This window comes from Gavia stellata, chromosome 6 (genome assembly GCF_030936135.1).
Source record: "Gavia stellata isolate bGavSte3 chromosome 6, bGavSte3.hap2, whole genome shotgun sequence".
Classification (NCBI taxonomy): domain Eukaryota; kingdom Metazoa; phylum Chordata; class Aves; order Gaviiformes; family Gaviidae; genus Gavia; species Gavia stellata.
The window spans coordinates 46,950,930-47,095,108 of record NC_082599.1 but is presented as its reverse complement, the minus strand read 5'-3'; the positions used below and the strand labels follow the sequence as shown (position 1 = coordinate 47,095,108).

Below are 144,179 nucleotides of genomic sequence, written 5' to 3'. Positions count from 1 at the left end.
AACACAAAATTCATTGCCACCATTGCCCTGTGGCGGGGAGGAGAGAAGTGGAGTTTGGAGAAAAAGCGAGTTAAAAATATTTTGCTAAAGGGATTTGCGCAAGAGCTTTGGTTAGAGTTTGGCCCTGCTAAGTTTCATGCAGCTCTACCAGTGAGTTTTTGTGTGCATAGTGGTGGTATGCACATCTCCCTGACTTCTTGGGCAGGTGCTGGTGGAAGCAGGGGCTGGAGCGAGCCTGACATTTTTTTTTTTTTCTATGTGCTGTTGGATTTAGTTGAACCGTGTGTTTTAAAAATGGCACTAACAAGCTAAATGAGACAACTGGTGGGATACTTGGAAGGAATCATATGAATTTGACTTGGAAGTCCCACAGAATCCATAGGTTCTGGTACATCTGCTAGTGATTTTAATTCTCCCAAACTTTTGTAAAAACAGGGCTTTCTGAAGGGCAGAGTGTAAAAATGCACTAAATATCATGTTGAAGGTTTTGCATGAAAATTTTGACCTGTGTTTCTTCCCAGACCAGCTAGATTTGTTGTAGGACCCTGTGTGAAAACCTTTGAGCCACACTTGTACAGGGCCTGGTCTAAAGGAAAATGTTCCCTGCACGTTGCAAGTAAGATATAATTGTCCACTCCTTTGCAACCCCAGCCAGCCGTAAATTCTGCCATCACCCCTTCATAACTTGAGAGTTGGCTTTTTCCTCCGTCGCTCTGATACCTCCTTAACATTTTCCTACTGCCAGACATTATAATCACTAACAAAAATAAACAAGCATCTGCTCAGGAAAACAGCTATCAAATACTTCAGTGAGCAGCATGCTTCAAATAAATCTCAGGACTGTAATAGTCTGTTAGGAACACAGAGCCTGTGATACAAGACCTGGACGCTCATCACACGTAATAAAGGTGGCCACAACTTTGTAAGCATATGGGACACATACAAAAATATTCAATTATGCCAGAGCCACAGGCTGTGCCCCGTGTGCGTTGGGAAGCTGAATGGGAGGAGAGGTTTGGGAGTGGTTTGCACAGAGGAGATGACAGCAGGGCTGTTGATGGGACTGAGGTGGAGGGGACACAAAGGTGAGTGTCCATCCAGTGATGCCAGCCACAGGGTCCTGTCAGCCGGGTCATACCGTAGCCCCGTAGCAGCCCAGCACAACCAACGTGAGAGGTCACCATCACGGGGGAGAGGCTTTGAATGCCCTAAGAGATGCTGGTGGTTGTCACCCTCTCCTTCATGTGACAAGAAGTATATTTAGGTACACAGTCATTGCATAATTAGGGAAGAGAGCTGGTTGCTTGCGTCTGGATGGTGGAGGGCGAATGCAGAAGGGAAGGGTAGGGATGGGGACCACTCATCAGCAGCAGGCTCTGGTCATTCCCTGCGCTTTTCAAAGGGGAGCTAGTGGGTCTTAAGGGAAATCACTAGTTCCCACTGGGAGAAAAGATAGTGATTGAACCTGACCCCCACAAGTGAGTGAGCACTTCCAAAACCCAGCTCTGTGTTAACCCTGTCTTACTCCAGATTCATTCTTTCAGGGTTATGCAAAAGACTAAGGTGCTTTACCTCAGGAACGCAGCCAGATTTTTGTTCCATGATACTGAGGCTGGACTCAGCATCATAGACACATTGGTGTAAACAAGAAAATAAAGCCGCTGATTAAACATTAGCGAGTCAATATACTAGGTTTGGTGGTTAGTTAATCCACCCAGTCAATTCGCTTCCCAAATGCCATCAAGAGATTTTAAGGTGCAGTAAATATGCTGTAGCTGTGTCTACGCTAGCAAGTAGTACAGCCCGGGAGCAGATCCATAATGCAGAAGAGTGCTGAGATTGCAATGTGCACACCGTGCACCTTTCATCTGAGAGGAATCCACCTTGTGCACCCTCTCCATGATGCAAACCAAAGCAGGGTAAGTGGGGATGATGGGGGCATTCTCCTGACCTGAGCTAACCGCTCACGTGTAGGCACCTTGCATGAACTGGCCCCGTTCCAGCTTCTTTGCAAAAATACTGGGATAAGAAACACATTAAGAAATATTGCTTAATCCCAGAAGCATAATATTAGGCTTTATAGAGACATTCTCAGTATGAAATTAATATATGAATCATGCTGAATTATAACACATGATCAAATAGCTGAGACTTAACCATTTTAAAAAAAAAATCCTTTTCCACAGGAGAAACTCATATTTTCACAAGCTTTAAGGCATGAACAGCATTCCTATGTAATACACACAAATCTCCATCTTATAAGGTACTAAGTGACTATGCCAAACCAAAAGGAAGGCTGGCAGCAGCAGAGCTAGGACCAGACTGCAGATTTTCTCATCTAATCCTAATAGCAGCCTCATGCCCTCAGCATCAACACAGGGCTTGCCGGTGCAGGAAGGTATCCCGACAGACTGACGTTGGGAACCAGTCTGCCTTTCAGAGAAGAGCTTTTAATTGCAGATGAATGATCAATGCTTTTTGCTTTTAGAAGCTTAGGCTGGATTGGGAAGGGGGGGAGGTTCCTTTGCCATGGCGTGTTGACCTGACCAATGTCATTGCCATCACTGCCTGCGCTGTTTTTCATCGCTATTCCCCTAAAGCAAATGACTGTGACAGAAATAAGTGATGCTTCTAACATCAGCGTGAACCTACTGACACAGCAATTGCAACAGACGTTAGGGCAAGGTCTGGGCCAGTGTCCGTGCTTGGGAGAAGACCCTCAGGGTGCGATGTGCCAGATACTGCTGTATCTGTGTCAGTTCACACCAGTGCTTGTACCAGTATCTTTTTTTAATCTGTAGATAATACAGTCAATTTTCCCTCTGCTTCTCCCAGCCTTTAGAAGGCAAATAAATCACTGTAGTTAAAATCACAAGTCCTAGTAAAAACCTGCTTGTGCCCAGAAAGCTAACTACCAGAGCTTGCCTGAAGCTTAGGAAGAAGTGGCATCTTTTTCAATAAATTTACATCTCTAAATAGATGATAAGTGTTGAATCAATTTCCATACGTTTAAAATAGCAGAGCGTTAAGGATTCTGGCACTTCAAACAATCAACTAATTTGGGACTATTATGAGAATATCTTTTATACTAGTGGAAAAATTAATCTGAAGACCAGGGACAGTCTGCAGCTCTGTGCCCTTTCAATATCATAAAGGATCGCAAATTGACAAAAAATCCTGTTTGTTTGCCTGAAGAGATTATGGTGCCTTATGACATTCAGGTCTTTGCAAAATCACCTTTCAGCTCTTAATAAACCAATTCATAATATATCCCACACTTGGCTTGTGACTACACAGGTCCAAGGATAAAGAGTGTTGGCAGATACTTCTGGTGAAAAAGGCAGGAGCTGTGGCATGTCAACCTCTTTGTCCAAAAAAGATGCAATGGCAGAAGCTGTCCAGTGCTCTGCATCTGCTTTCTCCCACCCCTGCCTCCAGCCTGGGCTTGCTAAGCCTCATCTCTGGCCATCTCTGGCCGGCTACTTGCTGACCCTCAGCTGGCCAGCCCTAAACAAAGTTCACAACTCTTCGTTCCTACCATCATGTCTATGGTTGAGATGAGTCATACCATTTTCAAAAGGGCACCGAATAGTAAATGTGTACGCAGCCTGCGCTTCAGAAAGTTTCAAGGAAAACCAACCTCTTTCAAAATCAGCTGGTGGGTTTTTTTACCTGCATGCAGTAGGATGAAGGCTTTGTGCTGGACTTTGAGGGTAAGAATAAAGGCAGGATGGATTGAAATACCTACAGAGCTTCAGGTGAAGTGATCCATGGTGAATCCAGCCTCTTGCGTCACCCTCAGTTTGCTGAGTCATCAAATATTTCCATTGTATTTCAGTACGCTGCTCACAAATGTAATGTGCTATCGCTTTAATAAATGCATAGCACTATCGAGCCAGGAGACATTCCACTGTTACTGCAGGGCGCCCACCAATGTGGCATGATACCGCTGATCTGGGTGTTAAGACAATAGAGACTTCAAACCTGCCTGCCTGCAGGACCAGGAAGATGATAGTGCATCAGCATATTCTCCCTCACGCTTAGCACATGATCTTCCTATTCCTAAAATGCAGAGACTTGGAGGAGGACAGGTTTGGGGGTTGTTTGACGATTTTTTAAATTTAAGTTCGTATTTTGGAGAAGGCAATGCCACCAGGGAAAGCTGCTAATTAGCGAGTGGATTTTGCATTGCCCAGATCTTCATCACTATTTTTGTGCTTGATTTCTTACTGCCAAAGCAATAGGTTGTTCAACCGTTGACTTCAAAAGGAGGGTGTCAGGATTTGTGGGAGCAGCAGGATCTTCATTCTGTATAGATTTTTAACTAACATTTTTTTGTACTTTAAAACTTAATTGATAAACCATGCATTTCTAATTCACCTTCCCTCTACAACATCTTCTTGGCTTGGATCATTCTTCACTGTTTTCCTGCTCTTTCCTCAACTCCATTTACCATGGCAATGGGTTAAAGAAAAAACAACCCAAAGCAAAGACCACAGCCACAGCTGCATTCCTCATTAAAGACAAGAAAAACACAAATGGCTGTCTAGACACTCTGGAAAGCTGAGTATCCTCAGGAGTGGGGAAGTCAGGTGGGGAACAATTTGGAAGATACCAGCGTGCTGGCTCCTGGACTCCAGCCTCGGGGGATGATGTGGTTGGGGTTGCGCCCTCAGGGAGATGCAGCACCCCATGGGTGAGTTGGAAATACTGTAGCAGCCAGGAATTTTTCACTTTTTAGTAAACTCAATGTAGATGCTCAGCAGTTAAAAACTGATTCTGCTGGGCAACAGTTAGTCAGCTCGAATCCCTGGAAGAACCCACGGCTGCTGTGCTGCAGTAGGACGTTTAACGCTGTTACAGGCTTGGTGAAAACATGTGTAGAGCTGTGATGGTGCAAGCACCATTGAAAGCCCTGCATAGACCAGGCCTTTGCAGGGACAGCTGTTTCAGCACCTCTCTCAAGGAAGTGCAATAGTCAAGGCTCTGGACGTGTGAAATGCATGTTGCAAATGAGCCGGTACTGGTAATAGTAAGAAATACTTTCTTTTTCAAGGTTCATCATGTAAAGAAGGTCCATGAGGGGTTGGCCATGAGGGGATCAGCCCCCCTCGCTCATTTTTTCCCCCCTAAGATTTCTTGATCCTTTTTTCTTCTGGAGCAAGGGAACCAGTCTTTCCTTAGGAGACCAAACTGTGGAGACAGTGTAGAGGTGCAAGAGAACAAGCCGACGCAGCACAGCAGTTGAGGGTGTATCTCTAATAATTTGCTGGAGCTCACCCTCCTGACCTTTCTGTATTTAGATCAGCAGGAAGGGTGCGTAATGAGGGCCGTGGGAGGCCAATCGTGTTCTTACAGCTGGTCAGGCGAATTAATGCGAATTGCTTGGCAGTTAACCAAAAGCAGACCAATGAGGGCTCTTCATAAGAAAAAAAGAAAAAAAAAAAATCTTGAAGGTGGCCAGTCCATGGGCTGCATTTGTCAGATTTCAAACCCACTGTAGAGAAGAACAGCGGTTCAGTGTTTCAGAGAGACACCACAGCCGTGGGCAAGTTGCCTTTGTCTGACACATTTCAGAAACCCTTCTGCTCCTCCACCTTCCGCAGCTTCTCGCTCCCCCTCCCCTGCGTCCCTTTTCCCCATGTCATTTAATGTCACTGTGTCCTGGGGGCGTAGGGGAATGGTAAACACCTAACGAGGTGTTCTTCCCTTCCTCACTTGAGCATTGGGCTGTCAAGTTTCCAGCCTTCTAGACCACGCTCATCGCCAGGCATCTCAGAGGCAAGGGCTTTTGTAAAGGTAACTCCTGGGAGCCAGGTACCTGATACTTTAAAAACCTTCCCCTCCACACCTCCTCCAATCCATGCAAATGGCAGAAAATCGGTTTATCCGCTCAACCCTCATGCTGTCATTCACCTTTGACTAACAATTTAATTTGTGGGAAGGTGGAGAACCTGCATAAAACCAGAAGTCACCTGTAAAATGCCGATAGTTGTATTTCTGATTCAACTAGCATGGCTATGGCAGTGCACGTGCTCTCCCTTCCTAATACTCTCCATACACTCTTCAAAGTACAATGCCGTTTCCAGTAGGCAATAGTTACTGGCTAGTGGCATCCCTCTGAAATGATCTAGCAACATTTCCCTGACCTCACGAAGGCCTGGATTGGGGTGATGGAAAACACTGGAGCTGCTGTGTCCTGGAGGGAGATGGAAATGGAAGTGCATCCCCATAGGGTACTGGGAAATACCTTCCCTCTGATGCAGTTTCCCTTCCGCAAGCCATCCTTGCCACAGCAGTCAGTGTCTTGAGCTCCCCTCTCCTCCTCTCCCAAGAAGACAGCTGCTCCCCTTACATGGCCATCCTTCAGGACATGGATGCTCCTGGGTATTTGCAGCAAGTCGGAAGCAAAGCCACATACGTGATTTATTCGGTATTTTGGAAAAGCCAAGGCACAGTACAGCACTGCTGGCCATCCCCCTGTCTACTAATGAGCCGTGATTGCTTCTGCTTTTCACTTGCAGAGAGGCAGGCAGAAGGGTGTCATGGGTACCGCATCCGCCTTGCGTCCATGTTGCCATCCCTCGGCCCCTGGCATCGGCACAATGGCCAGGGCCGCTGAGCCCGGCTTGCCCTGCGAGCAGCACTCCTGCAGGTTGCTTTCTAGCATTGCCAAAATCACCATGCTTTACCGGGTTGTTTTTATAATCTGCTTTTGGGGTACAGGTGTAAGGGCAAAGAGACTCGTCACATGTAAATAAACACATAAGCACGGCTGTCTGGTTTGAATGGCTACGCTGTCAGACGTGACAATGGATTTTGCAGTGCGTGCTGCAATAAGATATTTAAAATCTCATTTGAAACCTGTCAGCTTCCCTACCCCACAGAAGGGAGATAACGAACAGCACATACTTCAAAGCGACATTTTAAGGACTAAAAAGACGTTCATGTGGGGTTTTGAAAATGCACATAAATCATAGGTGTTAACACCGAGACCCTCGTTTATTTGAAATTGTGACTGCTTGCAATGCAGCCTTGACGTCTCCTTGCTGCTACGGGCCAGGGTGCTGCCAGTCGGGAGGACACGGCTGCCTGGCTGCCCGCCTCGGGCAGCCCCAAACCCAGGTGCCAAACCTTGAGCATGGCCCCACCAGCGAGAGGGAAGGCCAAGGTTTCGCTCTCACCACCGCGTCCTTTCCCAATGCCAACAGCGTCTTTGCGGAGGACAGAGAACAAGGCTGGATCTCGGGGAAGCGCAGAGACGGCGGGATTGGGGTCGACCTTGGCAGCTGAGCGCTGTGGCAGGGGAGATGTCTGCCCCGGGTGGTGGCACCCTGCCCACCGGTTGCAGGCAAGCCAACAGACAATGTCACATTTTAGGAGAAAGGGCTGTATTTTTCCATGTCCTATTTTCATGCTAATTATGTAAATACACTTGGAAAAAAACCCCACCAAACACCCAACACTGAAAGAGTGTTGAAGTTGCAGAGCCCTGCGCAGGGCTCACAGCCTCCCCAGCCTCTGGCGCCCCGACAGCCTGTGGTCACGTTGGGGTTTCTGCAGGACCCTGTCTTCTTCGGGAAATGGCAAGCGACTCAGGGTTTCCTTTCTAGCTGTTCAGGACTCGCCACTCCCGCCCCGGGCTGCCTGCAAAACCACAGGTCTTCCAGGGGTGCCCCCGTGGACCCCCCCTACCACCACTGATTGCTTTGCAGGTATTGCTGCACCCACCTCCCCCAGGCCCGTGCAGGAGGCAGGAGACTGACCTTACCAGCCTCATTTTTCCCTGGTGAAGGGAGGTGCGGTGGGACCAGGGTAAGTACCTACAAGAGCACCGCCAGGTTCTGGGATTTGAAGCACCTGGGCCAGGAGTTTTGGAACATTTGTCATTTTTACCATGCTTTGCACAGTCAGAGCACAGCCCCAATTGCAGTGAGGGGTGCTCAGCACTTGCCGCTCTAATAGCACCCCAGGAACGAGGGCAATATCCAGAATAACCATGTGGAATAAATGAAACATCCTTTGGTGGAAAAACCAGCCGGCAATCGCATCCCACATGCACGATGGCTACAGTTGCACGAGCACTCATGTTGCTGGTATTTCCTGATACCTCAGTGCTGGGCTGCAACGCCAGCGGAGGTTTTTCCCTGCGGTACCGTCAGTACCGAGCCCCACTGCACCCGTGCCTGCAGCTGGGTGAAGCCGGGGGGCAGGAGACGATGACCAGGTGGCCGAGCACAGCAGTGTGGGTGCTCGGAGCGTGCCCGGGGCCAGCCGGAGGCAGGGTGGGTGCCTCCTTGCCGCGGCCTTGCTGGTGCTGCCCCACTCGGCCTCGTCCCTTCCGCAGCTTGCAACCTCACCAGTTACTTTGGCAGCGGTCGGATGATTCGTGCACCAACTACTACGTGCGGCGGGAGCGCAGGGTGCGTAACACAGACCCCATCAGCTGGGCCTTTGGTACCGGCGGTGGAAATGCAGTTAAACACCAGGCTGGAGACAAGCAACAGCCGCCGGGCATTATTTGGAGGCTTCGTCGGTGCAAACTCTTCTACCCGCTGCCACATACGGGCTCTCTGCTAGCTGGTCACCTCTATGAGATCCCGAGGCTTCCAGCCAAAAACGCACCCCGGTCTGTGGGGATTTGTTTTCCTTTGCGGCACAGCAGACGCCGATGCAAACCTAAGGCCCTTTCTAAATGCAGATCAGCTCTCGTACCTCATATGCCTTGCTAGACACATAATCACTTGGGATATGCTAGGAAGAGTGATACGAACCTAACGGCAAATCCACTGGTCCCCAGCCTCATTGAGACAAACCGTAAAGCTTTCCAAGCTCAGGGGCGAATCCCTCTGCGTTTACGCAGCCCAGCGCCTCGCGTCTGGGGGGCTTTGGCGCAACTCGGCGCAGGGGGTACCGATTTGTTGAGCGTAAAGGGGTATTGCAGGGCGGACTTTCTCGCCAGTGCAAGACGGAATTCCGGGTGGGCTCTCGCGGGAGCGGGAGGGAGCCGCGAAGCGAAGCAGGGTCCTGCTGGCGGCGGTCCCTGGGTGGGCTGTTCTCCCCAAGTTGCCAGAAGGCGTCAAGTCGACTGCCCGCAGCAAACTCCCTCCCGGGCGGCGTCCGGCCGAGCCCTGACGCCTCTTCCCCTCCGCGGCCGCACCCGCGGCAGGGCCGGGGCCGGGGCCGGGGCCGGGGCCGGGGCCGCGAGCCCGGCGCGGGGCGCGAGGCGGGGGGCGGCGCGCGCGGCGGGGGGCGGCGCACGGGGCGGGCGCGGGGCGGTGCGCGCGGGGTGCGCGGGCGGGCGCGGATCGCGGCGGCGGCGGCGGCGGCGGCGATGGCTTTCGAGGCGCTGGCGGAGGCGGCGGAGCGGTGGTGCGCCCGCACGCCCTTCCAGCTCATCGCCGCCGAGGAGACGGAGCGGCGCATGGACTTCTACGCCGAGCCCGGCGTCTCCTTCTACGTGCTCTGCCCGGAGGCCGCCTGCGGCGACAATTTCGTGAGTGCCCCGGGGAGCGGGGAGCGGTCACGGGCGTGCGTGGGTATCCGTGCGTGTGCATGAACGGGCGGGCAGTCCCTGCACCGCTTTGGGACACTCCCCCCTCCGTCCGTGCAGGTCCCCGGTGCTTGGGGGAGCACCCGCAGGGGAGCGCCGGGGGGGGCGGAGGACGGGGCCGTGCCCGGGAGGGGCAGAGGGATGCGGGGATGGAGGGCGGTGGTGCCGGGGGCTGCGGGGGCGCCCGGCTTTTGGGGCGGGAGTGGCGGGGGGCTGGGGGGATCCTCCCCAGCGCGCACCACAGTCTGCAAAATGGAGTCCGCTGCCGGTGGGGGGGCGGCCCCGCGGGCAGGGCTGCGGGCCGGGACCCCCCCCGGCGTCCCCATCACCCCGGCCCGGGGAGGCTGCCGGCTCCGGGGGGGCAGGAGGGATGCGAGCCACCCCCCGCCCCGTCTGCGCCCCGCGGGGGCTGCAGCTGGTGCTCCCCCCGGGGCCCCCTCCATCCTCCCGCGGGGCCGGGGCCGGGGCCGGGGCAGGGCGCAGGGACGGGCGGACTGGCAGGGCTGTCACGGCAAATGGAGAATGGGCAGGAATAAAATGGAGTCAGGATGACAGGAGGGCCGCGCCCCCCCCGCCGCTCCCCCGGGGCCGCCGGGGCTGGGGGACCCGGGCAGGTGCCGGCCTGGCGCCGCCGCCGCCCCTCCCCGCCCCTCGCGGAGCGCCGCGGCGAGTTTGTGCAGAAATGGCACCGGGAAAACAACCCGTGGCTTTGGGATGGGGGCTGGGGGTGGGCTGTTCCCCTCCGCCCCGGGCCCTCCCGCTGGTAAGCAGAAGTGCAAGAAGAGTTTCCGAAAAGCGGCACCTCGCCACGGGGTTGGCGACCTGCAAAGCGCCAGTTAACTGCAGTGAAAGGATTTTATTTTATTTTTTAAAAATTAGCTCCTAGCACAGACCATTGTTGTAGGAACGTTGTAGGTCCTTCCCTTTCCGGAGCAACTTTCATCCTTCGACCTGCTTGACAAATGTTAATTAATTCCCTTTCCAACAGGTAAGTGCGGTATGAACCCATTTGACAGATGGGTTCATGGAAACAAAGAGCAGTGAAGTGACTTCTCCAGGACCACAAATCCCAGCGAGCAGGACATTTATTTATTGTGTCGGGCAGATGGTCATGCTGAACTATGGAACTATCTGGAGTTTAGCTATGCATCTGTCCAGGGATACAGGAGACCTTCAGCCGCAGTCCCGGCCGTGGCACTGAGGCATCTCTGGGTGTGGATTCTGCTGGTCCACGGTGGGACTAGCCCCGCACACCCATCTTCCCAGCACCTGTAAGCCTGTCAAACCCCAGTGCTCGTTCCCTTCTAGAGATGCCTGTGCCCAGAAAGGGCCATGCCTGCTGGACTGTTAAGCGGGGATACGTATGAACCCAATGCAGGACTAGGCTAAAGCTGTGACTGGATGCTAATGATATCGGAAATTGCAAAGAAAGCTCATTATTTTTCTTAGACGTGTATTGTTTCATTATATGCTGCTCAATAATTGAGCAAACTCTTTCAAAACAAAATCTAGTCAACTTTAAAAAAAAATCTTAAGCAGTTTCAGACCCTATTCCCATGCTTCCAACACTGGCCAATTTTTTGTGGGTTTGCAACCACGTTTTCCCTTTTTTTTTGGCAAATATTTTCATTCCAGCGTTGCTGTGGGAAGGAATCCCTGCCCAGAGCCGCCAGTAGTAAAACTGAGCAGAAGGGCCAACTCCTGTCAAATGCAGAACGTAAACAGTGCAAAACTAGAAGCGGTGTTTTCTTCTGTCTTTTTTTGGCATTATTACTGAAGGCACTTTTTGTAGTAATAATACTTTTAAGACAGGCAGATAGGTGTCATTCTTAATTCTTTTCCTGTTGATGGTGTCGCTTTAATGCGATTAAGAACCACTAATGAGCTGATTCACCAGCATCATGTTTTCTGCTCCTAGTGCACTGTGGGACTTCATTTCTGCTCCCAGCTTGGCTATCTTGGTTTTTGCAGTCATTTTCTTTTTTATGTTCCAGAAGATAAGTTTCCTTTCTACGTGCAATTACAGGCTGAAGTTTATTTTAAGGGGACTTAATGCAAGCCAGGGGACTGATGCTCATTTGCACTTGAGCCTTGTTGCATGGCTCCAGTAACACAATGGAGTGTGAAAGTGAGTAAATATAAACAGAATTCACGGTGGCACACTTTACAGCCTTTTTGCACCCTGTGACTCTTATAAAACAGCCTCACATTTAATAAGCATCTGGTGCCTGGTATTCTTGTTCTCTTTCTTTACATCTTCATTTCATAATAATGCAACTTAAAAAGCTATGTAGGAGGTGCCACAGAAGTCCATGATAACCCACTTGTAAGGAGGAAATGATGAGCATGATGAACTTAGAAATGAGGAGGAGAAAAACATGGAAAGGTTGCCAAGATGCAATCTGGGGGAGATTAACTCTGAATTTGGTATAAAATCAGAGATTCCAGATCACAACAATCATACAATTTTAATTTCCTGTAAAGGTATCTTTGGGCTAGGTTTTTAACGTGCTGGGGGGTACAGAAGACCCATCTAGATGCCTACTGGCATTTTCAGTACCACCTGGATACTAAAACTCTCTGAATCAGCATTTTAGATAGCTGAACTACGAATAATTTAGTTCCTGAGGCTTGTGGTGTTCTCAAAAAATTAATTGCACTTGTATATCCATAACCGATGAGGGTGAGGGTTGCGATGCTATGTCACTTGTTTTGTCACCGTGTTATTGCTGATATTTAAAGTAACCTATAAAGCAAATAAAAACATGATGCCACCTTGATGCAAGATTTCCTGTAAAATATTTTAGAATCAATGAGTCTGAATATTTTCTGCAAGTCAAATTATCCCCACAAAGAAAAAGTTTGCTGCCATGCTCAGCAGGTGGGCTGGTTAGAAAAAGGTGGTCCAGCAAGTGACTCTGTCATCCAGCAACACTGAATCATCTAAAGGCGTGAGGAAAAGCAAACCCCTCCAGATGCAACCCTATGAATCGCCCCAGCTATGTACTGTGTGTAGATGCTGAACTAAATAATTTAACCATGATCCTAGGTCAGCTGAGGTAGAAATTAGTGGCTGTGCACTTTTGTAGCGACACAAAGCAACGGTGAGCAAAACTGGGCAAGCTTGGAAAACACGTACTCGGATGATGAGGTTAATATTTTTTTATTGTGCAGCCACGGCTGAGCATTGTGGTCCACCGGTTTGCCAGCAGCCGCTTCTCCCACTGCAAAGAGGTTCTCAGGCGTCAGGGTTTTTCCAGGAAAAGCATCTCCGTATGAGCAGCCCCACTGACTGCTCTAACTTTCTAAGCAAGAGTTGAATCCTCAAATTATGTTTGTTTTTATTTGAGCGGCCAAAATTCCTTTTGCAGGTTCCTCTGGAGATGCATGAGTCAGTGGTGAGACTCAGTTCCTGCACTGCCTCGGTGCAGAGCTGAACGTCCACAAAGAACTGTGGATGCAGCTGAGCGTATAGGTGTTATAACCCTGCTCTTTATTACGGTTAAGGATTTTTCTTGGGAGGGAAGGTGAAATCAAACCATTTCCGAATGGGATGCATGCACTAATGGCACGTGAGACCTTTCATAGTGTGTTTGTTGCTACAGCCATAGTTGTAAATCTTCTGCAGATGTGGAAATTGTTGGAAGCCTTACTTGCTTATTGCCTTACGATGCTATGCAAAAAAGTCTCTTCAAAGGCTCAGTGATCAAGTTACTCGCTTAGGTTTTCCCCTCGTGCTAGATCATCTTATTCTGTGCTACTGCTGACAAATTCACGCTGGAGTCTAAAACATGGTGCAGCTTGAAAAGAGGCTGTAAAAACATGATAGGGCACCATGGGGTTAACTTTCCCTGGGGAATGAACTAGCTATTATTTATAATAGGGCAGGGCCTGATTTTAATTTCTGTGGAAGCTCCTGTGTATAGCTCTGGTAGTCAAAAGAAGCCACAGTTTAAACAAGAATCAGGATGTGAGCAGTCATAATCGTTTTAGACATATAAACAATTACAACAGGTTTAGCATGAGCCGTGAATTGCCATGCTGCAACATCCAGCTCTTAAGTTTGACGCAAAGATTAGAAGTAACCAAATGGTTATTGCTAACCCCAAGTATTAAGAAATTGTGGGCCAGACCTCCAGAGTCTCGAGGCTGTTCTTAAAATGCTGTGATTTGAAAGGGTTCGTTTGATATTTTAAAGAGGGTTTGTTTGAGTTCACTTCACGTACCTTCTGCCTTTTTAGGCCATAGAAGTCACAAAGTGCAGACATGTATTTGTTTGGGGTTTTTTTGTAAACAGAAGCTGAGATTTGGTTGTATATTTATAGGACTGCAAGGCCCATGGCTCTAAGATGGCATGAAGTATCATGAGGCTTGTGGTATGTGCCTTTGAGAGTTGGCAAGACTGTAAAGAACTTATTTTTATTGCCAGGCTGGTTAAAAGATGGCTCTGGTTATATGGAAAGAGCAGAACCTACTCAGTACGGCAGGGCTTTTTTCGTAACAAAACATTTCACTATGTTTATGCTTGCAAAATGCAACAAGCAGCAAAGAAAATATAGGTCAAGTGAGGTTCATAGCAAGGTAGTTACAGTTTTCATCTTAAAGATGCAGCCTAGATGATGTTAAGTAGAGTTTTCTTTCGGTAAGTGTAAAACTGCATCCCTGGCAGGTATTCACTACTGAACAGGAAGACCACATGCAAGCCTTATGTTAGGGATTGAAACATCTGTCGTTCTGACTCTTTCCCTGAATGTTAGTTAAGCTTCAGAGAGACCCTCCTCTTTCCTTGTTTGAGCATAACGTACTGTTTATAGCACAGTAAAAAGCTGCACAGCACTTTGGGGGAAAGAGCTGCTGTGCAAAAATAGAGGCATCAGAGTCTCGAACCAATTTTGCAGTATTACGCTTCTCTGTGTAGCAGACTGCCTAAGACAGTCCTATGCACAAAGTCTTCTAAAAGAAGGTCTTTAAAAGTATGCATTAGCTTGTGCTGCGTGCTGCCCTTATGTGCAAGAAGCATTGTTGCCTGAGTGCTTCCACCATTGCTCTGTTTCAGCCAACCTCATAGCAGCAGAATAAGCATCAATTTTGGGAGAGCCTTCACAGAGCCAGGCTGGGGAATCAGCATCTCCGAAGCAAGAGCAAGACAAGAGGAGTATCCCATTGGGTTTAAACGTGCCTGCCTGGGAAGAGACGATTCGGGTCTAGGAGGAGTAAACCTCAAAACAGGGAGGGAGGCATGAAGTGTCAGGATGTTGTGAGTGCCCAAATGTCTCGCCTTGGCTCTGTGTCTAACCTGCGGGTATGTTTTGCATCTTTTCTTCTGCATCGTCAAGAGAATTACACATCAAGTTCCACCTCCAGGGTCGCATCACACTTGCACTGACACCAGGAAGACAGAGAGATGCTTTAGCTCTTCCCGAGGGCTTTGTTGCAGCGGATGATGCAGAAGAAGAGAAAACCCAGCGTGACTTCCAGGTCTGAGCAGGGCTGATGTCAGATGAAAACACCTTTACTTGTAAAATGCGCGCGCACAAGACATGCGTACCCTTTGTTGCTGGTGCAGTCATACGGCATTTTCTCTTCTGGATCGATCTCCCTGCTTTCTGGTGCATCATGTTAATAAAATCAAGGTTCCTCCTCAGAAGCGTGGCTTCTGAAACAGCCTGCAGTGCCCGTCCCCACTGTGGGTCTGAACTGCAGGGGGCCCAGTGTACTTTGGCAGATGTTTACAACGCGTCACCTTATAAAATCACATGGAAAGGCCAGCGTGAATTCCTGTTAATGCCTTTTCTTTCTTGTGTTGCTGTTGGCTTTCAGCACGTGTGGAGCGAAAGTGAGGACTGCTTACCTTTTCTGCAGCTGGCGCAGGATTACATCTCTTCCTGTGGGAAAAAGACACTCCATGAAATATTGGAAAAAGTCTTCAAATCCTTCAGACCCGTAAGTGCCTCTTTTTTACTTCGAAACATTGACAGTTACCTGTGACTTCTAATAGGATAGCACTGGATGGAACAAGGTAGTTTTTCTTCTGCGGGGACTCACATCTCCAGTCAGCTGCCTGGACACAGGGGTCTTAGCACGTAAGCTACTATCAGGCAATTGGAAATTGTTTCTTGGAAGCCAGCTGCCTTTTTATTTCCATCTCTGCCTTTGAGAGGGTGAGATTCCCATGCGGGGTGGGAGGCCAACTGGCGCGGCAGCCGGTGGCACCGGCTCCCCAGCTGCGCAGGGAGCAGGGGCTCCAGTCCTGCTGATGCAGTGCTGACTCGGAACGAGGAACGGGATGCGAGTCAGCACCACGGGACTTTGTGGCAGAGTTATTTCCTGGCACTGGAATTGGGGAGTTTTGCGAGGATCTGAGTAGCGAGAGTAAACCTCTGGGAAGCTGGAAATACTGTTTCTCCTCAGAGTGGTTTGTTTTATTTCAGGGTTGGCTTTTTTTTCCTCAAGTGGTCCAGATTTTGCTGTTAGGATGGTTGCCACTTGGTATTTGCAAACACCAGTTTGGTCACTGCTTGAGAAGAGTTGGAGCAGAAGCTGGATTTTGTGGGGAGGGTTCGTCTATTTTTCTGCTTTGCTGCTACTCAGCTTTCTCTGTCCTTGTTTAACACTACGATTTGGGCCAAAGCCTGGGTTGCATCAGGGTGAGGTGTCTTGGCTGGCCGTTGTCCTTCATTTTTGCCAAATCCTCCCGTTGCACAGCCTCTCCTTTTGAGTGCCCTGGTCTGGGTAAGGGGCTGGTGCAAAGCAGAGCGGAGGTTTGTTGCCAGAGCCATGCTCCTGTGATGTCCATGGGAAACCTGACTGATGGACGTTTTTACACTCAACTGAAAATGTAGACGTTTTTCCCTCCTCTCTTTTTCTGGCTGACTAATCTAGAAGACTGAAAATGTATCCCACGTATTTAGAGCAAAAGGGAGGGCCTGGAGTGCCGATATGAGAACACCAGTCCTCCCTGTGTTACACCCTTGCATTGCCTTGCCACGGACCGCCGCAGCTGGTCGACATAAAAGAGCATCGTTTTAAAGAATCCTTTGAGAGACTGGAAATAAATAGAACAGATGCACACTTTTCTTAGAAAGGACTGGAAATCTGATCTGTCAGTACAGCTGCTTGTAGTTGTGAAAACACACAAAAATATAAATATGTTTCCCAGAACAGTGTTTGGCTCTTGGATCTTCATAGCTGTTTTCTCCTGCTCAGAAAAGCTGTGTCTTTGAGGAGAAACTTCCATTGGTTTAACTAAAGAGGACTTCAAAAAGACTTAATTAAATTGGTACAGACCACGTATTTCACTTAAACCACATTTATTTCAGCATAGCTTAAGTTGCTGAGAAATTGGCTTCGGTCAAACCAAGTTAAGCTGCTCTTCAGAATAAGAAGGTTCAAAGTGAGGGGAACCATTATGCTCATTTAGTCTGGGCCCTTTGTTAATACATCACATTTCACCCCATGATTTCCACCACTGAGCACATAAATCATGGTTCAGCTGGAGTGTATCTTTTCCAAAGACACCTGGTCTTGATGTAAGGTCTTCAGGTGACTTAAAGGATACAACACCACTGGGCACTTTTTCTTCTCATCGTTAGTTATGCTCCTGTGAAAAACTTTTATTTACAACCTGCATTTTTCTAGTTTTGCTTCTTAACTGTTGAATTGCTTTATGCTTTTGTCTGCTCAAGAACGGTGTCCTCAATTATCAGACCTCTTGTAGACTGTAGTCAAGTACCTCTTTATTTTCTCTTGGATGTACCACAGAGGTTAAGTTTCTCAGATTCTTCTTTGACCTAGTATTGAGTGATTTGCATCAGCATAACAAAACCAGTTGTATCATTCAAGGTATGGTTGTATGTAGACAAGTCTAATAAGGAATGTATTGACGTTTTCCCCTTATTGTAATTATTAAAAATAGCACATGCATGGTAGGATAGATTTTTAAAAGTGAAGGGTGTTACAACGGATGTCTGGAAACAGTTATTTTACACCCTTGGGCCTTTGCCAGAACAAAACCACTTTTCATCAGTATGGGGAAATTACTTCCTTGGCATTACTTTGCACTGTTCCCCATCCTTTCTCTGCTGGACCTGTTTGCTAATGAAACCACCTTGCTGTGAGCGTGGAGGTAACAGCACATTTGCAGGGCATTTCTTCTTCACTACCCCAACCAAGTCTGCTGTCGGGGACCAGTCTGGCAAATTTCGGTTTGAAAAATGGCAGTTCAGGAACAACTGGTGCTGAAGGTCAGACCGGGCTCTTCTGAAGTGTCTGGTGGTCCTGGCTACTCAGTCTGAGACACTGAGGAGGGGCCGGGTTTTTAGCATGTGCTAGGTAAGCACCTTCTGAAAGTCTCTTTCATTTCGGTATTTCCAGCCGGACATCCAAGATTATTAGACAGTTTCGAAAGTCTTTGTTGGGGCCCTTTGAAGGGAAATGTTTAAGAGGAGACACTGGTGGCGCATCTGCAGCTCTCCATGCCCTCGTACATGGCACGAGCACCTGTCCTCTCTTAATTGAAGGCTCCCAGACCAGTTTTCACCCAGTAACTCATCTCAGCCCTGCTCTGCACCTTCGTGGTAACAGCCCAGCTGTGTCTGCAGGCTTACCCTGGGGCTGTAGCGTGGGAAGGGACTGGCTGCTCACACTGCTGGGCCCCGTGTTTCATAAGCAGTAAGAGTGGGGATGCCCAGCGGTTAGCATTCCTGTCAGTGAGAGACAGAGATTTCCCTCCGCTCACTGCTCTTCCTTGGGCGCAGGAGGCAATGAGGGCGGTCTGGGGGCTGCTCACCACCCCTCGCTGCTCTCAGGCATCTCTCCCTTATGTTTTATGGGCATAAACACAGTGCCAGGGCAGGATATTTATTTAAGAGGAGGCTTTTAAAAAGCGTTGGTTAACCTGCAACAGCTAAACCGCACGTCTAAATCCTGATGTAGACAAGGTCAAGCTGTTTCTTTACTGAAGGTGATGGGGGGCACGTTGTCTCTGCCCATTACTGCCTTCCTGGATCACTTTCCACAAAACTCTGTGATTTGCCTTATTATCCACTTATTCAGGGAGCATCCAAAAGTGCCAGACACCACGCAGATAGATGAAGTGATATCAAGAACATTGGGCTTAAATACCACTATTTGCCTCAGAGCATCCCAGCTCCTCTGACGCCCTTGTCTCTCTGGTGCCAGAGGTATCCATGCTGGTGCTTGTAAGCACGTCTGCCTTGAAACTAAGCCCTTCACACCAGGATGTGACAGAACCATGTTATCGCTAGTGTAGCATTGTGTGGACTGCTAAAGCTCGGTCTTGTACTTGGTTTATTTTTCAGTGTGCTTGTACGTCAGCTTCTGGTAGGCGGCAATGTCACTCTGCTTTTGAGTCTTAAAAACTGCTAGGTTATTTGTATAAAATCAGGGCACTTTGAAAGAGTTAAGAAAGACACAAATAAGAAATAAAAAATGCCTGAGAGACATCACACCAACTGGCGGTTTGCGGAGAACCAAAACATGAATCGTTCAATTCAGCAGCGAATTCCAGGGCTCCCGCATTGAGTTCACCTTCAGGCTAGAAAGCCTACATCTGAACTAGGGAGTCTGCAGTGTTAAAGCCATTTATCCCATATTCATTGAATTCACACACATCCCAGTGACCTCTCCTTTACCTCCAGATGGGTAGTTTGGCCAGCAGGAGTAAATAGACGTAGTTCAGGCAGTGCTGCCGCTGGTTTTTGTCCTCCTTCCCTCCTCCCCACCCTCCTGTCCTCCTTCTCCCCATGCATCCACACCTGGTAGTTTTGTTCCCTTGGCTGTTTGGCTGTTTCAAGTCTGCCACATAGCTGATACTTTAATATATGAAGTAGATCTGGACTAGAAGCAGAAACTAGTGTGTTTGAAAGAAGACAGGATGGGAGGTGGTCTAGAGTCAACTCAGGCCACCTTCATCATCTTATTTTGCCCTCATCTTTTATACACCCTCCTTTCTGCTTTGACCCAATGTTTGTAGAGCTCCCTGCACTTTGGACCCTGATCCTCCTTCCTTGGGGTCAAGGTGTAGGCTGATTTGTGACGGCAGTCCGAAGAGCACTAAGGGGTTAACAGTGGTGAGGGACCACAGTCCTGTGGTAAGCTACCCCCAAAAGCAGGACCTGCATGGTTGAGGTCCTTGGTGTCTTGGAAGATCCTAAAATGTCCATGAGCGAACAAAACTGCGCCTCTCTTGGAGGAACATCCCATCCCCATCCTCCCTATGCTCTGTAAAACCTCTAATGTCAGTGGCATCACTCTTTGATTTACGCTGCGCCAGGAAGAGGAGATTCCCCCCCAAGGGCAAAGGGAGAGGGGATGTGTGAAGAGCAGGACACGTGCTCCCCATCCTTTGGCATCGTGCGCGTCTTTGCCATTCTTGTGGTGTGTGTTGTGTTTTTGGTGCTAATTTTGCATGGGAAAGGCTTACAGTATCCCATGAAATGAAGGCTCATGTGGCTCATTTCCCTGCAAATAAAGGAGGAATTATAACCAGAGCTGGGCAGAAAAAATGTGGTAAAAGCTCTTTCTGCCGGGTGATATAAATGGAGCAGTACAACACTCACGTTTAATTTGAATACAGCAAATCAGTTTGGTGAAAATAATACTGGTGGATAAGAAAGTCTAGAGGCCTTGCTTTTGCGTTTTAGAAAATGAGTATTTTAATTTTAGCTTCAACATGAAACAAAACCCCCGCATCCTGAAAATGAACCAAGTTCTTTCACATTCAGTTAAGCATTTGATTTCAAAAAATATGTGTGCATAGGAATATTTACTCTTTGTTCTGCTCAGAAAACAAGAACATTTTCAGCTTGGGGTCTCTCCATAAGTATTTTGAAAATGCAAAGGAGGGGGTTTACTCAGCAAATTCTCCTTCCATTTCCCTGCCGAAGAAACCCTGGAACTAAAAAGCTGTTTTTCTCTCAGTGGCAGTGAGGAATACAAGCTTTATTGGACCCAGAGGCTAATTCTGTGTATTGTCTTTGTACCCGCTGAATAATTTTGAATGTTGATCAGACTAAATTAGTTTAGGTCCCTAAAAATCTGCCTCGTCACAGCCTTCTCATTTTTATGCTACCACCTAGAGAGTGTCACTCCTCCTGATTTCTCTGGGTTTTGCCTCTTTTGAGAGCTAACAGCTGCGTCACTCTCCAAACAGAATGTTGCATGCATCTGTGCTGCTCTTCCAGCCCTGGCAAGCTAAATACATGGTATTCCCAATAACGCCTGGCGTGTGATTCTGCTCTGTGCATGCTAATAGCTACTAGTGTAGGATTCTAATACGAGATTTCCACAACAGATGCATTATTTTGACTTATTTGGTTTATCTGTCTTCCTGACTTCTGTTGACTTGGCAACCTTTTGGAGGAGAGGGGAAAAGTTCAAACATCGCTGTTTGTTCCTTTTCCTGTAGCAAACAAGTGCCGTTGCAGTGATGGGAGCCATCAGGTGGAGGCATCCAGACGCTGTACAAGGAAGATGGGCTGGCCGTTCTTCACAAGCCCAAATCTAATTTGCAGAAATTTAAAGGGACTCGGGCAATTTTGAGTTGAATATGCAGTATTTCTCATTGCGAGGGCTTCACCCAGCGTGCAAGGCTTCATCTGGTATGATGGAGTGAAGGGTAAAAGAGAAGCACTTAACATGCTGGGATCTTTAGGTTTTGAGGGACTCCTTGCCTACTCCATACTAGCCGGTTCTGCATGAGGATGCATTCTTCTTTGGCTTTTGTAGGGTTGCCGAACACAATCTTAAACCGAGATAACTACTGCTCCAGTAGTTAAACCACTGCCAAGTCTGAACACTCAACAATTCGCGATATGACCTCAGGGAAGAACGCAAAGCTTTTTGCAAGTGCTTTGCTTTGGTTTTATTTATCTTCTGGTCTCTGAGCAGTTAATTTGGTGTGAGGATGCATTTTCAAATCTTTCTCTATCACAGGAGGGACAAAGAGAGTTGAGATCGTTATGCAATACTATTATTCCAGGGTTTGAGCTTCTCAAGAAGTGGCACCTAGGTATTGTGTGACGATTTGCAGCGAAGCGGGTAATTCGCTATGACACAATATTTTCTCTTCTTTGTAGTTACTTGGGCTTCCAGATGTTGATGATGATGCATTTGAAGAATATAACGCAGATGTGGAAGAAGAGGAACCAGAAGCTGATCACCAACAGATGGGTGTCAGTCAGCAGTGATTTTCTGAGAAGCTAAAAAATTCGGAAGCCTTTGGTACCAGGTGGGGTCAGGTGGTCCCACGTTAGCCTGTTCGAATTAGCGCATCACATGGGGATATCTGGCTCCCAGGATGAAAGTTTTACAAAATGGTTTTAAAAAAAAAAAATTTGATAATAATAATCTGTGATGAGCTTTGCTAAGAAGTGACCTGAATTTTGCTCCTGCTTCAGTGGGTTTTCTATGGAGTTGTCTTGGTAGCATTCTGCTGTTATCAGTCTAGAAGTAGTTTTGTCGCTGACTTGTCTCTTCGATTTGTGTTCAAGAGTAGCGTTCGCTGACATGAATGTAGAGTACTGTGAATGTAGGAAGCATGAGGTGAGAGTGCCGAGTCCTCACCAGTGACCTTTCCGAGGAAACCACGCAGAGAGCAAACGCAACCTGCGCTTTGTTTTTCATTCAACAGCTATGGGTTTTGACAAAGTACCAAACTTGGAGAGATTTCTCCTGAAAAACACTAGTTTAATAGTGGTTGGTACTGCAGAAGTGCACATGAAGGCTTAACAAAAATAATGGGAAGTGGGAAATCCAGGGGAGTATTGGTGTCAGACATACTGATATCATTTTACTGACACCTGAGTTTACAAGTGCTGGATTAATAACTGGGAGTAATTAGTATCAGCAGTACACGTTACAACCAACCCTGGTACTTGGACACTGTTTGATCCAAAGCCAAATGCTGCTTTCATACAAATCAATTAAAAATTAGCCATTGCCTATCCCACTTCTGCATGACAACCAACTTTAAGCTTCGCTGTTTTTAATACACTGCTAAATTATTACTCAAACCTCGTGGCATCGTGAATTGAAGTGCAACTTAACTTTGAAGCCATAAGGGTATAAACCAGCACCTGGCTCTTAAAATTATGCTGGACCTGTTCCTCTCCCTGGGCCTTTCAGCTGGTCCGGGCGTTTACATCTCGTTGGAGGGAAGCTAAAATACTACTACTTTGGCTGATACAAAAACTAGTGAGGTTTTACTTAGCTGGGGACTTGCTCCCCAGAGGGGTTTGGTGGGGTCTTGGTACAAAGAAGACAAAAACCCCTCATATTTTATACCTATTTTGTGTAGATTTAAGTGACTCAGATGAGTGCCAGACTGTGAAGATGCAGGGTCTCTTTATTTACTTGCCTTTTGTACTGAAAATATAAGAAGCAAAGGGGATTCTGTTGTAATACAGCTGTTTTCCACAATCGAGCAAAATGTTTCTAAATTTACTCCTTTTTTTCCAATTTTTTAAAAATCGTAAAATGAAGGTCACACGCTTCAAAAGCCCTTTTGTACAGAATTAGCTTTATAAAAACAAAAAGTGAGCGAAGAGAAAATGCTTGGACAACTCCTAGAAACAACTCGCACCATTTTGAAAACCCTGTTGTTAGCAATGTCTCCTTTTCAATAGATTTTTTAAAGACTTTTTTTTTCAAGGTTACTTAAGAGAGCAAGTTTTCTTGGTTGTTTACATTTCTGATGGTGGCTTGAGAGATGCGTAGCACTTGATTTTTCCAATCTGGGGCAAAGACCTTCCATAACCAGGATGGTGTGTGGTACCTGAGTATGCACAGAAGTGTCTGCAACACTGTGAAAGTCAGAGTTTAAGAATATCAAAAAAAAAGTGGAAGAGAAACAGCTTAATGCAACTTTGTACATTCTTTCGGCATGCAGGCATAAACATGGTAGTCGCAGCACATTTTCTATGGACTAGTGGCGTAAGAACCGTGGCAGTTCATTGTATAACACTGTACAGCAGCAATAGGCTTTTTGCTTACTAAAATAAAGTGTAAGACCAGTGGTTTCCATCCCTGCTTTAAGTCCCTAAGTTTTTCTTTCCTCTCCAGCTAAAACATGCCATAACCTTAAACAGAGCCTTGCCTCGGGAGAACCTTTCTCTTTGTAGCATCCAATCCTTTGGTCATACAAGTAGATCTTTTGGGGCTGACTTTCCTCTGCTGTAACGTAATGCAAAACATAATTTACAGTAGCGCAAGCTGGAGGCAAAGTCCTGCCATTCAGGTTTGCTAGCCACTTGCACCCATTTTGCTTAGGTGCAGGTGTCTGGCACCGACACGCACGTGCACGCTCCCACACGCACACCTGCACAAGCCGCGGGCATGGCTGCCTTGTGAGCCGGGCTGCGGGCTTGGTCTAGCTGGGAAGTAACACTCTGCCTTTTTATGGACAGGCAGTCTTCCAGCCGGATCAGTCCCACCATCTGGTTCAGCGTGTGGCTGCAGAGACGAGTGCCAGCACAACAGAGGGGGGGGTGCAGGGGTGGACATGGGTGGTAGCTGAGGACCCGCAGCCGAAGGCGCCTTGCACCCCTTGCATGGTGTTAGGGGCCTGTGGCGGAGGTGTGGACGCAGTCTGAACTGGCCTAAGTGCCGGGAAGGATTGACTCCACGAGGCTCAATGGACAGTTGGGCTCTGGATGGCGGCGGGAGAGGCAGGAATTCATGAAATGGGGAAAGACTGTAAGAGCCTGTGCTTGTAATTGCATACAGGAGGTTGTAATATGTACTGCACTCTGCTACCTTTCCCTGCATATTGATTGAATTGTTAATGAGCAGTTGAGCATTAGTATGGTTGCAAGCAAACATAACGCTGTAAATTATGTAGATACATTATTTTCTGTATTCACTAACTCACTTTTTTTTCGGAATGCCATATGCCATTTGGGTGACTTCCACATCAGACTGCAAGCGCTGGACGGCCGGGGTGCCCTTCTGCAGCGCTCACCCCTGCAAAATTCCCACTGAAGCCAGCAAGATTTTGTTCAAACAGGACCTGCAGGACCGGGCGCTCCAGGGGATGCGTGAGGCTTGGTCCTGCAGAGAGCTGAGTGCTCCTGTCCCTTCTCACTTTGCTGAGAGCCAAATGTGTTGAGCCCTGCTGCTGAACTGAAGCATGCAGGCAGCACTGAGAATAAACTGGAATTTTATACGCAGAAAATTTAATTTACATGTGTATTAAATGTGAATGACCATTAATGTAGAATGTATTTTATCAAAAAATATTGATTGCTTACTTTGACCAAATACATTTCTGTATTACCTTATTACTCGTTCCATACTTGGCAAACAATGCAAGAGGTGCAGAACTGGTTTCGTTGCATTACAAAGTATTTTTATATTTTATTTCTATTTTATTTTTCCCTCACTCCCACCACATACTGAGGTTAGTAGCCATTCAGTAATTCACCAGGGGTGGCATGACCCAGTGGCTAGGCTGCCGGACTGAGACTCAAGATTTGTGAACACATGCGTAAATGCTTGCAAGCCTGGGGACGCAGTGAGAAGATGTGGGTTCAGAGCTCTGCCATTGTCTTGCCCTGAGCTTGGGGTGGATCTCAGCAACTGGGAATTCAAGGCAGGCCTCCAGTTATGCATCCAGGCCTCCATGAAATTCAGTGGGAGCAGGGTAACTCTTTTGAAGGTCCCACCTTAAGCCTTTTGTAAAAGAGACCATTAGTATCATTTGCTCATCAGTGTATAAAGTGGGTGAAAAGAGGTATGCATTAGCAAAGCAAACCATTAGTGAAAGGACACAGAAGAGCCTCCCTTTTCCCTCGCCCTTGTCTCATAGGCATTTCATGCTCTAGCTAAATATAAATACACCAGAGCAGAACCTCTTGCAGAACTGGTGTTTCTGAGTATGAGTTGCATGAATGCAATGAGCAGAGTGCTGCTTGGGGAATGAGAAATACATGGGATGCCAGAGGGAAGAGTAGATTTCAGAAATGTAACAACTGGTTTGGGTAGCAGGAGCAACAGTGAGAAAGGCCCCTTTCAGAAAGATGATGGGATTTCTGAGACAGCCCAAACCATCCTGCCAAATATCTGCTTATTGAACTGATGCAGTGTATAAAAAAGCTGCTCTGGACATAACTGGGGCCTTGAGCTTGGTCATGTTTTTCCATTAGTGTCCTGCCTGATGAATGCATTGAGATGGTTGAGAGAGGAAGGGATGGAGAAAAGGCAAACTGAAAAGCCTTCTCCTCCTCTCTTCCCCAACATGATTATTTATGATACTGTGTGAGTAGGTAGGAGCAGTAGTCAGGGGGCAGGAAGCTGCTTTATTAGATGCACAGTAACACCTCTTAAAAGGACTTGCTTATGAGAGAAAAAACGGGCAGACTGTTCCCTCGCAGAAACGTGGGGAATAGCACACCCCTGAGCATGATGACCTGAACCCTACCAGACTTCAGCTCCACCTCCTGCCCTGCTCTGGGCAGTTTTCCAGGCAGTTTGTGCATAGTGCTGTGCCTTTGAAAGTCGCATGCTTGTAAGAACGCCACTTTTGATGGCAGTAGCCCAAGTTAGTTTTCCTGCATCAGTGACCTGCACACTAGCTGCTGCGTCTTGGCGCTGTGTCCCGTGTAAGGTGTGAGATGGTGGCTGGGGGCAGCAGGGAGGAGTTTCTGCTACAACATCCCTTAATAGGTAACTGCCCTTTCCCCCTTCGCAAGGTGGGACATAAGACTGTGACAGTAAAAGTGATTGCAATAACATTGTGGACATTGCTTTGGAAAGCTGCCATACAGGACAGATTCCCAGCCGCTTTCAACACGTTTCCTGATCTTTCACTGGAACCCAGGGCTGAAGTCCATGGCTATTTTAATCACAGTCAGCTTTAGCTGTGGCAGGAGGTGAGGTTACCACTTCATCCATACTTACCTTGTGTCCATCCTTACCCCATGTCCATCCTTCCCTCGTGTCCATCCTTACCGCTCTGTTCTTCTCAGAAATTCCCACTCCCAAAAGAGGAGAAGCGGAGGAAGGGGGAGAGAAACATCTCTTTATCTCCCACAGCTTGCAGCCAGGTGCATCAGTGAGAGCTGCAGTTCAGCGCAGTGTGTGTTACTGAGCCATGCTGTCCCTTCTGCACAGGCAGCACTTTCTCACAGGGGGATGAGGTGGTGTGGGAGATGCGTTATCCCTTGAGGACCCATGAGCAGTCCATGCCGGCCAGGGGTTATGCAGAAGAGAGCAGTCATTTTAGGCACCAAATCCAAGATCTTTTCACAGAGAGCGATGCCTAGCTAAATAATCCAGCCTCTGAAAATCGTGACCCATTGAGGCTTTCCAGGCTGGGCATCCAGCAAATGAGACCCCTCTGGCTGCCGGTCACTGGGGAGCCTGTCCCAGTCTGCAGGTCTCGGCCCTGGCTGGTTTCCATCTGGCCACAGGACATGGGAAATGGGTCAGGATCCCTTCAGGGGCTCTAGCTGGATGCCCCTTTCTGTAAATGGCTGAGCAGAGGGAAATGCTTTGTTTTATCTGTTTAATTCTGGCAGGACCTCCCCTCCTCCCCAGCAGCCGGTCTCTGCAGCCAGCTGCAGCTGGGAAGCCTTCACGTGACAGCCAGGCAGGAGCGCGTCAGGGCAGCGGCTCTTAGACCCTGTGACAGGCTGGGCTTGGGGAGGTGCCTGCAGAGTCACCACCGAGCTGAAGGCTCAGGGATGTCACTTCCAAGGCAGATACTAAAATAAAGAGATTCCTTAAATTTGGTCCTTACCTCTGAAAGGGCAGACCCTGTCACCTCAGGTTTTTATCGGACTTCTTAGAGACTTACTTAGTTGCATTGTTGGTATCTGATGTCTGTGGCAGGTGTATGAAGGAAACCTCTTCACTTACCCACAATCACACGTTCAGTGAGCCAGATTATCATTTACATGCTCTATGTTTGACTTTTTTCTCATTGCTGATTTTTTTTTAAAGACAGACAATCCCTAAAGGTGCATCTGCATTATTGCAAACCCCAGTTTCTACAGAGCCGCATAGCACTGCAGTGTCAGTACAAGCTTGGTCATAAACAAATACACAGATTAACAAAAAGGGTGTTCATTTGTCTGCAGAAAAAAACTTCTTTGAACTAGTTAACTGCTGACTACAGTAAAGTTCACTGGTTTCATGTAAAATACATTGAACTTTGAAATTCCCCTTCTGTACCGACATGCTGTTGCTCATGTAGACAAAGACCTGCGGTAACACTGCATGTAAAGGATGTCTGCTTTCATCGTCAGGGGTGGTGGTGGAAACATCAGCTCTGCATTTCAGTCAATGCAATTTTTTTTTGTTGTCAAGTTTTCCTTTACTAATACAGGGACAAGTCAGACCTCAACACATCAAGAAGAAATCATGTTGTGCCACACCATGCAAAGGCTGTCTTTGGAGTGCTTTCCACCATTTTTCTGGCTGGAAGATCTCTCTGTCTTTGGGACTACAAAACTGTGAAATGGGTCACCAAAAGATGTTGCCCTTTTGTTCAATGCTTTAAAAGGTGTAAGCCTTCAGTGGAGCCCTGCCTTTCTTCTGATCCTCCTTCCTCTCCCACCACTGAGGCATCACATTCAGCAGTGTCGTTACACCATGAGCTTGCCATTAAAGAGCTTACCAAACTCTGATGACTGATGGAGTCTTTTCTATGAGCAAAATCAACCAAATGGGGATTTTGAGGGGCTAAAGCAATGCTACAACGCATGCAGCAAAGGGAATGAGAGGCTTGCATTTGCTGGGCACTGTCGGTGCATGGTGGGATAAAAATGGTGTTTGCAAGTCTAAGGAGGAGAAAATTATTTCATCTGAGCTTTGGGCACTGCAAAGTAAGTCCTGCTTTGCAGGACATGACCCAGAACCACTGAGTGGTTTGGTTTGGCACAGTCTGAGGCAGTGGATTTGCTGTCAGAAGATGGGAATTGGTGGTAATATTTGAGGATGAACCAGTATTTCAGACCTCCCAGGTCCTCTTCTGTTTTGCACAGATTAGGGAGACATCTGTTCTAATTAAGAGATATGTAACGATACTGAAATGAAAATCAATGGTTCTGTTCAACTCATTTGTCTCTTTTCTTTAAGCACTGCACTTTTAATTGCCGCTTTGACGTCTTCTCACCGTGATTTAGTTGAAGGAACGCTGTCATAGAATCACAGAATCATTTAGGTTGGAAAAGACCCTTAAGATCATCAAGTCCCTCCATTAACCTAATACAGCCAAGTCCACCACTAAACCATGTCCCTAAGTGCCACATCTACAGGTCTTTTAAATACCTCCAGGGATGGTGACTCAACAACCTCCCCGGGCAGCCTGTTCCAATGCCTGACAACCCTTTCGGTGAAGAAATTTTTTTCTAATATCCAATCTAAACATCCCCTGGCACAACTTGAGGCCATTTTCTCTTGTCCTATCACTTGTCACTTGGGAGAAGAGACCAGCACCCACCTCTCCACAACCTCCTTTCTGGTAGTTGTAGAGAGCGATAAGGTCTCCCCTAAGCCTCCTCTTCTCCAGACTGAACAACCCCAGTTCCCTCAGCCGCTCCTCATCAGACCTGTGCTCCAGACCCCTCACCAGCTTACCTGTCAGTCAGTCATTACCTTTTGCCATGAGCCTCTGTCTGTGGGTTGAAGAACATCTTCCAGCCTGTGGAAGAGCAAGTGCTTTAACTTAGCACTTGGCTTGTGTTTTTGGCACTTCCCAGAGCATGAGCACTGAGAAGGAGCATGCCAATTATGTGCCCTGTGGTGTGTCCAGAGCCCTCAGTGTTGTCTATAAAGCCGTTCCTGCAGCTGGTGGAGTACCTGCCAGGACTGACTCCCTCGTATTGGTGGACGGTCCCAGCAACACAAGCCCCACAACCTCTTGAGAGACTTCTGCATATGGTGGAAGCCACTGTGACAATTGGGCTCTGGCTACAGATACAGCTGCTGTTGTGGAAGAGGTGACAGTCCCAGCATGTGTTCAGCTACTTGAAGCCCGCTGCCCGCTCAGGTTTGCTGGATGGACTTCTTCCTGCGTCAGAAGGTCGAGTGAACTTGAACAGTTTGGATAGCAGCTCTCCGCTAATACGGACCTCAGCCTGGGGACAACCAGCTGCCCTGCTGTGGTGGGGAGCTCCCACACAAGGTGGTGGCTGCAGCTGGGGGCACTCTGCCATGTGCGTAGCTTTTGCCCCAGTCTGGGTCTGTCCACACTCCAGCTCTCCAGAGTGTCGTCACACCTTCCCCAAGCCAAGAAACTGGGATAGTCCAGGGCTATGACAGGTTTTGGCTTTGTATCGAGGAGAACGGATCCATTGGAGGTGTGCAGTTTGTGTTGCGTCTGTAGGCTGTTGCCTAATCCTTTGTTTCCCACCACAGCTGTCCTCAAGCAGAGTCAGCTGGGAAATGCAGAGTTAACTGCCTCAGCAGCTCCATGTGCTGGTCTAAGGAGCGCATCAGATTTTGTGCTTGCTTTCTACAAGTCTTCACGTTCCTTCCTCTCTGTGACAAGGTTCTCGCTTCCACCACTTGTTTAGTGAGTGATGAAATGCCACAAAAAAGCACATTTAACTTTTATTTCCAATGCCTAGGTGTATGCATCCATGCTTTTCACTGAGTAGCGCTGTAGTTGTGACACCAAGGCAACATTTTATACCTTTTATTAGACAAACTGATACAGAAGGGGGGTGAAAGCCACAAGCTCTCAAGCTCCCAAGTGCTTCTCCACACTGAAATAAAAGCAGAGATTATATGGGCCAGTCTGATAGCAGGTAATACCTCTCCACAACAACCTTACCTTGCTTGTGCACGTTCCTTAAGGTATTGCTGCTCTAATGGTGTGATGGAAGAGGCAGTGTTGGGGCCAGGTTTTTGTTTACAGCCTCTAGTAGTGCTAAAGGCCCCAGAAGTGGGTGTCAGCTATGTTATACCCACCACAGGGCTCCTTAGGGAGCGTGCGAAGGGCTGTGGCATGCCATGAGCTTTGAAGCCTTTATGCTTTTGGGTTTGTAGCAGTCCCCTAGAGGTCAGCAGAGCCTAAATTTTGAAGCAACTCGAGCCGATGGTAGCATCACAGGGATGATAAAAGCAAGTTTGCTGCTGGCCTGCAAGACCCTGCTTTTGCTCTCTTGCAAATTCAGCTGTTGCTGGAGAAGGGGTCAGGCTGGGAGAAAAGGAATCAGTGCATGGGACAAAAAGTCCTGCTTTGGAGATGGTTGGGCTGAGAGCTTGCCGTGGAGAAAGACCATAGGGAGGAGGAGGGAGAAGCAGCCTGAAGATGGGTGCTGGCATTGTCAAAGCTGCATAGGGCAGTGGGAGCTGGTGCCTACACCTTTTGGCCCCAAACCTAGACCCTAATTCCTGCTGCCAGACCCTGGAAATACTCGGCCTTGCAGCAAGCAGCCCCGGTGGGGAGACCCAAAACCAGCACTGCGTTTGCCTGCAGGACGCTGTCAGCATGTGCATTACATTTTTCAGTAACGAGAAAATGAGTTATCTTGCGTGGCTGTGAGCTTGCATTCACCCTGCATACTGCTTGCCCTCTCCCCAGCTGCAGCTGCAGGCTAAATAACTGGGAGTGCAGTTGGCAAAATATGCCTCTTTCTCCCCAGTTTTTCTCCTGGTCAGCATGCCCAGGACCGTGGCTGCCCTTTTCCCTATTGTTTAGCTGGTCACCCTCCAAGCACGGCTCTCCATTTTCCTCTGCATCCTTAAGGACCATATGCTCAGCTCCAGCAAAGGCATTTGATGAGAACTGAGACTTGCAGGCTTCGTTCAGGAGGACACGTTGTACTGGAAATGCGGTGATTCACACAGAAAATCAGTGCCAGTTTTTATCCCATCACACTGTCCCTTTTGGTTAATAAAAGTTAGGACATTTTTATATTGGGTCTTCTTGAACTTTTTTTTTTTAAAATTATTCTATTACTTCTTGTTTGCTGTATTTCTTTTTGTTTCTGCAAAACCTTTATCAGGGAAGGTTTTTTTTTATCAGGGAAGGTTTTTTTTTTGTGAGTCATGTAGCAGCAATGGGGAGTGGCAGCGCAGAGCTGTGGGAGCTGAGCATGCGAGTTTGTACCCGCTTACGTCTCATGACAAAGGCTGCTGGTGGGTCACCCAGCTATCGATGGACTTCCTGGCTGCAGTGCCTAGGGTGGTCAATCATGATGCCGGTCACGTCTCTCCTCCATGTGCTTCTGGCTACAGAAAGTGTATGCCTTAACCTTGATGAATTCAGCTCTGGTTTTGAGCCTCCTTGAGCCTTCTGAAGTCAGCGTAGCAGACTGCAACAAAATTATTTATGCAAAGCCCAAATTATGAAGCACAGACCCGTGGACCCTTTCTCACCTCCGTGAAATGTCTGAGCCAGAGGGCAAGACAGTTTTATGGATGCAACGAGCCATGAGCTGAAGATGTAAAGTGGGATAATGAAATGCTTGCTGAGGCCTCTCAAACCGTGTGGCAGGACTTCCTTCCCCCTAGTCCTAGCGCATGGGTGCGCGTTTTTTCAGCTCTGAGGGATAGCAGGAGGCACTTTTCTGGGAAGCACCACAGCAAGGCTCTTGCTAAATTCCTTCAGGCTTTGTAAATGTGCAGTTTCTTTGTCACATCATCCAAAAAAGGGAGCGAGGGCACTACTTACAGAACCGGTAATGCGATTGCTTCATCAGCGCTCCCTGGACCCTCCCAAGCACACATGAGCAGTTAATTAGATAACTGGCCCCATGCAGCGTCCCTGTTAAAAGATAGATTGCAGCACAGCAGCAGATCAGCAAAGGTGCGTACCACCAGCCCCGGGAACCTGCTTTCATACATCAGCACACAAAAGAGCTCAAGAGGGAGACTAGGGATAGACTTACCATTTCTGGGGTCTTCAGAAACTTCTAAGAAGTGGTAGAGATATAGCATCTCAAAACTGGGGGGGGTGGGGGGTGTTTTTGGAGGGGAGAAAAAAAAAAGACATCTTTGTTACTGTGGAAACCAAGCAATGAACAGCAGCTTGTTACTTCTCTCGCTTCCCAGGGGGGATGCTGGCACAGTCAGCCCCGGGGGACCAGTGGCATTGACCTCAGGCCAGCAGGTTGCAGCTTGGGGCAAAGGGAAAGAGCCAAGAAGGAGGCGTCTGGGAGTCGCAGACCTCACCTCAAAGTGGACTGTGGTTCAGGAGCTGGCAGTGTACCTGAGACAAGGAAAGGGAGTTGTGAAGAGGTACAAGAGGAATGAGTCCAGGTAGAGGGCATCGTAGCAAGGGACTGGTGGAGAAGGGGATCGATTTCCTCTGCAATGAGACCGGAGAAGGCCTTGTGACAGCTGAATGCAGCCGTGCTCGGCCAGAGCAGGCAACAGAAATGGACATGGAGGTGTAGCAGCATCTAATGGAAAAACACGCAGGCAAACATGGCTGTAGCAAGTGCCTCTGAGTGGCAATCACACCACCTCTTCTTCCCCCTCACCATGCCCCAGTGAGGTTCTCTGCGCCTGGTCCTGCACCAGCCATCGTGGGCTCTGGGAGCTGCAGCACACCCCTGTCCCCCTCCCCTGTCACTCAGCTTCTTCTGCTTTTGCAAAAAGAGCATTGGCAGGACCCAAAATCCTTGTGATTAAGCACCAACCTGCTGCCACGGTGCTCCACACCGAGCCGGCCAGCACGCCGAACAGAAAGGGCTATTTGCTGCTGTGCGAGGCACTTCTGCAGCTCTGCGGCTGAAGTCCCCAGTGCTCTCGGCACAGCTTGTCACCACATCCGTTTGCACGGTTCACAAACTTCTACGTCTTATCACACCGTTGGCGCTTTCATCACCAACTGTTCTTTCAGAACAATAAAAATCATGTTTTCCTTCCTAATAAAGTTTCTTTCCTCCCACTAGCCCTGTGGCTGGGTTGTTTGTACAGTGTATGTCAAGCCTTGCCCATAGCCAAGGACCTGCCCAGGCCTGCAGGTCCCGGGGCTCACCCAGACCAAGGCCTGAGAATTAATGGGACGACAATGCTAAGAGTTAATACAACCAAAGCAAAGTGACCAAATGCTGCCATTCAGTCACCTGCAGTGGCCTGACACGTGCTGTTGTATCGGACGTTTAGACACACAAGCGAATTACACAGAAGACATGAATAACATGTTTCTGACTACTACCACTGAAGCCAGCGTGTCTGATGGGCAGCTCATGTGGTCTTGCGGGTCCCTGAACCTCTCTTCTCCTTTGCCTTTGCAGCTGCTGCTTGGCAGAGTAAAGCTTCCAGTTAGTGCTCGTCACCTACCCTTCATTTCTTAAAATGCATGCACCACTCTTATCCAGCAGTGGTACTTAAATAGTGTCAAACTGCAATCCCAGTATCCCATAAAATGATTCATTAGCCATGATAACAGAGGAGAAGAGCTTCCATGGAGAAGGGGAAGACTGCTGATATCACCAATGTCCATATCAGCTATGCCGGCAAATGAGCTTTTTACATTAAAGAAAACAGATAAGAATTCCTGAAAAATTTCAAGCAGCCTGAATGTCTCCAGATCGAGCTCGTTTTGCCTTGTTAAACTTATGCTAGAGCACAATGAAAAATTTGCTGTTTCTATAGGTGACCACTGAGGGACAGTGTGGAGTGCAGCTAAGAGCAATGTGGATGCCCTGTGGTGCTCCCATGCAGTCCTAACCATCAATAACCACTTCTGCCAATGAGTGGTGAGTCTTACAACGTGTGCTAGCAGCAGAGTACACAACCATTACTCACCTGTCCAGCAGCCAACCTGCACAGATGAAGTTGGCCACCGCTGGCCATTCGTAGCTGGACCTGTGGGTTTTGTGGCAGTGATGGCCACATGCTTCTGAATGGACAACCACGCTCTCAGAGGTATGTGTTCTACTGTCACCTCCACTGTTGACCCCAAGAACCGGTCACAGTTCACAGCCTCCCTGATGAACAGCATAGCCCCTCCTAGCTAAGGTGGGCATTTCTCCATGAAGTGTCCTTTGAAAGGTCCTCTGTCCTCTTCCCCTCTCTCAGCTGCAGCTGCTGCTGCTGCTACAGCAAGCTGTAGCCAACACCGGCTGGCAGAGCAGGCGTGTGGCTCATCAAGCCGAAGCCAGCCAGAAGAACAGGTCAAACACACCGGCAGGAGCCACTGCCTGCAACCAGTGAGCAGCAACGTTGCGTGCGGAGCTGTCTTGGCCACAACACCACGTCAGGGCTTTGCAAAGTCCCCGCCAGTCCCTGAGAAGCGGGACAACATGGGAAGCCAAACAGGGCTTGCAGAGTTTGACCTGCCAGATGTGCAATGTGGACCCTCCTAGCTACTTTCTCTTTTATATCCTATTGGTACCATATGAGGGACTCCATGTGAATTAGGCTTGACTCACCGACGGAAGAAAACCCTACGTGGGGAGGAAACAACTTGATCCAGTGACTGGTTCTATGTGGAAGCAGCAAAAGCCCGGTTTAATTTCCCTCCTCTGCTGTGACTGTTTGCATTCCTTCAATGCCACGTGACATATTCTTGCATTCATGCCATGAGGGTTACCTCAGAAATGCAAGTACCTCCTTTATTTCTTAAAGTAAAGAAATACATGTTTGGTGGCAAAGTGCAGGGAGAGGAAGTATCCCAGTTCTGCAGGTGGGCTGTTACTGGGGACGCCCACTGGGCTTGCATCCCCTGGGAATACGCTGGGCAGGACAAGCTTAATTCCTCTGCAGTGCCTCTGACCCCCTGGCAAGATAGCACTCAGGGTGTTAAGTAGTGCCACTGGGTTTGTTTACTTGTAAATTTGCTAAGATGTGAAATCTGTGTGAAAAGACAGCACATGGTTAAAGCTGATTTTACTGACGTAGCTCAGTGGTTACAAGAGCTTCATAAAAGAGCAAAATCCCAGTCTCCTCTTCAGCTTAATCAGTGAATCCGAGAGCTGATTTTCATCCAGCTCCTGCTCTTTTTGTCCATCTAACCAACTGCTTTACAGCTGTGTAGAGAACTCCTAAAGATGTTCTGGTGAAGCCTTTCCCTTCTGTCTTCAGGATTTGCTGGGTCATGGAGTCCCCTGTTGTGGTGCTGCCCCGGCACACGGCACACGTACGTGACTGCCAGAGGTGCCTCGGAGGACAGATGACAGGGAGGCATCTTGAATGACCTGGCTCTGATCCAGGAGGACTGGACAGCCTGCCTCAAAGCCTGGGCAAAGGCTCGGGTGAGAAGCCACGTGCTGACCAAAGCCTGCTGGAGCCAGCAGCTGGCACGCTGCTGCAGAGGCAGAGCTCACCCACAGCTCTGCGAGCCGGTGTCACTGTGCAGAGGTGGCACAGGCGTGCACAGTGTGCCAAGGCAGGCACCCCGGCGTGACTCCACATTCTCCAGCTCGCCCGCTCCCTCCTATGCCAGTGCCAGCGCGGGACGTTTTCCCCCGTCCTAATCGCTCATTCCTGGCCTCCAGACAGGGTTTGCTGCTCCGGGTGCCTCTGGTACAACTGTCTGCAGAACTACACTGTGAAATGAGCTGGGTTAAAAACCAACGAGGGCAAACAGTTTTCTGGTTTCTTCTGAAGGGCTGTTTTAAACCTCAGTCATGTTAGCAGCTCATTTACAGTTGCTTACACCCGGGGAGCAGGGGAGGACAGCACATGGGGACAGGGATGGGGACAGGATGGGTGGGAACATCTTCAGTTAGCTTTGCTGCCAAAGTTGGCAAAGCAACATCCCTACATCTCAGCCTTGCTAGAAGCTCTTTCTACTCCTCCCGGACTCCCATCACTTTGCTGGCAGATTCCTACATCGCTTGAAGGAGTTGCATTTCCCTTTAGGGAGTAAATGGTTCACGTAGCTTGGCATTTATTCTGTCACGGCATATGTGGGACTATCATTAACATTAACAGGAATGACACATCCATCCAGCAGAGAATAATCTGCTTAATGGCTAAATAGGAAAGCGGTGTACGTTAAATTGCAGGCAGCTAGTCATCTTCGTGATGTAGTTTTCCCTTTGATAAAATTGAGACTAATTTCAAAACAGGAAATTAATTTTCCCTCATTTTATTCAATGGGTACCATAAATACAAACCCGCCCCTTGACAACCCAGAGTGGTCTCCACTGTAAGTGATGTATTTATAGGTGCGGACGTGCCGTAGATGCCTTAATGTAACACCAGCTTCTGGCTTTGTTGGACTGATGGCTTCTGAAGTGACAGGTAGCCTGGGACAATATTTGTCTCAGTTCACACCCTATGCCAACCCATAAACAGCTTTTACAGGCTGAACTTAAGCATTGGAATTTTCTCCGCTGGAAAGCAGGAGAGCAAGGTGATTTGAAAGAAGGGTGAAAAAAATGCAGGTGCATGATAGGTACTTGACTTGTAGAGGTATAGGTTACCACCAAGTATTTAGCTATTCTCAAGAAGAGAATAAAATCTGGGTGCATTTCATCGGAAAATTCAGATCAGTTGTACTTAAGCCCATGCTCTTCTTTCAATAATTAAAGTTCTGGCTACAAATTTGCATAAATAAGGGTAGAAGTTCTTTGTAATGGATTATAATAAATGAAATGGAAATACAGCTGGAGAAAACAGGAACTAGAGAAGAGTCACTGGGGATCCAACAGCAGTGAGGCTTGGGACTGTCATTTGAACTGCTGCCTTCTCCGTTACACATTCAGCTCTTCAGCAGATATATAGCAGTTGCTGTTTTTCAGTATTTAGAGTGCATATACCACTGCACTGCCAAAACAGATTTTGAGGAGTGTGTGCAATAGGCAGCCCTTGCATACACAGCAGCATTAGCAGACGATAGCACCTGGATGGCATGCACATTTTTGGAGGCAGTCTAGCTCAAGCGCGTCTTCATTCTGGATTTGGCCATTCATTTCTCTCCAGCCCTGCTCTCTCAGTTGTGCCAGTGAGACTACTTGTCAGGTCCCACAACAAACAGGACTGGAGGCTTGATTTGTGTTAAAAACAACCTCCCATACAGACAAGGTTATTTCTAACCCAGGCTGGTTCACCCTTTGGCCCCAAATCAGGAGCTGATGGAACAAGGGGATGTTTCTAAGGGGCAATGAATAGCAAGGGAAGAAGCCAATGCTGAAAGAGATGTGAGTCAAACAACTGCCTCAGATGACGGTCTGTCAGTCCTCCTGTATGTGCTTCACCTCTGTTTGTTTATGGACAAGGATGTTTGTCCTGAGTTGTGGCTAACCCTGAACTGCAGGTGGAGGTTACACATGAACAACAACGAATGTTTAAGTACTTGAATTCACAACTGTGTTAATTAATGAATATTAAGGTATCATTAAAAGTGCAAGAACTGAATTGAAGCTCTTTTCTGTTGTCTCAAGGTCACACAAGGACCTGGAGAAATCAAGACAAAGTGTGTTTCCCTCCCTACAAATTCCCACATCACCGTCCCTGTCATTCCCGCTGGATAAGCTCTTCTCCCACTGCTGGCCACCAAGCAGCTCTCAGCTGCTAAAAAAAAATAAATCAGGCAAGATGTATGGGACCTGCGTCTGGGTTAGAATAACCCCCTCAGCCTCAGCAGCTTCCCTGGAGCCAGGGGACAAGTCTGAGGTGGAGGGAAACAAGACCCAGCTGCCCTGACCCCCCTCCTAGCCCACCCACAAACCTGGGGGTGGGTCAGGCTTCTCCCCAAGAGGAGCAGCTCAGCTCTGGCTAACTGGAAACGTACCCGGCTCATACTAAAGCGCAGGCAAACCACAAGCCAAAGGAATATCATCCTTGATATTTTGTTTAAACAACGGTTTCCCGTATAAGCCACGTATGCTACAGCTGTATATGCTACAGCCCGATAATTAACAGCTTGTTGATTATGGCTGGGGTGGATGATAAATACATTGTGTCCTGTCTTCTCCTGTGCCCATCCCAAATAAGGAGGTACTGTGAGTGCCTTTCAGGGCTGCCACCAGCTCCTAAGATGGGCTATCCCCAGCACAGGTTACACCAAAAGGGGATAAAAAACCACCGCGAGCGAGTACCTTAGTCCTCTCTCTGGCCCCTTGTATCCATTTGTCTTTGCACCTTCTGACTTCCCATGGGGAAAGGAGCTGCAGCGTAACTTCTTCCCTCTTTCCCCCCATCCTGACCGCTCCCAGGGAGCGAGGAGGGAAGCTGGAGCCAGGGTGCTCCCATCTGGGCCCCCCATGGCTGCTGGAGCTGCAGCCCTTCACCCTGCAGGGGCAAAGCTGCTGGGTGCTGCAATGCAAAGCCACGGGAAGGGAGAAATTGGTGCCTTGCAACAATTTGTATTAATATACAACCTGGTTTCTTCGGTGTTTTCCTGAAAATGTAGTCTCAAATGCTACCACTTCTATAATCACTTTTGAAATCAAGTATTTCTCCTGGAAAGCACTTTTCTGCCCAGCATTAGGACAAGAAAGCTCACCCACAAAGCAGAGGCTCTTTAGAGCTTCAAATTATGAGCAGTGGCTGTTCTTAACCCAAGTAACAGGCAGCATTCATAAAACACCTTAGCATGGGAGCAGGGTCAAGCTGAGAACATGAATATTTTGCTGCTTAAAGAGTACTAGCCTGGCACAGACTCATCCTGGCTTCTGCGGCTGCCCGATAGGATTTGAAGAGATGAATAGGGAAGATCCGATGAAGGAATGGGGTTTTGGCTGGTGGACGCACAGGGTACAGGAGAGCTTTGCAGATACTGCTCCTTGTTCCCAGAGGAGAAGGAGCTCAGGGCTGTAGGTGGCTTCGGGCAGTTTGCAATTGCAAGGGATCATATTTTATTTTTCACTTGTGGCCAAGTCAGCCGCTGTATTAAAAAATGACCACAGGCAAAATCAGTCCTGGACATGGCCACGGTATGGGGAGCAGAAACCATGCAGTAGTACATCTGCTGCCCTGGCACACAGCCCAGCACATTAACCAGCAGTGTTGGGGAAGAGGAGAGGAGGGGAAAGAGCTACAGCCTCCAGAGGCTTCCCCATTCTGGCAGCGAGTCTTCTTGGGCAAAATCTTCCCATGTCGGGTGAGTTTGTGCATCCCTGTGCAGCACACTCTTAGTTCGAGATGTATGATTAAATGGTTTCCTGAATAGGGGCAATCTCAAGCGTATATTTATAGGCTTTTGTCCTGATCTCTTACCCGGGACCTGCAAAAGAGCAGGGTATAAGATGCTTGAGGGAGCATGTGGAGGGACGCAGTTACCAGGCTTGCCAGCCTGTGCAGGCATACAGGGAGGTAGCCAAGCGGGGCTGTCACATCAGTCTGGGAGCTTCCCTGAGGATGCCCTGAGGTTGGCAGCCAGAGCAGCAGGACCCTACTCTTCTTCTGAGTAACCACCTTTGTTTGCCACAAGGAAGCAGATCCCACTGTGCTCCCTCATTCCACACGCCCTACCAGCTGCTGGGAACTGCAGCAAGGGGAATCCCAAAGGCAACGATTTTGGATCAGAAACCTCCTGACCCCCACCAGCCCCTTGCTAGAGCTGTTCAAGCTCTCACGCATGCTGGCAGTCCCCAGGGCACGTTAATTGTAGGATGGATTGGGGTCTTGCAGTGTAAGTGCTCAGGGAACTATTTCTTTGTCTGGATTTCTCTGCTGCTGCCATGGAGGCATACTGATCTCTGCCTGGGAGCCCTGTGTGCAGTCACTGTGTCAATATTTAATCATGGTAATTAGTAACAGGCTGGGTGGCTCAGGAATTCACAGCTCAGCACTTACCTTGTTCACCTCACCCATCTTTTGGGCACATAAGGGATATGTCTACAGCAAAGGCTCGCGTAAGTGTAGCTGCCCCATTTTTTTGTAAACATTTTATTTATAGGCTTTCACCAATGCATCTTCCTTTTGCTCTGGTGGCACGTGATGCTGTAAACCTAGGAACAGAGGAACTGCATTCCCGGTCAAAACAAATTGTTTTTGTACCTAACCCATGGGCAGCTGCCCTTTGTTACCAGCATTTTAAGGCTTTTAAATACCATGGACTGTGGTGGCAGTGCAGAAAGCAGCCTCTTTCCTCTGAAAGCTGGAGTAAGGCAAGGCCCTGCATGCCTCACGTAGCTCTATCCCTGCACTACAGCACAGCAGAACATGATCCAATTATGTCGATCAATGCCCTGCACCTCTCCCAAAGGCACCAGCTAGCAGGAACGGGTCGTCTCTGTTTTAAGGCGTGAGGCTCAGCCAGCAGACTGGGGCTAGCTGCTTCCGAAATCTTTAGGAATTTCTGTTCAGGAGAGTTATAAATTAAGCTCTCCTTGGGGATATCATAAATCAGATCCAAGGCTGCCTGCTTTGAATTGGCTTTCCAACACGGCAGAAGGACTCTCACTTGTGGTGTACATTAGCTAGGGCTCCAGGATATGCTGATTCTTTGGCTCTGAAAGTTCAAGTTAATAGGTGTAGTAAAATGAAAGCCAAATGCAAAGAGTTGCAAGGGGAACGGGCAATAAAATGGTGGATAAAACTTAATGTTGATAAATGTTTCTGGGACTCATTTTCCTGCCAAAGAGAAAGTGCATAGGGGGATACTAAAGGTCTGTAAAGTCATGAGTGATGTGAAGGTGTAGAATGGGAAAAAGGTTTTCACATTTATCCTCTGATATAGGAGGTAAAGGCCATTAAACAAAACTAGCAGGAGATAGGTTCAAATAAATGAAAGGTGTTTCTTCACCCAGAACATACTCAAGTGGTGGAATATGTTACTTAGCACAGGAGGATGTGGGTGCCCAAAGTTTAGCTGTGGTGGGTTGACCCTGTCTGAACACCAGGTGCCCACCAAAGCTGCTCTATCACTCCCCTTCCTCAGCTGGACAGGGGAGAGAAATTATAATGAAAGGCTCATGGGTCGAGATAAGGACAGGGAGATCCCTCCCCATTACTGTCACAGGCAAAACAGACTCTACTTGGGGAAATTAGTTTAATTTACTACCAATCAAAATCAGAGTAGGATAATGGGAAATAAAACCAAATCCTAAAAACACCTTCCCCCTACCCCTCCCTGCTTCCCGGGCTCAACTTCACTCCTGACTTTCTCTGCCTCCTCCCCCTGAGTGGCACAGGGGGACAGGGAATGGGGGTGCGGTCAGTTCATCACACGTTGTTTCTGCCACTCCTTCCTCCTCACACTCTTCCCCTGCTCCAGCGTGGGGTCCCTCCCACGGGAGACAGTTCTCCATGAACTTCTCCAACATAGGCCCTTCCCACGGGCTACAGTTCTTCACAAACTGCTCCACCGTGGGTCCCCCACAGGGTCACAAGTCCGGCCAGCAAACCTGCTCCAGCGTGGGCTCCTCTCTCTACGGGTCCTCAGGTCCTGCCAGGAGCCTGCTCCAGCACAGGCTTCCCACAGGGTCACAACCTCCTTTCAGGCGTCCACCTGCTCCGGCAAGGGGTCCTCCATGGGCTGCAGGTGGATATCTGCTCCACCATGGACCTCCATGGGCTGCATGGGGACAGCCTGCCTCACCATGGTCTTCACCACAGGCTGCAGGGGAATCTCTGCTCCGGCACCTGGAGCACCTCTTCCCCCTCCTTCACTGACCTTGGGGTCTGCAGAGCTGTTTCACTCACATATTCTCACTCCTCTCTTCTCCGGCTGCCGTTGTGCAGTTGTTTTTCCCCTTTCTTAAATACATTATCCCAGAGGCGCTACCACCGTCGCTGATGGGCTCAGCCTTGGCCAGTGGCAGGTCTGTCTTGGAGCCGGCTGTCATAGGCTCTATCTGACACAGGGGAAGCTTCTAGCAGCTTCTCACAGAAGCCACCCCTATAGCCACCCCGCTACCAAAACCTTGCCACACAAACCCAATACATTAGCTCAACTAGGCAAATTTGTAGAAGAACAGATTTATGGGGGGACCAGAAATGTCCCTCCCACACCTTTTTAGCCCATTCTCTTTTTAGTGGCAGAGGAGAAGCTGCATGCAGCCATCAGAACAGGAGCTGCATCAAGTCCAGAGCTGGAGAGACCTGTCATCCAGGGAAGCAAAATTCACTGTTCATATAACAAAACAGCAATGGACTCACAATGTACATCTCCATCACGTATTGAAGCCTTTGTTATCAGCACTTACTGCACAACAGATGATGGTTACTGGGCCAATGTCCTGTCCCATATCTCCAGCAAGGCACTGATCACACCACATCAGGTGTCTAGGATATATGAGTGTTTGATAGGAGATAAAGGCTTGAGTTGGACACACCACTCACCATTCTCAGCCCTCCCCAGAAGTATGGATCAGTGGGCAAAGTACTGATAACAGTGTTCCAAGACACATGTTAAACTGGGTTCCTGCTTTTTCAGAGTGCAAATACTGCAAAATATTGCAAATACAGAGCGATCAGCCTCTCTCCTGCCCCTGCCCAAAGGTACTGGCCCGTGGGGCCACAGACTGGGAGAAGGTCTATGGCACTGTGGTGTAGCAAAGGAAGCAGCAAGGCAGGGACTATCCATCAGGGCCTGGTGCAAACGGAACCAGCTACTTGGCTCTCTCCCCTTGCACATCTATACTGAGCTGTCTTCTTTGTGATGGCTGGTGAGATCCACCTACCACCATAGCACCAGCCTGCCCACTGTCTCGCACCATGTTAGAAGATACTCAAGATATCATTATCACCTTTCTCTAATGCCTGTGTACACATGCTAGTGCATATGCATTAACTGCAGTCATGTAAATACCTATGTATGTATTTCGATATAGGTATAAATAGCTATTTTGGGTCTGCTATTTTCCAAGGAGATGAGGATTTGGAAAGGGCCTTTTGTTCCCAGAGGAGGCAATTAGGTAGTCTACCTATTTTAATAAGGGCTGTATCCTGCTCTGCCAGTGACCAGTGAGAACGCCTGCCACAACAGCCAAGAGGTGCAGCCAGCGAGCATTTGGCTTAATCATTTTTTGACAGGACCTGGTCTCTGTGGAACACTCATAAATAATTAACACTGCTGGGGGCATGGGAGCCGGCTCATCGCTGCAGACCTGCAACAAAACAGACAATAATACCCCAACCAAACTCCGAATCTTTTCTAATTAGTGGTGTGAAGCTTCCTACTAAACCCAGCTCAGAACAGAGCTTCTTGTTCATGCTGCAGAGGAGAGGCTACGGCATTAGCATCCCTGGGGGCTCATCAGTGACAAGGAGAGGGAGGGGGAACTGGAGCCCTGATGAGCATGGATGGCAGGAGGTGAGTGAATAGGGAGCTTCACTCGGAGCGTGACAGCTGCAAGGCCCCACGTCCCCTCTGCTCCTGACAGCAGTGTCTCCTGGAGCTTTTGTTTCTCTGCAGCCAAGATGACATCCTTGTGTGTCTTTTCACCAGGGTACGCCTTCCTTCCAGACACAGATGCTGTGCACATGGGATCGAGTATTGACAAAGCCTGCCAAACAATAGGGCATTAAGGGAAAATAAAAGGTGGCTTTCTTCAAACCCAGAGTTTGTAATTTCCAAGTATTCTGGCTTTCAATGAGAACAGCTTACCTGACTGGACCACTCCTTGCTGAGTGAAGGGAGAAGGAAATAGTCAGAAAATATGCCCTGTGTTGGCAACGATTAGAAAAAAAAGCTGCCTTCTCAATGCAAATGGAAATTGGTAACAAGGGAGCAATACGCTCAGAGCTTTCCGGGTCCTGCCTTCTCATCCCCATCCTGCCACCCTTGAGGGCATCAGCATCCTTCCTGTGCGCTGACCCTGCGCTGGCGCTGTCATCACATTGCTGTGACCTCTCTGAGTTCAGCGCTGCGCCTCCTGACCTAGCACTGTGTCAGTGAGAGATGGAGGGGGCTGCGCCTAGCCATGCATATTGCGACAGCACAGCAGAGACATGTGAGTCAGGGTGACATGCCCCTCCGGGATGGCAGTGTTTGCTTTGCTGACCGGCTTCACTTCTGAATCCCACTCCAGCACAGCAGAAAACCGCCCACGGAGGACTCCAGGTGTGTATCTGCATGAGCCAAGGTCCTGATTTAGTGTGACATTGTACAGCCTTCATCACCTCACGGACTTCTTAAGGCTGCGAATGCTGGAATAGCTGCTTTGGTTTTGTCTGGAGCAAACAGTGGAAGCTCCAGGTTGGGCTGTGATGCAGGAGGGTGGTTTGTGAACTGGCTGCAACTCTGACAATGAGAAATCCTACAGACAGGCTTCGGGCTTTCCTCTGAACCCCTGCCACTTGCATTCCCATGACCTTTCCCTGCTTTTCACACAGTTCTCTAAAAGCAACCTCCTCTTGTCTGTTCCCACCCATGCCTCTGATCCGGAGGGGGACTGCACAAGCCATTTTACTTCTGTAGCTTTTGGTCTTCCCACCCACCAGATGCTCTGCAGAAAGACATAAGGGTGATGGTTCCTGATTTAATCTGCATGGACAATGCCAAGCTGCAGTGAAAAAAGGGAGGCACTTGATTCACACAGATAAGTGTCATACATTAGACACTGTGAGAACCACAGAGCAGCTGGAGTCCTGTATTTGGCATCTAACAGCACACCAAAAAAAAGCAGTTGACATATTTCAGTAGTTCAGGGGAAAGCAATGACCCAGGATGGGAGGAGTGTCTAGATAACACCTCCGGTGAGAAAAGACTGTACAAATGGACAGTGCTCAATGAGACGAGACAGGAAAACAGAAGATTGAGAAGAACAAGGACTGCAGCCCTCAAACATGCTGATGATGATGTGCAGGAAATAGTCTTTCCACAACAAGCAGGACAAGGAGAAGTGAACTTAAGCAAGGGAGGCTTAGACCAGAAAGTTAAGTTTGCTAACTCTAGGCATTGTGAGACACTGGAGGAGATTGCCTGGGGTGCTCATTGAATCTCTGTCGCTGAAGGTTTCTAAGCGCAGACTAGGAAAACGCCTGTCAAAAATGGTTTACATCTAATTGATTCTGTCTTGGAGCAGAAGGGTAGACTAGATGGCTACTAAAGGCCTGAGGCAGTCCTATTTCCTGAGGTGCTTTTAGATGTGCTAATAATCTAAACAGTTCATAAGAGCTAGGTATTTGGTTTTAATACCCAGCATACCTGGCATGTTTGGCATGCTCTTAATCATGGTCTGGCTACAAAGGGACACTTCTCTTTCAGTCAGCTAGCAACGTCCCAAGCAAATCATCTGTATTAAAAATGCCATTCATGGCACATATTTTTAAGAGCAGCGCATTCATCAGGTTGCCAGCCAGCCAGCTTCAGGACATGGAGTGCATGAAATCCCTGGCTCACACATTTATGAAACCTGTGTTCCCATGTGCTCCTTAAGTCAGCAAAGATCTGTGATTTATGACAATAAACAGCCTTGATTGGACTTGACCAGGGTTGGGCACACTCACACGAGCAGGTAAAGTGTCAGGTCAGAGGGGTCGGGAACCCCCAGCACAAAGTGGAACAAGCGCCAGGGACACTCCGTTCTGGGGTTTTCCAGTTACTTTTCAGTACAGCGTGAGCTGGCCTGGCTTGGCCTACTGTACTCACCAGAAATAAACAAGTCCAGATGAGGCAACATGCAAAAATCCACTGCTAATCTGACACCCATGGAAAAACGGAGGACAAAAAGATACCTGCTTTCTGAGGATGGAGCACACCACAAGCTGAGATGGCGTACCCACCTGTGGGCAACAGGCAAGCCTCAATACAGAGTGGTTTTGCAGCAGCTGTCAACCAGTTCTTGATGCAATCTGAAAAAAAAACAGGTTTCCATTAACCCTTGTGGTGCTGGACTTGGGGGTCTCTGCAGAGGAAAAACTGCTAGGAAAACCTTGTCACTACACAGCTTCTTCCCCCATGCTCTCCTGTAACACTCATCCTTCATAGATCTTAATAATGCCCACTTCACATTACTTCCCTGGGCTGTTTCAACTCCAGCACCATCTACAAGATGTGGAGAGGAAGGTAGGAAGTTAGGGCAATGCCACCCAGGGTCACAGTGCAGGCCAAGGGGCAGAGCCAGCAGGCTGTGCATTGGTCACGGGTAAAACTCCCATTTTGTTCATCATTTTGTCTGCTCTGCTAAACACCAGCTCTAAGCACAGTCCTGCCTAGCTCCTGACAGCTTGCGAACAGCATGTGCTGTCCGCATGCCTCAGCGTATCAGGTACGCCAGGGACTCTCACCAGCTGTGGACAGCTAAGTCAGTGCCCTTGCAGGGGAGTCAGGTCTGGAGGGTGGTCGTGAGGCAAGGTGGACCTGGCCGCAAAGACCAGCGCTCCAGTCCGTATCCCTTGTATGCTACTCTGCCTGTCTTGCCTGCTGTCAGCTGAAGGTTAAGGTGCTTATTCAAGTCACTCCTGTGGAGAAAAGCATAGGAGAAGGCCAAAAACCAGTGTGTTTTTCTGCAGATTACTATTTCTTGTGAAAGGAGTTCAAGGGTGGACCTGCAGGATCAGTGTACCTGAGCCAGAGGGGCTATTTGATCCAAGGAAGAGATGGCCAGGCCTTCTCCTGAGCATCAGTCACAGACACCCCTCTAGCAGGCTGAAGCACATCACAGCTGGTCTATGATCCTCCTCTTCTCAGACCCATCTCCTGGGGTCCCACCAGAGAGCTGCAAGAGAAAACAGTATGTGCAAAGCCAACCATCTGCTTGCGGAGCCAGCCCGCTCCCCCCATGTGTGTGGACCCTGCAGGAATGCGAGGCAGAGAAGCACACACAATTGTAGGGGAAATTATCTGCCGTGCTGGTGACGCAGAAAAAAATCATATCTCCAAACCCATGCAGTGAGCAGGATGGTGCTAAGCTCTGCCCGAAGTCTCCTTTTGTCTGGAGCACCCTGGCGGGACAGATCAGGGATTCTGTGGCAACCCAATTTAAATATAAAAATGTAGAGCATAGGCATGAAAGTTAATACACAATTCAGAACCCTCCATACTGGTCTGGGGCTCGCTTCTGACAAGCTTACGCTAAGAAGCAATTAACTTTGAAAATGACCCTACCGGACCAAGAAAGCAAGCACTTCAATGCCCTTATTAATGAAATTACAGTTCCTGAACAGGTGCATGTAGTATTTCCAGTGGATAAGACAATGCATGATACATATACTTATGCCCATTGAATACAGGTACATTGATTAACGACACTTTTTTTATGTGTACATTGGTTATACTATTGATGAGATAGATACACTATGATTAAGCAGCAAAGGCACAGCATCCGTGATATGGAGGCGTACACCTGGGTAGTCATGGTACTGCACATCGCTGGCTGGTGAGCGGTCACAGGTTGCTCAGCATACATGGGATGGCAGCAAACATGCAGATTGCTCCTCGTACAATAACTGTACTCCTTGTACAATCATTTCTTTGTGCACCACGACACACACAGAAACAGCTAAGCAAGTGGTCGGTTCTCCATATGAAACTGAATGAAGTCAAGGAAAAATAAAAATACACCACCACCAAGCATAAAGCTCCACACACTCAAGGGCTCTGGGATCAGGCAGCTCTGCTGAAACGAAGGGCCTTTCATGCCACTTCATGCATACGTGTGAGCTGCGCCCCTGTGAATTGCTAACTTGTCCTTTAGGAGCGAGTTAGATGAATTAGATTCCAGTATCAGAGCTAATGCCCCTTTGAAGTGTCGCTTTGCCTTTGTGCACTTCTGTCTCTGCATTATCAGAATGTCTTCCACAAAGCTTTATCATCACTGGCAATGAAGAACTAACAGGCAAAATTTTCTATTCAAGGATTGAGTAGCTAAAAAAAAAAATACTTCCCTGGATACTGGAAAATCAAATAGAAGACTCCAGGGCAGAAGGGCTAATTAAAAAAAAAAGGCAAAAAAAGCCTGCTTTACTATGAAAACCCTTGAGGGGAGATAAAAGCTGAAGGGAGGTGCCTGCTTGAATAATAAGGCCTTAATGGGTTTGAGTCCATGTCTAACACAAAGCATTGCTTTTGACTGCTTGATGAAGTTAGTTATTTGATTAGAAAAATCTAATTTAAAGGGACACTGCCCACTAAGATCACTGTTGGAGAAGTCTGTATTGCTGTCATAAGTAACTACTAATTTTTTTGAAAAATAAAAGAGTGAAAAAAAATCCTTTGGGTAATCACTTTATTTCATAGAGCTGGCAGAATTAGTGGTATGTCTTAGCTTCTCTCTTTGCTGTGTCCACTCCTGGCATGCTTTGTTTGGTCTCACAGTTGCTCATCGGGAGTAGAAGAAGGCTGGAGAAGTGTCATTTCAAAAAATAATAGGAAGACATGACTGTAAAACAGCAGCAAAAGATAGAAGCTGGCTAGATAGAAGCCAGGGACAGGAGGCATTTCCATAAGATATTTTAAACACTTTACTTGAAACTGGGCTATTTCCAGTTTGATGATCTTACAGGTCTTTTCCAACCTTAGTGGTTCTGTGATTCTGTGAGTCTATGATTCAGTTTGAGAATGCCCATTTAAGTAGGTGGGAATTAGACACATCATTCTCAGGGTAAATGTATTGTTTTATTTAGAAATGACAGATCAGGAGTATTGTTTTATTTAGAAATGACAAATCAGGAGTGAGACTGGGCCACTGACACATCTCAAGATATTAAGAATAGTGTTCGACTCACCTAACTTCAGATGTTACAATATAAATGCCTTTATCTGAGCTTGTGGTTTGAACTTCCTCTGTAGTCATTGGGAAGAGCATGAGTCATCTCACCCCAATGCAGACATCTAAAAGAGGGCAGATGACTCATGCCTTACAAGTACCTACTTCATGGATGATGAAGGCCAGCTCAGATGGAGACATCTGATGTCAGGTGAGATGACTCCCACCTTGATGGGCCAGACTACTGTAAGATGCAAAATATGAAGTTAGACAAAGAACAACGCATGCAGACTGCTTAGCACCTGGTATGATATGCTACCGTAATTGGTGACTTGATGAGAAATCTTGTGTTTGATTGCTTTCCCACATCGATGTACACCAACTGGAGAAGAAAGTCACCATTCATTCAGGACTGTCCTGGTGTGCTCCCACTCCACAGGAATGACAGCCTGGATCAGCTTAGCAGAGGCAAGGTCGTGGGTTAAACCCTGTGGCCCAGGTTATGCGGTCACTCAGACCGGGTGGTTGTAGTGGTCAGTTTTAGTCTGAGCATCTGTGAGAACCATGCCAACAGACACAGCAATATATGGTGTAGGAGCATGAATGTCAACAAAGCAGCAGGTTTTTGGTGTTAGACAAAACCAAACCCCCCGTTTTCAGTCATCTTGCCTTGTCCTTCTCAGACTGTGACAAACAGTGACAGGGGCCACTGATTCTTCCACAGCTGGTGAGATCCACCTGCAAGGGTCACTGAAGAGATCATCCACAAAATCCTGTTTGTTGGTGACTGTAGCACCGTCACATGCTTAGGACGCAACCTTTGTAGCAACAGCCAGGAGCTCAGCCTAATAATTAGTATCGAAAAAGCAGGTTTTCCCCCAGGCCAGTGTTACAATCTCCCTGAGAGGCCAGCTAAATAGCGGTTGGCAAGCTTATCAGTCTTGGTACCATTCCTTCAAATCAGCAGTAATTGCTGCGTTTCAAAAGCTAATCTGCCATTTAGCTGTCTACAAAGTTGTCTTTGGAATGAATGAAGGATTCAGGGCTCAGCCAAAATGACTGTGTGTCTGACGCTTGTTACTTCTGCTCTCCTCCCTGGATGGTAATCTTGGGCTCTGTAGAGTCACCTAACCCAGCTTCTGCAAATGCTGCCCATAGTGGATTCTGAGTATGTATGTGCTGCATGGACATGTAATTAACACTGAGACTCTCTCTTGCAACAGTTTCCTTAGAGTTACAACCTGAATATTAAGATCTCAACAGCACTGGGACATGCATTCAGTGAGGATGGGTGACTCCGGGTTCCTGAGCAATACTTTCACAGCTAGTTAGCTTGGGGTGAAGAACAGCTAGTGGCCAAGATAGTGCTCTCAGGATACTCTGAAATCAGCCCACAGAGCCAGTCAAAATTAGTAACTGGAAGGGCAAAACTTTGGACCCAGGCATCCAAAGACAAATCTGTGACCACAGCTTTTGAGGCCAACCTGGAGGGCAGAAGAGAAGAGAGGGTGCTTAAAGAGAATCAGTTAGCCACTTTTGCAGATGTCTAAAATTCATGTGCCCAGCTTGTAGCTCTGCACGATCATCATAGACTGGTGTGTTTTCATGTGACTGCACAAAGAGCTGGTGCATCGGTTAAAATTAGCTACAACACATCTAGGAAATGGGCAGTATAACAACAACTATTAATCATAATAATACTTGTCACACTTCCTCTAGTTTCTGAAATAAAACCTGTTTAACCTTTCAAACACCACAGGGAAACTCTGCTGTTACATCTCGCCATCATTACAAAGCAGAACCTGGTGCTGAAGCTTGCTACAAGTGTTGTCTCAGGTAAACACATTGCTCTATGAGCAGCAGAACAAATGGATATTGAATTCCTACAGATTTGTGTCCTATTTCCCCTCATCTGCCTCCAGCTATGTCCTCCACAGCACTCCCAGCTTCCACCTAGGTCATCTGATAAAGTAACAACATCTACGATGCTGTTCCTTCTGAGTTCATGCACTGAAAGAAACTAGGATTACACAGATCTGATCTCTAAATCACTGTTTATCCATATAGGTTGAAATTTCACCAGTTGTGGAAGAAGGGCAGGGCAAAGGGAAGGGTCATGGCATGTGGTTTTGCACTACTGCAGAATCCAATATCATAAAATATAATACTGCAGACACAAAGGCTTTGCCTCAGAGACCAGAAGAGGAGAGGAGTTGTGTGTCAAATTGTCTTTTTTGATATCACTAACAAGTGTTTTGAAATCCTCCCATTTAAAACCACTTTGGCATATTTGTTTTCTCTCTCTCAGGCTTGTTGGTGATGTTCAGTTTTGAACCCTTCTCAGTTTGCTTGTCCCTGGCAACTGAGTCCCACCTGTGTGCCAGCACCCACACCTGCTATGGACAAAAGGGTTAGAGATCTAACTCACCAAGTCCTACATTGCCTCAGTTCAGGGGCTATCAATTTTTATGAGCACTCACAGATTGTTTGGAATAGGTTTTCTTGACTATGCAAGTTCCCAAATAGCCATATTATTATTTATATCCATCAAGTGTCTCATTAAACCAAATCCTGCCTTCTAACAAAAAAACATATAATGCCTCCTAAGGGAGGAGGTTGCTTCTGAGTCACCGGCAGAACAGCTTGTTCTCTGGTCTCATGGGCCCAGCGTATCTGGCCTTTATTTTTCCCTCTTCCTGGTTTTACGAGTCCTCTCTTGGATTACAATCAACCGCCAGAGTCCTGCAAGGAGGCAAGAAATGAACAGGAACGTCTGGGCGTTTCTTTTAGAGCTGCCACTGATTGGCAGCTCTATCAGTGTTGAGTAAATGACCTGGTGCTCGTTCACACTGCCAAGTAGCATTGAATATGAGTTTGGGGCATATGCCAGCAAAGAAACCTAAAAATTAGGGATCTGTCCTTATTTTTGTAATTTGAAGGCTATTGGTGATTAAACATTGAAGTGTGCATGTTATAACATGGCACAATAACTTGGCTAGCCACTCAATGACCTAGCTAATGAGGAAAGATGATCTCAATCTGTTTATGAGAAGCAAAATGCTTCCAGCAGTGTCCAGATGGCAAAACAAGTTGGTGTGTGGTAGCATCTCACTTCCACATGGCTGGGTGAAATCCTGTGTAAGAAATAACTATCTTGGGCCTGAGTCCTGGAAATCCTTACACATGTGCTACACTATCAGCATATGAGCAGTGCTGTTTAAGTCAAGAGCACAACTTCGGCCTCTCCTTCAAACACAGTAGCCAGGCTTGTGATTGCCTACAAAGGCAAGTTACATTGGAAAGCTTCTTGCTGCTGGAATATGAGGACCATGGTGGGCCATTGCTGTTGTGGTGTAGGCAGAGAGGTGGGAAGATTTGCCATTCTCTTGTGACAGTGACGAGTGTCTCTAATGAACATCAGAGTTGCTCTCCCCGCTTAGATGAAGGCAAAGAGCATGCCTGACTAGAAGTTTTATCATCGCTCCTCACTTTCTGGCGAGCAGGACATTAATTCATCATGACACTGGGAACACTGAGATTGGGTTTGTAGTTTTTGCTTGTTTGTTTTATTGTTTAAGTTGAGAGAACTGTAATGAGATAAAGTACCCTCTGGAAAAAGCTAATTGGATTTGAATAGCTTAATTAATGGAGATAGTCACCTACATAAATTTTTTTTTCCAAATAATGGGGAACTGCAGTCTACAAAGAGTCAAAATCAGCACATGCTTTATGATACAGTGCTTGCGTATTGGTTAACCATAACATTATTAATGACTGATGAGGAACTGGGCATAGTTCTTCTGTTAAGGCTCTTATTGTTTAAGTAGGCTATATGTACATTCAAATGTCATGAGCCATACAGCAAAATACTCACCGCTAAGAACAGGGGAAATTTCTAGTTTGTTTTTTTCTTTTCAAAAAAATATAACTTGGTTATAACAGAGAATTAAAATATGACAAAATGATGAACAACCAACTGACATCAACTTTATGGTTGAAATGCTGGCCTTCATCCGAAGTGAAAGCATTTCTTATTTAATCTGCAGAAATTATTCCTACAATTACTGTTAATATTGATGAAGCTGATGAGTTTACAGTTGTAGCATTCTTGGTCACAGTTTAACAACAGTGAAAGGAGGACATTTGTGCCACATTCCTGCTGCCTGTTGGAGCAGGAAAAAAATATAGTCTCGTGGTAGTAGAGGCATGGCTGTTCTCTAAACTGTCACCTCCCATAGCCTCCAGGAATTACCTGAACCAGGTAATGCTTAGCTGATAGTAAATTTGATAAAAGTCTTTCTCAGAATACCCAGGGGATTCACAGAGCAGTAGCAGAATTTCCCCTCCCTCGGACTCCACAGGAAAGAGGTATCAGAAGAGAAAGACTGCTGCTTTAGGCTGGGGGGAACCACTGACTTGGGAAGGACTTGAGAGACACAGAGAAATATCTTAAGATACATGTTAATAGAAGCTATAGGCTTTCCAGGATTTCCTTTCAGCCAGCCACTTCTCCTAAAGTGTGCCCTGCCAGACTGGTACTGTGATGGACCAAGGGGCAGAGTTAAGGTTATAACACTGACATTTACGGTGCTCAGTCATGATACTCTGTACCATTTTCTTAATGTTAGGTGGGATGTTTCTACGAAACACAGCTCTTCTGTTAAGTTTCAATGCTCTTAATCTTAACAGCAGTTCAACGGACCAAGTGCTTCAGTACCTTCTTAAGTCCCTGCTGATGTTAAGGGAGCTTCAAGCTGTTGAGTCAGCTGTAACACTGTCACCTCCTGAGATATTTCTGACTATGTCTATGGTGAGGGATTGCTTAGCAGAGTTGAAACAGACTCTTGTTTTTGCACTTGCATATTGCTAAACGTGGTGATGACAGACTAGCTCTATCACAATGTTATGAAATTAGACATGATCTTAATTGTCTTGCAGGGTTTAGATTTTTTAAGTGCTCGGTGCTTACCCTCTCTGTGTTGGTGTCTTTGGAGATCAGGTTTACCCTGAAGATCAAGATCAGGTCTTTTGTTTCAAGCACCAAGTACAAAAACAAGCTACTGTGCAGTAGTGCAACAGGACATCTCCTCCCATTATTTTCCCTTTGACTAAGAGACAAAGGAATCCATGGCTGATTTTCTGCTGCTTGCCAGATGTCTTTTTGGCTAACCTGCTAAACTGCACAGGACACTGTACTTTGATTTTCTTCCTCTTTTTTCCAGTCGTAGTGGGCCAGTAGTGGGAGGAAATACTTGGATCCGGTTGTTCAGCAGATTTCTGGACATTGTAACAAACGCTTTGTGAAAAGTCACGTTGACCTGGTGGGGTATAATCAAGTTGTCTTAATGTCACTCTAATATTTCAGACTTCTGCAAGTCTGTTGAAATTTTATCCTGCTGCAAACAAGCTCAGAATCCTTTTAAGCAATGTTACAGCTTTTTGAGTCAACAGACAGAGCTTCTAACATACATGCAATCTAACCCTGGCTCTTATTTGTCTTTTTTTTTTTTCCCCCAAATCTCCTTATTCATTTTCACCACCACATTTAATGCATTGGTCCTGAACATCCTTAAATATGAGTAAATATGTTAAATTGTTGTGCTCTTGAAGCAGCCTATCACAAAGAGGTTTTCCTTGGAATATAAATGACACCTTCAAATTTGTCTTCTTCTCATAAATAAGTCTATTCTAATGAGGTCATTTGTGCCAACAGCATTTTCTGTTCTCCGGTGTTAATTCCCTTGCAAGTCTCTTCAGGCCTTCAGAGTAATCAGTCGCATCATTGTTGGTAATCAGTCACAGCTCTCCTGAACAAACATGGCCCATGGTAGCACATGGTCCCGCAAACGAATGCCAGGCTGATGAGGCAGTATGAGCAGGGCTTTCTTATTTGATTTAACTTTGGGAATGTGAACTCCCTTCTCGCCATCCTTAAGCAATCTGTTTTTTGACAGTTATGGCTGAGAACCTCTGGCCCAGAGATACGGCTCTCTTTAAAATACTTCCTGTACTTTATCATGAACATTTGCCTACCAGAATGCCCAGGTTTTCTACTGTAATGTGTAAGCATAAAAATGGACAATCCATGCTGGGACAAGAAACCTGATTGTACTGTATACAGAAAGGCACTCAAGCACACTTTTAAGTGTGGGTGAAGTTGCGAAGTGGTAAGACCATCCTGACTCATGTTTCAGATCGGAATAGATGTAAACTATCTGCAGCTTAGTGTGCTCTTCCTGTTAACATGCATTTTATAAAGGACAACTTTATTTCCTGAACCCTTTGGAAAACAAACGAAAGTTACCACAAATAATAAATACTTCTGGCTATCTCATTCTGACCCAACCTATACAGTATAAAGACAAGTTACCAAGCTACCACGAGATATGATTGATGGATTATTTATGCCTATTGTTGCTGTTGCTAGAAATGCTCAAAAGAAAATGAAAAGAAATAGTAAACTGCACCTGTATGAATGACGCCACTAGGCTGAATAATTAGGACTGTATTGTGCAGAAGTTTTTGTTAATGGTGGATCAAAGAAGACAATTTCACTCAACTTCTTAAAACTTGCACACGGCTAATTAACTACAACTCCACAGCACCAAAATGCAGAATCCAGTTTTTCTTTCCTTTTTTCGTTAACACAAAGTTCTCCTGCAATGACTGGCTGAAAACACCTTTATCATACCTGGCAATCACACCGGCAATGGGGGTAAAGGGGTTTAAGACACAAGTGGAGCCTGAAGTGGCCATCCAGCTGACCAGAAGTTGTACAGAGCATTCCCAACAGACGTCCATGTCCCAGGGTTAACAGAAAACCTTGGAAAGCAGAAGATAACATAGCACAGCCTTGAAGCTACTCTGTCTTGTCTTAGAGGGCCGGAAAAATAAAAAATAGAGCTTTTCCCACAACCTCGCTCCAGGTACCTGACTCAGTAGGAACAGGGGCCAGTTTTTACTTAGAATGAGGCCTTACGTTATGTCTGATCAACAAATTTATACAACTTATTTTGCAAATTTACAGTCACAGAGATTAACAAAACCCAGAGGTGATGAAAGTATGCAAATCAATAAACTCTTCCTCAACAGCCATTAAAGCTACTGCTTTTCAAATGAAAAGCATAAGAGTATATACGTGACTATGTTTGAGTATGTACAAGAATAGGTGCTATGTCTGCAAAATGTGCATTTGCATAACAGCCAACTCCTTTTCTGAGAACTTTTATAACAGGAAACTATTAAAATAAAACACAAAGTAAATGAATAATTTAGAGATCTCATTTGTATGAATCAACTTCATAAAACACATGTGTGAAGGGGAAGGCAACTGACCACAAGATAAAATAAAAAGCCATGAGCTCATTGTGGAAGGAAAGCTTTTTCTAGTCACATTTAGAAGAAATGCTTTCTATTCAAGGCTTCATATCATGCTCTATTAAATTATAAGAGTGAAAATGGGTTCTGATTTAAGAAGAGATGGCACAGCAAGATGTGATGTGTCAGAAATGTAATTGTATATTGTACACTGATGCTCTGCTTGTCTTCAATTTGTTGGAGGCTGACCAAATGGGGAAGCTGATCACAGCCGGGAGAATCTTAACCCTCAAGAGTCCAATCCTGCAGCTCTTATATACAGCAGTAATATTTCCCCCTTGTGTAATCAATAGGGCAATTTATGTTTGTTAAGAATTCAAAGGTTGTAAATCCCCCAAAGTACAGTTAGAGTCACTGGGGCTGGAGGTGAGAGCTATCTCTGAAAATTAGGTCATAAAGATCAAACCCACAAATAATATAGGCTGATATAGTCTTTAAGATGGATGAAAACCATCTGTTGAGAGTCCTCTGCACTATGCAGGGTCCCTCTTAATAGCAAATGAAGCTTGGGTGTCTTCCGACTAAATATACATTGCAAATCTGGCTCCGAGTGCTGGTAACACCCATCCCTGCCTTACCATGTTCCAGCAGAATTAGTGACCCTGGTACATCAAATCTCCTCATTACCTCCAAGGAGCTTGATTTGTCCCCAGGACACTCCTGACTTCTCTTGTGAGACACCAGCCTCTTCCAGTCCCAGTCCTACCCGGTTCTTTCGTGCCTTAGTTGCCAAAACCTGACATTCAGGCAGCTTGAGCAGAGGCAGGGAAATGTATGTATAAATAAGAAATGAAAGCTATTTTGCAGTTTAAATGCTATCTATCTCAGTCGTAAAGTTTGACAGCGCTGGTATTTGAAGGGAAGAAAGGAAAGACAGGTTTTGACTGCTGTGATCCAGAATGGCCAACCTTTGGCTTCTTACAGTGTCAGCAGAGAAAGGCAGTGCCCAAGAAATGGAGGTTGCAATACGAAATGAGGGGATACAGTGGCCAAGCCGGGTGTAGTCTGTGGTGATCAAGCCTAAAGTACTAACAAAATCTTGTCGTGTAGGAGGGCATTCATTTTACCCAAATTAGTCTTCTAGATATCAAGCATCTAAGCTAACCTTAGTACAGAGCCTGTCTCTATAGCCAGTGGAGATTGGCCACCACTGGGGGCAATTATCACATCCTAAAAAAGGAATGTAAGCTTGGTGAGCTGAACTGCTTTTGGAAGATACCTATCATTGACCACTGACTATAAATAGAGCCTAACTAACTACATCAGATAAGGTTAAGTGGAGGATGCCAACCCTTTCCTTCTTAGTCGCAGGACTGATCCTTATTCACAAGACTACTCTTCTAAGATTTATAATCCCAGCCTGTACCATGCGGATGAGTGCACATGTAGAGAACAGAGAGTACATTGCAAAAGAGCCCTCCTTGCCCAAAGCCTTTCAAAATCACCTGAACCACAAGAACTTCAGTTTCTGCTCAAACTTTCAGGAATTGATGAGGTCCCCAGGTACCTCTGGAGTGAGGGAGGAAGGAGAGGTGAGCAGCCTGCTCAAGCCTATTCTTCTCTACAGATTCTGAAAGTGGACTTCCACACTGACAGGAAAGTGGTTTGTTGAAACCCACTTGTCTTCCATCCTGCTCCTGAGGTTACTGCTGGTGCAGCAGTCACAGGCAGGTGGCTGGAGGCTCAGGCTACAACTTGCCAGAAGAGACTCTTCTGTATTCTCTCAGCGGTTAAATAATGGCTTGTACGTGTACTGCTTTAGCCATTCCAGCATGCATACAAACTGGTATAGCCAACCTGGAGAGGACATACAGGATATTAATCTCTGCTGCACTAAAGAGCTCTGAAAAAATACCTAAATTGGCTTTATAAGTTACCCCTGTGTCTCTTTTCACTGCCAAGTCAGAAAAATAATTCATTAGTGCTCTAGTGACAGTAGCAAGTGACTTTTGATTGGAAAATAGATGCTCTGGTGAGCTCTGAGGGGGTTGCAGGAAAACGCTGGAAAACTAACAGGTCCTTAATATTTGTGCTTTTATCGTTATAACCATAATGAGGAGAACCTGAGAGAGATCTTCACCATGCCAAAAAACTCAGCAACTGTCCACACTGTTCAGAAATTAGGACATCTTGTATCTAGAGAGGAGTTGCATAATGAACTCATGAAGCTTCAGTTCACAATGCTTTGCTACTGAACTGCAGCACTCAGGAATGGAACTGTTCAGGAAAAGTCACCCAGAAGCGCTAGTACGTGGTTCTAAAGTACTTCTATTTACTGAGACAAGAATTAATGACTATTCTGAATTGGTAACAAATCCAAAGGCAACAGGAAAAAATGGGGGAAAAAAAAGAAAAGAACTGAGCTTTTAACTTGATAAACACCTCAGGAGGCTTGCCTGAGATTAGTTGATGAATACATGAGCTGGTTGGTGCTGTACTTATGTCAACCACTACTTTTCTTCTAGGCTTTTCCTCTTAACCCATAATATGACAGGGTCATATTTATTTGGTGTTGCCCACAAAGCTAAAGGGCATTTGATGATAGATAAAAAATAGACAGAAAAACTCAAGAAATGCCATTTGCAATCTGAGGGAGGAAATAACAGAGTGAATCACTTTGAGAATAGTGAACTTTCTGAGCCACTACAAGACTCTGTTTATCCATTTACTTGGAGGTCTGATGTAGCTGGTCATTGCTACAAAACTTTGCCCGTGGATGATTCTGACTTGCAAATGTCCAAGAAAATGAGTTGGAGGGAAAACCAAATCAGGTGATGTATTCTTCTCTTGCATTCACGCTGCCAAAGGAATATATGAACAAAACGCAAAAACTCACAGGAGCCCTCTGGTTCTCTACAAATGGCTTTGTGTTTAGCACTGGTGTTGTTCTGCAAGCCATCTGTTGTATACGACTTGGTCATTTCATCACAAGCATGTATTCTACATGCTATAGAATACAATTTTTAGTTCCTTCAAAATTCCCTCTTGTCGAAGGCTTTGCTTTTCCTTTAAAACTGCTCACAGGCTTTGAATGCACAGAGTGCCCTGTGTCTGACTTCACCACTGCATTAGACATAGTCAGGGCAGATCTAGGGATATAATGGGACAACAGATTGGCCAGTATGTGTGCAAATTTGCAATTGCCTGTTCCTGCCTCCTCTGGAAACAATGGAGGAGCAGAAGCAGATGGTATGCAGAGGAGATGAAGCATAACATCTCTCTAGGAGAGCTGACTGCCGAAGCACCTCTGGTCCTGCTAGTGCTGGGCTGTATGCTGGTGAGAGCAGGCAAGCTCAGATGGCTGTTTTTGAGGCTGCAGTATATTCCTGTCTGTATACCATTTGTTACTATTGCCCAGCATGGGCGTCTTGCTTTGGTCCACAGAGCGTTGTTTGCTGTGCATCGCAGCACTTTTCCATGTGTTGGTTCTGAAAGTGGCAGCAATGATGCTGACAGGGTTGGGCATTATAAGCTGCTTGACAACTTTGTAAGCCAAATTTGTCCCTTAGTGTGTTACAAGGGGAAAACAAACAGCATGGAAAGCACCAAAGTGCGGCTTACACAAAAAGGCTTAATAAAGAAACATCTTCCTCCATGTCCTCAGCTGGACTTGCTGGCTTCATTGACTTTAAAGGAGTTATTCCAGCCTATACCAGCTGAGAATACAGCTCACTAGACTATGCATTGCCATGTAAAATTCCTGTGAGCTGTACAGTTTATTTTCTCATTTGTTGGTTCTGCCATCTGGCACAGCCTTCTTATATCCTTCTCCATTCACTATCCTCTGAAAACATCTTTTGTGTTGTCTATAGACATGTCACTTTTTCCTTGCCAAATATTAGCTTTATGACTGAACACTTCTTCTGATTCCTTTTGAAATCACTTCACAATGTTACCTTTTTCCCCTGACAACACCCTCAGGTGTTTATTATACAATGCTGTATTGTGTTTCCAGGTGCAGTATGGGTTAAAAGAATACAGCTCCAGTTTTGCAAACATTTGTGCAGCTTCGAAGCTTTAATGGATCCCGGTGACTATAAATAGTAAAGGGAAACTAAATAATACACTCCTTCCTGTGAGTCACATGTAGGTTGGCTACATTTCTGAATTCACCTCCTGAGAGAAGCAGCTTTGCCTCCATTATAAGACAGACACATATCATCCTGTGACGGCACCGCAGGGTCAGACTGTAGCTGATGAAAAGTCATGGATGTCATATGTACCAGAATGAGACGTTTAAACTGAAAAATCTTGTGACTGATACAAAACATAGTCTCCCACAAAGGCCTGCGCTCATCTACTGAGCGATGGGATTAGGAATTCTCCTGTAAAGATTCCCACATTTAATTTCCTCTGACTGGATAGCTACAGGAGGTTGTTCCTGAAGATCTAGACACAGAACTCCAGGAAATCACCTGGGCTTGCTCTCCACCCTCAGTCCTCTCTGACTTCAGGGACACTTATGGTTGTCCACCCCTCTCAAGAGTCAGTGGCTTTGGACTTTGGACTTTCAGGCTTTGGATTTCCAGGCTGATAAATATGACAGATTATAGCCTTCCTCCCTCAGAGTGAATGGTAACCCGCTCCACAAGTGGCCCCACTGATGTCAGCAGGAGCACCTAAGAACTAATAGCCCCTTTGCAGTGATCAAGGGCACTAGATTCTGGTAAAAAATTACATCAGATTTAACTTTTTCCATTTTGAAAGGTAATAACTAGCTCCCTCCTCATTGGGGCTCTGTGGACTAAGGAAAAAGAAAAAGCTTTTCTAACTACATACAATCATCTCAATCAGTTAAGTGTAGAGTACTCATCCCACTGAAATTACAACAGGACTTTTAACAGGACTGCACCAGTTGGCCTTCATGGCTTTGTTCTCATGGCTCCCAGGATCCTGCACACAAAACCAGAAGGACAGTTAGGACAGAAGGACAGACGCAGCCAGGACCTGGTTCTGAAGCCTTCAAGCACTGAGGTTAGAGGGGAGCTTTGCTTTCATCAGAGATAAAATATTTGCCTAGGAAGAGCTTGTCAGCTAATGATTTCAAGAGTGAGAGAAAGGTGATCTAAGACAGATCCCTGAAAACTGATCTCTTCTGCCAAAGACCATTTATCGTTCCTGGATCGGACATTATTTCCTGCCATCATGAAGGACTTGTGAACAAGGTAATTATCCCACCTGAAAGAAGACAATTTTTTTGGTGTAGCTACACCATGTCCACCTCAGGTATAGCAGCTCTTTAGAAAGAGGTCATTTACTGGTAATTTCAGTCAGTACTCCTTGTTGCTCCCTGTGTGATCTTGCCTGATCTTTGGCTAACTCTTGACCCCTGGGAAGAGGAGGGCAACAACCACAGCTCCCTCTCCAGGCCCAGAGTGTCATGGTACGGAGCAGTGAATGAATAGGCAATTCTTAATGGCTCCCACATCACTTTTACAACTGCAGTAACAGATTTACCTTTTCCTATAGATACCACTGAGTGGATAGAAAATATATTAAAAAGTTCTACATATCAAAAAGTGCTGCTGAGCTCTTTTCTCTTTGAGACATACCTGAAGAAATGTATTGCTCTGATTGGTACCTATCAGCTGATGGTTAGCAAACAGGAAAGGTGGGAAGCAGATGCATCAGGGTGAAGCTTTTCAGTGCTGCTCTGACCAGAAGAGTTAAGGCACAGCACAGGGAGTTACTTTGAACCTTCAGTTCTCAGGGGAGTGGGAAATGTTCAGCAGCTCTTGGGTGGTCCTCAGCGTGTTTCAAGACCAGGGCTTTTCTTAGGATATTATCTATGGGTTGTACCACTTAGAGTGAATAAAGAGCATCTCAAAAATAAATTGTGAATGCAATGTGCAGGGTAGGTGACCTCTAACAGCAAACAAAGCAGAACTTTCGATCTTAAGACAAGTTGTTTCTCCCCTGGAGAGTGTCCTTTGATTCAGTCTGTTTTTTGTAAAACAATTAGAGAAAAAGAGATATTTTGCAAAAGATCAGGAGCAGTAAGAACCAAATAGAGGAGAAAAGGCAGGGGTGGCAGAGGGGCCATACAGAGAGAGAGCTCTTCTCCATTTTGCTAGTGCTTCTTTCCCACTTGTAAATACACTGCTGGGAGATTAACTGAATGAAGTAAAAACAAGGGTGGGATGCAAAAAGAGGAGCTGTGACTGATTTCTACAACTCCCTAATAACTGACTGGCAAGCTGGTGTAGCGGATCACTAAATGCCATGAATCATTTGCAGACCAAGACCAAAGAGTAAAGAGGACATAGTTCACCTAGCTGGGCATTCATGCAGGGCTTTGACTACCTGAAGCCTTCAGAAAAACATTGTTTCTTCTCTTCTCATTTCTAACCTCTTTTCACCTCTGTTTCCTTCTAGGCTCACCCATGTACTTGTTAGTCTACCTTGTCTAGTTCTTACTTACTTTATCACGTTAATCAAGGAGCAGAATTTCAGCTCGTTTCAATTGTTTTTTACCAAGAGGAAATCAAGTCTAAGGATTTCTATTTTTTTTGTTCCCTTCCTTCCAAGTGCTGAACCTTGTACTGGGTGAAATAGAAAAAATCTCCTTTTGAGAAAAACAAGGATTGACTGGTCCTGTGCCTGATCCTGTTTCATATTTTGCCTCCATTTGAATATAGTGTCTTGTAATTGGAAGACCGATGGAACCAGCAATGAAATTATTCTAGTGTATATGCAGTTCAGATACAAATAGCCAGATATGGGCATCCCATAAACATAAAACAAATAAATCTGTACAGCAGGAGAAATTTGTCTTATCTAGATATCCAGAGCTGACAAAATATGTCTGAGACCTCTACTAAAATGAAAGCATGATGCATAGCAAACAGCTTGGAGAAAGAGTAGCAATCAATACATTGAAGACAAGAAATGGAAATCAGGGCTGTAAATTTAAGCATCCCTAATGCCACAATACTTCTGAAGCAAGTTTGACAGACCTCTGATGCTTTTATGGATACAGCAAAGTCATGCCTGAGATTTTCAAAATACCCGCTGAAGCTGCAGTTCTGTCCAAGTCTAAGCTGGCCTAGGCTGCTGTTACCTCTTGACTGCCTGCCCCTCTGCCCCATGACACTGCTGGATGGATTTTCCGGCTCTTCCTCACACTGGCAAAAACATACCTAATCCTGAAGTGAGTTGGTTGGGAGAGCTAAACTGGAAGAAAATGCTTATTTCCTTTTTTTTCCCCCCTATGAAATGAGTTGCTAGTTTCTTTTCCTTAACTGGCTCACTGTATGATCAGACAAATATCAGTGAAGAGAAGAATGGAGAGTGCATCTAAGGAAAGGTGGAGGGCAACCCTACCTTAGATCATACTAAACTGCTGTGGAATTGCAGCTTTAAGCACACAACCCCACTCCCAATCATGCATATGTGTGTATGTGGATGTTTCAAAAGACCTACACATTCACTTTACTGTAGTTGCGTATGTTTATTTTGATATAGGATTCTTGAAACACTAGGTCCACTTGCTTCATGAATTAACCACATGGAACCACCATATTCTTTGGCATTTAAATTTCCATTAAAGAACAAAAAATGCTCCTATCCATCATGGTTGTTCAGGAAATCTTCCTAGTAGGACCCAGCTGTGCAGTGTTTCCTTTTTTGAGTCTGAAAATAATCTGAAACAATACTGATGAGAGAGGTAAACGCTGCCCAAACTGCTTGTTTCCACTCAGGCTTTGACTCAAAACCTTATTGACACCATTAGAAATGTCAACATTTGATACATAATACATGAATACACTTTAGCAGATGGAGAGGAATGGAAATGAAGCCAAGATGCTGTTGAGGCTGGGTTTGGAATTGCTGGAAGCAGGAGGGTGAAGAAAGGAGAGATGCCAAGAAGGAAGTAGAGCAGAAACAGAGAAAGGAAGATGGGAAGGAAGGGAAGAGCAATCACTCCTACGAAGTTCTGCTAAACCAAGCAATAACAGAGTGAAAGAATAATAAACAGTGCATTATCTTCTGCAGCAAAAGATGAGGCTTTGCCTTTGCTCATTCTACGAAGTTCCCTTTGAGACAAGCAGGTGTTGTGCTGTGGACAGAAGGCAATATGCTCACCTATATTCATACCGTAGCCCATCCTCCATACCTGGGCATGGAGTTTGTTCTCCTCCAACGGATGAACAGAATACCCTCTTGGTCAGAGACAGCTTGAATAAAACAGCCCATTAACCACCTATTTCAGATTAACAAAAGTAACCCACCGCCTAAAACCAATAGCAATATCAATGCTACAAATAGCACTAAACTTCTGAAAGGGTTTTGTCATAACTAAAAATTATGATCATTCTAGATTAAACAGGTATAGGATGCTACCATTCACTCAGGCTGTAAAAGAATTTATACTTTTAAAAAAAGCTTATTGCTATGCAACAGACACATGCAGTAGGAAAGAACTGTCTGCAAAATAGTCCTTCCAATCTGCCAATGATAACTATATTTTTAGGGTCTAATAAAAAGATGTCAGAGGATAGGATGAGAAAAAAAGTGCAAGCAAAAGGTAAACTTAAGATTTTGCACTGTGGGGACCAGGTTACCAAGAACTACTATCATTACCTATTTATCAAACAGTCATAGAATGCGATTTTCAGAAATACCTTCATATTTTCTAAAGAGGAGATTCTATGAATCTTCTCCTTTCTTTTTCTTCCTATGTTGTTTATATGTGCTGAATATTCACACTTCTTTTCTTAGAAACACAGTTGATTTGTCCCAAAGCCTCTGTGTTTAAAAGATAAGTGTATTAATTCATGATATTCACTATTCTCGTGCTTTTCTTTCTCAAAATGTAAAAGAACAATCACAATTCAATACTCAAAGCAAATTTACCTAGGAAAACAAGGGTTCTTTTCTATTTCAGATCCTTGGTAGCTCCATTTTCATAGAGCGGATCAGTTTATCTGCTTTCAGTCTCAGGATTTCTTATCTAGCCTTCAGCAAGTGCTATGCACAAGCCTAAGTCTGACAAACTTGATTTATGTTAAGAAATAATTCTTCTGTTGTCATAGAAACCACTGCAAGATGATCCAGGCATGAGTAAAAAGTAACAAAGATAAGTGGGCTGCTGGTTTCGCCAGTGAAATTCCCCTTGTTGTTGATGTCTCACCAGTCATTTCCTTGCCCCCTAGGGCGAAAAGGGCAAAAAGACGGTATCTGGAAGGATGGCTGAGAGGAAAAATTTGCCTAGAGGGTGGCTTCAGTGTCATAAAGCAGGCACATTTCCCAGCCCAGAAGAGGGTGTGCAGCCAGCACAACTTCTGCAAGGCTGCAGCATGGGGAGCAAAGTAAACGTTTCTTTCGAATAGGGAGGAAAACCAGACTAAAAATCCCCTAAGCCTGTTGCAGAGACCTCCATGCCACAGTGGAGAGAGGTGGAATAATTTGCTTCTCTTATGCCAGGTGTTTGCATCCATCAGCAGGAATGAATCATATCCACATTTTAACATTTGCACAGCTCTTGCCACTGCGCTATGCATAAGCAATTTCTGCTTCAGTAAGAGGAAGCATCCACCTGCACAGTAACAAATATAAGGGAGTAAAAGAATCAATGAACACTGATCATCATGACATGTTAATGTAGAAGCGTCTTCACCCACCCCAGCACTGCCTGCCCACGAGCTCCATGCCACAGTGTAGGCAATTACACCCTGCACGATATAAATAATCATTCATTGCCATTTTTATGCAATGAGAGCACAGGAATGTATACTGTGTGCCACAACACTTACACTCTACTCAATCTCCACCATCAGTCATTGACATTTTAGGGATGTTTATTCCCAAGATTTACAAGGGCAATGAACATTGCTAGTACTTGCCACTACAGCTGTCAGACTGACTTGACGTTCTTTCCCAAGGGAAATCTGTTTCTGCATCTGCTACTGTTGGTTCAGCTTACAACAGGCTTTCAGCTAAAGGATTGTTGCTGTGGATCCATGGCCTCGCAAAAAGGCAAAAGGACAAAAGTGTTACTGCAAAAATGTCAGAAAACCTGTAACGTTTTGTGCAGGCTTGGAGTTCCTCTAAGCAATTAGTGGAAAAGCCAGAGGATTCTGGTCCGGAACGCTCCTCTGCTGCAATTAGTACTGGGAACAGACCAAAAAGAGGAGGACATGGATAGATTACAGCTTCTTTTTGCCTCTAATGCTGATTAGTTGCAATATGTCAATAATTAGAAGAGAGTTGAGTGAACAAATATTGCCTCTTTTTCTGCTGGTGCGCTGTCCAGAAAGTTTTATTTCCCCCCTATTAATTATAATTTGAAAATATTTGCCAGACAATCTCTCCAAGTCCTTTCTGATCTGAAGCTTACTGATATTAATTTTGCGAGTGTAAGAAACAGAGGCAGGTCTGGCATTGCTTCTGATTCCTGATAAGGTGAAAGCAGCTTTTAGCACTGGGTGTGCTATGGATTGCAGAAAGTGAATTCCAAACTGATATTTTCCAATATTCTCTGTAAAATGCATTCTTGTAGGCTTTCCATGCAGCTTTCTCCTTGTTAATAAAGAAAAAAATGCAGAATACAAGGGGCAGGAAGACAGCTGAAGTAAACTTGCAGATGATTTAAGTGGATATTAGTGGACAGATTTGACAGTTCACTGAAGTCTAGTTACAAGAATCTGAATAGAAAGCCTATTTGCTTCTTTTCTCCAGATACACAAAGGTGCATGGAGGGTGGAAAATGAAAACAGAACTTAATTATTGTCATGATTATTGTTGCTAGATTATAAGAAAGTGCCTATCTGGCACTTCTTCCCTATGTGCACATGTACACATCTCTTTTTATGTTCACTGCCTGTCCACAGCTTGTCTTATACATGCATCTCGTTATGTCTCATTATCACATTTCATTCCCATGCTCTTTATAGTGCAAAACAAGGTGTGTATTTGGTTATGAAAATGCTGGAGGGGATGAGGGCGTTTTTGCATGGGAGATGCTGTATTACCATGTCAATCATTGCTCTTTCTCTTTCTTAGTCTTTGCAGATTAATCCTGGATGAGCCTCAGCTGGGAGGCCTCTGGCACTGGGGAAACTGAGATTTAGATAACAAATTCTCAGCCCAGGTCCACTGGCATATGATTCACACACTGTTATCAAACTTGCACTGAGGGGCCTGAAGCTTTCCTCCCATCATGCTGAAAATCTGGTTTAGAGCTAAGCATAACTTATGGGTTGCTGAGGGAAGATTGTCTTTCCCAGTTGAACTCTTTCATTCTGGGCCTACATATAATCCCCCTTTTTTTTTTTTTCCAGAAGAAGGGCTGTTGTCTATTAACAAGCCTAGGAAAAGGAGTAGGAGAGGGAGACTGCAGGCTTCTTCTCCAGCATTACAGTACCACTGATGCTGGCTGGGCATGCTGTTTCTACATGTCATCCAGGTTCCTGCTGCAGTTTGTCCCCCATGAGTGTGAGTACTGAAGAACTTTCTGCTGTTGTAGCCTGCTGCTGCGATGCTTCTCGCTTTCTCTTTTGAGGCGAGCTGTGAGCTTTGATCTATGTTCGGCAGGAGATACCACTAGACATTGGGATCAGAAGGCTGCCAGGGTCTCTTGGAGGAAGCTTTCTTTACTTGGAGGCAGCGGGGTGTGCAGAGGGACTATAGCGGGAATGACTTTGGCACCGTCCCCATGAGAGAGGAGTAAGAATGGGTGGAAGCAGAAGAACTGCAAAAGCAGCATGGCAGCATGTCTGCTCAGAAACAGTAAAACAAAACACATTCAACCAGAATAGTGATGGCTGCTGAGCAATGGTTGCTGTGACCTGAGGTGTAGGCATCATGTGTTCAACTGCATAACCTACACTCCCCAAAAGACAGTGATCCCTGAAAACAAGCACTTACATCACCTACATGCTCAGATAGCACTGCCTTGACTGCTGCATCCTGGGGCAATTGCAGATCCAGCACATTCATCAGCTGTTGGTAGAGGCTCTGTTACGGAGAAGTGGAACAGGAGAATGCTTGTAGCATTAGAAGAGTCTCAGCAGCAGGCAGGTCTGTGGGAGAGAGGGGGTATTGCATTTGCTGAAATATGAATATAAACCGTGCTGCTGCCAAAACAAATGGTTCCCCTTGTTTGTTTCCTTTTTTCACAAATAACCAGCGACTTAAAAACAGAAAAAGATAATAGTATGCCCTCCTTTATATTCTAGAGCATCACCCTTCTCCCTGCTGTTTGGCACCTTGCCCATTTCCAGCAGGCACTTTCAGATGCAGATTTCTCCCTCAATAGGTATGGCGGGGCTCTTTGTCCTCATCTTCCCCTACCTTCATTAGCGGCTCTGCTGTTGGGGGCCTTGCTCCGATCTCAGAGGGAACAGGGCCGGGTAAAAAGCAGAGCAGAAAAGGCCTCCTGAATACTGGTTGATTACCATACAAATGGAGGAACACCCTAGCTATGCAGAGGGCGGTATCTTTATAAAGCATGCGTAAATACCACACAAAACAATGATTACACAGCACTTATGCACCAGTTAAAATTCATCCTGGACAGGCTGGATAACGCATATTCATATACGCTAAAATGGATTCGCTTAGGATCTGCAAATGGTTTATAGATGTCTTCTGAGATAGGGGCATTGCCTGGGGCGTGGTGGACGTATCTGTGCCGTAACTAGCAGCAAGCTATGACAGGAAGACAGATTAGGCCAAGCAACCCGAGATGATCCCCTGTTTGTCTGTGTGGCTCAAAGACCAGCCATCCCTGAGGATTCACTTGGGGTCCTAGCTGGGTGCTATGCCCAAATCCCTGATGTGTCCACAAATACAGACTGGCTCATCTGAGTGTTTCTTTTGCACTGCAGTAGGCTGGGTTATAACCCTAAATCCTTGTGCTGCTGACAGTCACGCGGGCAACCTGGGCGGGGGGCACATTTTACAGGAAAACCATTTTGATAGCTCTAGTTCTAGTTATGGTCTGTGGTCCTTTGGAAATGAATGACAAAGCAGCTTGGATTAGTATAATGCTGGGGGTTGTGGGATATACCCACAGCAGCTCTGAAACCAAACACAAACAGCAACCAAAGTGCTTGTACAGCTCTTCCACCTCCCTTTGCCCGTCCTCCTCTCTCACATGAAGGGGGACTAGGATGGAGATGGGTGATGGCATTTGAATGCATCCCTGCAGTATTGCCGCGTGTGCTCTTGCTGGGTCTGCTGCTCACTTGAGTTAAACCTACAGCAGAGGCAGATCCTGAGGGGCTGAACCCGAACAATTTGGCCTAATAAAACTTGGTTAATCAATGTCAACTTTTCTTCACACCATGGAAACGTTTTCTCGAAGCATTATATAATGTCTACCTACACAAACAAGCCACACAACATGCTGGATTTGCAACCATAAAACTACACCTTCCAAAATAATATATTGTAGCCCTCTAAACACCTAAACAGGTAGGTAACAAATACTTTGATGACAAGTACTCTGGAAGGACTTCAAAAGCACTGCCTGCTGTGGAGAAGAAGGGGAACTAACCACCCTTTCTAGATCCTCTTTGATTTGTGGGGGAAAAAAAAAAAAAAAAAAAAAATCTCCACATTCCTTTGAAAATCAGCATAAGGCAATACTGTCTAAAGAAAACTGCTTTCTGTCCTTTCAGGTTCTCACTTTTCAGACATATCCATTTGCTGGTATGTAAAACCCATGTAAGCTTCCCAATAACAACTATGCTTTCAGACCTTTATTAACCAGTAGAACTGGGAGATTGGCATATCCCAGATCTGGAAGAGGAGGATAGGGAAAAGATCTTACAAGCTCCGTGAGAACCGAAATTTGGAATATAATTCAGGATTTCTTGCAAATATTGACCAATTGACCTGCCCATTGGACATGTGCCAGGCTGTAGCCTCATTAAGAGATTCCAAATTAATCATACGCCTCTTAGAAAGGCGTCTTAGTGAGCTTTTTCTGCAAAGACTATTGACGTGGTTCCAGTTATGTTGGACTCTGGTAAATATAATGGCAGGATTTTTAACATGTGTGTTACAAAGAGAGGTGAACATGTATGCCAGGCTAGTTTAACCACAATTTCAGCACCAGTCTGGCTAAATCTGTTTCTAAATCAGTCTAGTTCTGCTACCTCCGTGACCAAACCATGCACAGAAAGACCTTAAGAACTGAAACGATAAAACCCCAAGGAACAGCAGTTTATAATGAAAACAATAGGGCTGATAATTAAACTTCTACCAATGGTCCGAGTTGGCAGTCAGCTCAGTTAGCAAACAGAAATAGAGAGAGACAGTACAAATTCTTTACTGTTTGTCTGTGGGAATGATCAGCCTTTACAATATTTCACCCTATCTCTCTAAAATGGGGTGAAAGGCTCTATTCAGACAACAGGCAAAGCTGTTTCTACCTGGCATACTCCTCCTTTCTCATGAGTTTCCCCCTACTGATTATTAAGGAGCTGTTTTATATAATCCCCCCACACCATTTGCCTCTGGACTCCCAGCTCGTTCTTGTCTCATTACTTCAGTTTTGATGCCCACAAGACATTTGAATAAGAATTAATTTCCTACCTGAGAAAGCCCTAATATGTACCACACAGTGATGTTAATGAAAAACAGTAGGTGCTGTAGCATCTGATTCCTGGGATTTTGTGATTAATTTTGACAGGAGCATTAACAGTAAATACATTTGGTTTATGTCAGCTGCTGATTGACAAAATATTTATCTATTTTCTTCCAGTATAGGTTATATCTATAAATCCCCAGGTGAATTCAAAAGTGGCTTCTCTAGCGCCTACAATCTCTATATGATAAAGTAGTCCTGTGACTCATTTTTTAAGATATATCCTGCTGTATGTGAACTTACAGGGTATTTTTGCAGAAATATTTATTGCATGTTCTGTGCTTCACGGCTCTGCTTAGCAGGCTAGCATTCGTGGCAATTTTTTTTGTGACCAGCATTTGCATAACTTGGATACCATGACTTCTGTAAAAGTTCTGTATTTCCAAAGCTCTTCTTATCATAGGAATCTAGTATAAAATGTATTGACTTCTGTGCTTATTAACATCCTTCTACTTACTGTTGGAGCTTTACAATTTGTAATGAGTTTCATCCTGACAAAATGATAAAAAGGTAGAGAGTAGAAAGGGAGGAACTGAATCAACAAGAGACAAAATGACTTATAAGTTGCCCAAATAATCAAGCCAGATAGCTGAAAACTAAGGACAAGTTTCCTTCTGACCTACGCTGCTACTCTCCAAGCATTGCACCTCTTTCCAGTTTCTTCCACCGGGAAAGGATTCTTCATGTAAATAATTTTGGATTTAACAACACGTTTTTAATAGTTTTTAGCATCCTTATTCAGTTTTACTTTTTCTCTTCCCTTTGCAAAACATTCTTCATAAAAATGGAAGCGCATTAAGATTTCTCCTTCAGTCTCCATTGCAAATGGACCTGAATCAAAGACCTGGTTTGAACACTATTAGTAGAGGCACATCAGATCAGGTGAGTTACAGCTCATGAAAACTGCATTGTAATTTTTTCAGATAGAGCAAACGATCAGATCATGAAATATTATTTTAAATGAAGTCTGAAGTCTGAAAGGATTCTGGAAAGAACTGTTTTCCGATAAAGGCAAGGAGAATTACTCAAAATATAAGGAGGGAGCTGCAAAAAAAAGGCTCTTCATTTTCTTCAGTTCAAGGGGGTTTATATATTTGTGAATTTTCTAAAGCATTATTTTCCTCTACTGTCATTGTCTAAAACACTGCCCTCCATAACTGCTGTCATGCATTTTCATTTTTCTTTGTTGCTGAGGACAGCCAGCTTGAATTAGAAGCTGTTCATAGCCAAATTCTGAAGTATCAGGATATTAACTCAGATGTGGCAATGGATTAAAGCAGGACTGCTCCACCCCTTCTCCTAGCCTTGCAGGGGAAGGGGTTGAAGGGCCATGCAGCAGCTCCTGAACTGCCACTATTCCCAGCTGACATGTTTTTTGCTTTACTCTTAACACGTCAAGCTGTCCGTATCCCTCTGTCAGCTCCAGGCAAGGATGCCAACCTCTAAGATAAGGGCAGTATGATCAGGCAAGGTTGGTAGTTGTGTCAGCCACCCCAGCTTAATCTGCCGCTGCATGAGTCTGTACCCTGCCAAAATTCTGTCTTTCCTGTCTCATGGGCAGCAATTGTTTGTAAAAACAGCCTACTGCTTTACAAAAGTTACTCCTTCACCCCAGCTTGGGGATTTGTCAAAGTCCTGAGTCACTGAGTCACTAAAAGGCCCCATAGAGGCTCTCTGACTTGGGTTGTGGTCCCACAACTCTTCCTGACAAGTAGCCCTGACTCATGCTGTTTGTATGAACAGGAGTGTTCCCTTCACTGAACCGCGCTGCTAAACACAAGGCAAAGGATCCGGTGGGGAATCTAATATTAAGCGCAGAACACTAAATTATTACCATTCAACCTAACTCACTGCTCCCCAAGATATATTTGAAATTTCCTTAAAATAGATCACGTTCTACACAAAGTAAGTCAGTGCTCTTAGCTGGAATTACATCCGCAATTGCCTAGTACCGTTCTGAAAAAACATTGATTTTAATACACTGTGCAAAGTTCCTAAAGGCTTAGGAACTAATGTCAGCTGAATATATTCATACTGAATGTTCAATCACTGCACCAAATATGTTCTGCAAACTAGTCACCTTTAAAATGTTAGTGGCACCTTCTTGAATAATTCGCTACCGCCAGATTGCATGTCCTTTGGGTCCTCTTGAAAGTTGAAAAGGAAAGGATGGATGGGAACATGATATGGTGACACCAATGCTGAAGTGATTTAATTCAATGTTATTACTATACATTTGGATTCTTTCCCCCTGTTTTTAAATTTCATAAGGGAATTTCCCTAAACTCCTGCATTCTTTCCTTGGCATTTCTTTCAGTCTTTCATTTTCTTTCCCTTTTCCTTTCTTCTTTCTGTTGTCCCCTTCCTCTCCTTTTTCTCTTTCCTTTTCCCCTTCTTTTCCTTGTCCTTTTCCTTTCCCTTGTTTTCCTATTCTACTCTAGTCTTTTCTACATTTTTGGTTTTACTATTCTATCACTTTTTATTTCAAGAAAATTCTAGACATGTGATACAGTTTTGCATGCTTTTGCTCCTAATAATAATAATGGGCAAAATTTTGCACCCTATAAATTTGGGTGGATAAATTTGGTGTAATTCCACTGATATTAATGGAATTTAAACTGACATCAGACTGTAACCCTACATTGTAATGATTGATTTGCATGGTCTCAGCTGTGAGACAATTTGTCTTAAGCCCCCATTAAATCAGAAAACGAGTGTTTCTGACTGAGTATGCCAATCATTCTAGCTTATCTAGTGAGAGATGCCACATGCTTTCTCCTGCTCTAGCCTTATTTTTTGACAGCTACTTATGCTACTTATTGTCTAATTGGGCCTGCCAATCCTCCCTGTACATCCCAATCTGTCCAGCCCAGACACAAGAGTCTGAAACGTTTTTAAAATCTGCATATGGTTGTTGATTACAAGAGATGGGGAAAAAAAAAATACAGCCTAGATGTGACAACATGCTTACTTCTAGATGATTATTATTCAGAAAAATAAAGAATTGCAAAAATTAAAAGAAGACATTATATCTGAGTACTTGGGCTTTCTGACTATAAGGGGAGGAAGGGTCCTATGGACAGCATGAAAGCCACATTTTCTTCCAAGACTTTCACATTGCAAGGCAGTAAGGGCTAAATCCTGCCATTTGTTGCTTGCTGTGCTGTGAAAGAGAAGGAGGTAAGAGCTATTCCCAGGTAGTACCAAATAGTAGGAGATACAGCTTGCCGATGTGCCCCAATGCACAGTGTAGGATTTCTGGAGGAAGAGGATGTCCTCACATGTAGCAATGGCTGGTAGGTTAGGACCCACTTTGCCTCCATGCAGAGAAACAAGAAGTCCCCCCTGCTGGGTCCTGCTGTGAAATCCTGCTCATCAACACCAGGATTCCCTCCGTGGAGGATATATCTGCCAATCTCTGCTTAACCTTATGGTTGCGACTTGCCACACAGCACGCCAGCATTTGGACTACAGTTTCTCACTGGGGCTGTCGGAGCTCTGACATCTGCCGGGACCTGATCCAAAGCTCCTGGGATTCAACTGGAAAAAAAAGGTCCATTGATCTCGGTGGCTTTGGATCTGTCATTTTGCTCATCTCCTTTGATGATTTATACAACACTGACATGCATATCTCACTTCTGAAGCACACAGAGCACATGGTTTTAATCTCACCACTTCCCTGGTGACAGGGAAGGAAGTGTGCTGGCAGCTAACACACTGAAAAACACTCATTATTCTGTACATTATTGTTATTTTTACTTCCCCATGGAAGGTAGAAATTACAATGAAAAATCACAAATATTTTGTTTCACGGTCTTTGCCTGCCCTTACAGGCACAATAAAATATTACTAAGTGCAAATTTTTGTGCATGTGTAAAAATGATGAGAATGTTTTTTATCAAAATGGGAGGTAAGAGAACATTAACAACTAAAAGCCAATGCTAAACAAATGACCCCTTTCCCTAGGTAGAGGTTAGAGAAGGAAACTTTCCGATGTGCCAGGGAATTTTCTTCTCGGATTGGAAGGTAAGAACATTTCATCCTTGTGAAGTCTTCATTTGTAAAATCAAGATTTACATTGGCAGCAGTGCTCTACTAGTTTTGCTGCTCCAGACCAAGTCCTACAGTAACGGTGGCTACAAACCGAACTTAAAAACACAATTCAAGATTCCTCGTGTCCTGAAGAGCAGTTTTCAGGGGCAGCCAGGGGTTGCTACGCTGACTGTCTGGCTGTCAGACCCGGTACCCCATGCAGTTCTCCAAGGGATGTCCCCACAGCACCCAAGTTCATGGAGCCAGAGCACCTCCTGCCCACTGGAGAGATCTATAAACCACCAGTCACTTTCATAAAGCAGGAGTGATGCTTTGCTATATTTTTAGATTTTCATTCCAGTCCAACACCTTTTTCCTTCTTTGTTTTCTCACTGGCTAGTGCAATTTTTTCAGCACTAGATGTCAGTGTGGACATGCAATACCAGATTGCTCTGTATTTTTCCTTTAACAAGAGAAGAAGAATTGCCATCCAGAATGAAACCAAGTCTCTCCAGCCTCATGATGTCCTTCCTACAAAACAGGTCTTTTCTTTACTGTTCAAACTCCACGTGGAAAGCGTAGAATCACATTCTGTCCTTGATTGGGATTAATACAGCTGCAAAAGGGCCCTATTTATTTTGTGATTATATCACATCTGAGTTAAAGGGGAGCTACCATGGCTGTGGAGGAAAAGCTTTGTTTAGCAAATAATAGAGAAAAAGAAGAGGTTCTGAATTATCTTGATAAATTGTGACTCTGCTAAGGTAGTGTTGTACAGGTGCTCCACAGGGATGGTTAATCCTGTAATGAACAGTACTCCTCTCAATGAGAACCTACTGATGAGACTGAGTTTTTGCATTCCTATTGTCTAGAAAGACATTGCATCACCTAGAAACAGTTTTGCTACACCAGGCTGTTGCAAGGACTGTTCTAACTTGAACCTGGTTTATTATTTGCCTGGTATTTTCTGAATACTGAACTGAAACCAGCTTGGGGAAGAGCAACCGACCAGGAAGTGTACGCTGGCTTTCTGAAGTGGTGAAATGACTGGTTTGTATCACTCTTTGGAAAACATTTTGTGTCTTCAAGAAATTTAAGTCCCTCAGTCCAAATTGTGAGTGGTCCCTGCGCTGCTACAGGAGGGCTGAGGAAGATGCATGAAGCACCTCGACTCTACTCATTTTGCAAGCAGCAATCTAGAACAAGGCACTGCTCCTCTTGCTCCTGGAGAAGTACAAACTGGGGAAGGGCACAGCGGGGAGAAGAGGAAGAGGGTTCACAATTCTGATTTCTCATCTCTTACTTTCATGGGTTCTGGCTTCTGTCAAGTGGATCTAAGCCAATACGACAGATGGAGCCTTTTACACCACCCTTGTGCTTGGTTTACACCAGGCATGATGCACAGAAGCTGAGGCAAAAAATGCTTCTGGCAGAGAATGTGAAGCAGATCTCTCTGACATTCCGCCCAACTTTGTATAATTGCGGCTGCTATCTAGGCCTTCAGAAAAATCCAGTTACGTGCTTTTGTATTCTTCACTATGCATTAGTTAATAAAGTATTACCCTGATACATACACTACTACGCCTTGCTTTTGTTATACGTTAAGGTTGTTACTGTTCCTTTGACTTCTGTTGCCCTAAGTCACTGCAACACATGCGTGATGGCGCAGGCAGCTGTGCTTAAAAGCCCTATGAGTAACTACCTAGTGTGTTTTTGTTTCTCATTATTAGGCTTATCAGTAGCAGACTGTAAGTAGGAGGCTATAGAATATTAAAAGAATAGTGCTTAAAACTATCAGTTGAAAACATTTGTAAATACTGTGCAAAAATAAGGCCAAAGGTATTTTTTCTCCTGGATTCTGAGAACTTAAGGTAATATTTAGCAGATAATACAGAACCTCAGAGAATACAAATGGTACTAGGCAAATCTAATGTCACATGGCTCTACCACCTTCTGTCATTCCCACATATTTCACTTTGTTATTGTTTCTGTTTTCCATTTACTCACCTCTTTCTATAGATGTCTAGCATTCAAGCAATTAGTACTGCTAATGAAAGATGTATCCTGTAAAAGAGCTTGTCTGCAATCAGCTTCTGAAGACTGATTTACCTGTGTAATATTCACTGTGTCAAGACTTGAAGTGTCTTCTTTATTAGTTATCATGAATTGTTCAGATAAGGCTCTCTGCAAAGCCAGCTGCCTCTCTAGATGCAGAAGGGTTTCATGGTCTCGTACCCTACATTGCACGGCAAAACAGTGTAATTCAGGAATATACCTTGAAAGACTATCCTTATTTACCTCTGCAGAAGTAAAGGGAGCTGAGGCGATCGACAGTCCTCCCCCAACTCTCCAACTCCTGAATCCACATTCAGCTGGCATTGCTGGGTGCTGATACATGAGATCTGAAAACAAGAGAGAGTAAACATACTTCCCATCTGTTAGTTTGTCCTCCACCCCCTCTTCTTGGAAATCACAGAAACAGAAAAATTAGCTGGATGGGACCTTTATATGTCAACTCATCCACCCCAGACTCCCATACCCACAGATCTGTGTATCACGCCTTGCCCAGATAAACGCGTATTGATGTCACTTCATTTATGAATTGGTGCAACTGCCTCTAGTGTAGATATGGGCACAGTCTAAGCAACTATTTATCTTCTGTTACTCCTTGAGCATGTAATAAAAATGGTCTGCACAGTAGCTTTTGAAGAAAGATAGTGTTGGGGGGGCTATAGCTGCATGAAAGGTCAGGAAGCTACACAATGGGACAATTCATGCAAAGCTAATAACAAAAAAACCACCAACAAGTAAAACTAACACAGTCTATTGGAGAACCAGTAACAACACTGGCCTGATCATGCACTAAAATGGCAAATTCACGTGAATGGCATTTGGTATTGCATCTGGTTACCTACAAAGGTACTCAGTGGCTACGATAATATAACTGTGAACGTAGAACAGCTTAGAAATCATTATGGTGAATACTCTTTCCTATTAAAATTGTTAGACTAAAGTATATTTCTTATAGTACTACTTTATAGCATGTGGTAATGGAGTGCACGGCACAAACTGCCATTTCTTCAATTTATTTCCAAGTATTTCTTCCTGTACAAAACGGTCAATCAATAAGTCCAGTCAAAATGTCAGTTTATTTTTAACACTGTGTTGTCTTTCCTGTGAACATCAGTTTTCTCTATGGGTAACTCCAGTGTACAAAATACAGCATACTGTTTATAGCATGACAGAAAGTTCAGAAAAGCATAAACTTCAAACAAAAGATAGATGGTTTTAAACAGAATTTTTATAAAGCAAGGATGAACTTCCTTATCCTTGTAAACATCACTACACATTTCCAGAATAATTTTAGGAGCCAATCCTTGAGATCTATGAGGTGCTTATTTTTTTTATTCCATTAAGATCACAACATGTTGCAGGACCGTTTTTCATACATCAGTGTAAGCATATGCATAAATCTTCATAGGATTAAAGTCAATATGTACAAAGAGTTATTCAGTGCAAATAAAAATCTAAGATACTGGATAATAGGGTCTCCTGCATCTCTTGAAATACCATATACCAGCTGAAGATACACTGATACCAAGGATAGGTTTATATATATAATTTGTAGTCACACTGGACCTATTTCCCTTAGCTTACAAATGCAAACATACAACAGTCTCATCTGCTGGATGGCTTACTCTCGCTGCAGATGTAAGGCACGTGTATTCTACACATCTTATTTTATTTTAGAGAGATAAAACAGTTCTGTTTTGCTTTCTCTATGAGCAAATGAACACTTCAGAAGTATCTATTTGCAGTATCTGTGAAGAAGTGGTGTGCACTGCTATTTATTTTAAACAGCTGAAATATACAGTAATGTAAAAACTGCATTGATCTCTTCCAACCACAATGTGCACCTCTAGTTTGGTATCTGCTCAGAAAATCTAGTTGTCCAAACCCTATTAGGACCCCACACTAGCTATTATAAAACTATGCTGTATGTTATGAGCGTGTGCCATTACTTTTTAAACCTTTCTCCTTCAGAAAGGAGTGCCTGATCAGTTCTGAACAGAATGTAAACCTCTGGCTGGCTTTATTAGTTCAGTGTCAGACGCTTTTGTCAGAAATGAAATCTTGCTTGAAACCTTGTTGCAGAACTCCTGTAAAAGCCACTAATGAAGGGGGCAGGAGGGGAGAGGGAAGATGATCTGTCTGCATAGCTCACTGTTGAGCAAAATTCAGAGTCCTGTTCCATTTATCAGTACACATTCTTCAAAACGTGCAATATTATGAATTTACAACTACTTTTGTATGCTTAAAGCACACCTGCCACCTGGTATTTTCAAGGAAACTGGTCAAGAAACAAGTTCATTATTTTCACTTGCTGATAGACAAGGTAGTGTAACCAGAACTGAAGTGGAGGTATGCAGCTTGTAACAAAGAACAGCAAGTATATTTGCCTAAACCATTTTTTTTCTACTATCCTGGACAAGGAACAAGAAGGTTAGTTCCTATTTCGTGCTTATTTAATTATGAAAAAGATTCCCTAGATGTGTTTTTACAGGAATAACAACAGCAATCACCCATATAGGCCTATAGAAGTATATTTTTATGTAACTATCTGCTTTCCACTGAGTCCTTGAGATTTGTGGAAATACGGTCAGCAGCAAGATGTTCTACTTTCTCTCTGCACTGTTTCCTCTTGTCACTGGTTATTTTCTATGCTGGGTAGGAAATTGAAATTTTTATTCAAACTACTTTTGGAGTGTATTAATGAACAAATGGGTGGAGGTTACAGTGCCAGGTACTTGCCTCTACAAGACTTAATGGCTAGTAGACAGTCATTTGTTAAAAGAAATGTTAGCTTGAAAACCTAACTGCACTGTTGGCTATATAGAGCAAATTTCCATATGTAGAAAATTTCTATTCAACCATTTATAAGAGGGAAGGATGGAGGGGAGAAAGCTCGCTCAGAAGCATGTCACATTGCTTTTCTGAAGATGTAGGTGTTCTTTGAGGTATGTACCCTGTTTAGACTCACACTTGATAGGGAGAGAGCTGCAAATACATGCCCTAGATCCAAAATAAAAACTGAAGCCCCCCCCCCAAAAAATAAAGAAAAGAAAATCACATCACGCTGGGAACAGCCACGCTCTCCAAGAAGGGAACACAGGCTGTCCTGTAGTTGTGACTTCTTTTCTGCGAAATATTCTATGCTGTTAAAGGTAATTTTCTGATTGTAAGACTGAATAACTGTTCGGATGTCTTGAGGGTTTTTTTTCCCCATAGACTTTATAATTTAATCCTAAATTGAAAAAAAGGTTATTCACAGCCAAATATAACTGTATTTAATACCTGCTCAACTCTTAGATGCACTGTAAAGAAATTACAGGAAGTACTGTGGTACTGTGTAGCAATATACTATATTCAAAATGCTGTTTATTCTAGTAGCTGACAAGCTCCACTAGTACTCAGTAGTGGAAATTTAAAAAACTCCATAAAACACTGAGCATGCTGTCCTCTAAACCTGCTTTGATAGGGCTGAACATGCCACAGGCATTCTGTGAGCAGCAGAAATTATGAGTCATGTCTGCAACATCCTTTGCCCATGCGTATTCTTGGAATCTAGCAAGAGAGGAATTCTTACGGTAGCTTTTCCTTCTGTGGGAACGTTAATAGGATCTCTATCTTCTACAAAAACGCTTATTTTCTACACTGTTAGTGTCTCTGAGAGATCTGGCTGAAGCTGGCCAAGGATTTTAGAAGTAACCAGTGGTAGAGCAGACAGCATATTCACACTGATTTTCTTTTTGTAGGAAACTGAACTAAAAAGTGCTCATGCTTGATCTACCTTAGGGTATCAACCACTGGTAGCAGAGACTGCAGCTTATAGTTCACAAGTGGGGATGGCATAGCTTGGGACGGCAGATTATCGACCCCAGCTGTCCGCCCGGCACCCAGCACACAAAAGACCAAGCTGTTCATCAGACAGCTGTGGAATCACTGCCTCTTACTGAAACCAGCAATGGTTTACAGCAGCATCCTCTAAATGGAGTTCAGATCATTCACAGAGTGCCTCAGCTATCCAGAAAAGCGGTGTCAGAACAAAGAGTTAGAGCTGGTAACCTCCTCTGCCATCCCCAGCTATGGTACCTCTTCTTGCAAATTGAACTGTGAGCTGCACTGATGCCAGAAAGAGACTACATGCGGTTGTAATGGAGATGGTGAAAGGAGGGGGAAAGGGAGGCCTTTGCACCTATTGACATCTGAGGATGAGTATCAAAGATACCATACATGTACATGTAATGTACATGTTACATTTGTACATTACATATACATAATACATATAATAATGTACCTGTAATAATTACATGTACATGTAATATGTATAGTACAAATATTACATAATACTCTGCATATTAATTAAGGTTTTGACTGGCTTTATTGTATCAATTGTAAAATAGCTTAGGTACTATGCCATTGTGACACAGGCATGAATGTAGCTGGAATCCCTACCCAGACAGTATGACGGAGAGTCCCAAGATGGTGTATAGCACTGCTTCATGGTGACATAACGTATTTCAGAGCAGACGATAATCCATAAAAACAAGCAGTTTACCTTGGATGACCGACTGTAGGAATCATGCTCATATAAATTCAATGTACATGACATTCAGTATCACATACCTTTAAAGAACAAAATAATTTTATGTCTTTGATCGTTTTGTCATGAGCAAACCAAGCCTGTTACCCACATCAGTGTAACTCCCAGGGCCAAAACGTTCGGCTGTTAGTCAATCCTTGCGTAAAGCTCTCATCAATAATAACAGGAGTTTTTCTCTGAGTGAGACACTGAGGTCTACAGGATTTTCCTGTATCACCTGTGAACCAAATATATCAGATTTTCATCCTTCTGGTCCAGCTTCGCCCCACAAATACCACGAGGACTGAGACTCGGGTTGGAAGTCCCCTGCCCAGGAAAGCTCCCGACGGGGGCAGGCGGCCCTTAGGACTGCCACCCCGCCAAAACCAGGCTCGGGGAGCGGCGGGCTGGACCCTTCGCCCCTCAGCCGCTGCGCGGCCCAGCCGAGCAGCTGGGAGCCGCGCTCGCCCGACGGAGCCCGGGGCGCGGAGGCCGGGCATCCGGGCGCCTTGCTGAAGCTGCAAGGGCAAACCGAGGAGCGGCGCGGCAGGAGGGCACCCGTCGCCTTGGCGGGCACGCCGCCGGCCGCCAGCGCCCCGCGCTCAGTCACCCCGGTCCTGCCCGCTCCGCCGAGCCACCTCGGCTGCAGCCGCTCCTCTCCTTCGCCTGGCGGGACGCCACACTGACCGCGGCCACGGGGGCCGCCGCCGCCACCTCCCGCCCGGGGCCCGCGGGCACCGCCAACGGCCGCCCTCAACGGCCGCCGCGCGCGCCTGGCCCGCGAACACCACAGCTCGCCTTCTGCCAGCAGCAGCTTGGCTTTTAACTCCTTCCTCGCCGGGGCGGCCGCGCCGGCATCCCGCCGGCTTCCTCGCCAGGCGAGCAGGCAGCCGACTCCCCGCCCCCCCGCCCCGGCAGGTTCTCGCCTCAGCCCCGCGCTCCGAGCGGCCCCGTCTGGGGATCTCCCTTCCGAGGTGAGCGAGGATGGCCGCCCACCTGGCGCTGCCCCGCACCTTGCGTGAGGAGACGGGCCGGAGGCGGGGCGAGGCGGCGGGCCCGGCCCGTCGCGCCGCCGGGGGCCTGTCCCCCGCCGGGCGGCGAAGGGGGGGAAGGAGAAGCGGCGGCCCCTGCTGCCGTAACCGCTCCCCATCCCGCCCGCTGGTGCCGCCCCCAGTATGGCGACACGGTAGAGGAGCGGCTGCGCCGGGGTGACCGCCCTCTCCCGCCTCCCTCGGCACAGGCACGGCGCGCCGCGGGCGAGCGAGCGGCCTCGGCGGCGCTGCTGCCGCCGTTGCCCCCCACAGGGCTCAGCGGCGGCGGAGGAGGAGGATGGCGGCGGCGGGCACGGCGGCGGCGGGCACAGCAGCAACAGCAGCGGCGGGGCCGAGCGGCCGCGCGGCCGGAGCCAGCACCAGCACCGTCCCGAGCAGCTCATGGTGGCGCCCCAGACGCGCGAGCAGCGGCCGCGCCGGGGCCGCCAGCTGAGCCGGATCCCGGCGGGCGGCTCTCCCCTCTCGACACCGACCCACCGAGCGACCCGTTCCCCTCCCCCGGCGCGCCCTCTCCCCCCTCCCCGGCGCGACCCGCGCCTCGGATCGCCCCCGCCGGGGCCGGACTCCTGCCACCCCCGGGCGCCGCGCGGAAGGCGGCGGCGAAGGGCACGGGGCAGCGCCAGGCGGCGGCGGGACCATGGGCGCGAAGCAGAGCAGCCCCACCGCCGCCAATGGCCGCACCCGGGCGTATTCGGGCGGGGATTTACCTTCCTCCAGCAGCAGCAGCAGCGGCGGCGCTAACGGGACCGGCGGGCGCTCGGCAGGCGCTGGCGGGCGGTACGCGCACCTGGCGGCGGCGCCTCATGCCGCTCCCGGCGGCGCGACGGCGACGGCGGCAGCAGGAGCGGCGGCGGGGGCTGCCGCGGGGTCGGCAACCCGGAGCAGGTCCTTAGGGGGGGCCTCCGCCTCCGGGGCCCGGGCCGCGCAGTCCGCCTTCAACATCCCCCACAGCAGCGGCCCCTACGGCTCGCAGGACTCGGTCAACAGCACCCCGGAGGAGGGCGGCCGGGAGCGGCCCGCGGGGGGCGGCGGCGGCGGCGGCTCCTCTGGCGGGCCCCGGCTAGTGATCGGCTCGCTGCCCGCTCACCTCTCACCGCACCTGTTCGGAGGTAAGGGCCAGCCCGCGCGGCGGGCGCCGCGGGCGGGTTTAGCTTCCTCTCCCTCGGCTGCGGGGCTGGGGGCCCGGGCGGGCGGGCGGGGGGGTTCCTTCCCCGGCTCCCGGCCCCGAGGTGGGGCGGGTAATGAATCATCACTCTGGGGAGAGCGGCGGCGCTTCCAGGCTTGCACCCGCCGGAGGGGGGCACGGTTTGGAGACGGGGTTTTCGGGCCAGCCTCTGCTATTGTTTGTAACGAGAGCTGTGGAAGGGGGAGGTTAAAAACGAAACGAACCCCGCGGCGGTGCGGTCGGGACGGCGAGGAGGAAGCAGAGCCTCTTCGGCCGGCGACTTTAGACTCTAATAGCTGTAATCAGTGCCTGTGTAAATACTCTTGCCTACTACTTACATAATTAGAATTTAATTGGATCATGTGTCTCCGCCGTTTATTCTAAAATCGGACCAACCCCCTTTAGGTACTGATTAATATGTGGCTGATGCTAGTTCCTTCTTCTAAGTTCTCGGGTTCTCGCTTCTGAAAGTGGATTAAGAAAAACAGAAGTTAAAGTAAGTTTCTTTGTTTATGTTCCCCCTAAGAGATGAGTACAGCCGGATAGCTGTCCATGCCGCTGAAGTACAGGCTTGCAGCACCGGTACCGTGTAGTCTTGGGGATGGCCACATCTACTCTTGAGGCAGGAGAAACACTCAGCTAAACTCCGAATTAACCAAGAAGCTGAGGCCCTTTAAGAGGCATATTAAACGTGGAGCAAGTTGTCATAGTTTTTTGTCTCTCCTGTGATATTGAGACGAATAGGGCTGGTATAGGACTCGGATTTTACTGCCTGTGTTCTTTACCTTAAAGTTAAAAATCTGCTTTTAAGTTGCCAACTGCTTTCAAGGCTGCTGACTGCTTTCAGGACTGCGTATTCTAAAGGTCGTTGTTCGTATAAGTCAAATATTAAGGTACAAAGTGACTTTTTAAATGGATCCATTCTCCTGATAATTCTAATATATATATATGTATTATAACCTGTCTAAATACTAGCCAACTTCCCCAAAAGTTTTCTTTTGGGAAAGAGGAGGCTAATGTAAAATTCCTACATTTCTGTATTCTAGTTAATCTGTTTATGAATACTATTTGTAGCAGGCTGTGTTTTCTTCTTTTCTGTAATGCGAACTGTTCATAGCCAAAGCGGGGCTCTCTGCAGCCTGATCCTCAGATGGTGCACAAGGTTTCTGTCACACGTCCTGTCACCTGCATGTTGTTGATGTGTTGACCTGAAGACAGCATAGGTGTTACTTCCTAGATCTAAAACTGCCTCCTCCCAGCACAGTGGTTGAACATTAACAGAAAGCTGTCAAACCCTATTATAACAAAGGAATATTTGCCCTTAAGAAAGAAAACATAACTATTCTCATAGTACCAAGCTGCTCAAGAGGAGCACTTTGTTGCAAGGATGCTCATTACACTGTCACGGTAGCTGTGGGCGAAGAAGGTGCATGCGTTTCTCTCAGTGATGAAAGGATGCCCTATCACGGAGTATTGTGCAGTTTGTGCTAAGCACAAGGGAATCATTAAAGCATGTAGCCAGTTGTTGCTCAAAGGTAAAACTTTTTTTTTTTCTCCTTGCTTAAACATTGTCTTGCAACCTGCCTTGCTGCCAGGAGGGAGTGGATTAAATGTAAATGCAGTGATGAGGATCAATAAACTAGGAAACTGTTTATTCAGATGCAGGAAGGTCACTTCAGAATAACTCTGAATTTGATTGTACTTTTCTATGGCATGTAATAATCTATTAATTGCTATACTATGCCATATTTTGTCTTTCGCAAATCTCTGAAATTGGCGTATAAAGAGGATATAGGCTGAAATCATGCAAAGCTTGTTGCTTTTCATGGCGCAGGAAGAGCGCCAGGAGGGGTACTCTCTCTTCATATACTGACTAATAAAAAGGGAATGCCATACGTTAGGAGTTTAAGTAGCAAGTTTCAAAATACACTCTCCTTATGTGGTCACAAGATGGTCATGAAACTACTTGCTGCTTCTCTTCTAAAAATCTTAGTATTTCTTATCAGGATGAATAACTGTTTAATCATAATACTGCGACACCTGTGAAGAAGGCCTCACTTGAAACATTATTCTTTTTTTCAATTTAAATATTCTGTGATATCAGTGATACATTACTCCACATTGAATGTCGGCATCCTTATTTAGTTGCATGCTTTGTGTTTTCTTGATTCCTTGTAATAACTAGATGCTTGGGACAAGTAGCCCCACTGGAGATCATACATCAGTGGCATCAGCATGGTGAAAAATAACTCGAAGCATTGTTTTTGTCCTGATGGTAACTAGCTCAAGCTTGTCTAGGTGTGGTATCTGGCATTTATCATGTGTATCATAAGCATGCTTGAAGTCCCCTCCCTTGTTTTGTAACTTGCAAATTAGCCAAATTGTTTCTTTTTATCTTGAAAACTACTGAAATGAATTTTGAGGATTAGTGTAGCAGTTCTATGAAAATTAAAATAAAAAAGAAGAACAAGAATAACTTCCATAAGTTGAACTGAATCTCCAACTATTTATGTTTTTAGGCATACTGCTTGGCTTCATCAATCAGTGTCATGTGGGTGTTGCATTTGTTAAATTATTGTAATTAGTTTGCCATTAGTGAATTGCACTCTATTGTCACTTTTACTGAGCAGCTTAGCATGCTGAAGTAATGTATAAATATTAACTCTGTAATGTAACATACTTAAATCCATACTATGCTTGTTAATATGCTATTTGAACGAGAGTATAGAAAATACTATGTTATTGTATGTTAATATATTGGAAAGCATGATCATTTATTTTCTATGTTCCTTTAACAGGAAACATAGTAACAACAGCCTTTCCTGACTGTGAGGGTCTGATGTTCCTGTCTGACCTCAGGCTAGTGCACCTTTATGATCAACATATAACAGAGTAAATACTGCTATGTAATCTTACGTCCCATCTCAGGGAGAGATATGTGTGTTTAACTTTGTGCTGCGACCATGCCTGGAGTAGGCTTAGAGCATTAAGCAGAGTGAGACCCAAATTCCGTAAGATCTTACGGCACTCCCAGATGCGGAGGCCAAACCTGCACGTGACATTCAAGCGCTTTCTTGCAACACAGCACCGAGTTCCAGCTTCCTTTAAGGTGATAACACTGTTATTGGGAATTTTGACCAGTAGTTTCCCGCTCTGTTCCTCAGTGAATGGGACCTCCCCTCTCTCCCAGGCCCAAAGTAAATATTCTTACCTTCTGTTAAGAACAGCCTGTAGAAGAGTTGGCCTTTAGATCCACAGTTAGTTTTTTCCACTGTGTTCTTAGGCAGCAGGTGTTTCTGCGTAGACTGTCAGCACTGCAGCAAAGGTACTGCTGCAGTTACAGCATAGCTTGTTTTTGTCAATGATGCTTGCAGCAATTAGTTCAGCTAAAAATGGACGGTCTTTCGGAATTTTCTTTGCTTTGGATAACTGCTGATGTGTTACTTCCATCACTTAAAATGTTGACAGCTCCTTAGAACCCGCTTTATGTTTGTGATCCTGTTTCTGGGTGGTCAGAACACAGAAAATTCTTGTTGAAAACACCTAGCATAAGTATCCTTCTGGTGTTCAAATTTAAATATCTTCTTGGGAATGTTTTTATAAGACAAGAATAAAGCCTTTAAATATTTTTTTGTCTTTAAAAGTCTCCTAGGGAAGAATATGTAAAAATTCAACTGAAGGTAGCAGAAATGTTACATATTGAGTCTTTTAAATTTCCACATCAGTGCTTCATTTAAGTTGATTGAGCAGAGAACGTACAAGTATTATACAAAATCTCAGATTGTCTTATATACGGTCATATACAATTTTATAACATGTATTTATAGACAGGTTTTTAAATATATGGTGTTGTCAGATACAACTGTTGACAGCTTTCAGGCTTATGTCAAGACTTGGGGCAATAATTTGCAAATTAAGTTGCGTCTGTTCAACTTTATTAGGAGAAAGAAGTTTGTTAAGTTCTTCTCAAGCCAAATAATGATCAGGCTTTTTTATGAAGTACTTTACAGTGCAGGATTTATCACCAGCTACTGAATGTACGTAACACAGCATGGGTAGAACCTTATAGGTATGTTATAGTAGCATTTGTTTGTAATAAAGCTGGCAGAAGTAATGAAGATATTCTTCATTCTGTAGAATAAAGTTCACAAAAGCCTCTGGTTATAGCCTGAATTAGTTCTTGGATTGTGGGAAGCAGATAGCAGTAGAAGAATGATGTGAATTCTCAGAAAAGAAGTTTTTTAGACGTCTTTCAAGCTGCCTAGAAAGCTGCATCTTGTTTTCTTTTCCATCTGGTCTGTTTAGTTATATGGTACATTTGAGTATGTTCTTGAGGTTCTCTTCATCTTTCTCACACCTTTTTTGGGGGGGTATCTTCTGATCACTTCCTTGCCCTTCTCTCCCAGTATCACGCAGGTACTATTGCACTGAGGAATCGTGAAACTCTTAAGCACTTCAGACTTCAATACTCCTCCTGTTTTGCTTGCCAAAGTTGTAGCTCTGAGGTCTTTGCCCCCTGACTTGGGAGAAGTGTTGGGAAGCATGCTTTGCAATAAGACTATTGGGATATCCCATGTGTGTGAATCATGTTAGTGATTGAACTAACTTGCTATTGCAGTTTCAGCCTGTATGCCCTGGTACTGCTTGACATACCTTCTCTTTCTGCCATTTGGAAACTTTTTTTTGGTGTTTGAGGAAGGCCAGTGAATCTTCAATACAATATATATTTCTCTAAAATACTTCCTAACCATTCAGAATGGGGAAAGAGTGTAAGGATTTAGTCTAATAAAAGCTGTAACTTCTCCATACAAATTCTGCCTTTTTAGAGGTATGATAACACTATTTGCTGTTGTGAACACAAAAAATCCCATGTGCATTTTCAGATAGTTTTGCTGGTGCTGTTAATAGGCCTTCCAAGGTGCAGAACAGTGAAAGCTAAGAGGCTGTCTCTGCTTTGGTGTTTTGATTTGTTTCTATTCACTTGCCTGCACCAGTGAAACACAATGATATCCATGTTTGTCCACTTTGGAAAAATGAGAGCAATAACAATGAGAGGCTGGCTGAAATCTGCTGACTGTAGAAGAAAGTTAAAATGGAGACCAACCTGGGAGCTGAGAGAAATACAAACATGTCTGTACACATACACACACCTTCACAACAACTACAGATTGGGGAGGAGATAGATGTGTGCCTCATTTTCTCTTCAGTTTTACCTGTGAGTTCTCACCGAAGTGAGAGAGAAGAGTCACTTTTGCAGTCTCTGAAGATATGGGAGGTTTTGGAAATGTATTAGCATTCCATTAACCAAAATACAGATTGAAAAATGCAGCATGCTAGGAAAGCAGTCCAAGGATAAGTCTATTGATAAGGAGTTTCAGAAGAGCTGTTCTGACAGATGGGTTTGAGGAATCCAATCCCTTTTCAGGGTCTTGCTGCTCCTGTATTTAGTGGGCTTTTCTGTTCCTGCATACATATAATGGGCAGCATACAGTTCCTGGTTGGCAGCAGAGACGTAAACTCTCCTAAGGAGTGGATGGGGGATAGGAAAAAGAAGCAAGAAGTCCACCACCACCACCCACCTGTTCCAGCTCAGTCAGGAGGCTGGCTTTAGTCTCAAATGTTACATATTTGGACAAATGAGCCTGAAGAACTAAATGAGCACTGTTTGGATCTTCTGGTAGTGCTAGTGAAGCCCTTGGGAACTGTGTTTAGTTTCCTTTAGTTGAAGAGGGAGCCAAGTCTCTGTGATGATGAGAGGCTTGGGGCACTGGAGTAAAGACTGAGGCAAGTGATAGAGGATCTTTGAAGGGCTTCTTTGTCTTCTCCTCCTGCCTGGTAAACAAAAGGAGTTAGGAGAAGCCAAATAATAAAAATGGCAGTACTGCATTTAGGGGAGAAACGTAAATAGTTAATGGTCTGAAGAAAAGGAAACAGCCTAATTGTAATGGCATATATAAATATTTCTTTTGGCTATCAAAGACAGCAGTAATACCTGATTGAGCCTTTGCAGTGCCAGTTCAAACAAAGGCCTTCTTTAATGTCTTCTGAATACCTATCCAACCCTGATATCCTGACAGTGTGCCTCTCCTCGTGTTCTCTCACATAATTGCAGACTAGTCTCCAACAACCTCCAAGTCATTTCTTTGTCTTATAAAGAAAGCCTTTTGTCACTGCTAGAAATTCAAAACTATTTTTAAAACAAGTTGCCTACCCATCTGTTTGGGTAAGTTCTCCTCTCCTGTTCTTGCCAGCTGCTCATGGAAAATTTCATCATGTAACTGTTCTTGATGTGCTGTCTTAGCCTTGCCTGAAACTTTTAAGTTTTGAATAATGTTATGAAGTTTTCTGGGTAGGTTTTCCCTGCTATTTGCAGATGCATGAACCAAATTTACATTATTTTCAAGATTTTTCTGCAATGTGTCTACTGCTCATTAATGGTTTAATTAGTTTCAGGAGAGATGTATGGTCATTTCTACAGATTGTGTTCATTTGCTGTGGTAATGGAGCATGTTGTTCTTGCAGATGTTTAACCTGTGAAAAGAAACAGTGCGAAATGTTTGAGTGCTCCAAGTTTTAATTTTGGAATATTTTTAAGGACATGCATCTTACAAATCAAAAGAAAACAATTTAGGTTAAAAAACCCAACCAAACAAAAACCCCCAAACCAAACAAAACCCCCAAACAAACATGATTACCTGAGTAAAACCAGAACAGCACTTCATAGGCATCCAGGAAAGTGTTTTTGCTGTCTACTCTCTGGTTAGATATTTCCTAAACAAGTGCCTATGTTCCCAAGGCCACCTGTCCATTGTAAATGATGATCGTGACGGTCATAAGGATGTCTCAGTGTGCATCCAGAGCTCTCTGGTGTCTGTTGTTTGATTGGCTTCAAATTCCTGACACTTGCAAAAATGGGAGGGTAAGCCATAGTAAGAATGGGGCTGGTTCTCACTTTGAGTCGGCACATGCTTCTGTTCCTTGCATGGAAATTGCGTAGTATTGACCTGGAAAGATCAGGAAGCCCGCAGGAAAATTTCATACTGCTCGGGATGTCTGACTGCCTGCCAAACAGAATACGAAGTGTTGTGTGGGATTCGACTCCGTTACCCTTAGTCATCTTTAGGAACTGACCTCCCTGCGTGCTTTCTTCTTCCTTGTCTGCTCTGTCTAAATATCAGACCACCACAGCCTGTGAATAGTCCCCAAAGGGTGGGTGTGCTGCATACCATTGTGGATATTTTTAGTAGATTCTGTTTGCTGACTGACTTAGTGTGCTATAAATACAGAGTTCTCATCTGGCATGCACTTTGCATGTCTTCTAGTAACTTATAAAAAATTCACCTAAGAATAATGGCAAGAAAAAATGAGCTGTTACAATTTATTTGGCTTTCCATACAAAGTGTCATTTATATAAAGCAATTATTTAGCCCCATTTTAACTGTAAATGTCTTTTAAAACTAGTGGTGTTCCAAAACACTTCCTAGTTGGACTACTGTAATTAGTGTTTATGTCAAATTGATTTATACTGTGATTTCACTACGGTTTTAAAAGTTGAAGGTGGAGTTTTTAGATGTGAGAGGTTAGTTGAGCATCTGGAGTATTACTTTATTTGTTACGTCAGTATTAGCACATTGCCTGAACATGCATAAAGGCTATTCTGTGAGGAAAAATGAAGCTTTAGTTACGATTCTTCTGGATTTTTTTTTTTCATAAAGTGTAGGTGTACGTACATTTGCTTAAGTTGCAATATAGTTAAGGCACTTACCACACTTCTGAAATTATTAGGACTCAATGCAAAAAGGGGAAGGACCCATGTCTTATTAAAATACACATGCAGCTGTATTTGAGTATTGAATTTGTCACAAAATTGAAGGATGGGTTCTTGCTGAATTGCGCTGAGTGTAACCTAAATGCAGTTTTTCTGTACCGCTAAAATGAAAACTATCACAGTGTACATGAATAGATCTGGCCTTCATGAAAGAAATTTAAAACTGGTGATGTTTTCCATGTGCAGCAAAAGAAAGGTCTGCTTAGAAGTGCTTTCTGCAGATTGTCTGAACACACAGACAGTATTTTGAGAATCTTAAAAAAAATTTATTTTGGAATGAAATCTGGACCAATCTGGTGATAGTCTTTCAGAAAACTTACAAAATAAACTGTGTCCCTGCCAAGAATCCTAGATAGTTACCTGAAAATCATGTCACTTTTGAATCCTGACTTCCTGCAGCTATCAGGAGTTTTATATCTTGTGGACTGAAGAACATCTGTCCTCCTTAATTCTTGAGCATGAATATGGATTGAAGTTTCAGTATGGGGAAAAAACCTTGCCTGTCTTGAGAAAATGCTGTGGCCCTACCAAATAGAGTAGAGCATCATCAGTTAAGCAAATTTCAGAGAGATAATGGTGAATGATCTCCAGAATATAAAGAACAGTGACAATAGTAAAATGCAGTTCTCTATGGTCATTTAACTGTTTTCACCATGAGGCAGTCCTCTTTCTTGTCATTATCTTTGCTGCATCAGCAAGGATGACTGGAGTAGCCTAAAGCAAGGATGACTGAAGTAGCCTAAGATGCCGTACTTGAGGATTTGCTGTCTGTTTTCTTGGGTGTTTTGCTGTCCTTTGGGAAGAATGGGAGTTTAAAATCACACACCTGCATTCTGAATATTGGAAGGCATATTATGCTTGTGCAGCAAGTGGCTCAGGGCTCCTGTAGTCTCTTAAACTGGATAAGCATGATTCATCTTCAGAGGTGATCTTGATGAAGTGTCCTGAAAGGCAGTATTACTGACTTCTGGTGTGAAGTGCCCAAATACATGGGTTACCTATGCAACTTTCTTCTAGAGCTTTTTAATTTTTCAGTGTTGTGATTTTTCAACCTTAATGGACAGTTAGGGTTGGTTTGAGTGTTTGAGTTTGGTTTTTTTCCCCCTTATCCATGTGGGTATAGTTGTTAGAGGTAGTCAGACTAGTGTGGATAGATACTTGTTTTATTTCTATATTGGGAGTAGTATGAAATATATGACAAGTAGATTGTCTGAGTTCAAAACAACACCCCCCCCCATTTTTTGTTAAAGCTCTATCAATCTATTAATGAATTACAATTCCAAAATAATAAAACATAATTGTAAAACTAATTCCATATTTTTTAAGTGCTGTGTAAAGAAATAAAATGGCTGCTCCACCTGTGCAGTAGAGCCATAAGGCTGTTGCTGGCTGAAGAGAAGTGATCTACTAAGGCAGCACCTGAATGAAAACAGCATGAAATTCACATATGTAAAAGGGCTGCATGCTATCAAAGAAATACCCTTTGAATATCTAATTCAGCTCTCCTAACATTTGGATACTAGATGACTAATATTTGGATACTAGATGACTAGCATTTGGATACTAGATGACAAGCATACAGGCATTGCCTTGCTTCTTAAGGACTGAATTATATTACTCTTCAGTTAGTTTTAATTGTATGTTTGCTACAGCACAGCCTTGGATTAGTTTATATCCAAATGTCTCATATTCATGCATTTGTGTGTTTTGTAATTGATAACATTTTCAAAGACAGATGATACTGGGCTTCTTCATAACCATGGATGTGAAAAACCAAAAAGTGTTTCAAATGCTTTTGAAGTAAAATACAGTACTGAAATATCTTCCATTTTGGAGGAAATACAGATTCCATTGCTAGCATGATAAACCGTGTGCTAAAATAAACTTTGGTTTTCATGACTTCATAAGACCAAGATCCAGTGACAGCATACAACTAGGGAGTGGAGGAAATGTTCCTTGCAAATGTGGGACTAGTTCTGCTGCAAACAAAGAAATAAGAAGGCTAACGCAAATAATGTGGTTTATGTTGTGCAAGCATGGGGGAGGACGTGTTCAGCCCAGGTTGTTCTCTTTTGTGTCTCCACTGTGCCTGTCCAGTTGTAAAACACACAGTTGTAGTCAGCTGATGAAGTCAAAAGGAAGTGATGAACACATTTGGAGCTGGAGGGCAAGAGTTCCTTCTAGTGGGCTGGGTGGGTATATATGAATTCCCTCTACGGGTGTGCAGGTAACCTTTTAAATGTATCTAATGATTGTACATTTTGCTTTAAAGCTTTATTCAGAAGAAATGTTCAAAAGAGTTTTATGCTCGGATGATGTAATTTCTTGATGTTAAGCAGTTTAATATGTTGGGGAAAACTGTTGATTTGTGAAAAGTGGGCTAGAATTAAGCTTTATGAAGACAGCTTGGGCTGACAGCAGCGTTGAGATTGTTTGTTCCTATTCACACAGATAAGGCAAGTTTATGCTGTCATGGAACCTGAGGTCATGGAGCAGTTGTCAAAAGCGTTCTAGTTTTTAAATTCTGGCCAGTATTGTTTCTTTTTTAGGGATAGGCTAGCTGTAATCTTTGATCAAGGTAATTTTGACCACTGGCTAAATATTTTTAAAAAAAACCTTGTTAAATATTTGATATTTTAAAAAATTTATTTTATTTATTAAGTGACAGAGCAAAAAAATTCCAGGACCTCTGCTGCAGTCCTTGCTTTTAGTAGTGCTAGGAAAGTCAGTAGGAATTAATTTCTGTAATTTCTTTCAACTTTTAGAAAAATTATACTCTGAACAGTCTTTATCAGTGCTAAGTATGAATTGCCTTATATTTGTTGTAACAGATATGACAGTCTTTCTCTGCAAAATACTTGCTTATGTATGGCTGTTGCCTGATTTTTAATAGTGGGTTAATGATATTGACCTCCATTTTAGCTGAATTTTAACTTACTGACGAAAATACTGGCATACAGGTTTTGTATTTTATCCTGGTATTTTATTGATGAAAAGCGTGTACTTAGCAGCAAAGCTAGAAGTAGCCAAAAGCATCCAAAAATGAAGTGGATCCCTGTTGAAGTGTACTGGAGAAGTGATTCTTGTATTTTGCTATCCACAGGTTGTTCCTTCTCTGCCATTCCCCCAATTGTTCATTAGTTAAGTAATGAAAATGGCAGGTATAGCGTGTAGGGTGTAGTGTGGTATTGAATGAGGGTGTAGCATGGTATTGAATGTTGTTGGCTTTTCCAGTCTGAAAAGCTATACAGCCGTGTTGTTGGTTTGGTGATGCATCTGGATTGCTAACTATGCTGAGCAACACGGTGCTGGGCTAATGTAGCTATACTGCCTTTTAATAATGGAAATTACTCTAGCTACAGCTCTGATGTAATGAGCTGAGAATGGGAGACCTGAAGGTATCCTGGTCTAGATGAGATAATACAAATTTGGGGATTATTTTGATTTTCGCCTTGTTTTGCTCAACAAATACCTTAGCTTGCAGGCTAAGTATGCAAAAATAATGCATAATTTGTCAACGTGAGGAAGGCTCTTAAATGCTTGCAAGTAGTCAAATGTCTCTACTTTTATTTAGCTGTAATATCTGTGAAATGTTCTGCCTTTTACAAAGTGCTGCAAAATACTAATTATAAGATGCACCTCTCGGGACTCTTATTTTTCTTCCTTTTTCCATCATGGATTTGGACTGTTTCTGGGCTGTTTAACAGCTGTGTCCCATGGCAGCCTATTCTTAATTGTAGAACTTTGTTAGATGTAGCATGCAAGTACTCTTTGAAATATGTTTAAAAACAAATGTTTGTATTCAACATGTGGCTGGCCTGACACTATCCACAAAGATGCAGAATTAAAATGAGTGAAAAACCTAAGCATCCCAGGAAATGTTAACATCAAAGGAAATCCTCTGAAAAGGATACTGAATTTGTAAGAAGAGAGAGGAGGAGGAGAAGTCTGTATGGAATGGTGGTGTTTGTTACATTACTCTTACTTAGCAGGAATCAGGATGCGTGGATATGTGTGCTGATGCAGTTGTTTTCCAATCTCTTAAACTGTGATCCTGTGATGCACTAAAGCTTATTGAGAGCCTTTCCTTTTTTCTTCCTTATCTCTGCCCTCTTGCTGTTTTCTGTGCGGATGAGTCATCTTACTCGCAACACCTGTATTAGTAACCGAAGTGCTACTGGAAACAACAATAAATCTGCAGAAATACTGATTTAGCTGGATCTTAAAAATATTCCCACTTAAAAAAATCCAACAGTGTCTTAGTTTAGGACTTTTTTCTTTTTTCTTAGAAAGACATAATTTTGGGTATTATATTTAATTTGGATTTTAACTTAGTTATCCTAGTTTTATCTAGCAATAGTTCTATCTGTAGTGTTAATGGAGGAGTAACGCTGAAGAGAAACACACTGCAATAGATAATTAGTTCTATATCAAAGAGAAAAGAGAGGCCATTTTGATGAAATTCTTTATTTTAGGGTATCTATTTTTAGGTATTTTCTTGTCTCCAGTTTTTCTAACTTGCATTTCCCCAAACTTGAAAATTGTGATGTAACTTTCTTCTTTTCATTAGCAGCATTTTGAAGCGCACAAGTTAAAACTTATTGAACTTGCTTCCTCAAAGATCTAACTGGGTAAATGTGCTGTATATATAGCACAAGGCATTAAAGCCTGGAACTTAAATTTCAACATATTAAATTCTAATCCTATCAGTTTTCTGTTTATGCCTTCCAGATTTGTAAATTTACAAAATTACACACTTGTAATTCCATTTCAGACATGAGAAATTACATATAGAAATAGAAAAGTAAGAAAAGCCTGAAGTCAGTACCTTGTTTTTCTTGCATTTTCCCTACTGTATTTTCCCTCTGACATATTTAGCCTTGCGCTCCTTCAGGCAGTGACGGTAAATGTACTAGGTACAATGTTTTTAAGCTACTGGTACACCTAAAACACTATGAGGACAGCTTTACTCAAGTCAGTGAGTCTTGCACGTATAGAACTTTTGGTATACTCATAAATCTGCCTTGAAGAGCATAATCCCATTTGTCAGGAATTCCTTCCTCTGCTGAAGGAAAGGAGCTCTTTCTGTAATCTTAGTATTCACATCTTTAAATTGTTAGATTTATAGTCCTTTGCAGAAACTCCTAAACTGCAAGCTAATTTTAATGGTGCTTTCCTAACCCTGAAAGTCAGTGAATGGTAAGACAATTGAACCCTATAACTGAGGGTTAGGAATATCACAAGTGCTTGTCCATAGAGGGGTAACTATAGAGGAAAGATACTTTGTTAGCTATTACAGTCAGTTATTGTTGTATGCAATACTTAAACATTGCATTTTCCTTTCTCACACAGTGCGTTGGAAAACAATGGGCCTTGCTCTTGACATTATAAATGTTTTTTTGTGATTATTTTTAGGTTAGTAGGCATACAATGTCTTTTTCCCCAAAACTTTACACAAAAGGGCTTATGAGAACAGATTTAATTCTAATGAGTGATGTGTGGGTGAAAGTCTCTTTGTTGATGATCATAGCACTTGAAGGGACCTTGAGGTTAACAGTTCCTTTCCAGCACTGGAATGTAGGTTCAGCTGGGTTTAGCCCATTTTGAGCAACTGATGATTATCTATTCTTTCTTAATTTCTTAATGGAAAACCATCTCATTCCTTGGGTATTTTATTTCAACAACTAATCTTACCATTGGAAAACTTCCTAATAAGCTAATTACTCTTACTGCTTCACAACTGATTCCCAATTTTGAATGCAGAAATTTGCAATTGATGCATTTTTATTAATGGGTAGATCTCTCTTCATTACAAATATGAAGCGCTCTTTTTTCCTTTTTACTTGACTCTTTCTAGCTATTAGATACAATTTCAACGATGTATGTAGCCTTGAAATGTAACTGAAAGGGCAGTTATTGCCCTGTTATGGTTTAGTATCTCTCATTTTTTATATCTGCTTACTTTGAATTAGGCTTGTAGAAAGCTCTAATTTGCTAGCTGTGTCTGACAAAAAAAGACCAGGGTGGTAATGAGGCAGACAAGATCTAACAATAAAGTAAAAACTTAAGTTGCTGTTTCTTTCAGTGACTGCCTAGCCAGATTCAGGAGGATAGATATATAACAGTATTCATTAAAAATAGACTTAGGTAGAGAGTTATCTGGTATTACTATTTGTGTTAGCTGGTAAACTTGAAACTGTTTCTTCCTGTATAATCAAGAAAGCCAGCTGCAATTATTCTTTAAAACTCAAAGCATCTGATAGGGTTGTGAAAAACCTTTCTGTAACACAGACAAAAGTACAATTGTGACTGTGTGCACAAATTGGCACTAGTGCTGTATAAATAGAGGGGGATTTCAGGTTTTTTTTTTTACACTTGCACATACCTCATCATCCTTTACACAAACTGAAGTTAGTATCTTTGTGTCTTTAAGCCATGAATCTTGCCTAAAAACCATTAAAAGGTCTTGATTCTGGCCTGGCTGCAGAAGACACACCTCATGTATTAATATATCTATTTTTGTCATTGTTGTGGTATTTGGCTAACTGCACTTAATAACAGGATTAACAAAAGACTGATAATCAAGGATGAATTGTTCAGGGTTTAACACACACTCTGTAGAAGCCAAAAAGAAGAAAAACCCAAAAGCCAGGCGAGCCCCTCCCAGGCCTGAGACCTGTTCAGCACCCGCGCCCTGGACAGCTCAAGCGAAGGCTCTTCCAGGCGGGCCGGGCCGCTCCCCTCCAGGTGCTCCTGCTGCCCGATGAGCTGCGCCGGATTCTTTAGCCGGGAGATAAAACAAGGTACCTTTCAAGAATACTACGTTTCATGCTGCCCCAAAGCTCTCTGGTTGGGCTACTGGATTGTTTTTAAAAGACCAAGAGTTTGTGATAGGCTCTCATTTGCCCCAGTTGCCTGTGGTACAGAAAGCAGCTCTGACAGCCTTGGGAGTAGACCAGACAGACTTCCCCTGGAAGGCTTTTTCTAACTCTTTCTAAGTCTGACTCATATGCCTACAGTTCCTATGTGTTGGTGTTTTGTTTGCTGGGTTTTTTTAAATCTTATTTGGGTTTTAGAAATTCAATCTTCATCTATTTGTTCACCTTTATCCTAGAAAATAGATTTCTTGTCACAGCTTTCCCAAACATTGGTAAGCTAGCTTCCTTGTTCTTAGTTTCATCTCTGTTGTTTGTTTTTCATGTGGCTTAACTACTTTCTGTAGCTCGTTCTCTTTTTCTGCTAGAAGCTTTGTTAGTCTTGTAGTTTCAACTGGACTTCCCTGCTTGGTTCTTTCCAGTAAATGGAAGCAGAAAAAGAAAAAGCAGATCTTTTCTGTTATCACACTGTCTGTTCAGGTTATTTTGACGCTACGTGACACCACTATTTTTAAATGAGATGATTAAAATATTTGACCTTGAATGTTTAAAAACCTGGAGAAACTTCTGATATGTTTTGAATTAGTATTAGAAAGACGCCTTGAGCAGTAGGAGGCTCACTGAAAGATTAACCTTTCGAAATAACATTAGTTTTTCTTGACAAGAGGATAAAATCTAGAGTTCTGAAATATTTACTTTTGAAAAGGGATAGTTTTGCATCCAGTAATGCTGAGGTAATAAGATAAGATCCATCTTTTGTGTGGAGGAAAAAGAACAAAACCTGTAAATATTTAATTTTACTTAATGGCTTTCAGAGCCAAGATGGAAAACACAGTAATACTTTGATTCATGTGTGAAAACAGGGTTTGTAAATACTTCAGTGACCTTTTTCCTTTCTTTTTATGACCCTGCTGCAGAGAGCTATGTGGTTTGCATAGTTTTTTCCCTATTGTTAAGTGCAGTTTATTTAAGATAGTATGTGCTTTTTTTTTCCTACTTACTGTTATCTTTTTACAAATGTCTTTCAGGATTTTCCTCAGGGGTGGGAATCCTAAGTAAATATTGTTTCCTTTTTATGCTGAAGACCTTTCGGTACACTACCATACCATTATGCTAGCTTCTGTAAGAACATTGCCAGCTTTATCGAGTTTACTGCTTAGCAAATAAAAAAGGAAGCCATGTGCATTTCCTACACTCCCTCCGTTCTGGAAGAAATAAAGTGAATTTCAGGAGGAAAAGAAAGTGAATTTCAGGAGGAAAAGAGGAGAAATTGGTTTTGCTGTTTCAATTGTTGGAATACATGCATTTCAACTTCTAAATGAAAAATGGAAATACCATCATTAAACAAAATTAGTCTTAGAGTTTCCTCAGTGTCCTGGGAAAGCTATGTTTCCAAATCAGTTGTCCCTAACTTATGGGTAACTTTTCTTTGTTTAGCCTGGACCTCTGCCATATATCTGGGAACTGTGGCAAGCTGTTGGGTAATTTCCAGGGTTGCATTCAACTTTTTTTTTTCCTCCTCTTAAACTTGCTTCATTGGAGAGATGATATATAACATGATTTTATTTATAAGTTGAAGGTTTTTATTGAAGTCACGTTCTAAAAGTTATTTCCCTGGTATTCTGATTTCTTAGGTTTGGTATAAGAACAGTTTGTTCCCTGGGTAGTTACAGAAACATACGGAGCTTGGATAGTGAATGAAACACTATTCATATTTGCTTGGATAGGGGGGGGAACGACATGGTTGGGGGCGGAACCCACCATGTACATTTACATTTAAGTAAATTTAAAACCTACTTTAACAGATTAGCCAGTGGAAGACAAAAGCTAGTAGTTTTATAAGAGGATTTTTCCTTGCCTCACTTTCTTTCTGTAAAACTGTCCCTGAGGGAATAGGAATTGATAATAAAAGTTGTCATAACTGGTACTTTAGAAGATGTTCCGGTATCTTTTAGAAATAGCTTGCGTACAAGCCATTTGTCTATTAAAAAAAAAGCAGCTTTGGAGCTGTCCATATTAATACATTTGAGATAAGAATTTTTGTCTAAAGTGTTTTTAAAGACTCAGATTTGTGTATACATGATCTTGCAGAATATTAATAGATTAGAAGACTGTATTGTCCTTTTAGTACTTTGAATTTATTCCAAAAGGCTTGCTGTTTTATTTTGCTGGATGGTACTACCCTCAACTTTGTGACATACCAGGCTAGGTCAAGAGCAACAATAATATGTTGCAGGATTTATAATCCCACCTATGTTGTGGGTTGAGTGACATGCTGAACTGACATAAATGCATCTGAAACATTTGATTTATTTTTTTAAGTGCTTAAATGAACTTTTTTCCCCTTGAAATGTCACTGTATGATTCTAGAGTCACTAGGTGACAGTGTAACAAGATTAGCCTCAAGATTTAGTGCAACTTGTATGAATTTTGTTGCAGGTAGAAATCTGGTGAATGAGTTGAAGTTTCTATTTTTCTTTCTGGAAGTCATTGTATAGATGTTGTTAAGTGCTGTGAACTCCCTTCCTTAACCAGGAGCTTAATTTTCAATGTTGTTTTGAATGTCTCTGCTGTCAACAAAAACCATCCTACTTCCACAATAGTGAAGGAGGGAAACTTGCATATTTATGTTGACATAGTTGTGTGTAAAATATTTACGTTCCCATGTGTATGACATAACCCTTCCAACTGCATCTGTTTGTTTCCTTTGGTCATGTTTAGACCAGCTTCTGAACAGTTTTGATACAGTTTAGCTAAGGACTGGTTTTACACCAAGAGCAGAATTTCAGTGTGTGCTACCATGTTCTGTGGAAGGTACCGGCCAGACAGCATGTCAGGCTAAAGTCTTCCGTTCACAGAACAAGTTCAGCATTTACTTATTTTTCAACCTAGAGCTGGAGGATCTCCCTGAAAGATTAGACAGCTCTTAGTCTTCTGTAGCCTGCCTGCTGCCCTGCGGAGATGTTTTCCAAAACAGAAACTGCTCTTGTAGATTACAGGATTAATAGAATGAATGGTACAATATCTACACAGTTCTGGAAAGCAAAGCAATAACTTTAAATTTTTAAATGCCATTCTGGCTGCACAAAGCCAAGAACTGTGTTGAGTATTGCTTCTTCTCAAGAAAAAATAATAAAAGTAGGTTTTTCAAGTGGAAAGACTTTTTTTCAAGCTAGAATGAAAGGATACAATGGGAAAATAGATATAAATCTGTGTCTCTAATAATTTTGGCATTGGGTTAGTAGTAGTAGTCCTGAGTAGTCTTACCTCAGGACTTTAGATGTCTAAAGTGATGGAAGATTCATAAATTATTTTTTAATGAGTGCCTTACACTTTAAAAAAAGTGGGAATTGGAAGGGAATGAAATCCTAGTTGTTTGAGAAGGGCTAGATGTTGAGTTATTTAACATGCATCATGGAAGTCTTTTTCTTTAAATAAGTTGTTTGCTGCTGAAGTATGTATATAGTACACATTTGGGGTGCATCCTTCATTAGCTTGTCTCTTGTTCTAGAAGTCCACAGTTTTTTGGTGTGTGATTTTGTTTGTTTTGTTTATATCATGGAAGGGTTTACTTAAATGCATCTCACTGGTCTTTGCCCTCTATTTGCTGTTTTGATCCTATCAGCCTCTGAATTGTTTTATACGCTGCTGGCAGGCCGGCTAATACAGCAAGTGTATCACTGGGAAAGCTCAGGGTCCTGCTTGCTCAGGCTGGTCCCCACCAGCTGACACGCACATGCAGGAAGGGACAGCAAGAGCAAAGGAGGTAGTGCTGCCAAGAGACAGGGATGAACATGTAAATGAGCTGAAAGGAGTGCAGTCTCAAACTCTGGCATTCTTTATGCTGCCCTCAAGAGCTGTTCTGAAGAGCTTTTTACTTCTTTCAAAACCAGATTTTTTTTTTTGTTTGAGCATTTTATTCTTTATATTTTAACTGCTCAGTCACTGGTTTTAGGGATCTGTGGTAGAGCCTTGCTAACTCATGAGGTAAGGCTCTGGTTAAGAAGGCAGTGCTACATGGAAAGGCAGAGCAAATTTATGTAATTTACTTTTTCTGTGACCCTTGTCTCAATGTCATTGTGGACAAATATCATTTTTATATAAGGTGACACCTAGAGACTTAGGAGAATTGTTTGTCTTTCTGTGTAAGCTAGGGCAAGTTTCTTATTGCCTTTCTAAAGTATATAATGGAAACATTGCTCCCTTTGTAACCATTACTTTTCTTGTCTATTTTAGAGTCTAAGCTCTTCAGTGGAGGCACTAATACATATATGTGCACAAACATAATTTGCAGAACTTGGCACACTAGGATCCTGATCTTATAAGGGCATTCCTGAAATAGGAATACTAACTATGATCTCTCTTTAGTCACTTGTTTAAAAAACAAACAAAACCCCAAACAAAACCCATAACAAACCCAAACAAAACCCAACACCCTTTTCTTATTGAAATATAGTTTATTAGCATGTTGCAGTTTCATGCAGTATTCAAACTCAAGACAGTGTCTCATTTTTTATGTATAATGCTTATATATATCAATTGACAGATCATGCTTTTCTTTGAACGGTGAAGAACAAAACCTGCCTCTGGAGTAGTTGCAGTTTTTCTTACCTTCAGTAGTGTTATGGATGAGTAAAGCAATGAAAGCATATACTTCTTTAAATAAAAGCCACAATTGGATAAGGAAAAGCATTTGAGTTACCATGTCATTTTTCAAACTGCTGAAAGGTCAAAATATCTGTCACTTTAACTAATTTGTTCCAACTTCACATCCCTATTAAAACTTATTTACAGTCTATGGTCTCTGTGTGTGTATGCATGCATATGTGCATCTTATTAGCATGATCTCATTAATGTAAACAAGTTGTTTCTCTTCTAAGCGTAGATGTTGAAAATAAGTAACTAATCAAATTTCTCAACAATTTGACTGCTAGACCAATGCAGCAGTTGTAAACAGAGAAAAATGGAAAATACTCAGTAGCATTCTCTACAAAGGTAATTTAAAATGTGAGTGATACACAAAATATTTCTTAACAGTTTGTTCAAACAGTGGCATCTTAACCATGAAAAAGCAAGAATTACATTGCTGACTTAGGTGCTGTGGTAGGAATGATGTGGCACATCATTTGAAAGCTTGGTTGGTTTGTGATTTATGGATGTTCTTTAAGGTTTTGCAGAATATGGTATGGCTGTTATGTACTCTCAATAGAGGTAAAAGACTGTAAATATGGGTGAATCTGTCATGATTGATATGTTTAAAGCATGTAAGTCAATAGCTCGATTTTTTTCAGCTTTTACTGACAATAGTTAAGAAAACTCGGTTGGGGGGTTCTTTCTTTATGGGTTCAGTTCTATCTCTTTCTGAACCAATTATACATCTTCTTTATTATTCCTCTTATTAGGCATGGTACATCCCCAAATGTTATTAAAAGGTTCTGTCTTAGGAACTTTTGCAAAACTTTTGCATTATAATACATAAATGAGTATCATTCAAACTTAAGAAACTGCTCTCACATTTTATCAAAATTTGTACATAATTCATGTTATACACTTAAATTCTGTTACTACTGAAGGATATAATGATCTAATTCCAGTGTACACCTTTCTGAAATTATGCGTTTTGTAACCCTTGTTCTCCTTCCCATTTTGAAAGATTCTTTTTAATCTGTTAAAAGTCTGGCTTCTTATGAACCTACATCCTAGTTTCTGCATAGTCCGTGCACTAAGGTAAATATTTTCCAAGTTGGAAGAATAGAGGGGTCAATGCAGAGCGAACTTTTCTTAGTTGAATTTTCCATTTGAAAACAAAAAGCTGCTTTACGATAAGCAGAGATGTCACTGCTTTTAAAAAGTTATTCCTTAGACAAAATACCTTTGTGCTGAGGATGAATGATATTTTTCAGCCCAGACTTTTCTACTAAGCTCAGTCCTTATTCATTCATAGGTCATTCCTTTACTCTGGGGAAAAAAAACCCCAACCCGAATAAATAAACAAACAAACAACCGTACTTACTCTACTCTCACCAGTTTCAAGTGAATGAAAGTAAATTATTCCATAGGTTAGATGTTTGGTGCCCTCTGTGGAGGACTGTTATTTTGAGACCTAAAGAGGGAAAATAATGTTTTATATATATACAGTATAATAGTACAGGAAAGTCTGCTGTTGTGCTGATGTAATAAAAACTTTTGCATGTGTGATTACAAAATGAGATGAAAAGCACAAGAAAACAAGTATGCTTTGAAACATTTGTCCTTGACTTTCTTGAAACTGTACTTTTAATAGGTATAATTTTTCTGTTAATCTGAATGATAAATGTAATTATAACTACTTTTGATATATAATTTAATGTTGCTGTCGTGAAATGAAACATTATTATGTTTAGAATTAATATTTAAACTCCTGAGAACATCCCACATAATATTTTAACTTTTTATTCCTCCCAGTTGTAATCTTTAATATTTCGTACTCTGACTTTTTTGTCATTGATTGGTTTTCCCCTTTTTTCTTTGTCACTGCTACCTCTATTTCTGCAGGAACAAGTAGGTTATTGGTAAGTATTTCAACTAAATCAGACTTTACAAAGTTTTGCCTTAGTGAGGACTGACTTTTTTACCCTCACTTACTTTGGTAAAAACTTTGTAGACAACAGACCAATTGTCTGTAAATGCTGTGCTTTCTCAGGTCTCCATTATCGCCTTGTTTGTGTAGTAGAGTAATAGTTTTCAGATTCTCTGAGAGACTTTGTCTTCTGCATGCTTTCAAGCAGCATCACTATCTGTGCTGTCTTCTAAGATGCTGCCTTCTCCTGGGGCTTGCTCCTTTGTTCCTGTCTGCAGCGTTTCAAGTGCAGTGTTTACTTTGTCTCTCCTATTTCTTTTTTTCATAAGACCTTGTATGCATTTTGGCCAGTTTGCTCAGAAGACTTCTCTGCATCCGACAAGATGCTCTGTTTCACGTGTTCGGTTTAGTCATCCTTGTCAACCATTATTCAGCCGTTTTCACATCATACCTCTTCCCTTTTTAGCTATCATTAAATATACTCTCAGCATGGCATAGCCACCCTCTCCTCTCTTATTATCATGCTTCATGTAATTTTAATCAGATTTGTTGCATTGTACAGTACAAGTTTTCAAAGATATTGACGTCTGTGCATTTTCAGAAAGTAGGACTTCATTCTTTCTTCTGATCTTTCAGCAGCTCTTCCTATACTTCCTTTTAAATGATGTGATTTCTAATGGAAACTTCTTCTCTAACCCTAGTATATTTTTGAACATAGTGACTTTATTGACAGTGTGAAGGGAAGGGGGGGTGTAGACAAACTGGTTCCCTGTATTTAAATTTATGTAGTTGTCTTGCCAAATTTCTTCGTTACTCCAGAAGAGCCTACTTCTGACAGTAGAACACTGTTATCCTGTCTGTCTTCCCCAACTTTCATTGTGAAATGATGAGTGGAAAGACCTTTTTCAGGTGTTTGAGGAAAATATTGCTCAAGGCAATGAGATAAAATTGAGGGAGTAGGAAAATTAAGGAAGAAAAAAAAATAAATTTATAGGTTCAGGAGAGACTAGGAATGAGAGAGAAGAATTCTTCCTCCTTGAACTGTGATAGGTGAGTTAAGAAGAAAAAAGCAATGTGAATACGTAATATCTCTAAAGTAAGAGTTTTAAAGCATTTCATTTGCATAAAGTTTTCAGACCTCCAATTGACTTGCAGTGACTTGTTTGTCATCATCTGGTAATGCAAGAACTAAGCTTGTTTGACAGGTTAATCTTGCCTGCCGTGTGCAAATAAAATACATTTGTGCCCCAAACCGTTGACCATGCTTTCTGGCTACTTGGTTTCTGAGTAAAGTAGTTGTTTGGGCTCCAAAATGTGTCCAACCTGGCTTAACTGCATATTCAGACAACTTTGTTGTCCTCCACACAACTCTGCAAGATTTCTCCACGTGGCAAGAGCCCCACTTGTGTACAGAAGCCTCTGAAATGGTGATAGGGCTAGTTTCTTCTCATACTACTGTGGTGGCTAGAAGGGGACCTTGCTCTTACCTCTGCTTGCCAGGGATCTGACAATGAATAGACATGAGAGACAGGAAAAGTTTCTTTCCTTTGTTGCCCTTGATTCAGATTTTGGAAGGGAGTCATCACACCTATATGAAAGAGAGAGAGAAAGTGTGTTCCCTTGGGTTCTCTCCCCTGCCACCCTCCCTTGAGAAAGATGCTGTGGAAATCAATGGTATTCTTCTGGGTAAAGTCTTGTTGATAAGTGGAGTTTTTGATCACTAGTTGAAAATATACTTCTCAAACGTAGTAAGCTAAAATCTAAAATCATCTGGATTCTGGGTGTGGGTGGAGCCTTTTTTACTAGAAAACTGAGGCTTGCTCTTACTTTTAAATCTACCGAATGCAACTCCCAACATAAGTTTATATTCAAACTTGTCTGTCTTTAGCTGCTTCTGTTCCATTGAGAAACTTGTGGTGGTATGGATCTGTGCTGGGGGGTGACATGTCTGAAATGCAGTTAATAAAGTAGTAAGTTAACAAGTGAATTAATGGCTTACAAGCCACTTTAAAAACTGTTCTTGTTTGTGTGCTTGTCAATTTGAAAGTTCAAAGACTCTAGGAATTTGGATGAAGGAGACTTAAGCAGTCTCTCATCTACCTCGATCCCTACGGATGATGGGATGGAGGGGTAACACCCATCCTCAAACACAGGTGGAGCTAAGAAGGTCTTTCTTCCTCCCTTTGTTGGGTGCTTGCACTGGTCTAAAATGTCACTTTTAAAAAGCTGTTCCTCTAATAACAGCTGTTCTTATTTTTATATTAAGAGGTGAAATCGATCTTTCCACAGGTCTTTCCCACCTGTAATTTCATCTTCTGGTTTGAAAGATATTTTAGCGTGGGGTTCTTTTTCTCTCTTTTAATGGTTGTATTTATTGTTCTTCAGTTTCTAAAAATGTACAGCTGTCAATTATAATCATCATATGTTACTTTTACATTGGTTTTAGACACCTGAAGTTGTGCAGTTGATAAAGGCTTTATTTATGAATAAGAAAATGTGTCTTGTTCATTTTCTCTTCTTCATTATGTACTGCGGTGTTTTTCAGTGATTGCTACTGAAAATCTCACTTTTCCAATTACCAGGATGAAAGGAGCTAAAGAAGTTATGTAGAAAGATTCTGTCTTTCATAAGTTTTTTTTTAGGGGATGAAGTATTAGCCAAACATATCTTCTCTAACTATTCCATGGGCTCCTTAACTAAAATAAATTTCAGGTTTGTTTTTATTCCCCATTTTATATATCCCCACTTCCCCTCTGAGCTTTAAATCGGAAAATACAAAAGAAAATCCTGTGTTTCCCTCAAGGAATTCACAAGTGTGTTCACTTTAGTTTTATGGCACAAAAGTGGGGAAGAAAACCCCTCTAGATTATGAGCACAAAATTAATAAGTGCTGAGAAGAAGAAATTATTTGTGCTTATTCTGGTTCAGTTTTCTAGAAAAGACAGAGTTTGGAACATTTGTATTGTGTTCCTTATTTCTCTTTGATTTCCTATTCTCTCCAAAACTGAGGGGAGTATTTCTTTATTTCTTGTCATCTCCAGAAGTCTTTCCAGATGGTGCTGCATTCTCCTGGCATAGGCCATTGACAGCATAAGGAAGGATGGAAACTAGAGAACTAGATGTCTTTTCACCGAGACATTTTCTCCCTTAATAAAAAACTTCTGTACGTAAAATGGCAAACTTTCTCCAAGTAGTCACTTGTATTGGGAGCTACAGCACCTAGAAATTCTCCTGTAGAGGGTTCCCTGGCAATTGGTAATGCTCTTTTTTTCTTTTACCTTCTAACTTAAAGACACTTTAAAAATGTCAGTTCTCTGTTCTTGAATTTAGTGTGAAACAATCTTCATATTCTCTTTGATGGTAAGGGTAAAGTTGCCAGGTAAGACATTAGCTGTGTTAATGCAATATGCTTTCATGTACAAAGCTTCAGGGTTTTGAGCTTAAGGAATTACTCATTCTGTCTTTCCATTTCAGCTGTCTGAGGAGAAGAGAAGAGGGAATTCTGTGGCCACATGACTCTAATAGACCATGTAGTCTTTATTGGAGCTTTTTTTTTCTTTAAGTTTTACAAATTAGTTTACAGAAGACGTGAGTAACAGAAGTTTGTCTTGACCAGGACTGTTGTTACAGAATCTGAATTATTTCCATTTATTTTTCTCCTGTTCTTACAATCTCACTTCATAGTCCTCTACACAGTCGAATATAAAAGGAAGAAGTGGAAGAAGTAGAGGCATTATACTTTGACTTTAATAAAATGTTTATGCTATTTTGCTTTATATTCTTATTAGCAAACTTAGAGTATATGGTCTAGGTGAAAAAGTAGGTGGGTGCTGAAATAGCTGGAAAAAAAATCCTGTAGCTGCTCTAGGAGAGCAATTCAAATTCAGTAGCACAGTGGTCTAGTTTTGAGTCCGTTTTCAATCATCTTTTTTTGGAGGGTGGGCACTTTATAAAAGGAAATATAATGCCAAACTTGTAAGATCTGAAAGTACTATGGAGGGCAAAATTGGAGTTCATAATTGTTTTTAACAGGTTAGAAAAGTGTTCATAATTAATTAAAAAAGATGAGAATTACTAAATGTGAGGAGAAATAAAACATACCACTACAAAATGTTACCTGGCCAGTAAGAGTTCTGCTGAAAATTTAGGGATTGTTGTAGGTCATGAAAGGAATAAGCCAATTATCTGTTGGTTTGTTTAAAATGTATGCGTACGTACCCATATACACACACATAAAGGAGATAACTGTATGTACAGATAGATCTATATATAGATATTCAGCACCTAATATAACAGAACGATGTGATATAACTATTAATTTCTGCTTAGGACTTGTGAAGTCTTAGCCTGAAAGCTCTGCCCAGTTCTTGGCAATGCAATATGTTAAGGTTGGAAAGAGTCCAGAGAACAGCAAGAGGAATAAAAGGTTTAGGCATCAGGGCATGTGAGGAAAGATTAGAGTAACTCGGTTATTTCCCAGCTAGGGGAAAAAGACAAAGGACACATATTTTCCAGAGTGAACATGTTTTTTACACTGAGGACAGTTACTGACTGTTTCCCATGTCTACTGAACACATAAGAAGTAATCAACCTTTTTTGTAAGTGAAGGCTGCCAGATTAGAGGTAGGGAAGATTCTTTTAACTCTCTAGGAATAGCTGATCAGCATTATAGGTTGTCTAGGATGGCTGTAAAATCTTTCACTAGTTGATTTTTAAGGGCAGATTAAATCCTGTAAGTACGTTTAACCCAGTTTCCCAGTATGGGATAGACTCGGTGACCTCTTGAGGTCCTTTCTAACATGTATCTCCGATTATGTAAGATCTTTTCTGTTTAATGGGGAGGGGGGATTATTTGTGTTGCTTTCTTTTAGCATCATTATGCAGCCTTTATTTGTGTGAAAGTAATCTTGCATACCACCATATTTACTGGATGCTGTCCTTCCAGATTGTCTATACTTATTTTTTTAAGTACCGAAGAACAAATGCAAGTACGTAAGTAACATTTGTCAGGCTACTTATTGTCAAATACGTTTTAGAAAAGTATGTGTATGCAAGGCTTTCTCTTTGCTTATGACTGCTTTAAATGTAAGCCAAGATGGATTTATCCATCTTACTTGAACTTAAACTTAAAACACTAATATGTTGCATATGTATTTTAAAAGAACAGCTGGTCTTATTGTACTTTTAGTTTGGTTTTGGCAATGTTCTAGTTGAGATGTTTTCTGCTGAAAGGTTACTCTGATCAGGCTGAGGCAGTCTTTTGTGTTGGTGCAGGTCTTATTTGTGGTTATTTCTTGCTACAAGTGTTTAATATTGACTAAAAGGATCATCCATTCTTCCGTGCAAGTCTAATACCGCTTTAACATGTTTCCTTTATGTACGCTTCTGTGACACTCTGCACTGTATTGTCTGGAAGCTCTTGCTTTTTGGGGTTTTTTCCCCACCACAAAGTAGGTATTCCAGAATGAGTGCCAACGTGATTTTGCAAAAATTATAGAGGTCTGGGAGTTTGTTATTTGTTGGATGGTTTTTATTTGCTTTGCTGTGCACTGAACTGCAAATTAAACAGTCTAATGTTTGCAAAGCAAGGTAAGCGCAGTAAGATACCAATAAGAGGCTGAAGTTGGTATGGAGAGAGTGAATGGCCACCCATCAGCCTGTCCCTGTGGATAGTTTCCAAGCCTGCCAGAGATGAAAGTTATGAGTTCAGTAGATGGATGTGAGAGAAGATGGGATTACTTGGCTAACTGGAGGTTCATTTGCAAAAGACAGCAGAGTCTGAAGAAAGTGATACATTAAAGAGAGAATGAGAGAGAGAATTCACCTCTGAATATTTAAGTCCTGCTACTTATGCAGGTTTAGTTATTTCAAACTTTCTGTGCCACCTTGGGATTTTCTAGTAGCTGTACTTTCTGTTCTGTCTCTCTTTTCTTGTAATTGTACTTTTTTCCAGGATTATGGTTTTGTTCTAAGTAATGTGTTACTTTCAGTATTCTAGTCAGGGTTGTGAAACTAGATGATGGGAGCTTGTAAGAATTTGTCTTCCTGCCTCTTAAGCATGCAGTTGTAAAAGTCAGCTAGAGGCGTGTGCTTGCTCAGTTTTGGTGCTCAGTTCTTTCCTGCTGTACAGCAAGAGAATGGGGTGAGAGGTTGTTCTTCCCCTGACCTAGGTTGTATCACAGGCAACCTCCTCTCTACTATGGAGAAGGAAGGAAAGCTTTGCAGTGATATGCTGACAAACAGTGATGACCCTAATACAAAGGTGATATAGTTCCTCATCTTGGATGAGGATAAGGGATGCTGTGAAACCAACACCTTCATAAGAGCTGGATTTTTACCTAGAACTATACATTACCTCTTGCGCTTTCCTTGTAAAGAGAGTGAGAAAGTAGTTCATTGAGTTTCGTAGTTTTTAGAGGACACTTCACATGATGCCACCTCATTTGATGACTACTTCCACTTTGTTATCCAAATGTCTGTGAATGCATTGTTTATCTGCAAAACTCAGTAAAACAAGTCATGTAGAGAGCAAGTTATTTTTGAACTGTTGCTGATTGTTAAAGTCATGTGAAACTTTCTTCAAGTTACAGAATTGTTCCTTGAGACTGGTGGTAAAAACAAACATAGGCTATAAATGCTGTTAGCCTGCTGGGCAGTGGTACAATAGAGCCTTTGTTCTTGAAGAGTACTTAATTGTAAACTGGGTCGTGAAACTATTGCCTTCTGATTTGAGGAAAGGTGGGAAAATACCAGCTTTTTTTAAGGACCTTTAAGTGGCTTGTGGACAGTGTTGAATGTTCACTTATTTATATTTTTTCAAATACAGTTAAAAATAAAGTAAACATTGTGTCTACTGTCAATATAATTTGTTCTTTGGGGTTACTAAAGGAGTTGGAAATGGTAATTTCCTTCACAAAAAACATACACTGTGCATCTTTTGGGGAGGATGGCTAAATCCAGGAGCTGGTTATTGCAGCAGAACATTGTGAAGGAATGAGAAGTGGAATTTCACTTGTATTTGAAAAAAATCTTTCAGCAGGTGTTGCGAGCTCAAGGCTCTGCTGTTTTGCTAGTCTCTGGCATGCAGCTGATGCTGGTCACTGGAAAAACATCTTTTCCACAAAGATACCTTTACCACTGGCTGCTAATTTGGTCCATAAGGCTTAGTTAAGTGTAATGTCCTCTACCGCTTGGGTTCTTCAGTGTACTGTTCTAAGTGCTGAGTAGAGCTATAGCAGTCAGATATCCCAGACTTGCTGTGTCAGGAGGATATTTGTAGTTGCTTAACTATTACCTCCAGACACCCCTTGACACTGGGCAAGCCACAAGATACTATATGTTTAAAATGTGGACTTACTATATTGCTAAAATGTGGACTGTTTACTAGGTTTAGGGGCAGGCATATGGTAGTATAACCACATTCAGCTGAATACTCTAGGTGGATAACCAGAAAGATTTATTGCAGCTGTTCATCTTTAAACATGGTTTTAAGTAAAAGAATTATTATTATTACTACTACTATTATTATTTACCCAAACTCTCCCTACTGTTTTATTTGGATTTAGGTATTCCCTCTAAGCATTCCTGGGATATGTACCTTCTTAATAACACTGTTAACTTTAGCAATGGTTCTAAAGACCTATGGATTGTTTTCCCTGCCCCCTGTCACTCCCAATTAGACATGCTGATCAACCCTCGGGAATAAGCTAGAAGGGTTCTGTCCAGAAAGCAGAGGGAACCTGTTAATGACTGTCCTGGTGCTTAACTAGCCATGAACATAAATGTTAACTTGCTGTAATGCAAACACTCCCTTCTGTTACAGCAGGACTCAGTCTGCAGCGTATAAGGAACTTACGTGCTTTTTCACATCAAAATATGTTGTCAATTTTGCCTTATAGAAGCATATAAATGAGAATAATGCATGGGTCTTAGTAGGTATTGACTAGAGTTATGAGTAATCAGCTGAGTTAGGCTGATAAAAGTTGAGAGAAAATTTACCCCAGGTCAGTTTTTGAAGAAAACCGTAACAAAACAGTTATGGGTGGTTTTGGGTGTTTAGAGGACTGAGATACTAATTTTGAGTTCAGTCATGTTGAGATGTACCCCGGGGGAAGGAGGCTGCACAGTGGCTGAAGGGTCATTGACAAAGCTTTCTACAGGTAAATTAATCCTTTCAACTTGTTTTTTCCAAAATATGTGTTTGGCTGTTGTATGCTTATTAATCTGTGGTTGTAACTGTTGTTTGTAAAGATGTGAGTTGGGGGAAGAGGATTAAAAATAAGGAGAGAAGAGCAATATTTAAACTGAAGTGTAAGATTGACACAAGAACGAAATAGATATGAACTGCTTATGACTAAAATGGGAAGAATCAGAACTGTACTTATCTCAGGAAGTGGTTTCCAGTACGTGTTCAGCTGCTGCTCAGAGTTCCTCATGGGTGTTACCAATTGTCTGGTTTGACTTGCTTCCTATTAGCTGCACTAAAAAAAAAATAAAATCATTGTCTTGATAAATGAAGTGCATTATTTCTGTCAAGTGCCAATGCTTCAGATTAGTTGCTTGATCTACATCTGGATGAGGATGTAATAATATCTGGATGTAATAATTAACAGTAAAGATCAAAATTCTCGGGCATCAGTAACTTGAAAGTGCAGTATCGAGTCGCTTGTCATCCTTGACTGACTCAGTTCATTGTGGACTCCCAAGGTTAGAAGTACAAATGCAAGGGGCCACAAACTAAAACACGTGGGAGCAGGACCAGATGTAGATGTTGGTGGAAGGTGCAGGGGCCATTTGTACAAGCCTGCATCATTACTTTTCAACAGCATCAAAGGAAAAGTTGATCCTTTGCACTGAGCATGGATTTAGATATTCTTGTTGTATGTTGTCCTGTAGGTATACTCCTTAACAGCTGTTATGCATCAAGATCCCTGTTGGTGGCTTTTTGTCTCTCACTTGTGTGTTAATTATTCAGCAGATCAAAATCAGTCAGACTTTTCTGTAGACCGTAAAACTTGTCCAACCAATCTTGTCCTTTAAGTGGAAGACTGCTGTCTTTAATAATGCCATAAATTAAAGTATTAAGCAGTTTTGTCATGGACTATTATGCAGTTGCATCACAATCCAGACTGTCTTAATTATTCTTTACCCCATATTGCTTCAGGGTGTGACCTCACAAGCTAAAGAAGGTCATGCTTGGCTAGGATGAGAGAAGTCAGCGCTACCGGAAATATTAGTGATTCAGTAGGTGAGGCGACACCCCTGAGTTAATGTTTTTCCCTGTGCCCCAGACTGATAAAAGATGCTGCAGCTTGTATGATAAGATGTAAAACCAAGATCCTTTGTTAAAGTTTCAATGCTATTCCTGGTAAAAGTGCAGATGTTAATTCAGAGCTCATGCCCAAGTTCAGATTTTAATGGCTATGTTCTCTATACATTTCTAATTTCTGCTTTAGTATAGTCACATTATCCTCTTGCAACTGTTCTTAGAGTTGTTGGGAAACTTTGCGTTCCAGAGGTGGTGACATGTTTACAACTGGCAACAGATCAATTTGCAGAAACAGTGGTCCACTTTGAGATCTTTTGAAATCAAGGGAATTATATTCCTGTAACAAGTCAGGTCAAAACTGAAAAGCTGCCAGATTTTATTTTTCTTTCCTTTAATGTGTGCAGAATAGCTTTTTGGCTTGAATATACATATTTGCAACGTGGTCAAATGTACTCATGCTTACATATTTTTATTTTCCATAGGATTCAAGTGCCCTGTATGTTCAAAATTTGTATCTTCCGATGAAATGGATTTACATCTTGTGATGTGTTTGACAAAACCAAGGATAACCTACAATGGTAAGAAAGAAGTAAGCTGATAATTATTTATTCATTTTAAACTTTAGTGTGATAATAAATCTTTATTTAATAAGATAGTCTGGTAACTAATTCAGTGGACTCAGAAAAGGTGTATGTTTTTTGCTTGTTTATTTTTTCAAAATAATTCCTAAGAACTTGGGTTTTTTTTATACTGCCTGCCAATAATTTACACTGTTGACTTGTTCTACAAATATGAAATTATTCTTTTTCGAGTGTGTGTATTCCATTTTTTTGACCACAAGATAAAATATTGGTCAGTGTCCGTTTAGTGCCCGCTTGACATACGTGTAGTTTAAATGTCCTCTCATCTAATGTCATCAAGTAGTCAGGTAGGTCAATCAAGTCTTCTTCTGGGGACATTATTAAGGACTGTTACTTGATGCATAGTGCATTTGCACCTTATCCAAGAAAATTACCCTTTCTTGAAGGAGCTCAAGAACTTTCTCCTTCAGCTGACTGCATATGTGATACTTCATAAGGACTGGTAGATAGGCAAACAGGACTTTTGCCACTGTTGGGATCAAACCTTTCTATCGCCATGGTTTAGACTGACACTCAGTTCTATGGCAAGCACACAAAAAGGTTTCAGAGAACTAGGAATTAGAAAATGTTACTGAAATCTTAGTGCCTACTTTGGCAGAGCTGGCCTACCATGAGGAAATCTTACAGTGCGTCCTGAATGAGCTTATTGCTCAGATGTGGAATATGTGAGAACAGAATGCGATTAGAAAGAAATTGTAGAGGAGAGGAAGTCGGATTCTTTTTGGAGGTGCAGAGCAAAAAGTTGAGAGTCAGTGGTCACAAGTTGCATCAGGAAAAATATGATTCAATGTAAGGTAGAAATGCCGCATAATGAGGGTGGTCAAACACAGTAGCAGGCACCTGAAGAGGTTGTGCAACCTCCATCTTTGGAGAAGATCAGAAATTGACTGAACAAGGCCCTGAGCAACTTAGTCTAACTTGGCCCTGCTTTGAGTGAGGGGCTGGATCAGAAGACCTCCAGAGGTCCCTTCCAACATAAGTTAGTTATTGTATAAATAACCTGCAGTGTTATGGGCTCTTTGACCCTCCTGGCACCCTTGCTGTTATGGTATCCTACACTGGATTTTTTTTTTTTTTTTAATTGGAACAAATCTTGAAAGGTGGTTGGGCCTACCTTATTCTTTGTCTGGAGAGCAATAATGTTTGGCCTTAATTGCAAAAATAATTTGAAATCATATACTTAGAGCTGTGAAATCCATTTCAAAGCACAGCACTCAGGAAAAGTAATTTTTTTTTTCCTCCTGATGTTGCCGCACATATATTTGAGAAGGTTGACTTCATCTAACAGAGGGGGCTTTGTTTCTCTTTGGTTTGTCTTCTGTAAATTAGGACTAAACATTTTCCAAGATAAGTTGTTAGAAATCTGTGTACTGAAGGATGTTGAACATCAGGGAGAAGCAGGCTAGTCACCCCAGTCAGGGAGGGATCAGTTAGGGTAGAGCCAGAGGAGGCAAGCTGGCAGAGAGCAAACTCTGGTGGTAATACCACTGATGGGGTGTCCACAAGTTATGAGTTGACTGACTGAAATCCTTTGGTCCTGCTGCTCCCTACATGTACGTATAAGCGCACTCAGCTGAGTAACCTTTTTCAAAGAAACAGCAATTACATAACGTAACCTCTCAGTATTGTTTATGATGTTCATTTGTATCACAACGGTGCCATATTCAACCTCTTTGGGTTTTTTCCTGCACTATTTCTCTCAGCGGGCGCACTGCTGGTTGGAGCTTCTTTGAGCCATCTTGTTACCTTTGTGCAGTCCATTGAGTCCGCAAACTTCCCTACAAATGAGCAGAAGTAAAACCTGTGAGTGGCACCTGAAGCCCCTCTCTGGATAATCTCCAACATGACAGCCCCTCTCTGGATAATCTCCAACATGACAAAAGCAGTTGTGGACAATGCAATATGAGTTATTACCAACAACACGTAATTTCTCAATTTAGGAGTGTCTCTGCTGTATAGAAAACCTCAGAAACTTATTCTAGGAAATGGTTATATAAGCTTGAAAGGAGAAAACTACTAAATTACGTAGACTGGTTTGAGAGAGACACTTACTTAGAAGTGTGATCTCATTCTCAGAAACACTTAATAGAAGTATGCATTGATCCTTGTAACTCCAGTTGCTTAGCTCCTGGAGTCGTGGACTAAACCTTAAATTGTAGCCTATAGCTGGTTATTTGAATTACTCCAGCACAAAGAAAGTGAGGATATGGCCTCAGAGTTGTGCAGCGCTCAGTTGTTACTTTGTGGTATCATCATGATCCCTTTAATGAGGCTAATGAAAGAGAATTAACCAGCAGATTGGTAACTTAATGCTGCCGTGATTACAGGCCCAGAATTGCATATGAATGTCTATATGCATGCTTTTTTTCTTGTATATTTTGCTGTTTGCCATGATGAGGAGATCAGTGATGGATCTGCCTTTTTGTCATAAACCATAAGAAGGGCATCTCAGGTTTTGCTTGAGAGAAGAAAAGATGCTGCTATCAACTTTCGATACGTTCTTCCAAAATGGAAGGCATCTCTTTACGCTTTACTTTCTCGTTGTTATCCTGGCCTTATGCCATACATACTCAAATAGAGCCAAGTAGGCATCATTTGCTTGTGTTGGTCACTGGTGGTTTCCCAGTACTATTACCACTAGCAGAAAAAAGATCCTTTTTTTTCCTTTTTTTTTCCTCACCACCTTTTCTCTCTGAATTTTGTGTTGCAAGTTAGTTGAAGGGAGCCTTAGACTTTGCAGATGGTGAGATGTTTAAAATTGAGCAGCTGGATTGAACTGTGCTTATGTCTAGTTCTGTTCTAGATGCGTTACCGCATGATACTGTAAATGTATTAGTTGTTCTTTCTAAGAAACAACAGGGAGAAAATTGTATGTATTTTGTCATTCTGAGAAGACAAACCTTCTTTCTTTTTACATGTGAGTCTGAGGCATGCAGTCTTCCCCAGAAAAATGTTATAAGACTGTTTAGATGCGATTTGAAGTTTAAAAAAATTAATGAGTCCTCCCAGCCAATCTCTAATTGCTTTCTGAGCTACCTTTGTGCATTGCATTTGGCAGTAGGAAGGGTCAGTGAACTGCAAACTCTGGCAGCTGTCCGATTTACATGTGTTTTCTGAAAGAGGGTGGTCACAAATTTGTCCCAGTTCTATGCTGGAAGTTGTGCTGATTTTCATATAAAGAAATCAGTATATTTTATTAGCCTTATTCTTTCAAAATCATGTGACTTGCCTGCAACAGAGATCTCATTGCTTACTCAATCTGGCGTGTAAAAAGAGCTCTTTCTTTTTTCTGTGGAACTTTGTTCCAAGTATTTCTTAAACTACTTGTGGTGCTCACACATGAACCAATATCTAGGCATTTTGATACAAAAGCTGGTTAAATGAATGGAATTGTGCAAAAACATTGTGGTGTTTGGTGTTACTGTCTTAAATAGCCTTGCTTCTTTTAGCAATTAAAAACTCTTCATACTGTTACTTGCCGAGTCACTGAGAAGCCAGAGTAGGTCCCATGCACTGGTTAGCCACAGGTTGCTAAAAGCCGGTTTTATGAAGAAAGTGGGTTACTTGCTAGTTGACAGATTTTTTTGAAAACCATTGCTAAAATATTATATAGCCATACCTATTCCTTTGAGCTTCTCCAAAGTGTTAAATGAGGCTCCTTGCAGCATCGCATTAAAGTTTCCAGGGAGACCACTTCGGGACTACTCTGTCCAAGATACTGGTTACAAGGTGGCCCTGTGTTTTGGTCAGGCAGGGGCATTTACTTGAAGAGCACTTGGTGCTTTCGAAGCAACTTGCTTTTAAGTCCTTGCTGATGATTAGACCTATCTGGTGACGTTTAGGTTTTGAATAGAATTATTGTTCATTTTGTGTTGTTACAGTATTGATGCTTTTTTTCACTGGAAGGTGTTTTATAAAAATTGAGGAGACGTGGGGGAGACTTGTGTCTTTAGGGGCACTAGTTTTAGATGCTTTGCAACAACTGCAACCAATTCCTCTTGAAGAAAGGTTGTAGTTGGTTCTGAAGTAATTCTGTTTTTCATTTTAAAATTCCTTTGTTTGTTTCTCAGAACACTTTGTAAGACTTTGTTATTATTATTAAAGGGCCCCTCTGGGAGCAGGGACTAGCAGCCTGGCAACTGGCCAGATGGGGAAGACAGTGACCCCAGAGAGCTGGGGAGAGCCAGTCAGCTCACTAGACTGGTTGGCTGGCTCGGTGAGCCGTCCTGTCCTCTTTCAAAAGTTTTGATTGAGTTAGCACATTCCTGTGGAATATTTTGGGTTTCATCAAGTCAGCACTTTGTGCTGGAACGCAGTTCTACTGGAAACTTTCTAAGCGGGTCTCCTTAAAGCCGCTTGCTCAGGGGCAGTGCTGCTTTGACATCAGTGCTGCTTTCACTCAGACTGCTCTGCATTTAATTCAGATACGGTGGTAGGCCTGATTATTGGCCAACATATTTACTGAGGTTCATTTTAAGGGGAAAATCTTTTGCTAGTGTAATTTCAGAGAGGGAGAGTGTTGAGATATCCAGTGCATGAGCTGCTGGAGGTTTTTTTCCTTACTCAAGGTACCTACTTTGCAATTACACTTTTTGAATTACAGTAAGGGAATTTTTTAGCCCTATCACACCAAAAAAGAGCAGGGGATCAAACATCACAGAGAGCAGGGATTACATATATGATTTTATATTTAAAGTTTATCCAGCTCTGTTTTGAATGGAGGATTAGTATGTGGAGAGACTGTAACAGACAGAATATTGAAAATTAAGGTAGGTGTACTGGAAGGAAAACATGACTGAAACTCGATGTGCTGTTCCTGTCTGGCAAAGTACTTTGACTTCTGGGGTGTTCAAATCCAATGCCATGCACAGCTAGCCAAATATTCCCGTGCCGTCTAACCGAATTCAAAGTGACTTGGGCCACAATAGTGCAGCTGATTTAGATTAACAAGGATGCAAAGCAGGGTTTTGTCATGAGGATTTGAATACACTGTTTATTCTAAATCAGTCTGAGGCATTGGGTTAAGTTTTGTCTTGTGAGGAAAGAGAAATGCTGGTACTGCCACATGCCGAGGCCTGCATGTGAGTGAGTGTCAGAATCCTGAGCTGGAATCTGTGTAAGCAATAATCCTGCTAGAGGAGTTGTCAACATCTAAATGACAGCCATAACATAGGCATTTTGATCAAAAGTGGAGACTTGAAGATTGGCATGAGTCACCTAAAGGACTAAATAAAAATATTTTGGAAACATTCTTTGTGAATGGGACTGACCTAATTTTTTCTAACACAAGTTCTAACCTTTGTTGATTGGTGGCTGTTTCAACATCTTTGGGGCAAGCTATTTTTGCCAGAATTGTCTCAGTTTATATTGCTCAGTAGAAGGGAAGAAAAATAGCGCACCATAACCTAATGTTTGGACCGCCGAGATATGTGATTCTGGTAGTTCCACTCCCTGCAGTGACTTGATTTCCTTGGCCACTTCTGTGCACAAAAAAAGGGAGAGTATTTTACTCAGCAGGGCTGATGCTGTCAACTGTTTTGACTGATGCACTCAAAACTTCAGTCTGGAATGAAAAGAATTCCTAACTTCAAGTTCATTTCTGTGCCAGGGTTCCTGAGATCATACCCTAAAAGACCTTGCAAAAGGGCATCTTGCCAGTCTGCCTGGAAAAGCTTAAGCCTTCCTCCTTGTCCTCATCCTTTAATAGGACTAGACTTTCAGCAAAGCAGTACAAAATAATACTAAGGCAAATCAGTTCTTTCATTCCACTTTATAAAATTCTCCATAGAATTTCTAAATGCTTCCATTTTTGGAGTTTAACAAGATTCTTGGCTAAAAGTTTCTGGCTTCTTGCTCTGCCCTAGATGGTTCTGTGCTCTGTCCTCGGGGGTGCTGGGGAGGAAGAAGAGCATACTTCATAAGGTAGTGTAATAGGACATGTAAACAGACACATATCCTGTGCTTGCAGTTAAAATAGTGACATTTACTCTTGTTTTGATCTTGTGTACTCGTGAACATCCTCCAGACTATGTAGGAGGTTCATTCAGTTTCCCTGATGCTTTAAAACCGTTTTCTTCAGTAGTTCTTGAAAATAATTAGAACTGTTGAACATCTGTTGAAGTCTGAGATTTTGCTTAACGTGGTGACAGTAGAACATTACTATAGTAAATAAAATTTTAATCTCAGACCTTCATTTGCACAGCTGTTATTCTGTGAATTGGTATATCAGCTCAGACTTTTCATAGCTTGTATTGCAAATCATTGTTACAATTTTAAGGAGGGAAATTGCATTTAAGAACTTGATTAAAATATATTGATTAGTTTCTACTTCCTCCCTTTGGGAATTGTTGGTAACATTTGAATGGGGAGGAACCTTCCACTGGTGTTCACCAGTGTAGGCCATGGATAGCTACTCGCCCAAACCAGACTGATGAGAGGAACAGTGACAAACTCTAGCTCTTCCTCCCTTTTGTTCAGTAAAGCTGTATTTCCTTCCAACCATCCCAAATCTCTCCTTCAACAGTTTTTGGTACCTCACAGAAAAGCATTACTACAAAAACAGCATCTTACAGTTTGGGTTTGTTGTGGGGGAAGGTTGTTCGTTTTAAAGAGTAATGCCGACAAATGTCACTAAATAAAACCACACTGAAGTTCAGTGTTTACCTACCTCCTAAAGGGGGTAGGACCTGCTCCGGTGACCCCATTTCAGCCTCAGTCAGTGGACGAATTGGGTCAATCTGTGATAGCATAGAGCTGCAGCTCTTTCAGAGGCTGCAGTCTCTTACCTTTCCTCCATGCCCACAAACTGTCAACCCTTTGCTACAGAGTCAGAAAAGCAAGCTGTGTATTTCTAATGGTGTGGCTGTGAAGAAAACTCTTGAAATGGGAACATAGTGTAACTGAGAGGGAAGTGCTTCAAATGTCTGGAACAGCAGTTTCCAGAACTGCAGACTACCCCATTTATCTTAGTAAAAGATAATCGCGGAGGTTTGGTGGTGGTGGTTGACGGATCAACATTGCTTATTATTTTACTCTTTATGTAAGAGAAAGGGAGGCATAGATTTGTAAAGAAGCTATGACAGTTCACTTCCATGGTGCAGTTTGGGGATGCTCAGTAGATTATGCTAAATTTTCTTGCTGTAATGAAGTAAAGTTGACATGCTTGCATCCTGCTGAGGACACACTGCAGCGATCGCATCCATTCGTATTTTAAACTTTTCTCTGATTTGTTGTGAATGGGACTGACTCTTTTAATGAACCTTGGGGAGAATGGTATTTGGTGGGTGGTTCTCTCCATACTTTCCCTAGAGGCAGGCCTACATCTGCTAGACCGGACTTCCTGTGACGGAGCCATTACAAGTTGCTCCTGCCCAAAATAGCTGCAATGTCACATCATACTTACTTCAGTTCTTGAGAGTGGGACAACATTTTTTTTTTTTCTCAGTACATTGGAATTGCCTTTATATAAACACGTACATGTGCCACGGGAGTATTTTGTATGCAGCACTGGATAAATACAGTAAAGCTTTTGACAGCATGGATGTTTCTGAAAGAAATAGAGAAAACAGGATCTTTCATGTGCTGAATAGCTCAAGGTGTTTCTTTTTTTTTAGAAGCTACTCCTAACCTCGGATACTGCTGTTGTCTTGCTTTGGCATTGACAGTGCTGGTAAAATCAAATGACAATTCTTGTCCTAGGAAATTACAGATACACCTGGGAACCAGTGCCGCAAAGAACATCTGTGGGTGACGCGAGGAGTGATTCAGATCGGGTTAGAAGAGGACCCAATATATTGTGCTGTATGCTGTTGTGTTTCTCTTGTATAAAGGCAGCACTGCATGCAGGAGAAACCTAAGGGACAGTTTTGTTAGCTCGATAGCAAACGCTCACTGTGCTGTGACTGCACCATGTGATGCAGGCAGACAGGAGCTACCTTCCATGTCTTACACTTAATCAGTCTTTAGCTTTGAGAGGTCATTCAGAGGATGTCATAAATTGTGTCTGCAACTGCTGCAGTCTTGTGACTGCTGGGAATTTAGCTTCAAGGGAAATAATGTTGTATGGTAATTCTGCAGTCTTTAAAGCTGATACTGCTAAAACCTTGAGATTTTACTCATTTGTTAGCAGCCAACTGACTTATTTTTTGTAGTTGCTCTGTGGGAACAAACCCCTGGAAAATACACAGCTTTTCCTAATCTTGGGGAATAAGTTTCATAGGCTGGATTTTGAAATAAAACTACTTGAAATCTTTAGGTTTTTAAAAATAAATGCGAAATGACATCTCACTGAGATTGAGTGATCTGTGTAGGAATTTCATGGTATTTCCTTCCCTAAATTCCTCACTGTTTTGCAGGAACTATAACAGATTATTTGCAGATCAGGATTTTTTTCTAAAGAAAAATAAAAGAATAAGAGGCACTCCCTCTTGCTCAGAAACTACCCCAAGGGAAGATCAATTGAAAGAATTGTCTGAAATGTCATTTGCAATTTATTTTTTTTTCTTCAGATTAAAATCTTGCTTTAAAACCTGCTACCCTTTGATTGTTTAAATAGTCTCATGCTTCTGAGTTGCAGATTCAACCCTTCAATGACAAAAGAAGTCAGCCCAGCTTTTGCAGGGGCTTTCAGTGGTAGAACAAGCCTAATGCTTCTGAAACAAGTTGGGTGAAAACACTATTAATGTGATAGAGTACTCCCACATCTAAATTGGGCATTATTATCACTGCTTACACAGGAGAAAAAATTACCAGCTTTTAGTGTTTTTAACAAAATCCAGTGATTCTAGAACAGGTTGTAAATTGTCTTTTGGCAGGGATTACATTGATTATATACCGACATAGGTACAAAATACTAGACTAGCCTGTTGTATCCTCCAGGGAGGAACCTCCTCGCTCTCCAAAGTTTGCGTCAGTCTCACGCGGCTACAGATTTGTTCAGCTGCAGAAATAACCTGAAGTTCTAACACACAGCTGAAACACGAAAAACTTCATTATTGCTAGATTTAGTTCTGAACTATATTAACAGTCATGAAACCTTGTTAAAGTTTCCTCATAAAAACCTCGGATAACTTCCATTTTAACCACGCACTAATAGCTATCTGTAATTTAAAGCCATAGCAAATGTTATTCATTTTTTTAATTAGATAGTCTTCATGGATAATGTTAGGTATTGGCTAGCCTTCATGTAGCTAAGCAATAACGTCGTATTCATTGATAATTTTTAGCCCATAAATAATGTTTATATGTTTGGAATTAAGAGATGCGGGGAGGAATTGTTTGGTTAATACTTTTATCTTTTTTTCTCCCAAGTTCCAAGGAAGTCTGTTTCAATCTATGGCTTTATTAGCTGAAATGCCTTGTTGTCATAATGGTGTCCAATAGTTTTGATAGCCTGTAGATTTAAAAAAATGAGGAGAAAAATAAAACTTTGGTATGGTTGTGGGAATATACTGTCAGATTATATGCATAAAACTTTAAACAAATACCGGAGAATTGTCTTTGGGGACTTTTTAAAATATATCTCCCATGTTAATATTTTTGTATTATAATTTGTGAATGATCATCATTGCTGAATACTGTTGCAATTACGTGGGTGCTGTTTATTTTACTTAATTGCTGGGATCTAGAAATTAATGCTATTTGCTTTAAAATATAAAGGAAGGTTGTTTTGGGGTATGTGTTTCCTCTTGAAATTAAAGACACATATGCTTTCTATCTTACTGGGATAGTAAAAACCTGTAGGTACCTGTTAGCACCAGAAATATCATGTCTCTGTTCTTGCTGGATTAAATTATAATACTGGATTATGGATTAGTGTAGAGCAGAAAAATTGAGATAACTTCAAATATTGAGTCAGAGTTTTCAAAGCTATCAGAACTTTTTGCATTCAGAGATGTTTTGCATTTCATCTATATTGCAAGGATAATTACATTTAAAATAGGAATAGCTTGTAAAAAGCAGTCTGTCTGCTGTCAACAGAAAAGGCAGACAAGTAAAAATCATGCAGTGATTTATATCCCTATCCTGTGTATGCACACTGACACCAGACATTCAATTTTAACTTGGACAAGACTGATCTCAAGCCTGCTGGGAAAAGCACCCTGTAGGCCTAGCACCTGGCACTGGGGTTAATAAGTCAGACTTTATGCACGCTGAGTTTTGGCACCAGTGTTTTCATTGTGTATTGCTCAGTAATGAATCATATCTTCCCTAAGAATAGCGTCTTAGTCAGGCATACCTGTTTTTCTCCCCTCCTCCTGTTTCGAGTTTAGGCTCATAGTTTCATCTTTCATGCCATCTTCCTTAGTGCTCCCTATGCATTCATTTTGCATCAGATCAAACCAAATTCCTCTGCAAGCTTGCAAAGAAATGAGTCAGTTATTTGGCCAGTGTTAAAAGACTGGAAAAAAGACTTGGCAAAACTCATTGTTCTCAGGGCACCTGTAGGAAGCCTGGAATAGGAACTTGAAAAAGGACAAAGTGAACAAAACGCTGAATCAAATCCTACATCCAACTTCAAAACAAGTCACCATTAAAGTAACCCATGTTGCCCAGAATAATAAGCTAGCTAACTGCATCTGAGCTTCCTTTGTTCATTCCCTCTCTGCCTCTGCTCTTCAGGGACACTATTCCCCTACCTTTTCCTTCCATGAAGGTTTCTAATGTGCCCGCTTCACTTCTGTTGCGTTAGATGAGAGTTCTCATAGATTTCGTTAGGCCAGCTGGTCCCCATCACACTCTCAATTTCTTGCAGACCATTATTAGAATGAAACTTCTTAACTGAAAATCATTACAAAGCAATTTCTCTGACTTGTGGCCATAGTTTCAGTGACAGTAGTGCCTTGCCATTTGGAAAAACTGTCTTCTGTAATAATTTTGCTCTCCTTTCATGTTGGGGATAAAATAAACTTAGTCATTTTAAAAAACTGCCAAAGCAACTGGGGATCCTTTTATACAGTCACATCAACATCGTGCATTTGCAAGATCTTTTCAAATTTAGATCTTTCCTTCAGCTTAGTCAGAGACAACCATCTTCTGTCATACCTACTCTGCCACATCCACACTCTGCTTTACTTTCCCAGTCTTTGTGAACACTGTTAGCAATAGTATCTAGTCTTGATTTGGAAAAGTTGTTCATTTTAACAGACTTACAGCATCATAGCTAACTCTTCCTTCTGACTGAAAAGCTATTTGAAGAGAACTGTCTCTGCATAGTATATGAAAGGAATTCTTCACCCTCCTCCTAACCACAGTGGTATCTTTTCCTCGTTAAATCATTAAATTAGATTCCTGAGTGATTTACTACCAGAAGAAGCTTCTGTAGATAAATACTCTTCAGGTTTTATGCCTAGTAGGTTGTGGTGGGTTTTTGTTTGGTTTGGGTTGGGTTTTATTGTTTTGGTTTTTTACCTTTGGTAAAGAAGGCAAGCTGCACCTCGGGCCTCTCTCATTTTTCTTGAATGTGCCCCCCTTGGTGACAAAACTTAAATTTCTGCTCCTTGCTCTGGGGGATACCATGTGGTTCAGCCGCCTTTGGACTGGATCTGTGGATTGCGATCCGAAGTTCTCAACAGGCCTAAATTGATTTTGCATCTATCATAGCAGTTTTTTAGTGCTGGTACAGATTGGCAGGTATATAGAAGTAGCCCTTAAATATTTTGCTTTGTTTTACTCCACTCCTCAAAGATGAGAAGCATTGTTTAGCAAAGAATAAAAATGATAAAAGATCTGCATGCATGGATCCTGCACTGATATTCTTCTTTCTTGCCTGCTTCTGTAATTTTCCTTCATCCAAGCTATCTCCACCTCCCTGTAAGAAACAATCCTCTCTAACTGCAGCAGACTCTTTGTCAGCAATACATGCTGGTTGCCCCTGGCCGATTTACTCAACCACTCCTCCTTTTGTAACATATTTGTGGTGTAAGATCCTCTTTGATGGTAAAGTCAGCCTTGAGAAGTGTAAATTATTCTTACCCCATGAAGCTGAGGAGGAGGTATTCCCCAAGTGATAGTTCCTTACACTGTTTCCCGAGGAGACTTTTTTTGCTGCTGTTTTGTTTCTTGTGGGTTTGCCCCTTTACATGCTACTTTTGATTTAACTCCTGACATTCAAGATTAATGCCCGATAACCCGAGAGGTCATGTAATATCGGTTAAAACCCAAGAAAACAGCCTAAAGGCATCTTCCTTGTTCCATGTGCTGCAATAAGCAGCTTTTGCTTCAGACGGTATGTGCAGGGGTACACTACTCGTGATGGAGTTGCACGGTGGGGCACTAATTCGGTACTGCTGCATTCAAGGCTTTTTCACCCAGTCGCCTCCTGATGAGACAATATTTCGAAGTATTTTCATCTCCCAGGAATAATGTTTCTGAAGGGAGGGGGGAAGCCTTAGGACAAACACAGCAACCCAAGGAAGATTGTTCAAGAACAAGTTACCCCTTGGGTCATTCAAAACACAAATATGTATCAGTTGGAATGAGGACTTAGTACAGGATGAGTAAGGCTGGCACAAAGTCTCTTTACGTCATGTTCTGGAGGATAAGACTGTTTGTGGTTCATTTGTGAACAGGTGCAGCTCTTTTGCCAGTATCTAGACTCAAATTTGACAGTTTAAGGACATGGTACTTACAAATGTGGTGAACGGAACTTATCTTTAGAAGTCAGTACAACAGGAGAAAATTGTTCAGCTATCTTGAGATGATTTAACATTCAAGGGCAACTCAAACTGCAAGTAGACTGATTAAACAGAAGTTGGAAAGACTGTAGCTTAAGCAGAAGTTTCAGAGTCAATCAGTAATTGTCTCTGTACGGAGAGCAAATCTTGAATCACTGTGGAAATGCGCAGTCACTCTGGCAGTAAGTCTCAAGACAGGAGCACAAGACGTTTCATGTCCAATTGGGGTGATAAAATTTATCTTGTATGACTACCTATTCCACCCCAACACTTTCTACCAGCAGCATAAAGTTAATACACTGATCACGATAGCATAGGAGCGGATGTGGATGTTGTTGCTTGGAAATGAGGAGCTTTATTTCCCAGAGTACTTGGCCTTTTTTCAAAGCCTAGCTCTTCACTGGTAGTCCTGGGATCCAAATTTAACTTTGTCTATGAGCAAGATGTCTTAATTGGACATTGTATGAAAGCTGTGTTATTTAAACTTGGGATTTAAATTTTTTTTGCGGAACTGTAGCTTGTATTGACAACACGTATCTTAAAGTTGCAGACAGATTTCCATAGTGGCCACTGAAGAAAACCTCTTTACAAAAGAACTGTTTCCCTCCATGCACAAATCCCTCTCCCCTCTATATTATTTAGTTTACCTAATTAGAATTGTATCCAGGGACTATACAGGCTTTTATACTCATCCTGCTCCCTAAAATGTATTTCTATCTCTACTATTTCAGTTTTTATCTTTATTCAACAAAAAGTGACTGTTTTTTCTCTACCATACACCCGATCATTATCTGTCGGAACAGGAAACATCTAGCTATTTCTCAGAATTAGCTTCTGAAAGCTGAGAATGTCCCACAAAAATCTAAATCCAGTTCTTCAAATGTTGGGTTAGCTGAGAAACAATGAAACTTCTGCAACTACCTCCCTCTAGCTCAGCATGGTGTTGTGATACAAGTATTGCAACTTAGGCCTTATTCTGCAAATATTTTTCTTGTGTGACTTTCATTTTACGTTTGTGTTTTAAGAGAGGGGAGCACCAAAGACTGTAGGCAATGTTTGTGCAGGAAGTCTTTCATGATGGGTATCTATTTGTATATAGATATCTCCGTTTTGGACCAACACTGAGCAAGGTGAGAGGGAAAGGGAAAACAAGGATAACTCCTGGACTTTGAACAGGAAATTGTAACAGGCTGCCGCATTGCAAGGGATGAAGAGTGAGATGCAAAACAAAATCACCAAAATGCATCAAATGCTTTGTAAGTGTTTGAGGAAGTGACACCTTTGTAGCTGGTTGGTTTGTTTTAGAGAGGTTATGTTTTTGTGTATTGTGGTGAGGAAGGTGTTTTTAGGTTGGTTAAGTTCTAGGTATTAGTGCACAAGTCGTGCAATGGTGTTTGGGGTTATTGTGCCTGTTGGAAGTGCATGAAAAGTTGCAACATGTGCATGCTTGATTAGTGTATGGGTATTAGTTTTTTCAGCAGTATAGAAGGGAATTTGTATTGAAGTTATTTGGCAGAGCTGAATTCTGAATTTCTACCTGCTCAACTTGATGGTATTATGAATCCTGAAAACCACTTAGCTGTGGTTCAAGTAAAAACACCGGATGTTAAAAATCTTCCCTTTTGCATCTGATCTGCAGGAGGTTGCTTGTATTAGAGCAATAAGAAATGTTTCTGGTCAGGAACCCACTGTTTCTTCAGAAGTTATGTTCCTCACTGAGGCTGTCCATATTGTTTGTATCAAACAGTGGCTAATAATGTTAATCTCTTCTCCTTTTTCCAATGCCTGCATTGCAACAGTACATGAAATGAGATGATGGGGGGGTAGGAGGAGTTGTAGAAAAAGTAGGTCTAGAGAGAATGGTGTTTTGGGGATAATGGGTGTGAAGAGGAGGAATGCATGTAGGAAATAGCTGGAAAGGAATGGGGAGGGAGGAAAACAGATGCAGCAGAAGCTTGTAAATCGAGCAGAAGCTTTAGTAAATCAAGTCAGTAACATTTAGTAAGAGTATATTAATCACATACACACATACTTGCTGGCTACTGAATAGTTAGTTACCTGTGGAACGTGCAGGTCCTTCTGGTCTACTTGTTTTTGTAACAGTGTAAGGAAAAACTTTGGATCATCCTAGAAGGTGATATCAGTAAAAGTGTAGAATAAATTCTGCAATATGGATTAATTCATGCTATACATGTGAAGAAATATGTTGGCTTCTAGATGTCTGGAGCTTGATGTACTCTGTTTAAAAACAAGCAAGACAGTCTCTAGTACTTAACTGAGAGAGGTTTTTAGTAATCAGCATCAAAACTTAATGAATGTGTAACAGATGTATGGTAATATGTACTATTTAATGAAGTTTCATCAATATTTTTTAACCTCTTATGTCTCTTGTTTTGCCAATTTTAGTGCTGATAAGATACTGTTCAGAAGGTATGTTCTGATTAAGTTTCAGTCATATTCCTGGAAGGGTGCACTTTTTTGGTGTCCTTCACTGTTAAGCTAGCTGTTGTAGCAGCTTCCACAGACATTTAAGCTTTTAAGTTTTAGAAAAAAATACAGATATTTTGAAAACTTGTCATATTGGATTAGACCAAAGGTCTTTCTAACTTGGTGTTCTGTTTCCAGTGAACACCTAGAGAGAAATAAAATACTGCAGCTATAAAGTAATATTTCCCCAAATACTATCACCGTCTCCATGATTTGTGACTTGGGGTTTCCTGAGCCTAGGGCTATATCTATCTGTGTTTTAAAAAGAAAAACAAAAAGCAGTAGCACAGATTTTAATTACTTAATCCATAAGGTATGTATTGCATGTGCTTTAGCAGTCCTCAGTTTAAAGAAGGCACTGCCTATAATTTTAAGCATGGCTGAGTTGGTGGCTTTGATAGTTGTTGGATATATTTTTCAAAAGTTTTAGAAAAAGTTTTTAATTGGTAAAGTATGTGCAAAATTGCCAGGATGATTGTATTTTAATTCAGTACTACCTATTTTGCTATAAATGCAGGAGTGGAGCAGAATTTCTTTTTCAGTAAAGATAAAAGCAGAATTTTAGAAGGAAAAATTACTGACAACCCAAAGTTAAAACACTAGTATTAATAACCAGGGATAGAGGCGAGGAGGAAGAAGTACTTGAGCAGACACAGGAGGGAAATACTATGCTCTTTTGCCGGATTTCATCTTTGACACCAGTCTTTGGCTAGCGAGTACTTGTTCAAATAGCTGGGAAGGTGGAGGAGTGTTTACCTCCTATTTGGTGCAAGGCAGATGGATGTGGGGGTGTGGTGAGTGTTTGTGTATGTACCCATGTGTGGGCGAAATGGAAAAATGTGGCCTCTGCTTATTTCCTCTTCCCACTTCCATTTAGGTAATACGCTCATATAAATGTTTTAATCATAACACTGATGAAATCTCAAACTGTTCTTTTTTTGTAAAGAGAAAAGAGAAGAATCTGTTGAATCGCTCCGCTGCAGGAAAATACAAAAACAAAAAAATTGTTCAGACCGCAGTGGTTCTGTGTGAAATGATTTACACATTTTTCCGTAACTGATACGTTTAAAAGTCAGTGTTAAATGGCCCTTAAACTGACTTCCATCTGGTATAAGCCAGTGTTGGTACAGGGGAGTGCTGTATGAAACAAGTACAGAACAAATTCTGACTGGTTCCAGGTCTAACAGGTTTTTTCAGTCTTTTTTCTGTATCTGGGATTGAAGAGCTGAATCACCTAAAACGGTCAAGAGGGAGTCCAACCCAAAGTGTCATAGGTCCTTGAAGGATTTGATTTTGCTGTTGTCACTCTACATGTGTAACCGATTATGAGCATAATGACATGGGTTTGGAGTCTGCGTGCAATGCCAAGTTGCATGTGGGCATTTATAGCAGTTGGGTATTTTGTACTGATTCCTTTGGTATTTATGCTTTTCTCTTGCACGGGAGCCTGGTAGGATTTGTAAGGCACAAGAAGTAGGGAATGCTGACTCCTCGTTATTCCAGAGAAAGAAGAGCAATGAAACCTATTAACAAAATCTCTTCTGCAGGGGTGGAGAACTCCACTGCGTTTCTGAGGCCCCATCCATGCCAGCCGTCATCAGTGTTCACACCGGCTCTCTCTGGCATGACTAGGCAAAGGCCAGTGCCCAGCAGCCCATCCCAGTGGGAAGGCCTGGGGTGAAGCCAGGGAGGGCGGCAAGCTGTTTGCCTGGGACTTGTGCAGTAGGGCCTTACTGGCAAGAGGAGGCTAATGGCATTTGAGGAGAGTACCGGAGTACTGGAGGGAAGAAAAGGAGTCTTAGTCACTTACACCAGGGCTGGTGGGAGATACAAATGTTTAAACTGGCACCTTGCCCTAATGTTAGCCAAAAGGTGCAGAACCTTGTTAAACCGCTCAGCAGGAGTTCAGACCCAAGCGTTGTACAGTCTGGGGAGCGCGTGATAAGCCAGATGCGTACAACAGAGAATTATGTGAAAGCTGTTCACAAGAATGTTTTCTTTTATAAATTGTATTTTTATTGGACAGCTTTTTAAATTTTGTCATCAAAACTTAACTAAATGCTTCCCTCTTGAGAGTGCTGAGGGAGGGAGATTGGGGTTTAATTCACCGGAGGTATCTTAGTGTAATTTTGTTCTGGGTACCAGCTGCTGATCTGATAAAGTGTCTCCATGGAAAAAATTACTTTTCTTAAGTATGCTCTGTGTATGATACATGCCTGAATTATAATGGCGCTTCTTCCTGCAACTTGACTGTGGGAAGAGTAGATCTGCTCATAGGACTTTTGGCAAAGCACTTGTGTAAAGAGGCAGTCTAGAAGGGTAGTGTCTGAGAGCCTCAGGCAAAGATTAATATCTCTGTAGCAGGACCATGCTGTCTGGAGAGTCTTTGCCTCCTAGTGTCAGATTAACTAAAGTCTCTTTTTATAAAAAAAAAACAAAACACACAACAAACACCTCAAGGAAGTATTTATCCTTAGCACCCTCTTCTGGGCAAGTTCTTAGTGTCAGGATTTTGTAACAACAGATAAGAGCTCTTAAGATCTTTCGTATTGTTTAAAATTGCTTTCTTTCTTAGGTACCTCTAATGTTCTTGGAAGCTTACAGCTTCTGACAGAACAACAGAAGCGATTCTTTAATATGATACCTACCAATAGTATTACCATGTGTAAAATAAATTTTTTATTTTCTTCATTGTGGTAGGTGTATATTGTTTATTAACTTGTTTCGAATATTTTTCTTTATCACAGTTCACCTCATGTTAGATATTCTTCACGTATCCTCATGAAGATGCTACACACGTGGCATTATATAGTATTTTTAGCATAACCAATGAATATAGCAGAGACTGAAATAAGCACTGTTTTAGAAACCCAAGCACCTGCAAGACAGCTTGCTGTCATTCTAAGGGAAACAAGGTAGACCTAATTTCATTTCACTTTTTTCTGCAATGATAGCTTTTTAGTTGTCTGCTTGACATTTTCTGTGTGTTTGGAATACCAGAGTGATGAGTATTGGAGCCACTGGAGAGAACAGTGTAGACTTGGTGGTTTCTCAGTTGTACCTGGGAACCGTACGTCTTTTGCTTAAGAAGGGGAAGCTTTTCCCATGAAACTGTGGAAATTTGAACACGTGGACTTTACTTTGCCAAGTGTGCATCTTTCTGATCTGCCAGAGATTGCCAGCTTGGTTGCTACGTGGTTCCTTGTTGGAAATGCTCTGTGCACTGTATGAGGTCGCATCTAACTGGGACTTCTAACCTGCTTCTGGCAAATAGGGCCTTACGTGATCTCCTGTTTTGCTTTGTGCTAAGACTGAATTCTGCATCCCACGTTCTGGCTACGAGAAGTGTCCAAGAGAGAAAGTTTTTATTAAAAATAATATATTTTCCCAGAAAATTCTGTGTGAAAGCCAACTCTCGTGCATTCCTAGTAACTTACTTTCTTCTCCTTTGTTATGGGACTTGGTAATGCTGCAAGAAATTCAGTATCTCCAGGAATTTAGGGTCATTGGAGCTATACAGCACTGATCTTTCCCTGATGGAAAACTCCCACTCCTATTGCTAACAGTTGCATACTTCACACTGAGGAAAAGGTGGATGGGATGTGGTAGAACAGGCTGACATGGTGAGAAGACAAGGTTGAAGGTGTGAAATATGAGTACCGGAAAGGCTGGTAGAAGAAAGCCAGATGGGTAGAAGAGAGAAGAGTAGGAGAGTAGAAAAAGCAAATGATAGGCTAAGTGTTTAGAAGTTAAGAAGATCTTTACCTAGTTAATTACCTGCAATGTCCTGTCTGGAGAAATGTTATGTTCAGGCTTGAACTTAACCTTCAAAGTGAAAATTGAATATGGGGAAGAAGGTACAGCTAGGAAAAACCCACCCAGCATGAATCCTCAAAGCCCTGGAGCCATTCCGTACCGTCTGTATGAAGAACCCAACTTCTCCAATGCTTAGCTCTCGGGGTCGGCAGCACAGCGTGTGTCTGCCAGGCTGTGTGGTTCAGAGCACAGGTTTCCGAGGTCAGATCAGAGCAGCCTGTGTGGTGGGGTATTGATCTGCTGAGAGACTATAAACTCCAAAGGGTGCTGGCTGTTGATTACGGCTACCCCTCTTCTCCATCTCAGTGTCTTTCTACAGGGCTTCATTTTAAGCTACGGCTGTGTTTAGGCAGGAAACTGAATCATAACTGTATTTTAATTTGAGCTGTTAAAATGCCTCCCATCAGGAATATTCAGTCAGCTGGTGTAAGCGTGACTGATCCTCACCTTGATATGGCTTTCTGCAGGACAAGAAGTATCTTGTAGCTGGCCTTGATGTTCTGAATAGAGAATATTTTGCTTGTAGTAGTCTGCTTTTTAACCGTTTAACTTTCTCTTTCTTCAGAGGATGTGCTGAGTAAAGATGCTGGGGAGTGTGCAATATGCCTGGAAGAGCTGCAGCAAGGAGATACTATAGCACGGCTGCCTTGCCTCTGCATATATCATAAAGGGCAAGTATTGCTCAGGATGCGTATAAAATTCCAGAAGGTTGCATTTATTGGATAACTCCTCTAAGGGGTGCCTAAAGGAGCACTACAACTTAGTTGCTTTTTACATTTAAAAAACAAACACAACAGCAGCAACCCTAAAGATGTTTTTAAAATGACATCTTTCTGCTTTTCCACCAATGTATTTGAAGTCAGTTTTCCCTACTATAGTTTTCTCATGCTTGCATGAAAAGCCCACAGGAAAAATAAGGCAAAATCACCTGTATGGGGAAGGAGTGCATATCATGGCTAGGGAGCTTAGGTTGTGTGTTCTTAAGTTTTGTCAAATGCTAATAGACTTGGGGAGGAGAGGGGGGAACACTTTTTAAACCTTTTTCATATTTGTTGTCACAAGTGTCTGTAACTCATTGACATTTTACTTCCTGTAATGATATAAGCAAGATGACAGTGTTAGTAGTGAAGTAACCTGTGTATAAAACCTGGGCAGTAACTTGGAAAACTTAAAAACTTTTAATACTTAGGAAATTTAGTTTTTCAACAGTGTTTAACATCCAAATATTACTGTAGTAATATTTTGGTAATACACATATACTCCTTTGTATAATACAAAATCCTACTAGTCATTGAAATTATGAGAAACCAATTTATATTCATATCTTACTACTAAGTGTTACGGAGATATATTCATGTTGATTGTCTTAATTTTTGTCTTGCATCCAACAGCTGCATAGATGAATGGTTTGAAGTAAATAGATCTTGCCCTGAGCATCCATCAGATTAAGACAAGATTCATGTTTTTAGGTAATATTTATTTTTAGATGCATACATTTCAACAATAAGTATCTTGATTATCTGAAATAATACTTTATGCTATTTTTTTTTTAATTTGTGAATTTGCTACTGTGTCTCAGAACTGCAATATTAATCAGTAACTACTGACGTAAATTGCAATATGTAAAAGGTTTCTGCATCCTTATATGGCATGGTCTGAAATTATGTATTCCAGTTTTAGTACTGGAAAGTGGCAAGTCAGTGCCAATAAATCTTTAATATTAACTTCTAAAAAGTATTTTTTCCATGGAAATGAAACAAAATTAAAACAATACAATTGTGTGATTTTAGATTGTTCCATGAGTACTGGCATTTATTTCTGACGGAAAGCTTTTGGAATCATATAAAAAAGTTGAAACTAGTTTTTTTCAAAACCACTTTCATGTTAATGCATTCCAGAATGTTTAAAATATATAAATAAAAAAATGTTAACATGTTTCTATCCATCCCATCTCACAGAGGTTCACATTTTTCCAGTTTATGTTTTGTGTTACTGATTTCAGATCTGCAATTAAGTGTCATGGGTTTAAAGGATAGCTTTATTCTTTTATTTGACTAGTTCAAAAACTTTATCTTGCATTAAACTACTGGCCCCTAAGCATTGCAAAACAAACCAACAATCATAATTCTTAGAGAAATGGAGATAGCTGAAATTCTGGCTGGTAGCTGAGGGTTTGTTTTTGTTGTTCTGATGGAAATTAAAAAAATAATAATCCGAAGACTTCATCATTGGCATTTATTTGTTCATTTGTTTCATCTTGCTTCATGAGTCTGTGTTGCAAGTCACTTTGCAGTGCTATGGTTGTTGCAGGGGCAGCAGAGAAAACCTGAAGGAAGGTATCCTGCTACAGGGATAATTGTTTTAACCTCAGGGTAGTGTTAGCCAAAATTAATAAACAAACACATTTCCTATATTGCCCCCAACAACTGAATTGTGGAAGAAGCCCGCATGCTGTTTATGAACACATTTGTCTCTGTACATGCTCATGGGTGTCTAACCTCATGTTAAATCCAATTTGCTTGGTTATTCACACCAGAGGTGGTGATAATTGGGGCTTATGGAAAAGGGGAAGGACAACATGGTGGTTGTGCTAATGCTGTTTGATTGTGTTATATATTGAAATATCTGAAATGATGGTACTTTTGTCTTCTGCTTTTTCAACAGCTGCTTCCACTGATCAGAAAACATAGATGTGAGGTTCCCTTGCTGAACACAGCGTGCCTGGCTTGAGACTTACAGTTCTTTGTGGCTGAAAAAGGCAAAGATGGACAGTGACATGGAAAAAGCATTGCAGACACCGGTTACTTGCCAGTAGTGCTCAGTATACCAAACACTCATGCAAAGGACACACAGGGATTTTGAAAATGCTGCACATTCTGTAACAATCGACTCCCCACAGACATTACTGACACTATTTTGTATCGAAGGCCAAAGTTCCTAATTTCAGCCTAACTTCTGGTTCTGTGAAGAAGCAGGTTATTGGACATGTTTCCTACTGCCTCAACTGGAAGTGGAGACATTCGACATGTGCTATCTGAGACCCTTGCAGGAGGATGGCCCCAGGTTTGAGTGGGAACATTTTCACCTTCTCATTGGCTGAAGAAGAGTAAATGGCAAACTAAATATAATCTAACAGTGTGACCTTAATTTACTGAATTCACACCCTGTTTTATGTTCTTCACTTTTTTCAAGAACAGAATACATAAACTTCTCTGCATAGGAATACTATATTTCAACATTTTGTAACTAAACCTTTGTCACAATGCAGTCCAAAGAGTAAAACCAAGACAGGTAACTAATTTATATTGATCAAGCTATAGGGATTGTTGAAATCTGCACATTGTATTGCTATTTAAGTAACTAAAACTTCTCTTTTACTGCTTGTGAGTAAAAACAACACAAAAAAATGCAGCAAAGCAAAATCTTACAGCTATGCAACTTTTTTTTAAATAGGAAAAAAAAGAAGAATTACCAATCTTAAGTGCTGCCAGTTAAGGTAATTTGTTTAACGGGTATTTTTTTAAAAAAGTTTCAGGTAATTATTTTATTATACTACTCTCATCTCCAGGCTGCCTCCTGAGGTGTAAATGAATAACTGCAAACGTGGCACAGCAAGAGGGTTTTTTACAGGCATGGGTGAGACAACATTGAGGTGGGATTTGTGTTTAATTTTTAAAACACATGCAAGTTTTTGTTTCCTTGTTTGAATGGGTTTTTTTGATGGCAGGATCTGTAGTACTTTGCATCTAAATCCTTAGTCTCTTCATGTGGAGACCAACATTTGACAGTGTGGTTTGTTTTTTTATAAAAATGCACGTGCATTTGTTTAATTTATTATTATTTTACTGTATTATATTGGTATAACCAGGGCTTCATGAAACGCAGGATGTCTCTGGGAGGGTAAACCAAGTAAAACTGTGGATAAGTATTAGTTCCCATAAAGTATCACAGTTCAAAAAAAAAAAAAAAAAAGACAATAAACGGCAACAGATACCAGGGCTTAGAAGCATACTTTTTATATCAAGAATTAATCGTAGTAGTTTCTGAATTTCACAGTACAGGGAAGAGTTATGAATATTTATTAGTGACAGCATTTTTAATGGGTTTCAATAGTTAAAATAAATTGCACAACACTTTGAGCATTTTTCTTGTACATACATAATTCTGCATTTCTTTTTTTGTTTAAGTACATATTCCTTTCTGTTGCTACTGTGATTCATATCAAAAAGGGCAAAGAACAGGAGCAATTGCTGCTATCTGGAGAACAAGTGCAGTGCATGTAACTAAACTCTCCTATCTTGCTTGCAGAGTAATTCTTGCCGGGATAATATTTTCACAGAATTACAGAATGATAGGGGTTGGAAGGGACCTCTGGAGATCATCTAGTCCAACCCCCACCCCCCCAACCCCCCACCCCCCTGCCAGAGCAGGTTCACCTAGAACAGATTGCACAGGAATGCATCCAGGCGAATTTTGAATATCTCCAGAGGAGGAGACTCCAAAACCTCTCTGGGCAGCTTGTTCCAGTGCTCTAGCACCCTCAAAGTAAAATAGTTCCTCATCATGTTTAGATGGAACTTCCTATGACCAAGTTTGTGCCCGTTACCTCTTGTCCTGTCACTGGGCACCACTGAAAAAAGACTGGCCCCATCCTCCTGGCACCCACCCCTTAAGTATTTATAAGCATTAATAAGATCCCCCCTCAGCCTTCTCTCCTCCAGACTAAAAAGACCCAAGTCCCTCAGCCTTTCCTCATAAGAAAGATGTTCCAGTCCCCTAATCATCTTCGCAGCCCTTTGCTGTACCCTCTCCAGCAGCTCCCTGTCCTTCTTGAACCGGGGAGCCCAGAACTGGACACACTGCTCCAGATGCGGCCTCACCAGAGGGGGAGGATAACCTCCCTCGACCTGCTTGCCACACTCTTCTTGATGCACCCCAGGATGCCATTGGCCTTCTTGGCCACAAGGGCACACTGCTGGCTCATGCTCATCCTGGTGTCCACCAGGAATCCCAGGTCCCTTTCCACAGAGCTGCTCCCCAGCAGGTCAGCCCCCAACCTGTACTGATGCGTGGGGTTATTCCTCCCCAGGTGCAGTACCCTACACTTGCCTTTTTTGAATTTCATAAGGTTCCTCTCTGCCCAACTCTCCAGCCTGTCCAGGTCACGCTGAATGGCAGTGCAGTCTTCTGGTGTGTCCACCACTCCTCCCAGTTTTGCATCATCAGCAAACTTGCTGAGGGCACGCACTATCCCTTCATCCAGGTCATTGATGAATATATTGAACAGGACTGCACCCAGCACTGACCCCTGGGGAACACCACTTGTTACAGACCTCCAACTAGACTCTGTGCCACTAATCACAACCCTCTGAGCTCTTATCAATCAGCCAGTTTTCAATCCACCCCACTGTCCGTTCATCTAACCCACATTTCCTAAGCTTGCCTGTGAGGATGACGTGGGAGACGGTGTCGAAAGCCTTGCTGAAGTCAAGGCAGACAACATCGACTGCCCTCCCCTCATCTATGCATCCAGTCATGCCATCGTAGAAGGCTGTCAGATTGGTCAAACATGACTTCCCCTTGGTGAATCTATGTTGACTACTTCTGATAACCTTCTTTTCCTCCAGGTGCTTTGAGATGACGCCCAGAACGAGCTGTTCCATCATCTTTCCAGGGATGGAGGTGAGGCTGACTGGCCGGTAGTTTCCTGGGTCTTCCTTCTTGCCCTTTTTGAAGACTGGAGTGACATTGGCTTTCCTCCAGTCCTCAGGCACCTTGCCTGTTCTCCAGGACCTTTCAAAGATGATGGAGAGTGGCCCAGCAATGGCTTCTGCCAGTTCCCTCAGCACTCGCCGGTGCATCCCATTAGGACCCATGGACTTGTGCATGTCCAGTTTACTTACCTGGTCTCCAACTTGATCCTCCTCAACCAAGGGAAAGTCTTTCCTCTTCCAGACTTTCTCTGTTACCTCCAAAGTCTGGGACTCCTGAGAGCTGGCCAGAGCAGTAAAGACTGAAGCAAAGGCAGCATTCAGTAACTCTGCCTTCTCTGCATCATCTGTCACCATGGCACCTGTCTCATTTAACAGTGGGCCCACATTTTCTCTAGTTTTCCTTTTGCCGCCGATGTACTTGAAGAAACCCTTCCTGTTGACCTTGACATCCCTTGCCAGGTTTAATTCCAAGGAGGCCTTGGCTTTCCTCGTTTCATCCCTGCATACTCTTACAGCATTCTTGTAATCTTTTCGCTTGACTGTTGCTCTGTAAAATGTTTTTGTTATGCTGCAAATCTAAAGGAGTCCAAACTAGATAATTGCCATAATTGCCGGTGCAGTTTCTACATTTTTGGACTTGCATCACTGGTTTCAGCTGAACACATAACTATGGGGCCCTGTTGTATTCTCTTTTTCAGTGGGAGCAGAACCATTTTGTCACACTTTCAATTCTGTAGTCACATCAAATGTACAGTCGTTCCCTGTACAGATTCCTTTTTAGCCGAGAATATTTGTGTTGCCTTGTATTATCCTGGAGGGGAGGGAGGGGATGAGAAATTATAGCACCTGTAATACTCGAATAGTGATGTTGCCTGCAGGCCCACTTTTCCAGTGTTTTTAAATTCCTGCTATCTTCTGAAAGTAAAGCTTTTGCATTTGCATTGATTTAATGTTTACTGTCGGCTTCATGCCTACAGAAACTCACCTTTAATAATGTAAAGGGGATAGGGAAGTGTTTTGGTGTCCTGTGCTCCGAGGTCATAGTCTTTGGCTTGGGGATTAAGTAGGTAAATATTATAAACATAAATCTGTTTACAACTGAAGCTCAGTTTTGGTAGTTCATATTTATAGTTCATTTACTGTTTTTTCAAAAACCTTAATTTTCTGTGTTCACATGCAAGTAGCTGGTTTAAAGACCCAGCAGTTATCACTGCTGCCCTACGTGTAGGGCCAGTGTTTGAAAAGCATGCCACTAGCAATCGCACTGATGCATGGTTTTGCAGGCAAGAGTCTGTTGCTGCTTCCATCGGCACAGTAGAGCAGCAATACCTTGAATTATTTGAGGAACTGATACGAGGTCAGCCTTAGATCCTAGTTTGGCATTCTTGGTATCCAGAAATCTCTTCTGAAAGGCTATGGGAGGTTTTCTTGTATCAAAACCTGTAATGTATAGACCAAGCCCAGAATGACCCTGGAAGCATGAGAGTGATGCTTGGGTTTGAAAACGCTTGTGGAAATTCACCTACGCAAGCTTTCTATCACCAGCTGTTCTGGTCAGTTGGCCATGACCATGCTGTAGACATAGCTCGCAACACCTTCATTTTAAAAACATCCTCATAGGGGTCCTGAGTCATTGTGCTTCAGAAGGGGAAAATAAATGTGTTTCGATCAAGAATACCACACTTGTCCACAAGAAGCAATAACTTAAATTACGGTGCGATATGCTTCTTTGCCTGTAAATATATTGAGATTGCCAATTCTGTGCTGTTTCAGAGTATTTACTGTCATCTGGCCTATATCTTCCCTAAGTATGTAAGGGTGTGAAATAATTCCCATACTCAGGTCTGCCATAAACATGCTGCTTGCCAGAAGGGGAAGAGTAGACTCAACACTGTCTTGAAATGTGAGATTTTTCTGAACTTGTAACATACCCATGTATCTTGAGTAGCAACTTGTGTTCTGAAGTTCATAGTGGAGGTGGCTATGATTTGCATTGTATATAACCCTACTCCATACAATACCAAGAGAGCCATGCTACTGTCAGCACAGGGCATCCATTGTCCTGTCTCTTACAAACCAGTGTATCTATAATAACACTTCCCTTTTGAAGGAGGTAGCTAATTTTCTTTCAACGTGTGCATTCAGTGATGAGTTCAGTGGGACATAAAAGCAAAAATACGAAGCACACTGTAAATTTGTGGTATTTTGTTTTTGGGAGGAATAAGGCCTAAAACAGATGGTCTTGTTTGTAATCAATTTAACTTTCATATTCAAGGGTAAGCGTACGGCAGTATTTTGAAATGGAAAATGTGTTGGTGATGTACAAAGACGTGGGTGGATACTTGTGACCTTTTTTTCCCCTGCTCCCCCCCTTTATGATGTAAAGAGGGGTTTATGACCTAATCTTGAGATCTATACATTTATCCTAGTTCTTAATGTTAGGAGCACTGGCTTTTTAATTAAGCTTTTGCTGAAAGGCTGCAGAGCTGGTAAAACTGACTCCCAGAAGACTAAAAATGTGTCTCAGCAAATGTGGGAAAGATCATTTTTATTCAGAAGTGTGGATCTTTAGTGTTTCTGGGTGGATAATGTCTAATACATGAGATGTGCTTATGGACACTTTTAGTATGCTGCCTTTTCCATGTGAGGGCTTCAGAAACTTGCTCCATTTCTTCTGTGTTCCACCAAAAGCAGGGAACTTGGCACTTGAATGTTACTACTATCTGTACGTAAACAGCAACAAAGCATATGTTGGTTTTGATGTAGGCCAGGATCTCTCTGAGTTTAGATGCTTTCTCTTATTGAAAGAGAGTATTATTTGTGTGCAAATTCGTATTGTTGGTTTGTACCTACTAATTTTGCTGTACAACTGGGAGTTGGGAGAGACTACCATATACCCAGGAGTGCAGAAGTGCTACTATGGATCTTCCAGCTCATCTTTGCCAGTGGAGGATTATCTCATTTTTTGATCAGTGATATATTTTATGATTCACTTTCCACCCCTCCCAGCTTAAAAGTCATTTTAGTATCAATTTCTTCTCCTCTTCCTAGCTGAAGACATGATACATTTTAGGCCATATCCCCTCAATCTTTGGACAGGCTTTCCACTGGCATCAGCAAAAGTAACAGAAGACATTGTAGCTGGAAGAGGAGGGCTTGTTATGGGTTTGCTACAACCCAGCCAAACGTGTTTTTTCCTGCAGCAGTGTCATCAGCTCGTACCAGTTCTCGTCATTCAAAATACTCTGTATGAGAAATTCACGACAGAACTGTATCCAGTTTTTGTTTCCTAAATGTAAAACTTATGATGTTTCTCCATATAAATTAACCTGGTTCTAAAATCAGGTTGAAGATGTTTTAGCCTGTTGGGGGGAAAAAAACCCAAACCCAATCCTTACTCTCAAGTTGTCTGAAGTTGCATTTGGTTATCTTACTACACATCATGTTCTGTAAAGGGATTTCTCAGTTAAGTACGTCAGAGCTGATGATGGGATAAAGTGTAAAATGACCTCACTGTGGGCCATTACTAGGTAAACCACCATAGGAATATCCTGCACCTGAAAAAGGTTGGACTTGGTTCCGTCTTTGATCTAAGTTGCCAGTGTGTAAGTAGTAGAAGGCAGCAAGCCCACTAGCTGATCTTTCTGGCAGCTTTTAATCTATGTATGTTTGTTTGAGAGGCTTTTGCCCTTGGGTGTGCTTTGGCAAAGATTTTGCAATGATAAGTAGGATTTGCTTGATTCTGGCAGAGTTTCAAGTGCAAGTAACCCGACGTTGCAAGAACATAATCTGTTGCTGAGTCCTGTTCCTCTTGTTTTCCCTCAAATCTGTCCCTTTTATTGCTAATTTGTTATATTTAATAGTAAACACTTCTCAACATGACTGGTCACAAGCTCTCAAGTTGTGAAATGCTAGCAGGAAGAGACATCAAAGCGTGATTCTGTGCTCTTCCTGTATATATTAAGATGAAGCTGAAATATTCGTTAATTATACAGTCAAGAATTCTCTCCTAGCTGATATTGCCAAAGCACTGTAACTTTCAAGGAAGAAGGGAGGTGGCTTAGGTGTAGAGGGAATGTTTTAACAAACTACTTTAATTTTAAAAGCTGCAGCATCACACTGAACGAGTGGTGATCCAGCATTAACCTTATCACTTGATTGCGAATCTCTTTCTGGCTCTTCCTACCTTTTGGCAGGTACCTGCTGGTAGGGAGCAGAGTGTATATTCCCCTTTTTTATATGCCTCGTCCCACAGAGCTAAGCCTGCCCACAATGAGTTAGAGGGAACTCTGTGCTAGCTTCTGAAATGCCACCCATACTTGCAGTGGTAATGGACAAGATGTCTTCCTTCATTACCGGGAGCAGAAATCGGAATGTAATTTGCAATGTCTAATGTAAAACATGTTTGTATTTTTTTTTTTTTTTAATTGAG

At 43.1% G+C, this 144,179-nt stretch overlaps 2 protein-coding genes across 2 annotated transcripts; both read left to right on the top strand.

Moving 5' to 3' along the window:
• Window positions 1–9,334: 9,334 nt before the first annotated feature.
• On the top strand, window positions 9,335–21,766 carry MTURN (maturin, neural progenitor differentiation regulator homolog). Its single transcript, XM_059819057.1, has 3 exons — window positions 9,335–9,496; window positions 15,374–15,496; window positions 21,652–21,766. Exons 1-3 carry the CDS (start codon window positions 9,335–9,337, stop codon window positions 21,760–21,762), a joined length of 396 nt encoding a protein of 131 aa, XP_059675040.1. The 3' UTR covers window positions 21,763–21,766.
• Window positions 21,767–83,357: 61,591 nt separating this feature from the next.
• Window positions 83,358–135,482, top strand: ZNRF2 (zinc and ring finger 2). Its single transcript, XM_059819036.1, has 4 exons — window positions 83,358–83,829; window positions 114,898–114,993; window positions 134,599–134,704; window positions 135,425–135,482. Exons 1-4 carry the CDS (start codon window positions 83,358–83,360, stop codon window positions 135,480–135,482), a joined length of 732 nt encoding a protein of 243 aa, XP_059675019.1.
• The last annotated feature ends 8,697 nt before the right edge of the window (window positions 135,483–144,179 follow it).

Bases quoted from the DNA above. Each gene is read 5' to 3' on its own strand.
- MTURN (XM_059819057.1), top strand. From the start codon at position 9,335: ATGGCTTTCGAGGCGCTGGCGGAGGCGGCGGAGCGGTGGTGCGCCCGC. The intron at 9,497-15,373 runs GTGAGTGCCCCG...GTTGGCTTTCAG, and splicing joins CCGCCTGCGGCGACAATTTC to CACGTGTGGAGCGAAAGTGA. The intron at 15,497-21,651 runs GTAAGTGCCTCT...TCTTCTTTGTAG, and splicing joins TCTTCAAATCCTTCAGACCC to TTACTTGGGCTTCCAGATGT.
- ZNRF2 (XM_059819036.1), top strand. From the start codon at position 83,358: ATGGGCGCGAAGCAGAGCAGCCCCACCGCCGCCAATGGCCGCACCCGG. The intron at 114,994-134,598 runs GTAAGAAAGAAG...CTCTTTCTTCAG, and splicing joins ACCAAGGATAACCTACAATG to AGGATGTGCTGAGTAAAGAT. The intron at 134,705-135,424 runs GCAAGTATTGCT...TGCATCCAACAG, and splicing joins CTCTGCATATATCATAAAGG to CTGCATAGATGAATGGTTTG.